Source organism: Rattus norvegicus, chromosome 17 (genome assembly GCF_036323735.1).
Source record: "Rattus norvegicus strain BN/NHsdMcwi chromosome 17, GRCr8, whole genome shotgun sequence".
In the NCBI taxonomy this organism is placed as follows: domain Eukaryota; kingdom Metazoa; phylum Chordata; class Mammalia; order Rodentia; family Muridae; genus Rattus; species Rattus norvegicus.
Window position 1 is genome coordinate 12,469,343 of NC_086035.1, and position 142,777 is coordinate 12,612,119.

At 49.1% G+C, this 142,777-nt stretch overlaps 1 protein-coding gene and 1 long non-coding RNA gene across 7 annotated transcripts; both read left to right on the plus strand.

The window, feature by feature from the left end:
- The first annotated feature begins 12,053 nt into the window (after positions 1 to 12,053).
- On the plus strand, positions 12,054 to 107,406 carry Auh (AU RNA binding methylglutaconyl-CoA hydratase). 6 transcript variants are annotated; one of them, NM_001399250.1, is made up of 10 exons: positions 12,079 to 12,288; positions 24,026 to 24,093; positions 24,201 to 24,288; positions 44,239 to 44,325; positions 53,466 to 53,558; positions 55,252 to 55,308; positions 101,613 to 101,800; positions 103,052 to 103,102; positions 104,431 to 104,478; positions 106,973 to 107,406. In NM_001399250.1, exons 1-10 carry the CDS (start codon positions 12,099 to 12,101, stop codon positions 107,048 to 107,050), a joined length of 948 nt encoding a protein of 315 aa, NP_001386179.1. In that variant the 5' UTR covers positions 12,079 to 12,098; the 3' UTR covers positions 107,051 to 107,406. The 6 variants fall into 6 exon arrangements, 4 of the variants coding, with proteins under 4 accessions (XP_038951784.1, XP_006253737.1, NP_001386179.1 ...); XM_008771499.4 differs by having other exon boundaries at positions 12,081 to 13,472; XM_006253675.3 differs by lacking the exon at positions 53,466 to 53,558 and having other exon boundaries at positions 12,058 to 12,288.
- On the plus strand, positions 55,315 to 80,405 carry LOC134482816 (uncharacterized). Its single transcript, XR_010059387.1, has 2 exons — positions 55,315 to 59,222; positions 59,385 to 80,405. It is a non-coding gene; the product is annotated as an uncharacterized LOC134482816 (long non-coding RNA).
- Positions 107,407 to 142,777: the final 35,371 nt, after the last annotated feature.

A 142,777-nucleotide genomic window follows, 5' to 3' on the forward strand; every position in this document is an offset into this window, starting at 1 on the left:
TTGTAACTTCTGCGTTGACAGCCAGCCGTTGGTTGTCGTCGCACCGGTGACCTGCACAGTTTGCCAGTGAATAACAGGTGTACGTGTAGCCCAGCTACAGAGTTTGCTTAGCGCCTCCTCATCCTCATATGTCCCCAAGTCCTGTGGCTCCAACCCACCGATGTGTCAAGCTGGGTACCAGTGGGTACATCTCTTTTATATCTAGTTTCTGAGTCTCTTTGAGATCCCCCATTAGTCCACTGACTGAGTCCCACCCCACGGATGTGTCTGTAGACACAGATAGAGTGGCCCCCCTTCTCTCGTGGTCACTTGACTTTGGCTACCTGCTACCTGCTTCTCACAACCTACCCATGCAGGGGTCGCTCTGCTCAGGCCTCTCCATACAGGAGTAGCACCGGGCTGCTCCCTCGGTGATCTGGAAGCAGGAGCTGCTCCCTGTTATAAAGGCTCAGCAGTCAAGATAAAAAAACGCTATTATTGTGACCTGGTTTGTGTTCTATTATTCTGCCTACTGATGATAAATGCTGTTATGGACTGGTGCTTTTGCCCAATTATTTGGAGATTAATCCAGAACAGCAGTGTTATGCCTTGTTTAGCCAGAAGAGCTCTGGTCATTTGAAACAGCTTCTCCGTCAGAGTTACTCACTCTTTGTCCAAACAGATACTTTTGGTACCTGGAGCCCAGCGAGGGTTAGGCCGGCCATTTCTGTTCACTGAACAATGTCAAACACACGGCACAAATGTTCTCAGTGTCTGTCCATGCTGGGACATGCACAGAACCAGAAATGCTGCTTGGGAAAATGGCGGTGAGGTGGCTTGTTGTATGTGAGCGGTCAAAGGCGTCAAAGGCAAAAGCATTTTCTGGCCTTGTAAGTTATTGTAGACACACCTGATGGGGGCATCTGAATTATTATTTTATAAAGGAATTCATCTGATGTATGAGTTCTATGTGTAGATGTGGGTTTGCATGTCCCCAGGGCTTGTGCGTGGAAGTCTAGTCCCCATTATGAGAAGTTATCAGGATGAAAACAATCCCACCATGGGTTTACAGGTGGAACCTTTCAAGGTAACATAGGGTCAGATAAGGCATCTGGTGGAGTCTTGTGATTGAATCCAGTGGCCTTATATGAGGCAGGGAGATCAGAGCAAGGGTGCTTCAAGGCACATGCACACACACACACACACACACACACACACACACACACACATTATACAGATGCCCGCTCCCTATCTTTACTCATTTGACAAAATGAATCCACTTTGGGTCTCAGCCAACCAGAAGCTCATGTCAAGCAAAATTTTGATGCCGCTGGTCTCTATTTTAATTTATTAAACTTAATCTTAATTTATTTTTTTTTAAGACAGGCACTCGTGTAGTTCCAGGAACTCAGTTTCTAGAAGAAGGTAACCTTAAATACCCGTTCCGTTCTTTCTGAGTCTACCTCCTGAGTGCTGGGCTGACACGCAAGTGTGCCATCATGCCTGGTTTATACTTCGAAAGAAGTCAGAAGCAGGGAGTGTTGTGCGTGTGCTAGGCAAACGCTCGGCCAGCCGAGCCCCATCGTAGCTCCCCTCCCTTCTGTATGTTAACTACATTCTACTTTCACTAAAGGATACCCAAGAATCAGTTGTCCAGTGGGACAGGCACCCTGCGTCAGCCTCCAAGTAGCAGACAAACATGTGACATAGGACAAAAGTACAGGGAGGACAGGCTTGCCCAGTGCTCACTGCTGCAGCTGGGTAGGAACTAAAGACTAGACGCCCTTCTTCAGCCTAATGTAATCAGCTTCCTCATTTACAGATTGATCATCAAGTGACCTCAGGGGGTTGACACGTGCAGAATGTTTCTTCAGCCGAAAGACAATAATGTTGCTGACTGAAAGAAGGTCTGACTTGTCTCCTGAATTATTGATAAATTCTGCTGCTTAAAATACACTTTGGTTATAGACGAAACCTTGGGCAGGACCTAGTGATCCCAAAACAGGGGTTTGCAGTCATGGCTGTGGCAGAGAGTAAACGGGTCCTATTAGCCTTAGCTCAAGCTAGGGATGTTTGAATGCTGCAATGTGGGCTGCTGAACATTAAATAAGGGATTCATGAGTTGCAGGTATCCCGACTTGCGTGAAAGAGTCTTCGTTTTGATTGGCAACCTCATCCTTTGCCAGAAAGCCAAAGACCAATGGCGTTTACTGGCTCTGATTCCAGACTTGGTTCCTAAATGATTTATGGGCTATCTTTCCAGAGGGCGTTTTGGATGTTAGAGTAGAAGCAAAGACCCATAGGAAAAGCTCACGTCAGGAGAGTAGACTCTCTGACTGGGTAGAGTTCTGACCCTCCCGTCAGGTGTGGTCACTCAGTCTGTCAAGGGGCCACCTGAGGAAGGTGGTCTCACCTTAGGCCTCGCTGAAGACGTAGGCAGAGTAGTTGGTCCTTTCAGGAGATCCTGAACTTGTTCTCAGAATCCCCCTGCCTCAGGCACAGTCGTTCCCTGGACTATAGCAGTATGGCTTTGCCCATCGTCTGCTTTTCTTTTTTTTTTTTTTTTCCGGAGCTGGGGACCCAGGGCCTTGCGCTTCCTAGGCAAGCGCTCTACCACTGAGCTAAATCCCCAACCCCTCGTCTGCTTTTCTAAACGAGTTGGAAGACTGCAACTTCTCCTTTCCATTCTCTTCTAAGCATGCTTTCCTTGTCACTTCGGGCTTAGTTCTTTTCTAAAGCTCCCTTCCCTGCCCCGTGTCTGCCTGTCTGCTGTGTGTCTGATGGCCATGCCCTTTTAAATGGCATAGCTTTTTTTTTTTTCCTTTTTCTTATCCCAACAGCTGCCGAGCTTCACATCTTGCTTGCTCTTGTAGCGTTTCTTTTTAAACTCCAATAAAATTTTCCTCTATCTCTTTAAAATAAATAAATAAAAGACTCCTTCGTGAGGAAGAAAGGCTACAAAATGTTCCCAGTTTTTTTTTTAAACGTAACTTTTTTTTAAAAAGATTTTATTTAATGTATATGAGTACACTGTCACTGTCTTCAGACACACCTGAAGAGGGCGCCAAATCCCATTACAGATGGTTGTGAGCCACCATGTGGGTGCTGGGAATTGAACTCAGGACCTCTGGAAGAGCAGTCAGTGCTCCTAATCGCTGAGCCATCTCTCCAGTCCCAATGTTCCCAGTTTTAAAATTAAATCTCTGAGCCAATACTCTCCAATTGCCTAAAATCACATAAACCGGGGTGGGTGCCCGCCTGTAATCTCACGTTTCGCATGCTGAGGAAGAAGGGTTTTGAATTCTAGGTCAGCCTGGAACACATAGCAAGACCTGGTATCTCAAAACAACAATAAAACAAAACAATTACGAAAAAACAAAACACACATTCCGTCGGCTGAGGAAGACTGTAAACATATTACATACATCATCCTAGTTAGCCCTAATGGTCAACTTTACCCAGACTACAGTCATCTAATTGAAGGGCTTCAGATGAGGAAGTGATCAGACCAGATTGGCCACAGACAAATCCATAGGGAACTCCCCCCACCCCCCCTTGTGACAGGTTTCTTTGTGTAGCCTTGGTTAGCCTTGAACTCACAAAGATCTACCTTCTTTCGACTCCTTCCTGCTCGGTTTAAAGCGAGCATCACTACAGCCTGACCATGGAAGACTATCTTGACTGGGGTAGGAGGTCCCAGCCACTGTGTGCCACACCGTTTGCTGGGCTGTGTAAGGAAGCTAGCTAAGCCTGTGAGCAGTTTAGAGAGCCAACTAGCAGTGTGTCACCGTGGTTTCTGCTTCAGGCTCCTGCGCCGACTTCCCTTAATAATGAACTTTGACCCGGAAGTATTAGATGAAATATACCTTTCTTTTCCTACTTTGCTTTTGGTCAGAGCGTTTTTGATCATAAAAGCAAAATGGAAACCAGGACACCTAGGTGTGGGTTTGCGGGTGCATAGCTCTGTATATACAAGTAAAATCTGTAGATAGAGGAAAAAAATGTAAAAAGAAGCCATGATATGCCTTATTACCCCAGTGGATGTTGCTTTGGAAGCTATTTCTTCATGCTAAAGTTATCAGATCATTAAAATAATAATAATGGCAACTACTCTTAGCATGGTGACACATGCCTCTGATCCCGCCTGCAGCCCTTAAGAGGCAGAGACAGCATGATCAGAAATTCAAGGCCACCCACGGCTACTCAGAGTCTCGTTTCGATACCGACTTTGCATGTGGTGACCTTAGCGTTTGCAACGTATCTTTAATTTTGCTTTCTTCACTTTAATAGATGAATGAAACTACAAATATGTTGGGGACTAGTTCTAATGCTTTGTCTTATTTTGGCTCCCAAAAGCTGTGCTTCCAGATGCTGAGGGTCCCTGCCCGCAGCTGGCTCTGATTGGTAATAAGGAATTGCCATAGAGCTATTGACTGGGCAAGGAGACGGAGCTGGGACTTTTAGATTGTGCGGGCAAGGGACCGGGCGGGGGCGGGGGCAGAGGACCCCCATAACGGGAGCAGAGAGATCAGAATTAAAGCCCTCCCCAACATGTAAGAATCCAGGGAAGTGGCCCCAGGGGCCACTCTCCCGCTTGGATCTGGGAAACCAAAGATAAAAAATAGATTTAGAAAATGTTAACTCAGAAATACCTGAGGAGAGTGTGTGCTAGCCATGGGGAGATTTAGAAGTGCTCAACCACTGAGCTAGGTAGGCATATCAAAAGTCAAGCTGATTTATATGTGTCTTTCATCCATGAATCCAGAGCTCTTGGGCTGGTACAGAGCGCAACCCACCGGGAGCATAGAGCAGTTTTTAACTATTCGCTGCTACACAAATATAGTTTTAAAAATCCACGGGGGTTGGGGGACTGGAGAGATGGCTCAGTGGTTAATAGCGCTGACTGATCTTCCAGAGGTCCTGAGTTCAAATCCCAGCAACCACATGGTTGCTCACAACCATCTGTAATAGGATTTGATGGCCTCTTCTGGTGTGTCTGAAGACAGCAACAGTGTACTTATATGTAATAAATAAACAAATCTTTAAAAAAATCATAGGGGTCTCTCTTAGAGTTTCTATTACTGTGGTGAAATAACATAACCAAAAGCAGGTTGGGGAGGAAAGGGTTTTCACACTTCCACAGCACAGCAATTCATCATCAAAGGAAGTCAGGACAGGAACTCAAACAGAATGGAACCTGGAGGCAGGAGCTGATGCAGAGGCCATGGAGGGGTGCTGCTTACTGATTTGTTCACCCTGGCTTCCTCAGCCTGCTTTCTCGTGGAACCCAGGACCACCTGCCCAGGAATGGCTCCATCCATCAATTACTAATTAAGAAAATGCCCTCAGTCTTGCCTACAGCTCATGTTATGGAGGCATTTTCTCAGTTGAAGCTCCCTCAACTTGTATCAAGTTGGCATAAAAATAGACAGGACAGGATCCGAAATGCCTGGAGGAACGAGGAAAACTCATCTACCTCCCTAACCTGAGTTTCTAGGCAGCTGGTTAACAGATCTTGCAGCCCTCGGCACCCAGCACGGGTTGCGCTCTCTCTCAGCAGTGCCGGCTGTGTTTGCCTCTTGTCTGGGACTTCGGCGGAGTAGTTCTTAGCAAATCAAACCTACAGCATCTGGAAAAGACAGAGACCCAGAGCGCTGGGAGGAACGGAAGCAGAGGAGAGTCGAAGAGGAGCTCACACTTGGAAAAAGTGCATATCATGAACGAGCCCCAAGCCTTTCTCTGAGTTCAGGACAGCGGTGGTTTGCACCCTACACAGAGGTCAACGCTCGGAAAGCCATAGCCACACTAGTCCAGGGATCCCAGGAAAAGGTTTGGGTGACTATCGTATCTGGAAAATACAGGAGTGGGGTGGAATCTCAGAAAGGAGAGGTGTAGAACAGAAGCCTCGGTGGTGTGTAGGAAGTCTGCCCAAATCCCGGGTGGCTTCTGCGTTTCATTCATGCATGGGAGACTCAGGCCAGATTAGCAGGGGTCTAACCTGAAAGAAAGGCCAGCATCTCATGCCTATCAGGAGGAAGACGTAAGCAAGCATAGTGAAGGGGAAAAGAACTCATGAAGAGATTTTAGAAATGCCCACTGTGCACACCATGGAGGTAAGTCTCTGCTAAAGTGAGACAACACTGCCCAAAGGGAACGTGAGTTATCTGTAACATACCATTTAATCCCTAACAGGGTCTTAAATTATTAACTGGGTATGGCGACACACACCTTTCATGGGTTCCCTTGGGGGGCAGAGGCAGCCAGATGCCTGTGAGTTCCAGGCTAGCGCATGAGCTTCTGGATTGTTCTCCCATCTACCTCCTACCACAGTGTAGGCTTGCTGGGACTGTAGGTGTGTGTCAGTGAGTCCCACTTTTTGTGTTTACATGGTCCCAGGGATACAAACGGGGATCAACAGGCTTGAAAAACAAGTGTTTTTCCCTGCTGAGCCAGCTCCCTTGCCCTAGTGTATAGAAGGCTGGTTGCCATGTGGAGTCTGGAATTAAACAATGACCTTCTACGTTTGATGTTCAAGTCTATTAAGACCTATTGTTCTATACTGCATTTGGAGTGGATATTTATGTGTGCCTTTGTCAGATCGGGAGGAACCCGGTTTCCCCAAATTCTAAAAGGCAGAAGGTACACAAAGCTGTGGTGCCTACTGGCATACCAAAGTGCATGCTGGGTATCACAAGAACCTGTTATACATTTCAAGGTTCTTGTTAGCTAGCATAGTACCCTCCCCACATCCCCCATCCCCTAAACTCCCTTTATCTCCTGGAGTTTCCTCTCCCAGCTATTTGTTCTCCCTATAACCTTGCAATTTCAACTATGTTCTCTCTCTCTTGGCCTTCCTCTTCCAGTCCTGTGTCCCCTCCCCCACTTTTGGCACTCTCCCTCTCTCCGTTGCCCTCATACCCCTGCTCCTACTCCTCTCATGACCAGGTCCGCTCTGCTGGTCACGTTTAGTCCTCTACTTTCCCTCTCTGCTCTGGACTCTTCCAGATGCCTCTGGATGTTTGTTCTCTGTCTCTCTGTCTCTCTCCGTCTCTGTCTCTCTCTCATCTACCGTGGAAACCTTCCCTTTCGCCATACCACGGAATGGTCACACCAGTAGTTTATACAGTTGTCTCGTGTGCTTTTGTGACACAGGGTCTCAAGTAGCACAGGCTGGTCCTCAAACCACTGTGTAGCTGTGGATGACTTTGAACTCCTCAGCGTCCTGTCCTGCCTCTACCTCCCAAGTGCTTGGGAAGATGGGTGTGAACCACCAAGCCCGGGGCTTGCTTTTCCAGTGTTCTGTGAACACATTACTAATTGAGCTAAAGCATCCCCAGCCTTTGTGCCCTTGAATAACCTTGAGGTGTAGGTCCTTTAAATCTCCACATCACCGAGTAATGTTTTAAAAGTACATGTAAGCCACATTGAGCTCTTCCTACCAAAACCCATGATTTCTGGGTAGCACATGAAAAACAAAATCTACTACGGGGTTCTTTTCTCAGTACAAAACTCTATTCAACTTGAGCACTGTTTTTTTGTTTTTTTTAAATGACAAAGGGTCTCACCAAATGTCTCAGGCTAACCCATAACTCCCTAAGTGCACCCATCTGGATGCAAACTCACAGAGATCTGCCTACCTCAGATTAACATCATGGGCCACTACTCTGGGCAGCATGAGTGCTTTTAACAACAGGCTTGCACTAGGTGTTACAAACAAAAGTAACAAGAACATTCTCAGTAGTGGACAATCAGCTTGGAAGAGAATGGAGCTGGCCCCTGCCCTGCAGGAGGACGATGGACTCACCACCAGGCTTCATCCTGACTTTGACACAGCTCTGCCAGGCTCACCAGAAGTGCACCATGGTTTTTCTCTCTGCGATAGTCATCTGCAAATGCTTTATTCAGAGAGACAGTTACGGACCCGACATGGGAGTACTGAAAGAAGAGTACTTCAAAGAACTGAAGTACATTCTATCTGCTGCTGTCCCACGCTGATCTCTGATTGTCATAAGCCACAGAGAGAGACTGACCAAACTGTCATCTGCTGCTCTGTTATGGAACTTCTAAAAGCAGTGGCTTAGCTATTGGAGATGGAGTCTCATGTAGCCCAGGCTGGACTTAAACTCACTCTGTAGCTCAGGCTAACCTACTGAGTTTGCTGAGTGCTGGGATCACAGGTGTACCAGGCCTCGTGATCGAGGTCTAATCTGAGAGAAAGGCCAGCATCTCATTCCTGTCATGGTAAACAAGCATAAGCAGACGTCTGGGGAGGAGGGGGGAAAGAGAGGCCATCAGCAGGGAGGTGGGGGATTATGAGGGGACTTTGCCTGGGTTCTCACTGGCTTCTACAGCTTACTAGTGTGGTGACAAAATGCTTCTTATAGTTACTATTGAGACAGGGCCTGGGGTGAGCCCCAACTGTTTTAGGCTACTGGCCCTGTCATTGCCCGAGGCATCCCTATAGATCCAGGTCTAGTCAGGGCACAGGGACAGGTCAGCAGAGCTGGTTGCAGGGAGCAGGAGGAGTCCTTTGTTGTGTATTCTGTGTTGGCATACAGCTTGAGAGGCTGAGACAGATGGAGTTGGATCTCTAGGCCACTCTGGGCTATATCATAAGACTTTATACAAACAAAAGAATTTCTCATATGAACTGAACCCCAAAGCATGCAACTAAATCCTCCACTCTGTTGAATGAATATGAAGTAATTAAGGTTGGGAGGTTCATACGGGTGGAGCCTGACCGGGACAGTGTTTGTTATTAAACTTGGGGGTCCCAAGTCAGGTCTAGTCACCTGTCCTCGACATGCCAATTAAAAGAGCCAAGTAAGAGTGGGAAACAGGAAAGGGAGGTTCATTCAATATGGCCGTGCTGGGAAGAGAAACCGAGAGATCCAGGGAAGCCGCTAAAAGCTAAAAGAATCTAGAGGGACGAGCACATCTAAGCAGTTCCACTGAAGGTGTGATCCTGCCCACGTTATCTGGGCTTCAGACGCATCAGGTAAAGTAGTCTGACAAGTTGTAGGACTGGGTGAACTCTCTTTCTAGGAATCAAGGGTCTTCTCTCTATGGCACCTTTTCCTTCTCCCAGCATGGGATCCCTGGGGAGAAATTCCCACGTCTTTGGGGCCCATTGTTTCAAGAAGCTGGAAGTGAGATGGAGAGACACAAATGTCTGTTTACAACATCCTCACCTCTGCCACCTCAGCTGCACTGCAGCCTTCTAAGCAGAGGAAGAAACACCAGGGACAGGTGCATACAGTGGAGAAGTCATGTGGGGACAGAATGCGAAGGTGACCATCTGCCAGCCCAGAAGAGAAGCCTCAGAAGAAACTGACCCTGCTGGCTCCTTGACCTTGTATCACCACCTCCACTTCTATGAGGAAATAAAATCTGTTGTTTAAGCCTCCTGGTTTGTGGCAGCCAGAGAAGACTGGACACACTGTCCTGCCCGCTTTACACCACAGGAGGACAGAAGAGTTAGAGGACATTGTACAATTCTACCCACTAGACAAGTGCTTAAGGGACAAGAAATGGTGAATTCCAGGGCTACAGTGGGACAGGAGCCAAAGCACAGATTTCTGGTTCTCTAGCAACAGAAAAGGGACTCTTATCTTTTAGGAGAAGTAGGAGGGGACATTATCAGGCTCATCATGGGAGAGAAAGAGCAATAGGGTTGGTTTCTAGACAGAGCTCTGTGGCCAATTTCCAACCATATTTGTTGGAGTAAGAGGGGGGAGATGACTGTATTGTTATCAACAGATCCAGGTGCTCTCTGCCTTTCAGCAAATCCCACCTCAGCAGACACATCAGAAGCTGAAAATATCCTCCATCGAAACATGCTTAATACCTCCCAGGTGCTAAATATGCCAGCTTAGCGATGTGGGATTCTGTTTAGTCTCCCTTGGGCTGCATGATCCTGGGCCGAGCAGAAGATGCTGCTACTAGCCTCTGAAAGGATGCAAACTCACAATCGCCTTTTCATCGGCTCGTGCATGTGTGAATGTCCGAGCGTGCACGCATGCACGTGGAGGTCCGAGGACCTCAGGCGTTAAACGCTGAGGTGGTGTGCAACTTCTCCGGGTTGTTCGTTTGTAGCCTCTAAAATGGTCTTTGTGGAAAGCCTGCCGTGGAAGTAAAAGGCTTACCTCAGTGCCGTGAGCTACTCTGAGAAAAGAATAACTCTGAGGAAAGGGTGGTGGGAGTTAGTGTAGAGCTGGTTGGTCAGAAATATGGGAGGCCTAGGACCTCCAGTGGGAGCTCAACCTGGGCAGTGTTGGGTGACCTCATGGAAAAAGCCAATTGGCCAAATAAGCTTGGGGAAACCCAAAACCTTCCCAGTGCAATGAAATCTTGTAATTTTTTGTTGTCTTTGCATCTGTTTTGGATGTGAATTTAACTCTCTTACTGCTGAGGTGGGGCCCAGTCAGCCTGATGCAATTGGTTCTCAGTTCTGTGCCACCCTGCTTCTTAAGTTGGCCCATTTGGATGTCAGTCTTCCCTTCAAATGGGAAAGTCTAAGGCACTGTCCTCACTGCTCCCCACACCCTATGTTGATTCCAGGTATGCAAGAATGAACCTCTGACCATAGCAAGACCCACTAATTAGAAGCCACCATACTGGCTGGCTTTTATCGTTAAACCCCTCCCCACTCCAGGATCTCTTTCCCCGGGATTCTCACACTGGGAGAAGGAAAAGCCTAAATTTCCCACAGACAGTGCTAGGTCAGGGACGGGAGGGATCACACCTTCACCTGAGCTGCCTGGCCATGCATGATTTTGGCTCTCTACTTAAACTGTAACTGACTTTGAGGGACTCGAAGTGCCACTGGGTCTCTTTGTCCCTCTTCCCAGGGCAGACATATTGGATCAATCTCCTCTTCCTGCTTTCACTATTAATTTCGGTGATTTTAATTGGCTTACTGAGAAGGAGTGGTAGAACCCGGGTTTGCTAGGACTCCAGAGCGGGAGGAGTTTCAATTCAACTCTTAAGCTCCTAGAACAGTTGTACATTTTGAAGACTCTATTCCTAAATAGGCTTTCTCTGGGCCGAGAGCTGATAAACGCCAGGTCATGGAAATCCTCAAGCAGGGCAACCTAACAAATATCTTCACAGAAGTGACCCGAGGTTTCTGGAGAAGCCCTGGGCTCAGAACTACTTCTGTGGTCGAACCTTTCTTAAGGTGAGCTCTGGTTGGGACACTGGCCTCCAGGAGTTCCCCAAAGGTGGTCTGGAGGGCCCATTTTCCTATCTGCTGCTCTCCCTTTGCTTGCTAGGCTGCCTGGGCACATCTAATGACAAGCAGAAGGCCCATGCCGAGCTGCCTCCCTGTTCAATGGAACCCAAGAGAATGCAGCAATTTTGCTCACTGTTGCTGCTCACTTAACGCAATGACCTTGTGATGGGAGTCAGAGCCTGGGGTCCTGGCAGCCATAAACTGGGTTCAACAGGCCAGTTAGAGATTCGTTCACTGTGCCTACATTGGTAAGAGGATCAAAGGGGTTTGATGATGTCCTTGTGCCCCAGTCCATCTTCAAGGTCCTGCTACAAGGATGAGGTTTAAATAGAGGGCTAGGTGGTCTTAGTTAAGGCGAAGTCCCACGGATCACTGACCCATCTTTATCTCTGGTCTCTTCTGCAAAGTGGTAGTTGTCAGAATTATTATGAGACTTCTGTCTAAACATAAGTTCCTCTTCTGTCTGGCCTTAAGGGCCTAAACTTCCCCATTCCCACATGGGATTCGGGGATTCCGGAAGGCTGTCCCCACTGTTAAAGTCCTTGTGGACTTCAACAATCTGATATCCGGGGGAGGGGAACAAGGGTCTGTCCTTAGAGTATCTTCCTTCTTGCAGGGATGGTCAGTCAGAAGCCTACTCTGGGCCAAGTGCAGGGAGGCAAAACCCTGGCCCCCTTAATTTAAGCGTTTGCACAGCTTGAAAGATAACCTCGGCCTCTCTGAGCTGGCAAAAGATTAATGCTACAGCTGGCAGTGTTGGCTAAGAGGGCCTGGGCGGGGCCAGACGGCGAGGGGCGGGGCCAAGGCGACAGACGCCTGTCGTGTGCGTGCGCGTCTCCTAGCGGGGGCGGAGCCTGGCCGCGGGCGCCCGCTGTAAACATACAATATGGCGGCGGCGGCTGCTCCCGGCGCTCTGGGCGCCTTGAGTGCGGGTCGGGTCCGCCTGGTGGCCGCGTGCTGCGCGCGACTAGGCTCTGCGGCATGGGCTAGGGGTACCGCCCCGAGGAGGGGCTACAGCTCTGAGGTGAAAACCGAGGATGAGCTGCGCGTGCGGCACCTGGAGGAGGAGAACCGAGGTGAGCTGCGGGCAGCGCGGGCGAGGCCGCGGAGGTCGGCCCGGCTGCCTCTGAGGCCCGAGGGTACGGTGGCCCTCCGGGTTCAGCCTGCATGGTGATGCTGCTCGGTCCTGGGGTCTCTCCAGCCAAGGTCAATGCGGAGTGTGTAGTACAGGGCCAGGGTTGCATCTTGCTGTGTAATAGCTCCCTGTTACCTCAGGCGTCAGTGCGAGAGTTGTAGGAGCTGCAGCGGGGATGCCTTTTTATTATCCGAGAGAATATTAAATTAGAAGCATCACCCTTTTGCACATTTTATCCCGGAGAGTTAGTTTTGGGGGACTGTTGCACCTCACTTAAAGAATTTTGAACGCTTTAAAAAAATTTTTTTTTGCCTTGCTGAGCTCCGTGGGGGTAAATAATGAGGCTATTCATCTTGCCCTTGGGCTTATTATCGTGGGAGGAGACAGATATATTAGTGCACAACAGCGGGTGGAAGGCTATGAGAAGGTAAGATGCAGAGGAATATCGAGTTTCTTAACTATAGTGATGGAGGAGGTGGAATGAGGTATAGCCCAGGAAGGGAGGACCACTCTGCATTTTGACATACATTTATAGGATGCTGTAATCTGTTAAGAAGACGCGGAAAATAAGTCAGAATGGCTGTCTCCTTAGAAGCTCTCCTGTGTATTGAAGGTCAGATGATGCTTGCTTCAAGGCTTGTTGAGAACCCCGAAATGCCTGCAGGGTTAATCTCTCACTGTATATCCTAGGCTGCCCTGGAAGTTAAGATCCCCAGACTTAAAAAGTGCTGGGATCACAGGGTTGAGCCACAGTGCCTACTCCAAGGCATTCTGCGGATGGTGACCCTGGAGACTGACTGTTCTGATGCAAAGTTCTCTGTGCTCCGCCCATCGAATATATCAAGCAGAATCATGTACTCGATGATGGTGCCCTTGTGGAGACGAGATGAGGTTACTGGGTATTGACAGTTGAGCAGCCTGTGCGGGGTGCTCAGAAGTATGGGGAGTCGTTTTGTTTCTTGTTCATTCAAGCCTTCTGAGACAGTGGAATGGTCAAGATGATGGAGATGTTTATTTGGGAAATTTCGGAAGACAAGTCTGGTGTGACAGAGTTGCAGGAAGCTCAGATGGGACCTTCTTAAGACAGGCCTGGAATCATTAAAGCCCTGAGTGCCAGTCTTTTGGGTAAGCTTAGTTTTGCTGGCGTTTCGGTTATGTTATGTGCTCCAGGCATGTGTTACTTATGAAGGGGTTAGGAGCACAGCTTGCTGGATGTATAAATTCACATAGAGCCTCCCGGAAGTCTTTAAGTTGGGACACGATTGTACTGTAGGGGACTACAGCCTTTGGAAGATATATATCTTCAAAAGATGTATGTGTGTGTGTGTGTGTGTATATATATATACGTATATATATATATATATATATATGTATTTCAATAAACTGAAATGTTTATCTTAAATGTGGATATCAGTGGTTAGGACATCCTGGCCTAAAGTCTGACCAAGCATTTCTTTGAGGATTGGCAGAAATGACTGTGCAGGCTTTGGTTTATTTTTATCATGGAGCCAACTGCAAGTCATGTAGAGAAAGGTGCAAGGGCCAGGGTACTGTAGCCCCTGAGATGTTGATACAGGGGCACCGGGATGGATGGTTAGTGGTTTGGTTACTAGCGGTTTGCCATGGACAGACAGACAGCAAATGGTATGGCAGGGACTCAGGAGTGTTCAGATCCTGGCACCAAAGATAAACAGCGTTAAGGGAGTCCTGACGGGTGGAAATCAGGCCTTATGAAGCAGGAGCTGTGGTCTCTTCCAGATCTTTGAGGAAGGATGGATGTAGTTTCTCAGCAGTGTGTGTGTGTGTGTGTGTCCCCATCAGTATCTCTGATGTAAGCTCACCTCTGGTGAGAAGTCCCAGTGTTCTCCGTAGGGTGCCTGGTGGTATCTGAGTGGGAAGGGGCTGCTGTGGGTATTGTCTGCATGGATTCTAAACATCACATTCTCAATAGCCTCCTGGTGTTTTTGTCAGAGCGGTGAGTCCAAAATGTGATGCCCTCAGCCTTTCGGGACTATGAGAACCCTCTGGGGGCAAAGAAGCCCCAGACTTCATTTGCGACTGGGGTAGGCAAACACAGAACACTTGAGGCTTGTAGCTGTTGTCAGCTGTGTTTGTGATTTGCAGCAGGGATCCTCTCAGAGAATCCTAAGGGAATCCTAGGATTCCCTGGCACTCACTTTTTACGTTCTTGTTCATCCCAGTCAGTTCTAGAGCAGCCTGGGAGTCCCTGGCTCGGCTTGCAGAGACCCATCGTAGTCTTTCCCCCAGGTCTCCTGTCTTCACGTCCTCGGCTTGCAGTTCTTCTGCACCCCTGGGCTGCAGCTCACACACCCTGCAGCTTCACCTAAGCTTGCTCTTCTGCAGTCCTTTCTGCTTAGGTTTCTGCACAGGCTTCCCGGAATGGCTTCTTGCTGCCTGGAGGACCTGGGCTGTAATGTGGCCCATTGTAAAGATGTCTTTGTGAAACTGTTGGGGTCAGTTTCTGGCAGACAGAGCAAGCAAGCAGGGGAACAGAGCAGTCATTCTTTTTTTTTTTTTTTTTTTTTTTTTAATTTATTATATATAAGTACACTGTAGCTGTTCAGACACACCAGAAGAGGGCATCAGATCCCATTACAGATGGTTGTGAGCCACCATGTAGCCGCTGAGATTTGAACTCAGGACTTCTGGAAGAGCAGTCAGTGCTCTTAACCGCTGAGCCATCTCTCCAGCCCCCAGAGCAGTCATTCTTAAAGCACCGGTCTTCGTCCTTCACATCTAGATGCAAAGATCTGGCGAGAGATTTCACCGAAACCTTCCCACGGCCTTTACTCATGCCAGCTTTATTCAAACCAGGCTGGTGGATGTGGCGGACAGCTGCTAGCACATCTTTCTTTATGCTCTAAAAGATGTGTTTCCATGTACTTTATGAATACGTGAGCTATCTAATACTAAAGCGTCAGTGTCTGGAGTCACAGTGGATTCGAGCTGCCTGATGTGGGTGCTGGGAACCGAACTCAGGTCCTAAGAACAGCTCTTGTCCACTGAACCATCTCTCCAGCTTCAATTTGGAACTTTAAAAAAAAAAAATCAAACAAAATAAACCCTCTAGTCTTGGACAGGACACCCTCCCAACACCCCCCGCCCCCAAAAAATAAAAACAAAAACATTTTGTCTCCTTAAGTTTGTGTGCACTGACAGGCATTTCTGCTGCTCCTCTTATCACGAAGGGACTTGGTTTGCTCATTTCACCTTCCAGCTACCCCTTGCCGATGTGCAGGAACCCCCTGGAGTTCTGTGTGCAGACATCGTGTTGTGTGAGGCTTCCATAGTCTCTTTCATTTGTTCTCATGCCTTCTACACTTCCCGGGTAGGGCATGGCGTTTGCACACAGCGGCCTTGCTCCTTTACCAGATGGCTCCGTCCCTTCCTTCTTGCAAAGTTACTCAGCTGCTCTTGATCCGAGGAGGAAAGCTTTGTCCAGGACTCTTCTTGCCCAGTCTGACGCTACTGGTGCCTAGGCTTGTTTTGCCCTTTATCAGTCAAGGGAAGATTTTGTAGAGTGAATTTTTATCTTGTTAAATTTTGTCAAGAGCTTTTCCTGGGATGATCTTGGCTTTTCTTGCCTTTAGAGCTTGTTAATCTAGCGAATTATTCTAAACACTTTTCAGTAGTGACCCACACCTCTACCTCTGGAAGCAAATCCCAGCTGGTTGTGATACACAGTTCTTTTTATGTATTGTTGGATTTGATAATGCTTGTATTTTATTTGCATCTGTATTTATGAAAAATATTTGTCTTAATCTTTGTCCCGTTTAGTGCTAACTTTGTAGACTGAGGTAGGACCCTGTCCTTCTGTTTTTCATAGAGACTTGAAAATTGTTCAAGTTTCTTTGAGAGAAGCTTTTCAAATTACTCATCTTAAAAACAAAAACAAAACAAAACAAAACACCGTTTTGGGGACTGGGAGATGGCTCTGGGTAAAGTACTTACCATGCACAAGTGAAACCTGGGGCCTGGACCTTCAGAACCCATTCAAATGCCCACTGGGTTTAGTGGCTTAAGTAGTTTTGCAATCTCATTGTGCTGGAGGCAGAGAGAGGGAATCCTAGAGGGTCTAGCCAAAGCTGGCTGGCTCTTGGTTTAGATGAGAGAAGTCAGCCTTGGTCCCACAGACAGACAGACAGATGTTGGTGTATTTGCTTTATTATTTTATTGGGTTCTTATACATCTCTCCTCCTTCTAACCTTTATTCCACTGTAATCCCTTCCAACCCCCAATACTAGGTAGGAGAGAAAGCTTAGAGGGGAAAGGGGGTACAGACCTGTTTCAGCCAACAAAATAGGTTACTTCCTGCTGATTAAAGGCGTTGGGTTCTGTGGGGCAAGTCTAACCTTCCTCCACATCGTAGTCAGCATAGTCAGCAATCCAGCAATAGCAAACGCAGGGGCAGCACCCACCTTCTTTGGAGCACTGGTGTCCCTCTCCAGAGTCCTCAGAATTAGACTGTCTGCAGCTGGCAAAAATCATGACCCTCCTAGGGCGCAAGACAATCATAGTTAGCAGCTGTGGACAAACTGAAGCAGCCCATATCCCACACCTGGGATTAAAACAAAAACATATAACTGGGTTTTTAAAGATACCAAAACTTGCAAAACACGCACCCCTTTTTGTTTCGTTGGTTGAACTCTCTGTGCTGAGTTTTGGCTCCTGTCGTTCTGCTGCTTTGCACCTCTCCCTTCCTTTGCATTTAGTTTGCTGTCCTTGTCCCTTTAACAAACCGTTGCTGGAATACAGCAGTGCACTACTTCGTATATTAGGGTGTTTCCACCCCCAGTGTCTGTCCTACTGATGTTTCCTTGAGCTGTCGCTAAGCTCCTCTGTGACTGGGTGGAGCTCCTGCAGTCAGTGAGCTGCTGCTCGGCCGGCCTACAAGTGAGTTTCCACCTGCAGTGCTCTGGGGCCTGGGTTTGTCTCTTCTCCACATAGCTCCGTTGGTTATGCTACAGGTGCAAGTGCATTAAAGATTCTGGTGTCTTAGAGGAGCGGGACCCCTGCACTATGGAAGGCTTTCTTTTGGGAGGCTGTGGCTTGTTCTGAAATCAGCGCTCTCTGAAATAAGTATACCCGCTTCAGCTTAGTGCCAGCATGATTCATCTTAAACAACAAATGTGTGGTTAGAGCTAGGCACCAAGTCTTGCTCACATCCACTCTGATCATCGTATCTATCTATCAGCTCTGTCTGTCATCCATCTACCTACCTGTCCACCTATCAATCCATCCATTTGTCCATTGGTGCTGGGCCAAAGTTCATAAACCCAGCGAGGATAAGTTCACGCAGGGCAGGTGTTCCCCCTGCTGAGCCATTTCTCCAGTCCCGGTGATCTCTTTAGGCCTTTCAAGCCTGCAGTTACTCCTGAGATGACTGGCTACTATGTATCATGTCTGTGCTTTCTGTTGTCTTAGTCACCAGCTTCTTCACCCTCAACCCCTGGTCTTCTGTATTTAGGTGTAACTGTGTGTCATTTTGGCCTCAAATAAAACACAAATCAAACGATACACAAAAGAACTACTTCCCACAACTATGTGGGAGTTACTCTGGAGATGCAGGTGTTGGCCATTATTGAAAGCATTTAAAACAATTCATCACACCAGCTTACTAAGCAAAACAAAACAAAATAACAATAACAAAAAACCAACCCACAGTTATCCCAAGGCACTCAGAAAAAGCATTTGACAAAACTCACCAAGGTAAAAAACTCACTCTAGAAACTAAAGGAAGCGTTGCCATCTGTAAAGGGTAAAAACCTGGACACAGCAGCATCAGACTGAATGAGTGGGGGCACAGAAAGCCACACTCCAGGAGCCAGCAGAGTCTCTGCATATACGGTTGTGTTACTGCGTATCATGTTTGTACATTCTGTTGCCTGGTCCAGGGCTCCTTCAGCTCCACCCCCTCGGTCCGGATTTATGTTGTACCTGTGTGTCCTTTGTTTTCCCATGAGTTATCCTGGCACCTTTGCTTACCTCTGCCCCACCGACTTACTGCTGCTGTGTTCTGGAGGAAATCCCCAGGACTTGTGTTTTGCTGTCCCTTTGAAGGTTGCACTTTGGTTCTGCTGTGATGACCAAAGTGGCTTTTTGTCTGTGCTAGGGCATCCAGCCTAGTGCCTTGCACGCCCAGATCCTAACTGCTGTTTAACTGTAATGGCCCGGCCCCTTTCTCCTCAGCCCTTGTTTGGTTTTTGGTTCTTGCTACGTTTGCTACTTTTCAGGTGAGTTTAGCAGCGCTGTCTGTGTGTGCACAGGGTGCACTGAGCAGAGTGTGCTGAGTGGATGTGAGGGAACTGTGTACAAGCTTTTGGCTTACTGTATAAGGATGTGTTTAATTTGTTCAGGTCAACCTGAACAGAATTCTGGTTTTCAGAATTGTGAGAAGGGTCTGCTAGTGGGAATTGCCCAAATCTTGCTAAGAGCCAGTCATTCGGTTTTTTCTCCAGCCTCTCTGCTTTAGCTGTTTCTGAATATGATGTCTTCCCTGAAACGGCTTTCAGGAGTGTCTCCTTTCTGCTGCCTTCCTACTTGGCTAATTTTAATGGTATGTTTATTCTGTTCCTCTGACAGCGGGGTGATGGCACACACCTTTAATCCCAGCACTTGGGAGGTAGAGGCAGGTGATCTCTGAGAGTTCAAGGCCAGCCTGGTCCACAGAGTGAGTTCCAGGACAGCCAGGGCTACACAGAGAAACCCTGTCTCCAAAACCAAACCACACCAAAGAAAGAACTATTTTTTTTGTAGTGGAACTTTATGTGTTTGTGTTTTGGTTTTAATTGTTTCTCTTTTGAGGAATTGTTAAGTTTTAAGTTGCCCGTTAGAAAGGTTGACACGGGACTGGAGAGATGGTGCAGAGGTTAGGGCCTTTATTGCTCTTGAGGACCTAGGTTCTATCCCCAGCACCCACATGGCCACTCACAGCCTCTAGTTCCAGGAAATCTGACTCCGTTTTTGTGACATCCAAGACAACAGGCACACATGTGCACAAATACACGTGCAGGCAAAGCACCCATACCCCGAAAGTAAATCTAAACAAATTCCAGTTGCTGTGCACACGTCAGCCCTGCTGCTCAGAAGCGTGGAGCTGGTGGTACACAGATTGCGGCCACCTTGGCGCATTTTCCAGGCTGTTGATTTTATTGTGCATGTCAGGTTTTGTCATTACTTTTCAGTGGTTGGCTCACTAATCTCATTTTTTATTAACAGTGATTAAGTCATTGAAGTTGGAAAATTTTTAAGTTAAAAACATACATCTGGACAGAAGAAAAAGCCTGGGAGGATGCCGCCTTCTCAGGCACGCTCATTAGCATTGACTCCAAAGCTGTTCAGAGCTCTCACAGTGATTCACGGCCTTTCTGGTTGTGTTTCCTGCATTAACTTCTTATTTTCAGACAATTCACTAAGCCTCCTTCATTTCCTATCAAATAGAAATGTTAACGTAGAGAGGTGGGGTGCAGCCCCGCTGGTGGGTTCAGTCCTTATGGATGCATTAAGCAGGGAGTGGCGATGTGCCTGTAGTAACCCCAGTTTACCCTCCCTTACATAGGGAGTTGAGGGCCAGTCTGGACTACATGAGAGCAAGTTGTTCAGTGATGGAGAGAGAACTGTGTACTTAGCTGCTTCTGTCACCGTGGGCTTTGAGGTATGCGGTAAACCGGATGCCCGCGCCTACTGATGGCTCCGTTTACTGACAGTGTAGCCTCCTGCTGTCTTCTCCCATGAGTTAATCCTTTCTGGAGTCTCACCCGTGTGGACCTGGCTGATGTCTTAGGCGAGCCTCAGTCCTGCTGACAGTGAAGATTAACCCCCGCCTGGTCTACACCTCGCTCCGGGCCTGTTCCATCTCTTACTTGTGCAAATGAAGCCTCTCAGCGGAGCAGCTGTTATTAGTTCCTATCTCTGCACCACCACCGGTTCTCCTGGAGAGTCCTGCTGTATACCACATTTCTCCGTGTTCTCTTGTCACATCTTAGTTCTCTAATTGACTTGAAGATGGTTTATTTTCCTGTAATAGCAGGGGCTTGTCTATGCCATCCCTTGCTTTCAATAACGACACGAAGACCTTTACACTTAGTAATAAGCTTCCGACACTAAAGCTGGGCAGGGGCTGAGGTCGTCTAACCTGACAGTGGAGGCGAGGCTTACCACCCAGCATCTTCCCTGCCGGCCTGGTACCTGCCGTCTCGGCCCCCTGCCCTGGAACTTCCTTCTCCATTTGCATCCCAATGGCAACTCTCTGGGTCCCAGCTGAGACCCTTCTCTCTCCCTCCCCCTCCCATCCTGCTTTCCCCTCTCCTGCCCAGTCGTAGGCTGTTCAGTTCTTTATTTGACCAATCAGGTGATGCCTCACAGTAATAACGGGACAATGAAGTCAGCATCTGCGCATGCAGTGCGCTAACAAATCCCTCAACCTTTTGCAGTTGTGTTAGTGTTTGCATCTATGACTGGGTGGCGATTTCTAGAGCTGGACCACAAAGCCGAGTCCCTGTTCTGTGGTTTGATGTTGTTACCCGTGGAGTTATTTTATAAAGTTGTTTGAGACGATTCATTGTTAACGTATCAAATGTATACGTTGCTGAATTCGTTGGTTAGCTCTGTAGGTGTTTCGTGGGCTCTGGGATTTCCTTTATAGAGGACCATATCCCCCGTCAGCGGGGATAATCTTACTTCTGTCTTTCCCATCTTGAAGTCACTATGCTCTTTATCTCCCTCCGGCCAAGTTGCCTTCCCGAGGCTCTCGGTACCACGCCGAGTAGCAGTGAGGCCTTATTTTGTTGTTCATCTTTGCCTGAGGACTCTGTCTTCATTGAGTGTGATATCAGATCCGGTTTGCCCCCATGTCCTTTGAAACGTTGAGCTAAAAGTCTTACTGGTTGTGCGTGTTGCGTTCTAATCGAAGGGCCCTGTGTTTGTCAGGTTCCGCTCTTCGAAAGTAGAGATGGCCGTAGGATTTCAAACACTCGTTCTGTCAGTGCGGTCCATTGCCTTTGGTGTGTGTGTAAGGTACATGTAAACCTACGTGGCCTTTGTGCTTTTAGCCTTTGACACTTTTTAAACGATTCTGTCTTAGGATTTCTCTTTCTGTGAGTAGACACCATGACCAAGGCAACTCTTAGAAGGACAACATTTCACTGGGGCTGGTTTACAGCTCAGAGGCTCAGTCTGTTATCATGGCAGGAAGCATGGCAGCATCCAGGCAAGCAGATAAGGTGCTGGGGGAGCCGGAGAGTTTTATATCTTGACTGACTTCCTCACTGGGCAGAGCTTGAACCTAGGACCTCAGAGCCACCAGGACAGTGACACACTTCCTCCAACAAGGCCACACCCACTTGAACAAGGCCACGCCCACTCAGTACCACTTTCCACAAGCCAAGGCTATTCAGACCACCACGCTGTCCTGTCAGAGTATTTGGAAAACAGCAGGAAGGTACATTTTAAGGTCTTTGTCCTACCAGAAGTTGTCTCTTACATTGCTAGTTGCTAAAGCCAGAGCCTGGAAGATATTGCTAGCCCTGCCTTCCAGCGTAACCAGCCCTTAGTCCTCAGTTTGCATTCCCGCATAGGTCTTCAATCTTTTCCGCTTCCCTTGGTTTGTGCTAGTGCCAACCTCCAGATTCAGCAGCCCTGCCCCAGGATTGTATGAGTGTGTGCATTGTGTAGAACCAGCTCCTGTCAGCCGCTACTCCTTGTTCTTAGGCTAAAGATAGAACTTTGATCTTGCCCTGCAGGCATCCCTGACCCATGCAGACTGACTTCTTTATTACTTGGCTGACTGCTCTTCTCTCCCCTCCCATCATGCTCTGTGTGAGGCTGCCCTGTGCTTCCTCCTGTGTGTCCTCTGCCCCGAATTCAGTCTCTGTGTTATTTACTTTTCCTGTATGTCAACATGTCTGTATTGTACAGAGGTAATGTAAACAAGGAAGGAGTTATTTTGGGGCTAGTGCTTTTCAGAAGGTCCATTCCTTGGTGGTTTGAGCCCATCATGCATTTCTGCAGAACACCATGCTGGCAGGAATACGTGGTGGAGGGGTAGAGGGAGCCGTTTCGGGGAGGATGATGGGAAGGGACCAGGGAATTTATAACCCCCACACTTAGTGCCCCTTCTCCAGCCAGGCCCACCTCCTGTCTTTGTTACTTTCCCATATCCGCCATCACACTAAGACTCCACCAAGGGGTGAAGTCATTCCCTTCATTAATTCGTAGACAGGCAGGGATGGTCACAGCCACCCCTAGAGGTGAGCTAGATATGACTCAATCCAGTCACCTCTTTCCCGATGGTTTCCACTTTTCCTACCTGCTCATCCAGCTTCTGACTCTTCTCAGCAGTGCCTGGGGGAGCCTTTCCTTGAGCAACTTCCTTTGCCCCAGGCCACGGCAGCCTGACCAGAGTCACCGTGTTATTGGTGTGTATTTAAAGTGCAGCTGAACTCTGTCATGTGAACTCAGCACATCTGGCCTGAGCTCCTGATTTTTCTTCACACGGAAACTGAAGCTTGGAAGTAATGCAGTCACTTAGGTTGGGGTTAGAGAGCCACCTACTTGCTGAGGTCACCTCCTTAACCTCTGCAGCATAACGGGGTAGTATGCTGGCTACCCCTTGGGTTGCTGTGGGATCGGTGAGCTAGTACACCCACAGCTGTGGGCCCTGCTGGACCTCAGCCCTCAGTCAGTGCAGTAGGCCTTCAAACTATCACAGCCTCAGGCCCCTGCAAGCTTTTCTCCACCCCAAGGGGCATTTGGACGTGTGCATTTTGCGTTGATTTAAGTCAGGAATGGATAAGGCCCATACCAGTACTGGAGAGGGTGTTTCTGATTCCCAGAGAACATTTGTGCTTAGGGGAGAAGGTTGAGTACAGGGTGTACAGAACCTCAGAGCTACAGTTAAGGCCATCAAGTTCAGGTATTTTGCAAATAAAGGACTTTACGTAAGTGGTGAATCCTGTGCGTGGATCTGCTGCAGCTGGGGTGGTGAACCTGGTTTAGGTGAGAGTTCAACAGGACAGGGAGTGAGCAGGGAGAGCCTGGAGCTTAGGGAAGGAGAATGAACTTCGTTTTACTTGGGCCGAGTCCGCATTGCCTGTAGATCTGAATAGAAGTGTTGTTAAGTGCACAGGGCAGAGGTCAGGAGGAAGCCTGGCATCGAAGTAAGACTGGTTTGTCAGCAAGGAGCAGTGAGCTTCAGGAAGCAGGTCAGAGGCCTGTGTGTACCAAGGAGGCACTGCTGAGGTGAGGCAGGAGCTGGAGGAGTAGGTTGGGAAAGTGGCCATCACTGGAAGGACAGTGGGGAGTGAAGAGGAATCGCTCTGCTGTGCCTCCCTAGTCTTCTCAGAGATTAGAACCTGGAAAACATCGCAGAGTCCTATGAATTGAAGGGCCTGTGACACTGACATTCTCCCCTTAAAGTGAACACCAGTGTAATCTGATAAGTTTTTAACTACCATATTAAAGAAATAAACATACTTGCTTTGGAAGGAAGCTATAACTAAAAATAAAGACCCATCTTTATTTTTATCTTAAAAATAAAGGCTTTTCAAGAAGCCTCGGCTAGGAGGGCAGATCAGTCAGGTGTCAGGCTCGTCATCCAGTCTGCCTTCTGAGCCCCTCACTAACCCAAACGTGTGTACTTCTTTCCCCTCCTCAATTAGGCATTGTGGTGCTTGGAATTAACAGAGCTTATGGGAAAAATTCACTCAGTAAAAATCTTCTCAAAATGGTGAGTGTAAGATTAAGCTGTTTGCTTCTAATGTTAAGACATCCTGTTGATATGATTTTGAAAATGATGATTTCCCCCCCTTTTTTACCCTCCCTATTTTGGTTTAGTTATCAAAAGCGGTGGACGCATTAAAATCGGATAAGAAAGTTCGGACCATTATCATCAGAAGCGAAGTCCCTGGGATATTCTGTGCTGGTAGGTAAAATCGTTCGTTGTTGTTTTAAGACTTTCTTCATGTGTATGTGTGGATCTGTACGCCACATGCGTGGGTACCTGTGGAGGCGAGGAGAGGCAGCTATATCGTTTGGGGGTGGAGCCACAGGCATTTGATGGAAGCTGAACTCAGCTTTGGACAAGCCGCAGGAGAGCCTTCTTCCCAGCCCCTGTAAGGGATCTGACTGTCACACTGTGGGTTGGTGGCATGCTCCCTCTACTGTGCTCCATCCCCCCGCCTACCCCCCTGCTCCTTTCTCCCTTCGGACCTTCTGTGGTTTGAATCATTACCAACAATTCCTATCTGTCTCCTTTTCACAGTTTCATAAGAAAATAACATTCTTAGTCTGTTAGCATTGGAAAGACACTCGCACAACCTGTGGATTGTTTGAGAAATTGAGAAAAGAATGCTTGGGGCCATTAAGCTAATTATCTGTGGTAAATGCACAATCCTTGTGAAAGGTCAGATGGAGGAACCAGGTCTCAGGCCACAGTGTTCTCTGCGCACTGATTGCTCAGAGACTTGCACAGCATCATCTGCCTCATGGTGGGCTGTTAGGTGCAGGCCTGTGCTCTAAAGGTTGATATGTCAGTGCCTCCCACACCCTGTGAGTGTGCCATGGGCGTGCCCGTGGTTTGCAGTGTTTTCACACTAGCGGCACATCATTTCCCCAGCATGAAAGATGGTTCTCTTGTAGTTTACCTGTTAGCACTTTCTGAGCCACGGTGGGGGAGGAGTCTGTTTCCCCTGGTAAACAACCTGGGTGATCACTATCAATAACAAGTAATAAAACTAATGTTTTCAGTGCACTATAGATGGGGCAATTCCCCCGGTCATTCAAGGGAACCACCTCTATGTTTCAGTGAGGGCACTAGTGTTTCTTTAAGAAGGATCTGCTGTGCCTGGGCCAGCCCTGAGACCACGGGATGTTGGGATGTTCACAATTCTTTTGGAGGCACAGTGACCTCGGCCCCCGCCCCTCAGGGTGTTCATCTCTACAAGCCTGGCTTCACCCCAAACCACGGTCGGGTTTTATGGGATTTGGGCACATTCAGTGCAGATGACTTACATTTTGGCTTTGGTAAGGTTTTGCTGCTTCCTTAAAATGTAGCATACCTAAAAAGGTAACATTTTACTGGGAGTGTAACTAAGAAGGTGGGTGTTGGTATTCCCAGTACAGGCTTCTGTTCTCTGTCTGCCCAGGCAGGTTGATGGGAAGGTTTCACAAAGTGCAGCCCTGTGTTTGGCCCTTGGTAGACCAGTGGCTGGCTCTAGGATCTTTCCCTGTGATTCCCCCCTTTCCCAGCATTCTAGTCTCTGAGGATGCTGACCGTCTTCGTCTTACACAGCTGCATAGGTCTGCATTCCACTCCCTCATCCTCCCAGGTACTTCAAATGGTCCCTGGGTCACATGCACTGCCCAATGACAGTGCTAACAGCTGTGAAAATAGTGGCCGCATGGCATTTAGGCAATGTGTAGGTGAGTTCAGATGGGGTGTCCCACTGGTATTTCTGTCTTCTTGCTCTCTTGAATCTGAGGTTGTGGAACCCTGGATGCAGGAGGCTGGCAGTTTCTAGGAATTCACACCCAAAATGTTAGGATTCTTTGTGACTTTCAGGACCAGCTACAGGGAAGAGGTATCAGGGGTTGGCTCTGAGGCCTGTGGGGGTGGGGGAAGCTGTAGAACAGCAGTTGGGAGGTGGGGATTGGGGGTGGGGATCAGGTGAGCGTGCCATCCACTGGTGCTGTCTGCCAGTCCTGGCTGGCCTGCTGACTAGCTGTCCTTGGCTTCCCCTTTGTCCTGCATCTCTGTGTGTGATGCTGTTGGGATGCGAATTGAGTGTTTCAGTACAGTGTGCTGTTTCTGTTAGAGGCTATGCAAACATCGTGCCAAGTGCTAGTCGGAGCATTAAGTCAGCCTGGTTATCCCAGATTAACCCAGTATCTGCTCTGTGTACGTTAACACTTCCGCCTAGTCAGGGCATTCATTCACATTTTAACTCACAAGCGGTTTTCGTTTTGTTTTTCCTTCTGCATTCTGTTAAATACTCAGTGTTTGTACTACAGACCTTTTCGCGGCAGTTTGTTTATTGTCCTAATCCACAGCTTTTCTCCAAAGGGCATTCTTTTCATACATGTTTTTGAGGCAGCCCAGAAGCTCTGCTAGTGTCTGTGTGAAATACAGTGTCATAAAAGGAACTCGATTAAGAGAGTATGTAAGCTAATCATAGCCTGTAATGTAAAGTCTTAATTTGGGTCAGACTGTGTTTGTTAGTTATTCAACATGCGCCTCGTACCCGGGAAAGCCCTCGTGTTCTGCACTGGAGGCAGCCAAGCCTTGCAGTCAGTGCCCATCTGCACAGCCTTTGAGAGCGCGCCATGCTCCAGAGGCATTGTCCTCCCTCCCTGTTCCCCAAAGGTGTTCCCTGTACATCTGCATCCTACTGATAGCTTGTACCTTCCTGAAAACTTGAAGCATCTGGAGCGGGCTTGCCTCAGGTTCCTGGAGCATGGGAAGCTGTCTTTGAAAATCCTGTTTCGTGCTCTCAGAACACAAATCGAAATGGGCCCCAGCTAGACAGTGCATTCATGCACAGTGTGCTTGTAGGGACTGTTGGCTTGTGTAACTCTCTGGCCATGCTCCTGTTCACTGACAGTGCTTCTAGCTGGAGACACTTGTTTATTTCCCCTTCTCTTCTCCTAGGGTCCTATGAGCACAGGCGGTTATTCCTTGCAGCAGGAAAAGGATCCCCACGTAGTATTTATTAGAGCTGGGACCCGGTGGCTTGACTTCCCATTTGAATCTCTTCTGTAGAATTGAAACTATATTTTACTTACATTTCAAATAAAAATGTAAACAAGAGAATCTGGATCAAAATATTTGAAAAAGTGTACAAAGAGAAGTCTTGCCTCACCCTACATTCCACTCCTGTAATAAAGACGTCCTATCGATTTTAATTCTTCTATTGTATTACTGTACTAAAGCACACACACGTGCAAGAGATCAGCGTGCCAATTAGGATGTTAAGTAGGTGCTCAGGGTGAAGGCTGTGCCCTGGCGTAGGAACTAGCAGCAGGGAGAGGGTGCGTGTAGATGTCCTTCCTCGAGTCACTCTAGCTGTGTAGACTGTTAACAAGTCAGACCTTGGAATGGGCTTGCAATCTATCCCGAAATTTCCTGAAATGGTAATTTCATTTTATCGTATTGAGCGAATCTCTGAAGTCTGAGGCTGTGAGGCGAAGGGCTGGCACTTGGTGAGGTGTTCTCTTGACACCCAGGCTGTTCTTCGCTCTGTGCTGCTGTGCTGCAGATGTATCTCAGGGCCTTTCCCATGCTCAGCAGATGCCGCAGTACCCATGTACCCCAGTGTTGTTCCTTTGAACCCTCAGGCTTTTTTTTTGACCTTGAGTTTTATTCTAAGATCTCACAGGAGCAATGGCCCTCCATCCCCCCAAGTTCTCTGCGGTCCCGGTGCTTACTGTCTCAGTGGTTCTGCAGACCGGGATGCATAGTAAGTGGTTCCTTGTAGGTTAGAGCCAAGCTTCCTGACTCACGGTTGGCCCCTTTGGAATACCGCAGCGGACATCGTGTGTGTGTGTGTGTGTGTGTGTGTGTGTGTGTGTGTGAGTGTGTGTGTGAGTATGATACCAGCCCTGCATGACCTCGATCCCTATGTTCTATAGGCACTGTGTATTTGATTTTAAAGTCCATCTCGTTACACATGCATTCATCCTCTAAAGCCTGTTATTCCCAGATGTTTAGGGCCTGTTTGGTTTTGGTACCACCTTTAGTGAGATTATGGAAAAGTCCTTAGCTCAGGCCGCACAGCATGTGGAAGCTGTCAGCAGCCGGTCCCTGTGCTCAGCTGTTTATTTTCACGCCTCTGTTCTAACACCAGGCAGTAACCACGTGGTGGTGTTTTTACCGTAACGTTCTAAAACGAAAACTTCTTACCAAGCCTTGCTTTTGCCCCGTTGCATTTTCTGAACAAATGACACCCAGTTCTTAGTAGCCGTTTCTCTGCTGTGCAGGAGTCTAAATTGAGTGTTTTACTGAATTATACCAGTGTGGGTTTTTCCCCCCCAAAAAGTAAAGGTCGTTTCGCTTCTGCTTTTGAATTCTAGTAAATTGTGTTATGACTAAGGCCTCCTCACTAAAACCGTCAGCATGCGTTGTTAAATGGTGTGTGTTCAGATGTCATGACGGGAATAGAGTGTGGGAGCCTCTGACTAATGAAGAAATCTATTTAAGAGATTGCTTCAGTCTTGGGGCTTTGCTCTGATGTGTTGTACAAGTCAGCTCTGTAGGCGTGGAGGGGCAGAGGCCATTTTGCTGTTTTGTGTTGCGTACAGTGCTTTACACAAAACATTGCTAACTACTTCATGGAGGACACGGATTACTTGTGATGACTTTCACCACTCTTAAGTGTGTAATTGATGTGTTAACAGATGTTTAAGCCATGGCATACAGAATGCCCAGTTGCATAAATCTCTTTTTCTTACAGTGAACCCTTAAAAGGCTACTTTGTCTCCTCAGACAAAGGTGTTTGGAACATTGCAGGATAGATTGTACGTCTTTTGTGTCTGGCTTGTTTGATTTGCTGTTTGGCCTGAGTCTCCATGATTTACATTTTCCTGCTGAGCTGCTAGTTTTCTGCTCAGCTCACGATAGTTCACTGAGGTTTTTACTGTTTAGTTCTGTGTGGACCACATTTGCATCAGCACCATCCAGTCACTGTAAGGAAACAACTGGGGCGACGAGCTCTGAATGAGGAAAGGCTAATCTTGGGTCAGAGGTTTGGAGGCTCCAGTTCTGTGCTTGCTGGCTCCTTGGTTGGACCTGTGGCAGCTCAGAGCGACATGGCTGGGATGTCATGGAAGAAGTCGGAGGGAAGGTTCACACTGAAACTACAGTGGTTCCTGGGACATTTGCAGACAAGTCTCTGTCAGAGTATGGTTTTATTCTCTTGGGTGAGAACCCAGGAGTGGAGTTACTAGGTCTTCTGCAACTGGGCCAACCACACACAAGGTCACAAACAAGACAAGACCCCCAAACTAAAGCAATGCGAGAGAGAGAGAGTGTGTGTGTGTGTGTGTGAGTGTGTGACTGAGTGTGAATGTGTGTGTGTGAATGTGTGAGTGTGTGAATGTGTGAGTGTGTGAGTGTGTGTGAGTGTGTGAGTGAGTGTGTGCGCTGTGTGTGTGTGAGTGTGTGTATGAATGTGTGTATGAGTGTGTGTGAGTGTGTGAGTGTGTGTGTGTGCGAGTGTATGAGTGTGTGCATGCTGTTATGCATCTTGCTGCACATGCCATTATGGCTTTAGTCTGCATTTCTCTAATGAGTCTAAACGTCTTGTCCGGTGCCTGTTTGTCACAATGCCTAGTCAGATATATTTCCTCCATTTACTCCGAGTCCTGTCCCATCCCCCCACTCCCCATCACCACTTCCTCCTGGTTCTCATTCACTGTCTCCTTCAGCCCAGCTCTCCACACCTCCTTCTCCTCATTCACCCCTTCAGGCATGGTTTTTCTGTGTAGCCCAGGCCAGCCTTGAGCGCAGGATTCTCCTGCCTCAGCTTCTCAGAGCTCTTAGATTGTAGGCATTCACCCACCATCCTCGGCTTCCATGTTTTCCCTTTCTGAGCTGAGGTTCTGTTTCTCTGTTTGAAGCAGCTATCTGCTCTTAGCTGCATGCTTTGCAAGTGCTTTCCACCCAGCAGCTGGCCTTTTCTTTTTTGCTACAATTACTTTTCTGTTAAAGGCTGACATCCAGCTTTGTCTCTGATTTGCACCTTTTTGGTGGCCACTTCAGAGTCACAGCTCACAGAAGCCCGCAGTGACTCCTGACCCCTGGTGCTTTCCTCAGATCTGGGCCTAGGATGTATTCGCAGTTAGGTTGTCTGTATCTGGGGAAGTGGGATTGAAGTATGATTGAAGTGCTAAGGGACGATAAACACACACGCAGTCTTAGCTTTGGTTTCCAGTACGGCGCTCAAGAGCACGTGGACACGGTGCCTCATGTTTGCTTGAGAGGTAACCGTGGCAGGGTCTCTGACTGGATTAGACGGCCTAACTGGTACCCTTGTCCTCAAGTGGACAGGGGCCAGAGGTTGAGTTTAATTATTGTGAGCACCTATGAAAGGACCCCCAAGAGATTCCTTCCCTTGGGTCTCATCCATGCTACGAGAGTAGTGATGGATTGGTTACACACACACACACACACACACACACACACACACACACACTGTGGTCTCTGCTGACCTGTCTCTGAAGTGCTTTGCCTGGGCTGTCATAGAGTTGGACATTGCCTAAGATCCTTGAGTTGTTTTGGTGAATGACTTGGGTCAGGGCAGAAGTATGAATTGCTCTTAGGATTCGTCTCGGGGTTGGTTTTTGGAGGGAGGACACTCTTGGCTAGACAGCCTGTGTATCTTTGGGGCTCCTCCAGTCAGAGTTCAGTTGAAATTTTGGATACTGACTTGGCCAGAGAACTAGAGAATTGGCATGGAGGCCTTCAAGATGCCCAGTGTTGACCATCCCCATGGTAGGGAGGGTTGGAACCCACTGAGAGGCAGGCCTGTGAGGGGTTGTCTTGATTAGTTAACTTGAGGTGTGAAGGCCCCAAAGGGGCATCCAGGCCAGCCAACCATCATTCTCTGCTGCCAGCTGTCGGGGTGTCTCCCAGGACCTCCCTGCCACTACAGATTGCACTCTCGAATGAGGCTCACGAACCTTTCTCCCTCACATTGCTGTGTATTTTATCACAGCGACAGGAAAGAAAAGTTGCCCCCTGCATCTGGTGTAGGGTTTGGTCTAGTTCACAGAAGCCAGAAGTGTCCCTTACCAAGGAAAAGGGAGGTTGCTTAGGACAGGGCAGGTGGGAGTGGGGGAGAGGAGAGGGTGCAGAGCCTCCCTCAGCATCTTTGGGCCTGTCACTGTCCTGAGAATACTAGGCCTTCTCACCAGAGAGTCCTGGTGCTTAGAGGTTTTGTTAAAGATCTTATTGCATAGTGTGTGGGTGGGGGTTAAGTCCTTGCTCTTTGGTGATTGGACACCCACTCTCATCCCTGCCCATCCAGTGGAGTGGGGTGGGGCTGGAAGTTTACCTTCTATCCTAGCTTTACTCTCTAGTGACCCATCCAGTGCTGAAGCTGTGCCCTGACCCAGGAGAGTCACGTATAACCACCGGTTTGGTTGGGAAGGGCTGCTTTGAAGGTACCGGAACTCAAGAGTTTGGGGCTCTGTACAGAAACCTGGAATCCAAAGCAGACGCAGCTTCCCCTATACTGTGGGCCGTTCCTTACCTTTGGTTGCCTCATATATTACACATTGAATTTTTCCAGTAGCCATTTGTTTAAGTGACCTTTTGTCCCATTGAATTATTGAGGGGCTTTACACGCTATGCATTGAGTCATTCTCTTCGCTCCACTAATGAACGTCAGTTTACACAGCACTGTACTGCCTCAGCTCCTGTGTTAGTCTGGGAACATCAGATTAGTTAGTTGATTCTAGTGCTATAACAAAATACCCGAGATGGGGAGAGTGTACCCTTTGTAAGGAAAAGAAGTTTATTTAGTTTTAAAGCTGAAAGTCCGAGATCTGGCAGCACCCTCAGGTGTGATCTCTGCATTACCTGGTGGATGATGGATGATGGATGAGGTCATAGCGGTCCAAGCACACATGAGTGACAGGAAAGCAGAGAGCTGGTAAGAGCCACCAAGCTTGCTGGTTGGTTCACACCGGCAACCCTCTCTGAAACTCACTGGTTCCATGTTTGGTTTTTTGGAGGGCAGTACTCCTGCACACGCGCGAGCGCGCGCACACACACACACACACACACACACACACAGAAACACACTCCTGTACACACACACACACACACAGACAGAGACAGAAACACACTCCTGTACACACAGACACAAACAGACACACAGACACACACTCTCCTGCGCGCGCGCACACACACACACACACACACACACACAGAAACACACTCCTGTACACACACACACACAGAGACAGAGACAGAAACACACTCCTGTACACACAGACACAAACAGACACACAGACACACACTCTCCTGCGCACACACACACACACACACACACAGAGACAGAAACACACTCCTGTACACACAGACACAAACAGACACACAGACACACACTCTCCTGGGCGCGCGCGCGCACACACACACACACACACAGAAACACACTCCTGTACACACACACACACACACACACAGAGACAGAGACAGAAATACACTCCTGTACACACAGACACAAACAGACACACAGACACACACTCTCCTGCGCGCGCGCACACACACACACACACACACACACACCCTCACATTCTCCTGCACACACACACAGACATACACACACACACTCCTGCACATACAGACACACACACACTCTCCTGCACACACACACACACACACACCCTCACATTCTCCTGCACACACACACAGACATACACACACACACTCCTGCACATACAGACACACACACACTCTCCTGCACACACACACAGACATACACACACACTCCTGCACACACAGACACACACACACTCCTGCACACACAGACACACACACACACAGACAGAAACACACTCCTGTACACACAGACACAGACACACACTCTCCTGCGCGCGCACACACACACACACACCCTCACATTTTCCTGCACACACACACAGACATACACACACACACACACTCCTGCACATACAGACACACACACACTCTCCTGCACACACACAGACACACACACACACTCCTGCACACACACGCGCGCGCGCACACACACACACATGCACACGTACACACAGTGCTCTGTACCTCCTAGGCTCTTCTCACAAAGGGGACCCACCTCCTCAGACGTGAGCCTGGGGGAGCGGTTAAAACTCCAAAGCCTAGTGGTTATTTAGCCAGATTTATTTTCTGGCGTCTCGTGTTTGATGCTGTCGTAGGTGGTGTTTCTTTTTAAATTTACTTCCGATTTGCATTCCTAGCACACGGCAGCCCCTACAGCAGATTTCCTTGATGTCCTCGTATTTTAGGTTTAGGAGCCCTAAGCTCGCTGCGTCCTGTGCTTTAGATGGCCGCAGCGCCTGCGAGTGAGCTGCGTTTTCATCATCGTTGCCTTTCATGCTCACTTCATGCGTTGGACTTTGGAGCAGGGTCGACAGGGTCAACAGTAGTAGGACCTGTCCTGCCTCACCTCCACGGAAGGCACTGGGTCAGCACCAGCCAGCTCACAGCTGATGATGCCAGGAAGACTTTTCTAGACCTTCTCATTTATTAGAGATGAAAATAAAAACAAAACCCCAAGAACCTCATCAGTGTGAGTTGAATTTGGCAAACTTTACAGTAGTTGTGTGTTTATCCTTTCTGCCAGTTAACATCTTAAATTTGCCGATCGTCACGTACTAAAGACCATGCTGTCCCTGGACTGAGCCTCTCAGTCACAGTGCGTTCTTTTTTTGCATCTGAGCTGCCTCTGATTTGCTGAAATGAGGAAGTCTTCAGTTAGCTCCACCAGGACAGTTATTCTCTTGAATGCTGGGGTCACGCTGGGCTCTTAAGAACTCTGACTTCTGGCTTCCTGGAAATACACATATAGAGTTTTTATTAACTCCTAGCGGGTTGGTAAACTCAGCGAGGAAGCTTTTAGCTATGAATGTAATGGCGTCAGCAGATGCGGTGCTAGACCGTTTACCTGTTTCTTTTGGGACAAGTTTGTTAACTTGTGATTTTTTTTTTTATTATTTTAAAATAGGAAATCAAATTTATTAGCATCAAGCCATCCCCCACCCCAGCCCCCTGCTTCTAGCGTCTGTGGAGTCTGCAGTTAGGAGCGTCCACATTCAGTCAGTGTGGTGTTGTATTTGAGGTTTGCCGTGTGCCGTGCAGGCGGGCCTCGGCCTTATGACTGTCCTGTGGCCTCTTCCCTAGCGCCAGGCCTGCAGCATCACAGCCTTTTAGCTCTCTCTGTCGGTTTCCTCCATGCATCTTCACCTGTTGATCTGCTTGGCCTTTCACATTCCTCCCTCCTGCCTCAGCTTCCCAAGTCCTGACATTACAGATGTGCATTAGCAAATGCCCAGCTTTCTAAAGTTCTTTATAACTTCCGTCTTTTTTCCTCTCTTAAAATGCTGACAGAATAACTGTCTCGCCTGTCCTTTTAAAAGCCAGCTCTTGGTGGTGCTGACTTGTTTTCCTTTTCTGCCTCAGTGGCTTGTGTCTCTGTGTGCTTGGGACTCAGTCCTTCGTTTCTCTTAGGCAGAGGCTCAGATCTTTCTTTTGATCTTCTTTCCTAGTGTGTCCTTTTCACGGTTATGTGCCTGCACTCCCTTCCTTTGAACATGCCAGGATTCCATGAACTTGGGACTCCTGTCGGTTCCAAGGAAGTAATCGATTGGCTGTCGTTAGCTTCTAACTGTTTCCACTTCAGCAAACCAACCGAAATACTGTCCTAGATTTTGCACATACCGTTTTCTTAGCGCATAGGAAATAGCCGTTAGCAATGACGTTGCTGGCTCATCTTGCCTTCCTCCTGGCCACTCAGCACTTTCCACACACAACCCAAGCGATTGACCTAAGAGCACTGCGCCTGCCCAGCAAGGCTGTCTGGAGGCTAGCGAGGGCCCCAACCTGCTGTGCCACTGACTGCTGTCTGTACATGGAACAAGAGGCCTGGCAGATGGTGGTTACAGATCTTGTGGTGTGGAGATTTTCCTGTTCCGTTCATTGGGCCTGTGGAAAATAGTGTCCCCTGTTAGGTGGAAGAAGGGGGAGTTTGACAATGAGAAATGATGCTGGAAGCCGGAAATCAGTCATACAGGTAGTGGGCTCAAGCCCACAGAGACTCAGTGTCCAGACACTGGGAGGGACATGAACCTTAGCCTACCCTGGTGCCTCCAGAGTCACAGAGTCTTCCCAGAGAGACTAGGGTGTGTCCCACCTAGAGATAACGGTGACGGATGTGTCTTGTCTGTGGTCACTTTCCTAGCAAGAGTAGGGCAACCGACACCAAGCGTGTTAGGATTCATCTGCTCTGGCCACATCCTCTTCTGCCCTGTGCCCTGCCTTTGTCCTCTGTCCCCACTGCCCCGCAGCCCTTATTCTCCACCAGGCAAAGCTCTTTCTCTTCCCGAACTCAGCACAGCCAGTGATTGGAACATGCTTGCCTCAGATCTCCTGGCCACTGTAACGTTAATTCTTTCAACGCTTCTTTTTAATGATGGTTTTTAAACACTTTAACCTCCCTTGTAGCCTACAACCTACCAGAGGTGGTGGAAAAGAAAGGATGGGGTGGGGGAGTGGGCCTGTTTAGAAAGGTTCTTTGGAGCAACTCCTGTCTGCTGGAAATTAGCAGTTCAGTTCACAGATTAGCAGGCAGCGGCAGATTGATCCACTTGCAAACACCTCATGATACACCAGTTTGGTAGTGAGGTTAGCAACAGTGGTGACTCAACCTAGCAGAGACAGCCAGGCCTCAGCAGGAGGGACCCAGAGAGACACCAGGGGAGGTTCTCAGCTGTGCCTCTCTCAGGGAAGTGAGGATCAGGGAAGAGGTGAGACCCGCAGTGTTACATAGCTAGCTGTACCAGCAAGCCAAGCTCTATCACTCTGTGGAGTCCTATTTATGCCCACCAAACGTGATGTGTCCTCCATGTGCCTCGCCTCAGCACGTGCAGCCAATCAGCCGGAGTCCTCAGAATCGGCAACAGACTACAGCACAGCACCAGAAGTTTTTGGTGCATTTCTCTCTGTGGAGTCCCCACAAATGCAGCTCAACTACGCAATGTAAGGCAGACCAATACATGCCTGTCATTAGCGAAGAATCCTTCATCACGTGACCTTTCACATGCGTGCTTTAGCAGAACATTCTCTCTCCTGTGTCTGCTTCAGTGAAACGTTCCCTCACGAGTCTTCCTTAGCTTTGCACACCTGTGTCCTCTTCAAAACGAAACGTTCCTTCACGTGTTTGCCCCAGCAAAACACCAACCAACCGACTTTCCAAAGACCCCTCAAGTGTCCACTTCAGTCCTCAGTGGCGTTCACACTCACCCAACCCTTCATTTCCCCTCTGTAAAAGCTCACCGATGCTGGAGAGCTGGCTGAGGAGTTAAGAACGCCTACTGCAGGTTGCAGAGGACCAGAGTTTGGTTCCCAGCACTCTCGCCAGCCTGTAAGCTCTGTGGAAGCATGCACGTACCTCACATACACTTACCATAGCTAAAAATAATAAAAATAAAGCTTCAGGGATCCTCCTGGTGCGCCCCATTATGGAAGTGTGCGCCCAACTCAGCCCCTGGTGCTCCCACAGCAGCTGCCTGCCCAGCCGCAAGGCCCTCTCCTTCACAGTTTATTAGTAGCTTGTTAGTACCATGGTGGATGTAGCATGGAGAGGCCATAACATGGAGACATACAGTCCTGCAGGTACTGTTTTGGAGGGCAAGTGGGTTATTTCCCCTCCGGTGTGGATGTGTTTCGTCCTAGATTTAGGTTTCCTCATTGTAGTTTATCTCAACTCTAGAAACATTAACATGGTTTCAGAAGTCAGAAGTGCAGAGGCCGTGACTTAGCTAACCAGAGCCTGCCCGGGGGTGTGGGGTGTGGGGTGTGGGGGTGTTCGTGTTCACATTTGTGGAGAGGAGCTAGTAAAGAACAAAAGTGGGGGCAGGGGGAGGGATGCGCTGGGAGGAAGACAGCTTGGAAGTTCCTACTGGAAACTGCCTGCTTGAGGGCTAACCTGAGGGCTGGGATTGGCAGGTTTGGGCTTCCAGTCGAGTTGGGCATTCCCATGAGCCCAGGGTTTGGGAGGTGGAGATAGGAGGTCGTCACAGCATATCAGAGGCCAGCCTGGGCTACATGAGACGCCGTCTCAAAGGCTCACAAGGAAGCCTGCCTTGGGTATGAAGCTCTTGCAGTGTTGGGAAGGGGCCCGGCGTCTCTAGGGAGTTTCTAAAGCCTTATAAGTTTTGTTTACTTCCTCAGTCTCAAGAGCAGCAACCCCTCCCTCCAGGAGGGGCTGTTTCAGTTCTGTTGCCATGCATTAGGAAGGCATGGCTTCCGTGCGGTCATTCCTAAAACTTCCCAGGTTTCTCCGTAGGTCACAGGGTTGAGCATTCTCCTTCTGAGTCTCCCCTCGTGCACAAAGGACCATGAGTCCCGATCACTTCAGGGAGAGGGAAAGCCTTAGAGTTAGCAGAGGGACTGTGGAAAGATGATGTTGGACATTCCTGCAATTCTCCTTGTGGAGATTTCTAGGTTTTTCCTTCAGCACCACTTGCAGGCTGTTGAGCAGAGTTGCCTGTCAGACATTTCTTGATTGCTTTGTGATTATTCCCCCCAGCAGTCAGTTGAACGACCCTGCTGTAATAAAACCCCTTCCTGCTTACTGTGGAATGTTCTTCTCAGCATGAGTCAAATTGAAAGCAAATCCTGCCCCATTGTAGCGAGAATGGTTTCCATACAAGGATACATGAGCTAGTGAGACCCAGGAAGATGAAATCATGGGAAGATGGGAGATGGTCCTGGACGAGATACATTTGAAATACAATTTTACACTTAGTCCTCAATAGCTATTAGGTTTGTAATTTACATATGATGTAGTCAGCTGTACTAATAATGCTGTTAATGAAATCCAGTCGGGAACAACTCATTTTATTTAAAGCTACAGGGAACTTAATAACATTTTAGAACATGCTTACTGGCAAAAAAGAAAATATGAGGGGTTATGAGTGAAGGTTTCCAAGCACGAAGCCTGGTCATGTAAGCCCAGTTTTAAGCTGCTATGGTGTGACTGTGCTCTGTGGGGAACTCAGGCTGGCTAAGGTGCCACCACGCCAGCGGTGGCTCTGTAGGGGGAATGCCTCTCTTTCAGAGTCTTTGCTCTCTAGTCAGTGAGTGAGGAGCTGCCCCAGGCCCCACATCACAGCAAGCCTCTGTCAGCTCATTGCTTTCGGTCCCTTTCCCTCTTGATGCAGGAAATAGGTATAGCAGCGACTGAGGGAGGGCTGTTAAAAGTCGCCCGTGATGGAGATTTGTCTCGTTCTTCTGACATAGTTCCCTGTGTGAATCAGCAACTTTGAGTTCTGTAAACTTCTGAAAGGGGTGAGTGTGTGTGTGTGTGTGTGTGTGTGTGTGTGTGTGTGTGTGTGTGTGAGAGAGAGAGAGAGAGAAAGAGAGAGGACTGATGTGCACCTGTGTGAGGGATCTAGGATGGAACTTGGGTTGGGCCGCCTGCCCAGCAAACGCTTTTACCCATAGACCAGTAAGTAGGTTGTTGTGTCACAGAATGGCAGCCTCTGGCTTTGTGTGCTTTTTACCTTTTAGCCATTCTTTTATATATATATAATTTTATTTTTTTAAGGTGCCACCTTGAAAGCAATGTAAGCTTAGATTGCATGTTCGTGGAAACCGGAGGTAAGGTTTGTGGTTGGGGCCGTTGCCCACATGGCCGCAGAAGCTTCGGGACTTAGTTATGAAGGTGGTAGCAAGGCTTAGAGAGACACCTTTTTGGGAAGACTTGTGTGGTGAATTCTGTAAAGAGAACCCTGCAGACAGGATTCAGCACGCCTTTTAGAGAGGGAACAGTTAAGGGTATCACCACAAACTGCAGGCCAGCCTGGTCTACACAGTGAGTTCCTGGCCGGCCAGTGCTACACTCTAATTCCCTCTCTCTAAAAAGAACCCTGCCCGTGAGCAGCCGCCATTTTGATGAGTTTGCAGCCACAGGTGCTCAGCAAGGTCAAGGGTGGAGGAGTCTGCCTTGCTGAAGGTTCCGGTGGTTCTGAGCAGTCATCACATTCTGTCAAGTGGGGCCACAGGCAGGGGGCTGGTGAGCGGTACATGTGGGAGCAGTCTCAGGCTGTAAGTATCCAGGGAAAAGCTGCAATGTTAGTCTTTGCTGCACTGGTCAGTTGATGCTGGCCCTCATGAGGCTTGTCCCATAGGTCCAAGGCTTCGGAGTCTTCAACATGACCACAGCATGTCAGCAAAGCTGATTCCGCCAGGACTGCCTCTCTCAGGGCTGCCTCCGCCCTCTTTCCGAGTTGAGACTCGATGCCCTTGCTGGCTTAATGACCCTACAGAGTTGAGCGCAGCTTTTCTATACCCCAGGAAATGAAAACCATCCAAGCAGTTTGCTTTGCGTGGCAGTCACTGCACTAAAGTGGTCTGGCAAAGAACCCACAGTATCTTTGAGGTAGAATGGTGGCTGCTGCCTCAGGCAGCCTCTGTCACTGTAACAAATCCCGAGATAATCAATTTGTGAAGCAAAAGAATTAATTCTGGTCCAGAGCTTTGGAGGTTTTCGATACCTGAGTGGTTGGCCCAGTTGGGTTGGCGACGGGCAGGCAGCAGGAGCACGTGGGCAGAGCAGTCAGCCACTTCTCAGTCAGGAAGGAGAGGAGGTTTCTTCAAGGGTGTCCTTTCAATGACTTGAAGACTTCCTGAGAGGCCTGGTCCCACCCTAGGGATGAAGCCTCATGTATATTCCTGGGAAACCTCACAGGAGCAAGTGAATGTTGATCCTCTCACCCTCAAACCACCGCTGTTAACCTGAGTTAGTCATCCGTTCTGTAGTGGTGCTGCGTTTCATTCAGAACATCACGTCATGCATGATAAACGTGTATAGTCTTATCAGTCTGAGATGAGTGAGTTAACGCTGCAAACAAGAATGCAGTTGAGGATATAAAGCCAGCACAGGGGTTATGTGGGGTCGGCAGGTTCATCTGCGCCCATTTTGTGGGGATGGGTGTGTGCTCCGCTCACTGCCGCCTGGACCACTGCGGTGCTTACGTTGGGCAGCCCGTGCTCAGGGTTAGTCTTGAAACATTTCAGATGCCTGATAAATCTTCATAATTAATTTCTCCATGGAGAATTACGGTGTAACAAGGAAGGAAGATGTTAGTCAGGTATAAAGACGGTCAGATTCGTTCATACGTCTGTTAAAGGAGGGATGGGTGATCCAGGTCAAATGTAAGGTGTCCTTGGCTCATCTGGCTGGTTTATGATTGTTCAGTTGTTAGAGCTTTGCTTGTTCAAGTCTTTGTTTTGCAGCTTCCTCAGTCTTCCCAGAACTGAAGAGTAAGGGGCCAGCTGTGGTTTATGACTTGGCCAAAGGGAATGCTGTGCTTGCTTTGATCTTTGGTCCAGACCACGAGTACTAGAACTTTCTCTCTATGTTCAGTAAAGCATTTTGCTTTTTGGTGTCTCAAATAACTTCTTTGCACTTTTAGCCTGAGCTGACTGACGCAGAAGGCCATCTTTCCGCCCGTCTTGGCATTCTGTGTGGGTTTCCCACTAACGTTAACCATTTCTAGTCTTTTATAAAAACATTTACTTTTATTTTATGAGTGTTTTGTTTTGACCTGCACGTATGTACGTGCACTGCAGGCATACCTGGTGCCCACAGAGGCTGGAAGACGGCGTGGAACGAGAGTTATGAGCCAGTGGTTGTGAGCCAGCATTTAAGTATTGGGACCCAAGTCCAGGTCCTCAGAAGAGTAATACGTGCTGTTAACTGTTGAGCCGTCTCTCCAGCCTGGCTTTTGTTTTAAAATTGGGAGGTTGGTGTCTCATCTCTTTACTAGAACATTTAGACGCTCCGGTAGACATATTAATTGGTCTCCTCTCAAGATTGCATCTAGATAAGTTCTCTGTCTTCTGAACATGATTGATGATGACACACAATGGTTATAATAGAAGCATCAAAGCTCACTGCTTTTTAAGTGTGTGTGTGTGTGTGTGTGTGTGTGTGTGTGTGTGTGTATGGGGGGGCAGGGGAGGAGGAAGGTATGGAGGGGACAGGTTTCGGTGTCATTCCTTAGCCAGTGTCCACCTCACTTTTTGACACAGGGTCTGAATTAGTGGACTCAGCTGGCCAGCGAGCCCGAGGGCTCCAGTGCCTCCCTACATGGCGTGCTTATAGCAACACACACAGCATCTACAAAGACAACAGCACACGGGCTCTGGGGCTCAAACTCAGGCTTTCAAGTTTGCAGCAAGCACCATACAACCAAGCCATCTCCCAGCCATCACTCTTTCCCAGGCTGTGTCTGGGTGCAGGTGACACTGTGACCCAAGCTCTGCGTAGGAGTGGCACTTGTGGGATTGCTGCGTCGTGCGCTCTTCTCATGAAGCCCTCCCTCCCATACGCTTTCCACGTGGGTATATCAGTGTGCATTGCCTGTCTGTTGTGAGGCAGCGTCTTGCCATGTCTCCCAGACTAGCCTGGAACTCCGGATCCCCCTGGTGCACTGGGCTTATACACTGGCATCCATTCATCTTTTCCCAGGTGACCTTGGTGATCTCATGTTGTTGGCTACTTGTCTGTTGTCCTTTATTCCCCCAACAGCCATAACCTGAGATGGCTCGGTGGGTGATCTACGTGCTACACAAGCATTGGGACTTACATTTGGATCCTGGGCACCCATGGAAAAAGCTGAGCGTGGAGGAGATGGCGGTGCAGTTCTAGTACTGGGGACGCGGAGGCAGGAGGATGCCAAAAGCTCACTGCCACCCATTCCACCCAGTCAGTGAGTTCCAGGTTAGGTGAGGGACACTATCGCACAACAGAAGGCAGGATGCATCAGAGAAAGACACCCGTGGTCAGCCTCTGGCCCTCACGCATGCATGCACGATCACACCTCCCACACCTGTACACACTTGCATACTCCCCTGCCTCTGGCCCCCCACACATGAAAGAAAGAGATGTGCCAGCCAGCTGTTCTCTTGATGTTGGGGTGGGCTTTTTGTGTGCTCTAGGCCCTGGGGCAGGTATGGCCGACTGGCTCGTGCTTTTCTCTGGTCTACAGGTTGTCTTTGCCACCCAGAGTTCTTCAGTCGAATATCATCCCATGCGTTTCTTTGTAACTGTGTTTTTCCTTCCAACAGATTCAGCTGCATTTACACTCCTGGTTGTTTTATTTAAGTCCTATTGGAAAAGCATGTCCCAACCCTATTAGCTGTGTGTTAGTGCTGTTTAACTGTCCAGTTTCTCGGTGTCTTTTGCTGCACTGCATACTGTTGTCCGTGTTTTCCACCGTCTGTCTTTCTGTCTGAGATTTCAGTGACTTGTGCCCCCAAGAACCGGTGGATTAGGAGGTCTGTGCTGGGCTGATTCTAATTCTCCTCCCTAGTGAAGGTGTGTGTGTGCGCGTAGCATCCCCTGGGTACTGTGCACAGTCATAGTCTACAGTGATTACGGAGAGAGGCACAGCCACAGCAGTGCCTGTGTGCGTAGTTCGTTTCAATGGGACAGCTTTTGGTGAAGCCATCTTGAACTCAGAGCGAGTGACCCTTTAAGGAACTCAAGTATGTTTTTCTCTGCTCTAAGCCTAGTGTTGCGTGATAAAGTCATAATTACGACCTCATCCTTTGGCTTTAAGCCAGCAGCACTTCTCAGGTTTGTGGTCATCATGGTGACTTCATTGTACTTGACCATTTTCACTGCCTTGGTTGTTGAGCCTCGAGCGGGTAGCTAGCTCTCCAGTGTCCTGTAAGATGCAGGTGCGGGCCCCAGTCTGAAGCCATCTGTGACAGTGTCCTGTTTGTAACTTTTTACCGAATAAAGGAGCCTGCGAAAGGCTTCTCAATGAGTTCTTATAGAGCAGCAGTGGTCAGTGGGTGTGACATGGTCTTCCCCTGAGCATGGAAGGGCACTGGGAAGAGAAAGCTGCAGGATGCTGCTGTGGACCACGTGATCAGCACGGACAAGCAGGCCTCCCCTCCTTTCCGACCAACGGTCACCAGTGGGGAGGAAAAGCGGTGTATAAACTCTAGGGTCTGCACGTGGTCACCAGTGGGGAGGAAAAGTGGTGTATAAACTCCAGGGTCTGCACGTGGTCACCAGTGGGGAGGAAAAGCGGTGTATAAACTCCAGGGTCTGCACATGGTCACCAGTGGGGAGGAAAAGTGGTGTATAAACTCTAGGGTCTGCACGTGGTCACCAGTGGGGAGGAAAAGTGGTGTATAAACTCTAGGGTCTGCACGTGGTCACCAGTGGGGAGGAAAAGTGGTGTATAAACTCCAGGGTCTGCACATGGTCACCAGTGGGGAGGAAAAGCGGTGTATAAACTCCAGGGTCTGCACGTGGTCACCAGTGGGGAGGAAAAGTGGTGTATAAACTCTAGGGTCTGCACGTGGTCACCAGTGGGGAGGAAAAGTGGTGTATAAACTCTAGGGTCTACACATGGTCACCAGTGGGGAGGAAAAGTGGTGTATAAACTCTAGGGTCTACACATGGTCACCAGTGGGGAGGAAAAGTGGTGTATAAACTCTAGGGTCTACACATGGTCACCAGTGGGGAGGAAAAGTGGTGTATAAACTCTAGGGTCTACACATGGTCACCAGTGGGGAGGAAAAGTGGTGTATAAACTCTAGGGTCTGCACGTGGTCACCAGTGGGGAGGAAAAGTGGTGTATAAACTCTAGGGTCTACACATGGTCACCAGTGGGGAGGAAAAGTGGTGTATAAACTCTAGGGTCTACACATGGTCACCAGTGGGGAGGAAAAGTGGTGTATAAACTCTAGGGTCTGCACGTGGTCACCAGTGGGGAGGAAAAGTGGTGTATAAACTCTAGGGTCTGCACGTGGTCACCAGTGGGGAGGAAAAGCGGTGTATAAACTCTAGGGTCTGTATGTGGTCACCAGTGGGGAGGAAAAGTGGTGTATAAACTCTAGGGTCTACACATGGTCACCAGTGGGGAGGAAAAGCGGTGTATAAACTCTAGGGTCTACAAATGGTCACCAGTGGGGAGGAAAAGTGGTGTATAAACTCCAGGGTCTGCACATGGTCACCAGTGGGGAGGAAAAGCGGTGTATAAACTATAGGGTCTACACATGGCACTGGTGAACATCTAATGTTTGCTTTATAGTCGTGCCACGATGTCATTTGAATACAATGTCTTCCAGGCGCTGACCTTAAGGAAAGAGCCAAGATGCATTCCAGTGAAGTCGGTCCCTTTGTCTCCAAGATCCGAGCAGTGATCAATGACATCGGTAAGCACAACCATGCTCACCCCCACGTGCTGAGGATGGGCTTATGTGGCTTAGGCCAGATTCGTAGTTAGAGCATCATGAACTGTGCTTGTGTGAGCACAACATGTGAGATCTGTCAGGTAAGATGGCTTGGTTGGTGATGTGACATGCAAGGAGGAGGACTTGATGCCCCAGAACACATCAGTGCAGTGGTGAGTGGTGCAGTGGTGAGTGGTGCAGTGGTGATGGTGCAGTGGTGAGTGGTGCAGTGGTGAGTGGTGCAGTGGTGAGTGGTGCAGTGGTGAGTGGTGCAGTGGTGAGTGGTGCAGTGGTGAGTGGTGCAGTGGTGAGTGGTGCAGTGGTGAGTGGTGCAGTGGTGAGTGGTGCAGTGGTGATGGTGCAGTGGTGATGGTGCAGTGGTGATGGTGCAGTGGTGAGTGGTGCAGTGGTGAGTGGTGCAGTGGTGAGTGGTGCAGTGGTGATGGTGCAGTGGTGAGTGATGCAGTGGTGATGGTGCAGTGGTGAGTGGTGCAGTGGTGAGTGGTGCAGTGGTGATGGTGCAGTGGTGATGGTGCAGTGGTGAGTGATGCAGTGGTGAGTGGTGCAGTGGTGCAGTAGAGAGTGGTGAGTGGGGCAGTGGTACAGTGGTGGTGTACACCTGTGACCTCAGCTCGGGGGAGCTGGGAGCAGCCAGCCCAGCCTAATTGGCAGCTCCAGGCTCAGTCACAGACTGACTCAGAGAGTTAGGGGGAGAATGATTGAGGAGACACCCTGCCATTGACCTCTAGCCTCCACACACATGTGGACACAGACAGACAGACATGTGGATACACACACATTCACACTCTTCCTCTTTTCTCTCCTCTCCTTTTATATTTTTTGACTAGTAGATTATTAATCAAGAGTTAGGCAAGCTGGTGCAGACCTGTAGTGTCGACACGTAGAGGCTGGCTGAGGCAGGAGGATTGCAGGTGGGGCAGAGTGAAGTTGAGTGCAGCCTACCTAACCTCTACCTCAGAAAAAACGAAAAGGTAAACCTAGTAACAGATGGAAGACGGGCGCATGGCAGTATGGCGTGAGTCGGCATTGTAAGATGAGAAGAATGTCAGTTATTGGTCCTAACACACTCTCTCGATAGAAAATAAAATGATGCGCATGGACAAGTCTGGCAGTGTTAGCACAATTAGCATTGCTGATATTTCCCTTGCTTTGCTGTGAATCCAAAAGGACAAAAAAAACCCAATAAATTTTAACTTTAGGGAAAGCATAGGCATCAAGTTCGATTTAACAGACTCAACCCCAAAGCTGAGAGTATACATTATTTTTAAAAAAATCATTGTAGAAATGTGCTGAGCCAGGGTCTAGAGTCGGTTAAATTTTCACAAAATTGATACACAGAGGCATTGTCCTTGGTTCGCAGTACAGGTAAGTTAGAAACAAGATACACAGAGCCTCAAGAATCACTCATGTACTTACAGACTGGAAAGGAACTGGGTGGGGCGGGGTCGTGAGTCCCAGGAGAAGCTGGGAGAGTTACCCTGAGCCTGTATGTCCAATTTCATGATATTTGTACAACACTTGAGGGGACATTCTCAACCTTAAGTCCATGTCAGCAAGAGAAAAGCCCACTGGTAATAAATGATAGCCAGGCATTCACAGTGGCTAAGAAGCCCGAGACGCTTTAGGAAAGCAGCTATAAAAGGACTGGAAGCAAGGAACATACAAGAAGAGTGACAGGTTAGGCCAAGCCACGCCTCCTCACGAGTATGGTATTTAAGGGTGGTTTCCATTAGGAAAGCTAAATTTAATTGACCACATTAGGCAATTAAAATAAAATCCTATGTTTACCTTAGTCTAGTGAAGAAAGCATCCGAGAGGTGTCAGGGTGCGTTCACGGAAAGGCTGGGTGAATGGGAGTGGAAGGAGGATCCTCCAGCCGCATGTTGAAACTGTCTCCTGAGTTCAGAAACAAGCCAGGAGAGGCCTGTGGCTGCCTCTGTCAGCATCTTTCTGGATTATGCCCTCTGTGAAAGGAGGGAACAGAAACAAAGACAGAAAAAGCAAAACATCAAAAGGTCAGCTGGTTAAAAAGTAGACCATCGTGGTAAGATGGCTGGGCATGAGGCTTGTGTTACAAATGGCAGCGATAGACAGAAGCCCTCACAGAAAGATGCCTTTGGTCCGGGAAGTAATAGTGGATCCAGGAGCACACGAATCATGCAGTGGCGAAAGTGTCTTGTAAAATAGGGGAGCGAGGATTCAGTTTCCAGGGGTGATTCTCATAGATGTTGTAGTCAGATGTACCTGCACCTTAGTCCTTGGCTTTGATCTCTGTGAGGGACGGTCACAGCCAGAGCCAGAGCCGCCAACAGAAAGAGGGCAAGAAGTCGTGCTGCAGCCATGATGCAGGCTTTATTTAGCAAGGCACAACTTGAAACGCTGTGCTGCTTGCTTTGGGCACACCTCTCCGTGGCCAGCCCTGTCCAGCCCACAGGACATGTTGTGGGATGGGAAAGAAAAGATGAGTAAATTCTGTCAACATTGATGAAGACCATCAGAGGATGTGTGTCTGCGAGCACATACAGGATGGATAGACACAGCCGGAAGCCCTGGAGAGGACACTCCAGGAAGTGCACGCAAAGCCCAACCCTAACTGAGAAGCTCTTCACAGCTGATACCTGCTGGGAAAGGAGAATCAGTTTCCTACAGCACAGTGTCCCCCCCCCCCCCCCCCCCGACATAATGGCCACGCTCCAGGCGGGCCCCATGCCCAGGAATGGTTGACCAACACAAATGAACTTAATGGTCTGTCTGTCTGTCATTTTTACGTGAACTTTCTGTTTTGCATTTTTTTGACTTACTGAGTTTTGGAGGGTGGTGCTAAAGGAAGGAAGGAATGATTTAGAGAGAGCAAGCATGAAATTGGGTAGGTAGGGAGGTGGGCAGGATCTCGGAGTTGATGGACAGGAAAACACAATCAAAATATATTGTGTGAAAAAAGAATTTAAATTTAAAAAATTCCCTCACATTCTAGGGTAGTGGTTTTTATCCTTTCTAACACTGTGGCCCTTTAACACAATTCCTCATATTGTGGTGACCCCTAGCTATAAAATCATTTTTTGTTGCAATGTCATAACTGTAATTTTGTTATGGATCCTAACATAAATATCAGTGTTTTGTGATGATCTTTGGTTGACCCCTGTGTAAGGGTTGTTTGAACCCCAAAGGGGTCATGACCCACAGGTAGAGAATTATTGCTTTAGGAGTTTGCTGACTGGATTTAGCCTTAGTCGTCACAGACTTGCAAATTGTCTCGCTCTCAGGAGGAGGATGTATACCTCAGAACACCCAGACATAGAGGCCTGAGGTGCATTATAAAATTATAGCTCTCCCTGGAAAGATGGCTCTGTGGGCAGAGGTTCGGAGTTCAGTATCCCAAATCCATATGGTGGAAGAAGAGAATCGACTCTCGCCGGTTGTCTGACCTCCACACAGACACCCTCCTCACCTGCATGTGCACGCGAATGCACACACTTGCATTTTGTTGATAGTCTCTCAGAGAGATTACTTGGAAAGTTTCCTCTCACAGGTTCCTTTGTAGAGTGTAGCACCGACTCACCATGATTTAGTTATAGTCTCCGTTACTAGGGTCAGGGCCTCTGGTATGACGTCATAAGGCAGGAGTAATGTGACTGAGTTTTAAATGCTGTCATTTATACACTTAACCGTTTATGTTCATTTTAACTCCAGTGTTAAGGAGGCTGCAGCCGACAGGAGCTCTGTCTCCTGCACTGTTGCAGCTGAGTAGCTGCGATTCTTGTTGACATTCAGATCTACTCACCACGTAGGTGTCTGACTTTTGTCCCCCTTTATTCAGCACCTCAGCTGGGTGGTGCCACAGCTATGTTGCTATGCAGGCTGAAGCCGAGTGCTTCCGTGTTTCCATGTGAGTTGCTACTGGATAACTTGGCTTTTGTTTTAACCATGTTGTGCTGAGAGCCTCTCAGTGAAGAATAGTTCTGAATTTGCAGACTTTGTGCTCACTGTGTCTTCTGCCTGTGTCTGAAGGCCAAGGGAGAATCATGGGAAGGAAGGGTGAGCATTTAGGAATTATGTAGCTTCTTTATGAAGCTTTCCTTGCACCGTTGTCTTGTTGAGTCTGCTGGCTGCTGTGCATATCGTGATTCTTGGCCATGAGCCTCTGCCTGCCTGCTTGCTTGCTTCCCTCCCTCCCTCCCTCCCTCCCTCCCAGGGTTTCTCTGTGTAGCCATGGCTGTCCTGGAACTCACTCTGTGTCCAGGCTGGCCTTGAACTCAGAAATCTGCCTGCCTCTGCCTCCCAAGTACAGGGATTAAAGGTGGGTGCTACTGCCACCTGGCCACTGTGCTATTTTAGCCTGGGCCACGAGTTTAACTGCCAACTTCTGCCGTTCCAGAGTACCACTCTGGAATTCGTCAAGACCAAAAAAGGGGGAATTCACTTCAATTCTCTTTTTTTTTTTTTTTTTTGGTTCTTTTTTTTTTTTCGGAGCTGGGGACCGAACCCAGGGCCTTGCGCTTCCTAGGCAAGAGCTCTACCACTGAGCTAAATCCCCAGCCCCTCACTTCAATTCTCATTGGTCTCTCTATCCTTCTGATTCCATAAGGAACACCCGATGCTGTGTTTATTGTAGGCTCTGATAGTTTCTCGGCAGCTGCTGTCTTTTCCTGTGTGGTCATTGCTGTTATGCTGGTCTTTGAGTCTTACACAAGACACCGGCGTACACATGAGGGCTCCTCGCTTTGCTCGCACTGCCTTATAAAGGTTTTCCTCGGGTTTGGCTGCTGTGCTGTGTGTGTGTGTGTGTGTGTGTGTGTGTGTGTGTGTGTGTGTAGATACCCTTTGAGTCCAGAAGAGGGTGCTGGGTCCCCTAGAGCTGGAGTTCCAGGCAGTTGTGAGCTGCCCAGTATGAGTTCTAAGGACTGATCTCAGGTCAGTTTTCTGGCCTGTCCCACACTGTGGCTCCCCCTAACCCCCTCTACCCCGTGCCTGCCTGGTCTTTACATTCCACCCCGCAGGGGCATCAGCCCTTTATGATTGTCCTCTGGCTTACTTTGTTAGGAGATGGTTTTCCCTCCATCTGAGGATGGGCCCTGTGTACAGGTGTGAGGAGGATGGGCCCTGTGTACAGGTGTGAGGAGGATGGGCCCTGTGTACAGGTGTGAGGAGGATGGGCCCTGTAGACAGGTGTGAGGAGGATGGGCCCTGTAGACAGGTGTGAGGAGGATGGGCCCTGTGTGCAGGTGTGAGGAGGATGGGCCCTATAGACAGGTGTGAGGAGGATGGGCCCTGTAGACAGGTGTGAGGAGGATGGGCCCTGTATATCATTGTGAGGAGGATGGGCCCTGTATACCGGTGTGAGGAGGGAGAGCTGGCCCTCAGGAGGTGGCTGTTAACAGAATTCCCCTCTGTGAGGAACACCAGAGCCTTCCAGAGCTGCTTCCCTTTACTTGAATGTAACCTAGTGTTAGCATTTAGGTGAGATAGGGGGCTGCCTGTGTCTGTAGGATTGAGGTGGCTGAGACTTCCAGTCTTGGATCTGGTATCTCTCGATTGAGGGTGCTGGCGTTTCTCTGGGGCACGCCTGCTGGCATCCAGCACCCTGTGTGGCAGTCCTGGGCCAGCCTCCAGCAGAGCCTACCCAGCCTGTCAGCTTTGCTCAGGGACTGCTTTGTTCTGTTCTTGTGGTTTCTCCAGAAGTTAGAGGGAAGGGAGAAGACATCTTAAGTCAAAAATACAGTTTTAACTGGACCTAGAGATAATTAGGAATTTGCTGTGATTCTGTTAATAGGAATTTTATGTCTATTCTTGATTTTGGTATTCAGACTTCATCATAACATCTATAGACCTTTCTGACCTTGCTGGCTTGTATAGCAGTAGTAGATTTTTTAATTGTTTAAAATTACATTTTATTTTTGTCTTATGTGAAGGCCAGGGTATTAATTCTCTGCTTCCACCACATGGGTCCCAGGAATGGAGCTTAGATGGTCAGCGCTGGCTCAAGTGCCTTTACCCACTGAGTCATCTGGCTGACACCAGAATGCTAGTCCCTAAGCAGAACCTAGTTTAAAAGTCACACAACCAGCACTAGCCTTCTCCTCACAATCAGATTGTTTGCCTTTCTTGAGCCTTACAATTAACCTCTGCCTGAGGAGCAGAGAGTAGCCCCAGCACCTCTGGTCCTGCGCCGACTCCATTCTCGCTGGGCCCGGGTGTGCTGTGGGCTCTGAGGTCCACCACCTACCATGCCTTTTCTTCTCAAAATAGCTCCACTCTTTAATTATTGCTCTAATTATATTTTTAGGAGCATTTCAAAGGATTATTATCTTCCTTGTCATACCTGGCTCACTTCCTGGAGTGAAACTCAAAATAGTATCTGATCCCACTGTTTCGTAATACGCTGAGTCACGGTTTCTCGCTGGAGCTATGGCCCTGGCATCTCATTTCCTGCCTCGATTCCTTTGTAGCATTCACAGCTGCCTTCTGGGTATTCTCTCGGGCCTCTGTGCTGACAGTCTGCCTTTCCAAGGGCGTATGGCTTCCGAATCTATAGTATTGAAAAATACTGAGTAGATTAAGCTATTCTAATGAAATCATTTTGTGGTGGGAAGCGCTTTATAGCCAGCCTTCTGCCACTCTGATTTGTCATACTGTTTGGAAGTCCCAGGCGTGGGGCGGACACAGTTCCTCTTTCCTTGCCCTGTGTGCTTACCATGGTGTGTTCTATGTTTCTTAAGAGTTGCAAGTTAAACTTGTATTCTCTTTGGAAACATTAACTCCTCAAAACATAAGCTTCACATTTAAAAATATTTTTGATAATTAAATAATGTTTGATCATAATTGGAAAGGATTACTATTTGTACCACCTGATTTCAGATTCTGTGTCTGAGGCCAATGTTTCTGCTCCTTCCCCCAAGCCAGACTTCAGCCCGTTTTTTTTTTTTTTTACCCCATTTCTTACATTGGTGGTTGGGGGCTGTACTCACTAACTGACCCCACATCACACTTGTCTGTTTTTGTGTGTGACAGTCTGGCTATGAAGACAGTCTGCCTCAGATCAGTGCTGGCACCACATCACCCATAACCCCTGCTCCAGGGAGCTCAGATACCTCTGGCCTCTGCAGGCAGCTACCCTCTTGTGCCCAGCCCCGCCAACACACACACACACACACACACATACACACGCACACACGCACACACACATACACACACGCACGCACACATACACACACACACTAAAATGTTTCAAAAAGTATTCACTAGCAAAAGGTTTACAAATATTAATAGGACAGATTTTATTGTTAGTCTGTCATAAAAATAACCCCTTTCTAGGAATTTTATGAACGAGAATGTTTTCTTTGGCCTGGGGAAGAGAAGCAAGGTTGTCTATTTCGTACATAGCAACACAGGCTCATTTCTTGGCCTCTTGTAAAGTCTATGCAGCTCCTGAAGGTTACCGAGTCCCACTCATCCCTGTGTGTAGGAACTGGCCACTGCTCTGTTGTTTGGAAAGAAGGCTTGGGAGGAAGGACTGTCTGTCACACAGGCCACTCTTCCTCTGTCCAGCTTGAGAACCAAGTGAGGGTAGCCTTGATGTCAAGGACCCAGTGGATTAAAGCGCTGCCCTCCAGCACACTGTAGAATATCAGTTGCTTCTCCAGCAAGGAGAGGTTAATAGTACAGTTTCTCTCTCAACCTCCTGTGTGCTCCCCCACTTCAGTGCACAGCAAGGACCACCTACTGGAACAGGCTTTTAGAGCCTGCATCCTTGAAGAAAAATGACCTCCCTCTGACTCCCAGCAGTTATCAGTTGCTAGAAGTGGGAGTTCCCGGGTCCGTCCCCCACCCATGCTCATGTGTGCAGTGTCCCTGTCATGTCCAGCCAGTGTTTGGCCGCAGACATCCACAGCCTCTGGCTTACAGTTTTTCTTCCACAGTGATGTCTGAGCTTTGGGGCTATGATATGGATGTTTTATTTTGAGTCTTATTCTCCACACATTGACCAGTTGTGGGTCTATTAATCTTCATCTACTGCAAAATGAAGGCCCGTTGACGAAGGCTGAGAGATGCACTAATCTTCGGCTTTAAAGATTAGAGTGGAGGGGCCTTTATTACTATGGCCTTTTGCAGCCACAGTGTCAGCTTCCCCCCTGTGGCCTACGACCTAGCCAGCCATAGGTTTGGGGCCCACTTAGCAGTATCCAGCCTGCATTCTGTCTTGTGGAGTGGGCTTTGTCCAGTCAGAGTGGCCGTTTAGTACAATAGCATTCATGCCAGTGTTCGTGTCACAGTTGCTCCAGTGCAAATGACTTGCCAGGCAGGTTGTTACTGGAGTTCACAGGCTTCAGTCCTGGGGAAGATTGTTGATGTGTGTGTTAAATTAGAATCCCCATACACGTCAGTACACTGGGGAAAGGGCTATGGTGTGGGTTTCAGGGGAAGGGGTTAGAGAACAGGCAGTAGGAGGAGGATAGGGGGATAAGGGCCCTGAAGAGTAAAGTGTCTAGGGGATTGGGGGACCAAGGGTAACACAGTGACCTTTGAAAATGCCACTTGGAAACTGGCTACTGTAGAAACTTCCAGAAACACTCTCGTAGGCTCTGTGAATGCTGTCCCTTCCCACATCTATTTCTGGTCAGGAGCCCAGAGCCAGAGAAGATTGTGGTCGAAGGGTGTTTACAGCACCTTTCCTTGGTGATGGGGACCTGGCCTGTGCTCTCTATGGCCAGTGTCGCCATGCCTTTCTTTGAGCAGATGTCATGTCTTGAGTTGCATTCTAAGCACCAAGTCCTCAAAGGGCCAGGAGTTCCCAAGTGCTGCATAAATTATCCAGGCTTGACTTTGTGTGAGCTAAGCAAGATTATGAGGCTATAAAATTCAATAAAATAACCTTGAAAGTAGTTCCGGAATATGAGAGGTTCAGAGGTGCTCCCCATTGATAGGTGGACTGCGCACAGTCTGCACAGAAGGCGCTTGAGGAATTCTGGGAGTGCTTGTGTTTTATGGATGAGGAAGGGGACACTCAGCCTTCCTAGACACCCTGATCAACAGTATGCCCTGAAGTGAACTGTGCAGAGAGGCATTGCTTTGAGTGACAGAGATAAACTTTGTGTCTGTTTCAGCTAACCTTCCTGTGCCCACCATCGCTGCCATAGATGGCCTGGCCCTAGGAGGGGGCCTGGAGCTGGCTTTAGCGTGTGACATTCGAGTAGCAGGTGAGAATTAATCCCGTTAACATAATTTTAAGAAGGAGCTCGGGCTAAGGAGCTATAAAGTGATGGTGTTTGCATGAAGATCAATGAGTTGGGGAGATCTGTATGTTTTTTGAAATAAGCCTGAAGTGGAAAGACATTTTCTCTTGTGTATAATATAGACAAACCCAAAAAGGACATGGGAAGGTGACTGTGGGAGGAGGGATGACACGTGGGAGATGAAGAGGGTCGAGGGAGGGACTCTGTCAGGGTCCTGAAGCGGGATCCGCCGTGCTGTGTGGTAGATATGCTAATGAAGAAGCCTGGAGTCTAAGACTGGCAGGTTCTGGGTTGACCCCTAGAGCAGCACAAACAGCGGTGGTGAGGCACGCTCCTCGGGTCCGGGTAATTTTGTTCTGCTTTCTCTTGAGTAGAACCCTGTAAAATCTCCCTGGAGCCGGGTGTTGGTGCGTCCAGGTAGGAAAGCCACCTTCCTGAGCTGAGCGTTTGAGACTACTTTTCCATCCCTCGTTCAGCCTCAGGAGAAAGACACATCTGATCTGGGACTCTAGGGCTGCCCGTTCTAGACAGTTTCCTCCCCTTTAAAGTAGAGCGTGTGTCTGTAGTTATACGCATCTCCCCCGTGGAGTCAGCTAGTAAACACGTCTGGTCCAGCGCGTGAGTGACTGTTCCCATAGCGACAACTTCGATCCCTGGAAGTTCTGTGTTTTTGAGTGCTGGTGGGCACCGTGTTGAGGGAGTCGTGAAGCGTTGGGTGCTGACCAGCGGCCAGTGGCCTTTCTCATGGTTCACTCCTGTCCTGCCTGGAAGCCTTTTGAGCGTCTGTGAGGGAGCAGGGCTGGAGCGCTGACCCCCGCCCTGTGTTGCTGTGATCACAGTCTTCCAGGCTCAGCACACAGGGCCCTGGTTCATCACTGAGACGCAGGCAGGTGGGCAGCAGGGGGGCATTTCGGAGCCCTGCTTCATGGGGTCACCACGGCTGTGGCTGCATGGCAGGAGTTGAAGGCATTTAGCTTGCCTTTTAGTGGCTTCATGTGGCCACATCTTGGGGTGCTTTCCCCTCCTCCCCGTGTTTTTCTGGGTTCCCCTGTTGCTGTGATGACCTTCACTTGTTTCTCCTGATCCTGGGGGGGGGGGTGTTTGCAGCTGAGAAACTCATTCAGAAAGGTAGCAGACTGTGGAGGCAAGGCTGTGCGAAATAGCCCAAGGGACACTCAGGCCATGAGGCCTTTTGTCAGAAAGTAACTGGACACTTGGCCTTATCTGATAGCAGACAGAGTTGTTCGGTCTGGGGACTGTCATGCGCTAAGGAACCTGCACTTGTAGGCGAAGTCTCTCCCTGATTCCGAATCATCAGTGGGATTCCGGCCTTCCCAAGCTGGCAACGTCAGATCCAAAGGTGGCACTGCCACTCTGGTCTTTGACCACTGAGACCTAGCTCATTGCCAGGCAATTTGTACAAAAAAAAAAAAAAATGTCCTCTGTTCCCCTGGGGGTGAGGCAGGGGCATGGAGGGTAGGGTGGAGGGTCATTTGAATCATTGTGTTTTAATAAAAAAAATTGAAGTAATTGCTTAAAAGTCATGACGTCAGTTTAATAGGTAACAATGTTTTCAGAGAATCTTACCTTGCTTCTTCAAGTTACAATTGCAAAGTGACAACATGCCTGTCACTTAATTCTCTTTATTTCTTTTTAGCTTCTTCTGCAAAAATGGGCCTGGTGGAAACGAAGTTGGCGATTATCCCTGGTGGAGGTATGAATTGCTGGCTCCCGTCTCTCGGTATCTTTGATTTGGCCCTGAACTGGGGTACAGGGCAGAGCCCCGTCCGCTGGGAAGGCAGCATTTGGGTTAAAGAGGCGGATGCTGCCGAGTTGTGCATCCCGCAGAGTCCAGGCTCAGCATCTGTTTGGCCTGTGGGGGTGGCCTGCACTTGCTGGCTTTCTGCACCATCCCATGGTCTGTGTCGGTCTCACTGCTTGCACGGTCTCCTTAGGGAATCACGGCCAGTTTGAAACTTCACTCTGTGCGTTTGAACACATGTTCACTTGTCCCAGAGCGTCAGGTATGCAGCCAGACCCTGAGTGTAGGAGGAGATGGTGCTTCTGCTGCTGCCCAGCTTTGGCCCCTGTGACAAGACACCAGAGGTAGCAGTTTGTGGGAGGGAAGGTTGGTTTGGGCTCAAGAGTTTGGGAGGGCTCAGTCCACTTCTCTTGTTCTGCTGTTTGGGTCTGTGTTTGAGCTAAGCATCAGCGTTCTTCTAGAAGGCTTGTGGCGCAAGCTCACCTCGAGCTGAGAGAGTGAGAGAAAGGGGGCGGTGGGGAGAGACAGAAAAGGGACCTAGGTCCCTCTCAGTACCCCACCGACCAGTTCTATTTCTAGGTGGCCCCTCCTCCCACTAGCTCCTTGTAGTGCCTTGCTGGGGTGTTTTAGGGACATTCTGGCTTTAAATTATCCTACTGGCTTGGACTCTAGGCTGACTCCTCTCCATCTGCCGCTGTGTGTATGTATGTGTTGCGGGGGCAGGGGGCTTTCCTTTTTAAAAGTCATTTACGAATACACTTTGCCATCATTGACAATGAGATACTTTATCGGCCCCTCCCAAATCTGAATGTTTCGCTGGTATGATTCATAGAATTTGTAGACATTCCCATTTTGTGACATCATTCTTTGAGAAAGGTATCGTTTAAGGATGGGTGCATTATCCTATATAGTACCTGATAAGTTACTTGTTTGCTGGTGAGATGAGCTGATTCAAGCCAAATTAGATTGTATTGAAGGCAGGTTTATTGGAGAGCTGTGCTTGGGCAAGTTCCCTGGGGGCCAGGGATTGAGGAGGAGGGAGAGGGAAGAAAGAGAGAGAAAGGGTGCTAGAAGCAGAGAGAGAAGAGGAAGAAAAGGAGGAGGAAGGGAGAGAGGGAAAGGGAGGGAGGGAGGGAGAGAGAGAGAGAGAGAGAGAGAGAGAGAGAGAACGAGAGAGAGTGGGAGCGCAAGAGAGAGTGCAAGAGAGAGCGAGTGCACAAAATAATCTGGATTCTATAGGGAGGAGCCCCTAGGGGAAGGGCAGCTTAGCCCCTGGGCTGGAAAGTTTAGAATTGGGGGTAGCGGGGCTGGGGATTTAGCTCAGTGGTAGAGCGCTTACCTAGGAAGCGCAAGGCCCTGGGTTCGGTCCCCAGCTCCGAAAAAAAGAACCAAAAAAAAAAAAAAAAAAAAAAAAAGGATTACCAACACACTCCTCACTAATATCAATGTCCTTGGACCAAATTCAACTGAACTCCTGATTACTTAGTATAAGCAAAACATAGTTCAGTGCCTAGACAAACTAGAATTGGGGGTAGGGTATGCCAGGTGGGGACTGGGAGATTCTGGGAGGACCTGGTGACCCCATCTGCTTTGATAGGTAAAACATGTTGTTCCTCAGTCCCTTGTCCCCAGGCCTGAATCCAAACATAGAAGCCTTTTGTAGCTAATAAATGAATGAGGGGCAGCAGAAATGTCTGACTGCTTCCTGCTGACACTGGGGCACTGCTGTTAAGGGGTCAGGACCAAAGCTGGCTGTTTCACTGTTGTCCAGGTTGAGGGTCCTGGGCACTCTGTGTAGGAGTATGCAGGCCCAGTTGAAGCAGTCTGTGAGGCTGGGGCAGAGTACCTTCAGCTAACTGTGTTGGAGCTTCTCTGAATGCAGATTCTGAGAGAACACCCGGATGTTAGGGGCAGAGATAAAGTTTAGGGAGGGAATCTCTCTCTTGGTCTTTTGGGTGTACATTCGAAACTCTGAAGCCCATGGTCTTTCTAGTTGGAGGAGGGGTGGGGTGGGATGTCCCAGGACTGGGGAAGAGGATATAGATCTCACCCTCTGGAATAGGCTGGCGGGGAGGGAAACGGGCTGTTTGTTAATTGACAGTACTTATCTGAGTCCATTTGCCTGTGAGAGGATTCCCTGAAGCTTACAAGAATCTTTTACATGTTTACAAAAAGATAAGTCCTTTCAACAGCATCCTCCCTTGGTAATTTCCACAAGTAAGGACAACTCGTTAGCATAGGAGCGAAGTGACTAGCGTTCGGCCAGCTCCTCTGGCTGTTTAACCCTCCAGGAAGAAGAGTCTCCATCTATAAGGTCTGGGGATAGGGAGGTGAAATCTGCCCAGAGCAGTGTACCCGAGAGGAGAGTGCTCATTTTGCTTCGAAAGCCATATACCTGTGGGCAGTGCGCCTTCCTGTGTACACACGCCTTCTTTACAGTGAGGAAGAAAGATACTAGGAGGAGGAGTCATAAGAGAATGGGTCTATCCGTAGATAATTCATGGAATAAAACTGAATTACGGAAGTGTGATTTGTTGTTTCAGACTTGTCTTTTTTATGGTGTCGGAAACAAACCCAGGACCTCAAGCATGCTTGCTAGAGCCCTGTGGCCTAGCTGTATCCCAGTCCTGAACTTCTTTTAAGGATCCACTCTTTTACTAGGATGCAACTAATCCTAGAAGGCTAGTGTTTGACTGCCACGTCCCGTCCCCCATCTCCAGTCGTCTTCCCGGAACCTGTAGATGTGACCTTATTTGGAAAAAGGGTCACCATGCATGGGAATAAACGATCTTGAGAGGAAGTCACCACAGATTTATCTGAGTGAGCTCTAAATCCAGTGACTCAGACAGAGGGAAGTCACATGAAGACAGGTGAGTTAGTGCAGTGAATGTTGTTACAGGGTCAGGGCAGGGGATGGAAACTGTCCCCCCCGCCCCCACACACACACTGGGCAGCACTGTCTTACTAACTACAGGGTCAGTTTCTCCTGCTCTCTTCCCTTTCCCTCCTTCCCTTTCCCCCTTTCCCTCCTCCCCATTCTCTTCCCTTTTCTTGTCACAGTTCATGTTGTGAGTCTTGACTTATGTCTTGTCTGTCAGTGAGCTGTCATTCTGTATCCCTCACAGGCTGGCCTCAAACCCACCGCAGCTGGCCTGCATCAGCCTCCAAAGTGCTGCTTCCTGGTGCGAGCCACCACACCCAACCGAGCGTGGTGCACATTTGATAGATCAGAACCGTGGAGGACCCCTTTCTGTTGTTTAGCTCTGTTTGTGGTGATTTATCACAGCCATCTTAGGAAACTGACAGTGGGCTCCCAGAAAAGGTGTAAGGGACACATCTGACTGTTAGTAGCTGCAGACCCTGGTGGTGGGCCATGCTGACTTGGGTATTGACTGTGCTTTGAACATGATGCGCTCTGTGAGCCCAGTCGGGGGTGGAGTGGTTGTGTGAGAATAGCTGCTTGGATTAACTGTGGGCAGATTGACTGTTCAGAGCCAGGGAGGTGGGAAGGCTGAGAAATAAGAATTTTCTCTCATACACTAAGTTCTTTTGGGGCCTGTCACAGTGGACACATGGAAGGCTTGAGTGAATTTAAACTGTTTTCTTGTGAGTAGAATTTGTTTCCTAACTTTCAATAAATACATTCATAATGAAAGTTGGAGCATACTGGTGTTCTAGTGTACACGTGAGTGATAAAGGCCTGTTGTGTTAGTTGTAATAGAGTCTGAGGACTGTATTTTCACAGGTTCTTGACCCGGGAAGCCTTCGGTTCCTGGCTCACCCCTCAGTGTGCTGGTAGGGTGCAGTTTCACTTTGAAAGGGGTTGGTTTCTTCTTGACTCACCAAGATCCTGCAGGCAGCCCATGGTACAGTACTATTTCGATTCTGACTTTCTGTTTTAGGTTGCAAAACAATCTATTTTAAATCAGATTTTGTCTTAATTAAAAGGGTGAGGCCCCTTGTAGGAACTTGCCCTCACCCTTTCTACCTGTTGTTGTCTTCCCGATCTCCTTCCCTTTCACGGACAGCATCATCTAAGAAGACGGACTTTAAAACATTCTGCGGCCCGAGGGACCATTTAGCTGGCAAAGGCCCTTGCACACAAGACTGACTCCCGAGTTTGAACCCTGGATCCCTCAGTGGATAGAGAGAATGGCTTCGGGAAGTTGTTCTCTGGCCCCCTGGGATGCATATGCACATGTGCGCTGACAGATAAGATACATTTTTTGTTCTTTTCTTTTTTTAATTCTGCTTTGAAATTGGTGAATTTTTTTTTTTTTTGCTATACTTGAGAGAAGTTCTGAGATACCTGTTTTTTGAGGCCATTCTATTAATATTAAAACTGCCTACCTTTACTTTTTTCTTAGTTCCCAGTGGCTAAAAGGTCCCCTTGGTCTCTACATCTCCCGTCCAGTGGGGACGATATCCCAGAAAAAAAGGCCTGGCTACAATATCAATCTCGTCTGCTTTTCCTGTTTTCCAGACTAGAGCTAACTTAAGAGAACACAGGGACAGTTCGTCTTTGGGGGGGTGGGGGGGAGGTCCGGGAGCATCGCTGTGGGATGTGTTGCATTTCCCTCTTCGATGCTTTGGAGAAAGTGAATGTCTTTGAGCATAGTACGTGAAATGTGTCTGCCCTAGATATGCGTCTCGTGGATGGGGAGACGTGATCCCCTGTTCCTCAGACCCACGCTTCTGTATTGACCAGCACTTAGAGGTTAGTCCAGGTGACAGCCGTGTTTCCCACGTGGATTTCTGTACCTTGGGTGGAGCCAGGAGACTTAGCTTTTGCCCTTGCTGTGGCTTCTTCAGGCTCTCGTCCTTCAACGTGACCTTACTAGCATACAGGACACGGGGGACCACACTAGCATTTGAGTCTCTGCTACTGTCAGGGTGAGTCAGATACAGTCCTGGTTCACCGTCAGGTTCCACTCTAGCCCTGCATGAAGTTGGGAAGGCGGGAAGCTGCTCATCTCAGTCCCCTCAGGAGATCTGGCTCTCTCTTCCTCCTTCCAGCCTTTCAGAGAACATCTGGAAGTTCAGAGAACATGCTGAAGGGAAGTACTGGCAGTCAGCCATGCAGGTATCCTGTCACCTGCTGGGCCTCGGATTGATTCTTGTGCCGCCAGCTTCCTAACAAATGCCCTTCTTGGTCCAGGATCTGATGCAGAATTCTGACTTGCGCAGTTGCATAGGTAGGACTGGTGTCTTTGCTCTGTGTCCTGATGATCTTAGCAGTCCCCGGTGGTCACCTTCTAGGGTCTCTCCGCTTCTCATGCAGTATGTTTGCGCTCTTGAGTAAGTTGAGATTGTGCAGCCTGGGTTAGAGCGTCTCCACAGGGATGCTGGACTCTTCCAACAGCATCTGGATGTCTGATTATTGGCACTGGTACACTATTTTGTCCTTTAACAGGGTCTTAGGGTTTGTACTGCTGTGATAAAGACTGTGTCTAAAAGCAACCTGGGAAGAAGGGGTTTCACCTTGCAGTTTGTAAGTCTGTTGTAGGGGAGTCAGGGCAAGGGCCTGGAGGAGGGAACTGGAACACAGAACTCAGAGGACCGCTGCTTACCTGGCTTGCTCTCCATGGCTTACTCAGCCTGCTTCCCTGTGGCATCCAGGATCCCCTGCCCCACTCACCTGGACTGGGTCCTGTTACCTCAGGGAAGAAAATAGATCAGTCAAGAAACTGCCCACAGGTTAACCTGGTGGGGGCATTTCTCAATCGAAGTTCTCTCTTCTCAGGTGACTTTATCCTGGTATTTGGGTTTTTTTTTTTTTTGTTGTTGTTGTTTTGTTTTTTGTTTGTTTTGGTTTCCAAGATAGGGTTTCCCTGTGTAGCTCTGGCTGTCCTGGCACTGACCCTGTAGACAAGGCTGGCCTTGGACTCAGAGATCCACTTGCCCCTGTTTCCTGAGTGCCACCACCTTCTGGCAACTCTGTCTTATATGAAGCTGACGTAAAACTTGCCGGCACACTTACCAGGCCTGTCCTTGGTGAAATTGCCACTTTGGGCTGTAGTGTGCGTGCTTTGACGTCTGCATGCATGTTGTGTGACTGAGTAAAGCTTGTTAACTTTCCCCTCACCTCAGTCCCTCCCTTCGCCTTGTCTTCTCCCTTCCTCCCTCAACCTCCTCCCCATGACGCCATTGAGGTCTGTTCCCTTGTCAGCTTGTAAGGGCTCCATGTATTATTAATAGCCTTTATCACGGGGCCTATACAAGATCTCTAGTATTTCACTGGCCCAGAACTTACTGTGTAGCCTGTGCTAGCCTCAGACTCCGGTCTTCCAGGTGTTGGGACTGCAGGCAGGGTGAGCTGCCGCTGTGGGCTGTTCACACACTGGCTTCAGTTAGCATTCCTGCATGCTTGGGTTTAGGTTGTAGGGTCCGGCTGCAGGCTCTGAAAGGAGATGTGTCGAATTTGACAGTCTGTCCATCCGTCCTGTGACAGTTTCTGGCTAGTCCGCCTTTGGACAGGGTTGTTACCTGGTTAAAGGAACAACTGACTGAGAATCCTCTTTGCAGACTGATGGGTGAGAAAAAGATCCCCCCCAAACCCCCCCAATTTGTTCTTTCCGCTGTCTAGGATGAGCAGTGGGGCCTCTGGGTAGCTGTGTACTTGGCACATTTTCCGGGAGCTCCATGTTAAGGCGTGTCTGTGAGGTAATGACTGACATTTAAATCCTGTCAGTGTGTTTTGTTGCTAACACAGCCCGGAATTGGAAGCTCTGTCTATAACCTTTGTTGCAACCTCCTAGAATTTACATCAGAATCTGAGCTTATCTCAGAGTGCCCTCTGCCCGAGTCACCACTGTCCCGGGAGGATCATAAATAGCAAGAGGTCTGTCTGTGCCAAAGCCAACAGATAAGGTCATTCAGGAAGGAGAGCCTGCCGCAGCAAAATAAGACCTTGAGAGGCTTAGTAAGGAGGCCTTTCCAGACCCTCCAGAGCTGTGTCCTCAGTTCAGTCTGTACTGGGCTGGGAGTGGTGTGTATGTGTGTTGGGGGGTGGGGTGCTGTAGTCTGACTTCCTTGCTGTGCTAAGGGTTGCTGTAGAGGAAGCTCCTCTGTAGGACTCTCCTCTTGCCTTGGAATGCCCCTTCTGAGATCAGGTAGGAGAGAGTACACATGCGCCCACACGTCTAACTACCAAACTTGTAACCAAACAGAGACAAAGAAACTTAAGACTAGCTGTCCTGAGTTTAGCAAAAACAGTGTAGATAGATAGCACGAGGCTTCCTGAGTCAAGAGTCCGTTCACTCCAGTGGGCAAGGCCTGCAGCTCTCTGGTCCCCCTCCACCTCATCTCACTCCTGCTCTGTTCCCCGAGTGCCAGGCATATTTATTCATTTCACTAACACAGCTCTCGGGCCTGCACCGTTAGAGAAAGTGGTGATTGCTTTGAAGGAACCACAGACCTTCCTTTGCAGCCCAAGAGCAGAGCAGGAGCCTGTCCCGAAGTAGAAAGCACTGAAGAGAAAACAAGGGACAGGGTCTGAGGGGAGTGGGGCTCTGCAACTAGGAGGCCAGGGACCCTCACTGACAAGGTCCCATAGGAGTTAGGCTTAAGGCTTAAAATGTCAGGGAAGAGTGTGTAGACACAGACAGCACCCAAGGGCTAAGGTGGGAGGGTGCTTGTAGCCACAGCAAAATGCAGTAGAGTGTTCACTGTGCGGGGATTGGTCATGGCGGTAATGACTTCAGAGTTTATCCCCAGTGAGTAGGGGACCCAGGGCAGGTGTAATAGGCTTCTTGTCAGTACCGACGGTGGGCATGGTTGGCTGTGGCATGGCCTGGACAGGGCTGTGGGCAGATTCTGGGTGTGTTTTAAAGACAAGTCTAGAGAAGTCTCCAGGCAGGATGGATGTAATAAGAACGCGTGGGGAATGCGTCAAGGCTTTTCGAAGAGCAGCTGCCTTCTCCTGAGATGTGAAGCTGCAGCCAAGAACCCCGTCTTGGATATTACTTGGATATTTGGTTTAAAATGGTTATTAAATATCTAGACGCTCTTTTAAACAATGCCAAGGAGAGGGGCACAGTCTGAGCTGGGGATAAAACTACAGGACTTGTTGTTATCCCCCCTAACAACCTGCTCTAACGAAAGGGTCGTGAGCCCAGAAATCTACACACTCCATCCCCAGGGCGGGCATTAACCTGGCCTCTCAGAGGAGGAGGCCATGTTTGTCTGACCTCGGCATAGGACTTAGAATTGGCCACTGTGGTCCTTCAGCTGCTAAGGCATCTGCCACTTGAGACCTTAAGGCCGGGTCTTTCAGTACATGTTGAACACAGTTAAAAGTCACTGGAATGTAGAAAAGTTTCAGAAAATAAGCGAAAGATGAAATATATCAGTTGACTATCTCTTATCCAAAATGGTGGGGTTGGGAGTGTTTTAGATCCAGTTTTCTGATTGTGGAGTGTTTGTATGGACTCATCCGAAAAGCTGAAATCCAAGATAGCCCCAGATCTCCAAGTCTGATGATTGCTCACTAGAGTAGGGTTTTAGAGCTTTTCAGATCACTAGGGTGGTTCAGTCAGTACCAGCAAACAGAAATGGCAGAGCCGAGAAAACTACAGGAAGCGCACTGTGTAGACGGACTTGCCCAGTGCAGCTGAAGGAGGCAGCCGAGTCTGAGGTATAACTAGGTGGGCAGGTCTGCAGAAAGTTACTCAGAATTAAGAAAGTGAATCACAGTGAGACTGAAAGGGTTAATGTCTAGGCTTCCAAAAGCCCTAGAAGGAGAGAAGAGAAAAGTGAGTCCTCATAAGTGAAAACAGAAATGGAGTGAGAGCAGACAGAGCTAAGAGCAATGATAAAATAGGTCTACCAGGTAGAGAGCTGCAGGCCCCAGCAAGTGAGCCATAGGACTGCGTTCAGACGCATTGGTACAAATAAACTTTCTTGTAAGTAGGAGGCACCTGGAACACACTTATAAAAAAGCAGCGGTTACCATGGCTGCTTCTGCCTCAGAAACTGTAGTCCAGACACCAATGGAGACATTGCGACATGCTAAAGAGGAGCACCACACACAGAGGGTGGCTCGGCCAGACCCAGCGGTCAAGCACCTTATCTAAGCACTCAGGATTCTGAGGCAGGAGAATTACTGTGAGGTCCAGGCTAGGTCTCACCAAACCCCCCAAAAGAAGGTGAAATGAGGTAATGATCAGATCAGGGAAAACAAGCAGAGTTGTATCTCAGACTCAGTATCTTTACTAACTGTCCATGATGGACACGACCACACCAAGACAGTTGATGGAGGTGCTGGGGCGGCCCTCACTGGCATAGATTCCATTCAGTAAAGTTGACAGCTGTGTGCAAAAAGCAATAAAGAACTTTGATTTAATCTTGGAAATCTATGCAAAAATGAGCTTAAAATAGAACATAGATATAGAACCACATGGAGTTTTGAAATCCACAGAAGTCACACACTTGTCCCAGTGTTGTAGACCCCGGGGGCTCATGGGAGTCTTGAGCTTGTGAACTGCACTCTGGAGAAGGGGGTGCTGTCGGTGCCCACCCTCATGGTTGTTGCCTTCGTGCTTTCAACATGTAGCAACTTGCTGTGTTAAAAGCACTTGCTGCAAAAGCCTGCCTACCTGTGTTCAATTCCAGGGCCCTGTACAAAGGTGGACAAAGAGAATCAACCCCGCCACGTTATCCACCGACCCCCACGAACTCACAGCGATGACCTTGTGTGTCTGCATTTACACACTACATACCCAATAACAAACATTCACAAAGTGCACCGCTGGCTCCGGGAGCAGCCCGTTACATTCCTCAGCTCAGCGTTATCGCAGTAACCTGATTTACGTATTCCTACGGCCAGCATCTCTGCATAAGGTTAACAAATGATCGTGTGAATGGTAGAAAGCAGATGTTTGGAAACCAAGTGTGTTCCAACAGTCAGGTAAAATGCATTTATCAGAGACAGTAAAAGGAGCTACACTAGCTCTGCCTGCAGCCGCCCCGTGTTAGGCAAGTGCTCTGTCAGGGAGCTAATGCCCAGCCTTCGGTGCTGGCTTTCTGGTCTTCTTCTGCCTCCAGTGTGAAGTCTGAGCTCAAAACCTTAGCTCCGCAGAATGTGCCTATGAGCATTTCATCTGGGAATTGGTGTCGAGCTGATTTGGAATAGGGTGGTTGGGAATACTCCGTTTTCCTTTATAAAATCAATACCCACGGCAGCTCAGAGGGCACGTGCTTTGCTGTCTGACCACAGCCTGTGCAGCTGACGCTAACCAGCCCGCAGGAGGCTGAGAAGGATGATCCGAGGGCCTGGTGCACTGTTGCCGCCTAATTGTTGCTTGCTACCAGTTTTCTCCCTTACGAAAACCTTTAATAGCTTTAACAAGCTAAAATTAAGGTGCAATAGACAGCACATATTTTAACACACAGTTTGGTAAGTGTCGATATAGACACAGGCATGAAACCGTAACCACTGTGGAGGTAGGGAACATGCCCAGCACCCCCGTGTTCTCCTGCAGCCCTGGACTGCTCACCGGTCTGTAAAGTGATGCTCTTCTTTTCTCTCCGGTGCTAGGGGCTGAGCTCGACTGGCCTTGGGTGCTGGGTGAGCACGCTGTCAGTGAGTCACATCCACAGCCTAGGTGATCGTGTGACATCATACGTGTGCGATGCTCTCTATTTGGTTTCATCCACTCACACGATTGCTTTTGGGCTCACCCATACTGTGAGTTTCAGTATTAATTTCCTTTCTGTTGCTAAATGGTGATGTGTTCTGTTCACGTCCAGCCTTTCTGTGTGGACAGACATCTGCTTGCTTTTACTTTTGGCTGGCGTGAGTGGAGCCGCTGCGAGTGGTGCCTCCACGTGGCTCAATGCTTTATCAGTAAGCTGAGATGTGGATGCTTAGACCAAAATGGTTCATCCCGCCTGCGTGTGCTTGGCTTCAGCGAGTTGCTACTGGTTCCAGCAGTGTGAGTTCTGCTGTGGGTGGCTTCTCTTTTTTTGGGACAGGGTTTCCCTGTGTAGCCATGACTGTCCTGGAATTCACTCTGTAGACCAGGCTGGCCTGAAACTCAGAGATCCACCCGCCTGGTCCTAAAGGTGTACGCCACCACATCCAGCCAGCGTCCACATTCTTAACATCATTCAAAGACCTCAGAGTGTTGGTACTGGGGAAGCCTATCACGTCTGCTCCTCAGGGGTTTGTGCTTGAACTCCTGCCTCCAGCTGGCAGAATCCACACTGGTCTCCTGCTCTGTTTAGGGTGTTGAGTGATCTGGTTTATGTTAGCAGGCAGTCGGTTTTTATCTGTGGTGTGAGGCACATCCCTGCCTGTCCTCACATCACACATTGAGAAGACTTACTCTGCCTTCGGGTCTCCATGGAATTAGTCAGATTGGCATCCTGTCTCACGAATGCCTTTGTCTAGCTTGGTGCCAGTACCACATGGTGAATCTTGAAAACACCTGAGTCAGTTTTTCTGCCCTGTTTTTTGGCCAGTTGTTTTGCAGAATCGTGCTCCTTTTCCTTTCCACACGAGTTTTAAACTCACTGTCAGTTTCTACAGATTCCTCTACCTCATTTTTTTTTTTTTAAAGATAGTTCATTCCTTTTGAGGGGACTAGGCAGTGCTGGGGATTAAACCTAGTACCTGTCACGTGCCAGAGTCACCAGGCTACATTCTCCTGTCAGAGGAGTGAGCACACCCCCAGGCCTGCTATTTACTGTACGCCTTATCTAGCCAAAGCACTGTCAGGATTCCCTGTCCTCAGAGGTGCAGGTGAGCTGGGGCGGTGACTGCAGGGGTACCTGGCTGTGCTCAGGGACTGCCTCTCCTCCGCTGTGGACGAGCTGCTTGCTGTCCACTTCTGTCAGACGTGAGCAGTCTGTCAGAATTGCAGAAGAAATGACAGGGGCCCCCAGTGCCTGTGTGTGCATAAGTGGCCTTTGTCAAGGGAACTTTTGCCACTTGTAAGATCCCTCCATGGAACTAGAATGGCAGTTTACACTCCCCTGCCTCACTTCCCCTTCATCTATTTTGCTCTCTTCACAAGAAAGTGGCCTTGAATATATTTCAGGGTCTATGGGTCACTAGACCTGACAGCTGTGTGCTGTCTGAACAGGTCCTGTGTCAGTCCATCTGTCTGTCTGTTCATTGCCATCATGGCCTACTCCTCTAAGGCCCCACTCTCCTGTCCCCACTGTCCCTGCTCCCTCCGATGTGCCTTCCCAACTGGGTGACCCTGAGCTCAGGTGGAGGCTCCCACCCAGGGCCCCTTAACCTCAGCTAAAAAGGAAGCGATTTTGATAAACCCTGGCTCGAGGAGCATTGAAGAAGGAAAACATGTAGACATGAATGACACGTGATAACACATACAAAACAGTCCAGGGAGATTAGGTTTTCGAATTCTCGTTTATCTTTTTCCTTTCATCATGTGTCGTTGTTCCCGTTCCCTTTCTAAAAAAGGGTTTCTTAAAAACCCCGTGTTGCCTGATGTCACTTGATTTTGGTTCAGATACTAGAGAAATATTAGTTCAATAAGTAATGATTGCTGATAGCCTTTCAGGGTTGTAAGCTGCAGGCGCTGCCGTGCTAACACACAGCAGTTCTCGTCTTATGTGTAACTCGGATACAGAGAAGTGTTTCACCATAGAACCCTTGTGGTTTTCAGCCCGAGACACTCCTCTTAACTATGATAAGGAAATGTCATGACATTAACGCTAAGTAGTTCGATACTTGAAGTGCATTGATAGGTTTTTCTGTGACAGACAGATTGGCTTTCTCGGGGTGAACCATACACGATGACCCCGTGTTACTCTGTAGAGCCGAAACTCTCAGACTCAGGGGTTTCTGTGCCTACGGCGCTTACAGCAGGATCTTTTTTTATGATGAAGTAAATGCATTTTTTGTTTCTCCTGTTATCTTGATGCCATCTTAAGTATTTGGAAGAACACGATTGTCTCGTGTCTAGCGAGTCCTTAGAGTATCCTGGCCCCTTACTCCCTTGCAGTTCTGTTTCACATGAGTTTTGCACTTTGACTCATTGAGATTTCTTCTCGCAGTGGGCGCACTCTGCCCAGGTTTTCCGATGAATTAGCACTGCCGGTGCCCTTGGCCTCCGTGACCCCTACAGAGTTCCTGAGTCCTGTGTTTGCAGTTTGCAGAGCTGCATGGCCTCTGTGCTCTCAGCCTTGGCCTCAGGTTCTTCACACTCACACACACACACACACACACACACACACACACACACACACACACGCACACTCTCTCTCTCTCACACACACACACTCACACACACACTCACACACACATACATACACATTCACACACACACTCTCACACACACACTCACACACACACATTCACACACACACACACACACACACTCTCTCACACACACTCACACACACATACATACACATTCACACACACATACACACAAACACACACATACATACACACATTCACACACATACACACATACACACACATACACTCTCACACACACTCACACACATACACACACTCACACACACATACACATACACACACTCACACACACATACACACACACTCACACATACACACTCACACTCACACACACACATACACACCTGTTCACAGCTCCTTTAAGGCCTTCTGCCCTGGGGATTTTCTTCTGCCCTGGGTATTCTCATTCCTTTCCTTAAGCTTAAAGTTCACATATTTAATTTGCTCATGTCTATTTTTATCTTTAAATCACGTTGTTTTGAGGGCCGCGCGGATAAAAACGCCGTGCAGCTAGGTTAAGGTAGCCACTCACTCAGCCACTTGTGCCGTCCGTGCCCATCACTTGAATCTCGGCAGCCCTCTCCACATTACACGCTGGACTCGGAAGCTGCGGTGCTTCCGGCAGGCTCTTCCGTCTCCATCAAGTACATTTTTATTCGTTTACTACCCCGCCCCCCAACACACACACACACACACACACACACACACACACACACGCCCCTCGAGTTACAAGTTACTTTGGGCAGTTTCTACCCTCCAGAAGCGTCACACTCTATTCTGACAGCGCCTTCCCGACGCTACGCTCAGCTCCGGGCTGTGACTTCAGCTTGGTTTGGTTAATGCTTTAATGCCTTGGCTCCTCTTTTTTTTTTTTTTTTTGGTTCTTTTTTTCGGAGCTGGGGACCGAACCCAGGGCCTTGCGCTTCCTAGGTAAGCGCTCTACCACTGAGCTAAATCCCCAGCCCCGCCTTGGCTCCTCTTGTGACTGCCTTTTAGGGGCCATAGAAAGAGACTAGCAGTCATTGGCGGCCTTGGGCTCAGTTCTCTTCTCTTCCGCTCAGCTTTCGCTTTGTGATCTGATCTGTCCAGTTAGGAGAGGTGTATTGCGGTGCCCACTTGCTGTGGTGTCGGTGTGGATCCCTTGTTTCTTACGGGATTCTCCTGCCATCTCCCTGCAGCACTTTTGGGCTTGCTGAGGTCTGGTCTTGGCATGGTCACCGTCTTGAGCACCCTGGTTCTCCATGCAGGGTGCTGCCCTGTGCCATCCCTATGACAAGTGCTGTGACTGACTCAGGGACAGTCCCATCTCGATGCGTCTCTACTCAGCCTTCTCTTTATTTCCTGGGTGTCTTAGAGCTGGAGTCTTGCCTTGCAGCCCAGGCTGGCTTCCTGTACCAGCCTCCGGAGGCGCTGGTTTACAGGCTCAAGGCCACCACGTGCTTGCCCAGCTACTGTTTCCCACCTCTGTCCCGTGACAGTCTGGGGTTTGTGTGTGCTGTGTAGTGCGTTTCATCGAGGAGGCCACTTTACCCTGTCCTCATGTGCCTTACTTGGGCAGAAAGCCATGGAGTAAAGATGCCTTGTGTCCCCCTCTGTGTCTGGCTTGTTTCTCACCTTGTGTCTTCAGACCATTGTGTTAGAGACCTTATAGACACTTTTATTTGTTTCTCTGTGTGTGTGTGTGTGTGTGTGCACTCACACACAGACACATAGACACATACAGACACACACACACCACATCATAAGCCGGGTGTAGTGCTTCACACAGGTCATCTCAGCACACAGGAGGTTGAGACAGGAGGATTGTAGCAGTCAGGCTTACACAGTGGAACCCTGTTTCAAAGAAAGAAGTTTTTAAAAATTCATATTTAAATCTACCAATCCTCTTTTTTTTTAAGTTTAAAAATAGAAATAACAATCGAGCTAGCATTAATTTATGCATTACAAAAGGGAAGCCATTTTTTGTGTGAGCTTCGGTTGTAGCCTGTACAGCTGTTTCAGGAAGCTGTTTTACTGCTCTCTCAAAGGGTTAATTGTGTCCCTTTCCCAGCCTAATGAGCCTCAGCTGCTGGTCTTCAGGCTTCGCCTTGCTGTGGCCCTCGCTGTAGAATGTGCTGTCTGGAAACATCAGCAGGGCCACTGCCCTTTCCCGGGGCCTTGGAATTAATTGATTAAATTAATTATTCTTAATATGTGTGGTCACTAGCACCCCATGGCAGAGGAAGTCTGGAGACAGACGCGGGGGTTCTTGTTGAGCAGGGAAATATAGGGATGGAATGTGGCCAGGCTTGGGGTGTGGCCTGGTAGAGCGGCTGGCATTTTGTGTAGACTTTTGAGACAAGCCTCTCCTTGGTACAAGACTCACTCCTCCAGCAACTGAACGCGCTGAAGAAACCCGGTGCTCGCTGAGTTACGTTTGCCTCTGCCTGGCGTTCAGTATGTACAGAGCATTTGCCATTACGTTTGGCAGCCCAAAGCAAGTGCCCACAAAGTGGGCCATGACTCTCCTAAGTTCATTGTCTGTTGAACGTGTAGTAAATACTGCTTTGGGACCAGTGACACACCGAGCTTACGGTTTCAGAAAGATGGGGAAACTGAGCTACTCAGAACCATTGAGCTGGCCTGTGGGCGGCAGTTAGGGGGCTGGAGCGGACCGCTTGACTTCATCTGCTTGCCCTGAGGCTTTAGGATGTGACTTGACCCTTGGAGGCTGTCCCACCATTTATGTATGCACGCATGTATGTATGTATGTATGTATGTATGTATGTATGAATGAATGTATGCATGCATGCATGCATGCATGCATGCAGATCTGTTTTACATGGCCCTGTGAGGATACTGTGAGTTTATGTGAGGACAAACTCGAGTGTTAGCAGGTAGAGGCAGCAGTCGTTTAGCGCGTTTTATCTGTCCCCCTCTGGCCTTACTTGTCTGATAAACCATTACTCCCGTGCACGCATCAGGAGGTGTGGTTCTTGTAGGACAGCCCACATGGCCCACTTTATTCTGGTCAATGGGAGCTTTTCCAAACAAGCCTTGGTGGGTGCAGCTTATCAGAGCGCGCTCCCCCCCCCCCCGCCATCTCCTTCTCTCCGAGAGGGGAGAGAGAGAGAGAAAGAGAGAGAGAGAGAGCGAGCCATAGGTAGCTGTCAAGTGTTTCCTCCGTTGCTCGTATCCCTCGTATTTGTGATTTAGGGCAGTCTCTTGAACCTGGAGCTGAGCAGTCGGCCGTGCTGGCTTGCGGTCAGCTGCTCCACAGACCGGCTTGTCTCAGCATCCAATGCTGTTGGTTACAGCTGTGGCCGCCATGGCCACTTTCATGTGGGAGCTGGGGATCTGAACTCAGGTCCTCGTGCTCTCGTGCAGCAAGCACTGCCCCACTGAGCCCTGCCCAGCCCTTCTCTCGAGTTTCCTAAGCTCTTTTCCTTTTTCTTCATCTTACCACCATTTTAAGACAAGGTCAAGATGTATTACTGTGAATTTGTATTAGAATTGTTGAGAATAGGCTGATTGCCACTCTGGGTTTTACTCTATTCTCAGTTTTCATAAACTCCAGCATAAAGGTTTTACTAATTCCTCATGGCCTTGCAGCAGAGTACCTTGGTCTCGTGTCCATTGGCACTGAGATCAGAGTCTCAGACATCCTGCTCCCCTGAGAAGCCATCTTGTCTCTGCTGCTCTGAGGGTCTGAGCCGTGCTCCTGGGGCACTCACATAGAAATGGAGGTTGGGTGGGGGGTGGCGGCGTCCATACCAGTGTGGCGCTTGTTACGTTTGCGTGCTCAGTACTGCTTGAAAGGAATCAAATGATTTCTCTGAAGTTTGTATTTATCAGGACTTTTACCAGGCAGTGCCTGGGAATTCCGATGTGCGGTGGTGGAACGTGTGCTGGGGATGTGGGCCGCGTGTACCTGTGCTGTCTGTTCTCTGTCTCCCTAGTAGTTTGCTTGCTTGTGAGTAGTTATGGCTCCCTGCCCTGCAGGACCCTGCGATTCTCATCCTGGAAACTTGAAGGACCTTTTCCCCGGCTGTGAGAAACTTAGATGCACAGGCTGATTCCTTCCTGCCTCAGTTGGACCTTGCTTGCCCTGGGAGAAAGGAGCAGGCCAAGACCATAAAGCTCAGCTGCACCTGGCTAGCCCTTCAACCCCTCAGAGCGAAGAACGAACGCTAGAGGGGCAGCTCGGCCCTGAAGAGCACCCACTGCTCTCCCAGGAGGACCCAGCGTGTACACGGGGCAGCTCACAGCCCTCCGTGACTCCAGGAGGGGATTCCATTCCGTCTTCGGGTGTTTGAGGGCACCTGGACAATGTGTCGCATCCACAGACACAGAACGACTTTTTTTTTATGATGAATATTCAGGAACTGTTTGTATTTGCGCTTGCCTAAATTTCAAGTGGGTAAAAAGCATCAGTCAGAAGCGTCAAAGACGGTTTTATAAAGGCTGCCCGTGGAATTTTTATAAGTCAGTGACTGCTCTGAGTCAGGCGGCCCCCACCCAGTGCTTGCCATTTGGAGTGCTAATTATTATTATTATTTTGCTGATTTGCCTCATGAATGTGCACACATGCGCACTAATTCTGGTTCCATGCAAACATTCCATGACAGCCCTTTCTGTGTGTGACTTTAAGGTACCATTTCTAGCCCCAGTTAAAACTGTAGAACCTTGCTGTTCACTTGAGCTGTGGTTTGGCTGGCTTTAGCCGTTGTCACTTACTACGCTAATTAACAGCCACACCTCCAGCACCTTAGAGCTAGCGGACAGCATCCTCTTCTCCTGAAGCCCTTGGAGCCCAGGCTACAGGCACGCAGGGAAGGGTCTTGCTGACCAGGCCTCCGTTTTGAATCTCTGGGCCTGCTCTGTAAGTTTGAGTCACTGCCCACAGAGTTTGTGACCTTGTCCCTGTCTGGAAAGAGTGTCTGTGGCAAGGCTCTTCTCACGGGTGTAAGGCTCCTTAGGGTGCAGGCCTGCTTGAGGCTTGCGACAAGATTCTTCATCATTTCTGGTGTTTTCCTGAGGCTGTCCAAAAATCTTCTAAGTAAACACTTCACATCAATCAACCAGAATTATTGTCTTCTTGGTCGCTAGCGGCTGTGTGTGTGTGTGTGTGTAGGGGCTTGGGGGAGGGACTGGTGGTTGAGTGTGCTCGCTGTTCTGCCCTGGAGGGTGCTGAGTCAGTGCGTGGAAAGTAATGTGATCACTTGACCCCGGGACTGTGCTTTCTCTTGTAACAGTGTCCAACCCAGGGTCCAGGACAGCTGTGGATGCAGCCCAGCACAAAATTGTACTGAGGGTTTCTGTGTGATTATTTTCCTCCTTGTAATTTGATTTAATGGCTCTGGAGAATAAAATTTATAGACTTTGCGGATGTCAAAGGGATGGGCACACCTGCTAGAATGTTCCGTGCTGACTAATTCTTAGTGGATTTCCCCTTGGTCTTTTGAGACAAGGTCTGGGAGACAGATGTGTATCTACTAAGTACTTTTCTGAGTACCAAACATGTAACAGACTTTCATATGTAGGCTAGAAACACAGCTCACTCATCAAGGAGGGCAAAACTGCTTTGGCTGTGTTTTAGGAAGCAGACACATGCGCAGAAGAGATTGCATGCTACCTGGTGATCATTGGGGTGATTGAAAGTGAGCATGGAAGACAGGCGTGTTGGACAGATTACTGTTATGGTGGCTGTATGGACAGACACAGTGGGTGTGTGGACAGCAGTGTTTCACTGGGAGTGTGGACAGCAGTGTTTCACTGGGAGTGTGGACAGCAGTGTTACACTGGGAGTGTGGACAGACACTTACAACGGGAGTGCTGGAAGGAACCTGGTAGTCTCAAGTGGATGTTCTAAGATTGTTGGATTCTCTTCCCATTTCTGCTCTTATCAGGAGGCCCAGGAAGATCCTTCTCAGCTTTGAAGTGTCCTTCCCCATGGCCTCCTGGGGCCCTGGAGCAGTGTGGAATGAGTTTGGACTTGCAGTCGGCGTAGGCTGGAGTTTTAAAAGTGCACGAGGGTATAAGTTCGCATCTGCATTTCCCTACAAAAGTCTGAGCCTATGGACCATGAACTTGCTAAACCTGGCTGTGCTTTGTTTGTGCAGACGTCTGTTTTAGCTGTTGCCCTATACACAAGGAATCTGGGGCAGCACCGGCCTTTACAATAACATAGCTGCTTTGGAAGCTGCTTCTGTGTTTCCTCATTTAGCACCAAAAACATTTGACACCCAATACGTGCAAACACTTATGTAATGCACGCAGGAAAGTCTGGGAATCGCAGAAAGTTAATGCATGTCGGGGAGCGCGCATTGCTTTATGGAAAGGCTGATAGAATGCGATTATTCACCAACCATATATGTTTACTAAAGTCATTATCATAAGCAAGGCCTATTAAATGCTCTCCTATGCTCTCCACTAAGTGTCTGATGACTGTTTATTTTTGTCGGTGTGAATATTAAAGAAAAGCTAAGCAGAAGCAATCTTAATATCTTGTTGATTACGTTCCAGAATAAAAACGGCAGAACATTAAGCCTGCACGCCATTTGCTATAATTACTCCGAGTGGGATGTTGCTGGAGCTGTCAGGCTGTGATTGAGGCTCACTGATGGTTGGCACCAGCTGCGTGCATTAATTGTCTGCAGCAAGCGCACCCCACATTCACTCGCCATTTGGAGACACACGCTTTCCTGTTCACCGCGCTGTAAAGCATCTCACGAATGAGTGAGGAGGGACGCCGCCTGCTCCCAGATTTAGCTGTCACCTCCTGTCCACAGAGTCCATTCACTCAGCCCCACACAGCTCTGTGGATGTGAGCTCCCTGTGCGGCCAAGCATCTGGAGGGGCACTGGGGTTTATTTCGGAGACCTTCGGCAGCCTGTTTCTGATAAGGTTTAGGGGCTCTGACCGTTTAACTCTTCCTAGGCACAGGGATTCTAACATCACATTAGACGTTTTAATAAGGCAGTCCGACAGTGAAGCGCCTGTTTTCTTTTCCACTCAGCTTCCAAGTGGGCTTTTCCATAGATATTTAATCCTTGCAAAATGTCGGTATTTCCAGAAGCACCGAGACACATCCATTTTCGTTAAATGATGACTCCCAGTTTGCAAGTTCATTCGGACTGTGCCCAGGTGTTTGTGTGGGTGAGTCACTGTGGCGTTTGATGGGCAGGTACCTCATAGAGCGGCATGCAGGTTGTGCCATTCTGTCGGGTACAGCTCTAACGCTTATTTACCACAGGCGGAACCGAGCAAAGATTCCAAGTGTTCATTTATACTTTCTGCCTAATGGGATGTCTGTTTTAAATCGTAAGGCAACCCAAATAACGTGACTGTGGCTTCCCAGTGCTTATGCTGGGAAGTATCTCAGGGTTATTGTCTGGTGACTCCTGAAGCTCCCTAGCTGCTGTTTGGAGCCCGAACCTGTCATGTCTCCTGAAAGCAGTTTCCCTAGGGCACAGAGCCCAACTGAGTCCTCACACTGGCAAAGAGCCAGGTGTGCACGTGTGAGTGAGTGTGTGCTCCTCTGTCTTGGCCCCTGGACCTTCCAGTGGGAGGCGCAGTGTTGGCAGAGGTCTGCTGGGTGCTGTGAAACTCCCATGAGCTCTGTCACTTCAGAAGCCCCTCCTCGGTTCTGAGGGCCTTCCATAAGTCCTCTTTTCCTTGGGCTAAGCAAAGTCAATCGTAGTTGCTCAAACACCTTTGAAAGAATGTAATTGGTTTAAGAAGTGTGTGCTGGGTTGGGGATTTAGCTCAGTGGTAGAGCGCTTGCCTAGGAAGCGCAAGGCCCTGGGTTCGGTCCCCAGCTCCGAAAAAAAGAACCAAAAAAAAAAAAAAAAAGATTTAAAAAAGAAGTATGTGCTTCCCAAAGCCGGAGTGTGATGTATGTACCTATAATCCTGATACCCAGGCTGCACACACTGTGAGTTCCGGGCCGGCCTGAGCTACCTAGCCAGACTCTGCTTCGTTTTACATTGTACTTATTTTATTGTTGTTTGAGGTATTCAGGAATGCATACGTATAAATGCGTACGTGTCCATCAATTTCCCTCCCTCCCAATTCTTCCCCTGCCACCAACATTTTTCTCTCCCAACATCATATCCTCTTTTAGTGTAAAAAACCTACTAAGCACACTGTTTAGACGTGTGTGGGTGTGGGGATGTCATCTGCCGGAGCCTGGGCAGCTTCTCCTGAAGAGAGTGGACTTCTCCCAGCAGCCAGCAGTTGCCAGTAGCTCCTCAGCTGGGGGAGGGGCATCATGAGCCCCTCCCCTTCCATGTTGGGATTCTGGCTGGCTTGGACTGAAACACAGACCGTGTCCCAAAACACACAAAGCCACGGACCATCCTTTCAGAGTCTAATACCAACCAAGTCTTGATTTTATCGCACATGGTCTCCTGGCAGACGTGATGGCCTGGTGCTGCCCCGGGGCCTGGTCTTCCAGCCAGGTGCTCACCGCCATGCTCTGTAGCTTGGGTTTGGAGGTTGGTTTTGTGAGGTCTGCCTAGTGCTGTCTCCCAGCGCCTCAGTATGAGAAGCTACAGCAGGTCCCCAAATCTGAGCTGCGTTTGGTGAGCAGGCAGGCAAACTCTCAGAGCAGGGCTTACCCTGAATTCTTATGTAGTGAAATATCATTCAAATAAGCCCAGCGTCCTGCCGCTCCTGTTTTATTTAAGGTGGCCCTGTCCAGGCGAGAAGGAGAATAGACTATTACAGCATTACCTTTTGAAATCCATTCAGAGTAGAATCCCTCTGAAGGCTTGAAAGGAAGCGAACCGTGCTTGTTTGAGTGTGAGCTAAAGTGGAGAGTGTTCATTCGCACGGAGGACTCGGCACGCACACAGAGAGAGTGCCTTTCTCTGTCAAGTCTTTCTACCTTGGATGGATCCCGCCGGCAGGCATTTAGCCTATCTAAATTAGCCCATCTTTTGTGAGGAAGTTGATGAGAAAATGTCTTCTTGGGTAGGTAGAAGATGCTAGGCATCTAAAACATCCGATCGTAGCCCCTCACCAGGCTACGTCCTCGTGTGCAGTCACTTAGCCCCACCTTCCAACGTTGCACGAGGTGCCCTGCCCCTGGGTGTATTTACAAGGATCTCAGTGAAAACGTGCATGGGTCTACTTAAATCGGGTATTGAAGCAGCTACAGCTAGCATGCCGCCATTAAAACTGGAAGGCTCTGGGGAGTTTTAAATAGTCTCGCTTCTCCCAGACGGCGTCATCTTTGCACATCCTCGGTGCTTATGGACGCCCCCTTCCCCATTTAGGATTGAGTCCTTTGTCCTTTACTGAAATGTCTCATGGGAAGGGGCACCCACGGGTAGTGCTGAGGATGTAGGCAGCAAACACTTCACATGTGCAGATCAGCCCTTGGGAAATGTCTGGGGTCATGGTCTCATCCCTGGAGACAGTGCCGTAGAATGAGTAGGTGTGAAGAGAAAGAGGAGGTCACTGCAGCCACACCGGGGCTCTGCGACTCTTTAAATGCTTGTCCCGCCCCAGGTAATTAAGACTATAAAACTCCATTTAAGTATTATCTGAGAAAAGCGCATGGCTAATGCCTCTCTCTGATTGGCAGATGATTATTTTAACCGCCCACTGGAGTTGATAAGTACTGGTGTCTCTTGATGCTGTTCCTGAAGGCTGTATTTGGAGAACTCAGCACTGATTGAGCAGTATGAATGGAGTGGGTGGTAAACATGTGTGTCTTCTCCAACTACCACCTCAGCTTAGAGGTTTTTACCGAGTCCCGTAAGCTACTGTTGAGGGATCTAGTCATTTTTCATTCAGTAGAGAGAAAAACACCGCCTCGATTCAGGGCATTCTAGAACTCCGGTCTCGCCTTGTTCTGGAGTTCGTTGTTCCCTGTGTCTAGCCACACTGAAACAGACCAGCTTCGCCTTTATACCTTGAGTACCTAGGAAATCGGGCAGATCTATAAAACAGCTATTACCAGATACTACACCACAGATATTACAGGCTTGTGATCCAATAGGAAGATCTAAAATTTCCATGCCTTTCTGCATACCACCATTATGCAGAAGGGAGGAATACATTAGTTGGGTGACTGGAAGTGTGAAGTAGGGCGGAGTGCATTAGGTGGGTGACTGAAGTGTCCCGTAGGCCTGAGTGCACACCTTTCTGCAGACCACTGTATGTAGCAGACTGGGGTGCTGGGGGTGTGTGTGGGGGGGCACGAACAGAAGTACACAGCAAGCCAGAAAGCTTTAGGTGGGTGACTGGAAGTACACGGCAAGCCAGGGTGCACTAGGTGCGTATCGGGCAGTAGCCACACAGCAAAGCTCCACAAATGTAAACGAGGGCGGCCTTGAATTTGCTACTGCATGTTAGGACGTTTTGCGATATGTTAACGTATACAAGCTCAAGCAAAGAACCGTCGGGAAACTGTAAGAACAACCTGCATTCACCAGAGTCACCGGGTGTTGCCTGGGAAATGGCTGAAGAAGCCTGTGTACAACATACTGGCCAACAAGCGACATTTGTTACTCCGTGGTTTCTACTATAAGCTCCTGCCTTTAATGTCACTCAGTGGTAGACTGTGACCTGGAAATATGAGCCAAATAATTTCTTTCCTAAGTTGCTTTGGGTCAGAGTGTTTTGTCACAGCAACAGAAAGGAAGCCAGAGCGCTGTTTAACCAATAAACACATTGTTAGACTCAGGGCGACAAACTGGAAACATGTGATGACTTCGATAAACAACAGAACGGGGCCTCAAAAACCTAAGGTAAACATGGGGAAAGGAGGGAAGGCAAAAGCCAAAGCCACATGGAACTCCCAGGGCAGAATGAGCAGGACGAAATTAAAAGCGAACTAGACACGGCAGAAGAAGAGCTCAGTGAGTCCGACCATGTCTAAAGCAAACAGCGCAGAGGAGAAAACCTTAAGGAGGCCATGACTGGGCTGTGGACCGGAATCATACCTGACTGAAGGAAGTACTGACCAGAGTTTTCCAGAACAGCTACAACTAATGACTTACTCTTTAAAGACTTACATTGTGTATTGTGGGTGGTGTCACGGGGAGATTTAAAAGTACAGATTTATATCATTTTCTCTCAGCTTTTTTCTCCCCCACAGAACCTACTGAGAAAGATATTGCAGATTGGCACCTAGAAAGGAAAGGAGAGGAAAGGAAAACCGTATAGCTAATAAGCAGGCAGTAAAGACGGAGCAGGATGGAAGCCGTGAAGGACAGATGAAGATTAGAAACGGGAAGGCATAAGCGAGACTGCGTTTCACTAAATACATATTTTTACACAATGCAGTTAAAAGGAAGAAGTCATCAGGCTGACGAAACAGCTCACTTAGGTGCTGTTTATAGGGATGCCTTCCTGACTAAGGCAGAACGGGCTGCAGCCAGGGATGGGGGCGTGCATGCCATGCTGCAGGTACAGAAAAGACACTCCTGGGGACGAAGGGTGACATGTGCTCAGGCAGGAGTAACAAACCCTCAGAAAACGAAAAGTGAAAAAGGAGAAGGTGGTGGGGCGGCTGAGGCAGGAGAGTCGCTGTGAGTTTGAAGCCAGCCCGGTATACATAGTGAGACCATTTCAAAGACTGAGAAGAGGAGAACACACTACTGAAAGTTGCTGTTTATGTAACGCCAGGTCGAGACAGCGTTTGCACACATGGGAAACCTGGGCTGCCCTGTCAGGGGCTGGCCGCTGTCTTCACAGCACCCCACACGGCACCTGAACTCAGACGGGCTTGCGAGACCAAGTGATGAGCCCTGAGTAAAACCCCCAAAGGTTTAGAATTGAAACCACGCAGAATATCTACCCTGACTCCAGCAGAGTCAGTGACGGAAAACAGTATGACACAGACCTAGGTTCCTGGAAATGAAAACACTTGTTAGTCACCTGTGAGCCAGAGGAGACTTTATGAGAGACTGTAAAACATTACTCTGAACTTAATGAAATGAAAACATAGCAAACTGTTGTGGGTACAGCTGAAAAGGTCCTTAAAGGGGAGGGGCTTAAGGGGGAGGGGCCTAAGGGGAGGGGCTTAAAGGGAGGGGGTGCGGCTTTAAATCTTTTGCTAGGAAAGAAGTCAGGTCTAGAGTCAGAAAAGGAGAAGCAACAAGAAAGGCTCGAAATGACCTCTACCTTTGGGAGGGTGAGAAGTGAAACACTGGAAAATTAATAACCAAAGCTGAGTCCGTTAAAGTGGAAAAGATGACGAGACTGGGAGAGGCTGCCAGTGTGAGGCCGGAAAGGAAGCCATTGAAGGTCTGCTGGTCTGAAGGGGACTCCAGGGGCAGGAAAGCCACCTTGCAGGGGCAGGTCCCGCCTCTGCTTTGTGCAGTTCACCAGTTTGCAGGGGCAGCTACCAAACCAAACAGAGGAGCAGAAAGCCGAATGTCTGTACTTTTTAAATGAAACGTCAATTTATAGTTAAGGGCTTTTCACAAAGAAAACCCCAGACTGAGATGGCTCACTGATGAGGAGAAGCATACCCTCCAGGGTCTTCCTTGACTTCCCTCAGAAAAACAGAGAAAGCCATATAGAGACCACCATTCTGCAAAACCGCGGAATTCTGAAATGCTTACAAGTCAAATCCAGCACGTTAACCAGAAAGGACAAACAGTGCAAAGCTCCCAGTATTTGTGGGAAAATAGTAGGCAGAATCCAGTATTCATTCATGGGGGGAAAAGTGTTCTTCTAAGAAGCAGCAGTTTCTTCAGCCCAGATGGGTTAAGGGGTTGGTAGCACTGTGAGACTGAGGTGCCCCCCACCCCTGTGCTGCAGGATCCTTGTCTCTTCCTCCACAATGCTGTCTGCCTCCCCTCTGGGCCCCTGTGGCACGGGCTGTTATTGTCCAGACCCTGACTCCTCCTCCTTACAGCAGCAGCCCTGGGAAGTGCCCCTGGCATAGCCTCGGGTGCCCAGCGCCTTGCAAGCTCCCTCAGCCTCCCTACAGCATTGGAATGGTCCCTTGGTACAGTTGGCCCGCAAAACTGTATGTGCTGTGAACTTGGAGGGAAATTACCTTCAGCTCAGAAATGCATTCATACCCAGCAGGGAGCAGGGCTTCGGGACAGCCAGTCCCGGGTAGGGGTGGGGTAAGGTGGGATGGGCTCACTGGGGCCTGTGTGGGATCTGGAGCACACTGGTGCACTTCACTAGATCAGAGCAGTCGCAGTAACATCTGCTTGTCTTAGAGTCACCGTGGTTATGGTTGTGTCGATGTGGTATTTTAGGACAAGTTCTAGGAAGCATCGTTCTATGCACTAAACGCACTCTACATGTGATTGGTGCTGTCTGGGCAGATGCACATTTGGTTTGCAGTCTGAGCCTCACTGGCTGATTTAATAGAGCCACCGAGAGCAATTTCAAACATTCACACGTACCACACATGATCAGTCTCTGTTGTCTCTAAGACGAAACTGAAATAAGATGTTTATACAATATTATTTAAATGTGATTAAATCCAGTCCTATAAAGTGGAAGATAAAGCGTCAGCACTTAGAGCTGGTCCTCTGACAGCCGCAGCCCTGAGCTCCACGCCCACCCAGCAAGCGGCTGGGATGTGAGAAAGAAAGCGACATTTCTCCAAAGCTAATTTATATTACATTTGGCTCCAAATAATAAAGGTCATTTCTAAATGATAACTTTACTACGCGTGCCAAGCTAGCAATTGACTGAAATAGAAATGTCATTTTAACATCTCCGTTAAGCTCAAAGGAGCATCTGACTATTCTGTGCTTTAAGACTGTGTACAGGACACATAGGCCTGCTTCATCGGAGAGGTGTCGCATCAGGACAGACGCAGGAATGCCCGCCTCAGAGCGGCTTCTCTCATCTGCTTCAGACGTGTGTGTCTGTTTGTCTTTATCCTAATCAGCTCGTTCTGTGAGTGCAAACAGCTCTGTCGCCAGCTCTTTCTCATTTGCCTGTGAGGCAGACATCTCACAGGCAGAACCACCCGAGCTGCTGAGGGTGAACCCCTGGGCATCTGACGTCGCAGCTCCCTGACACACAGCTCCCTCGAAGGCACTGAGGTTTTAAAGTTTAATCAGAGCTGCACTTGGGAACTCGGGTCAGTATCTTGGGTTATTTTGAACACGGAACTTCTTTTCTGGAAACCATCCTTCCTGTTTACTGGCCCAAAGATAAAATGCCCACATGCTGCATTGACTGGAGGGACACTGGACTTTTGCTCTTTAGAGTTCCCTTTCCTTTCTGCTACCGCCCTCTCCATTCAGGCTCAGGATGCCTGCCCCCGAGCTGATCTTGCCTCGTGTAACTTACCCCGTGTTCTTGCCCTTTCCCCAGCACTTGTGTGCCCATGTGACCTCCCCGTCAGATCCATCCTTAACCCTCAGGGAATGACAAGGTTTGTCAAAGAACACGTGAGTCCCCATGGTGCTAGGTCAGTGTGATCCCACCCGGGGCTGTACCCTTTCCAGGTGACACCCCGCCCTGCTGGGAATGCCATCGGTTCATGTGGAGAGCTCCTGTCTCCCTCTCAACTGTATCTCTCTCTCTCTCTCTCTCTCTCTCTCTCTCTCTCTCTCTCTCTCTCTCTCTCTCTCTCTCTCTCGTCATGTGCGTTTCGTGCTGTCTAATCTCTAATCTCTAACCAGTGGTTCTCAGCCTTCTCCTAATGCTGTGACCCTAATGAAGTTCCTCGTGCTGTGGCAAACCTCCAACCATAAGACTATTCCGTTGCTACCTCACAACTGTAATTTTGCTGCTGTTATGAATTATAATGTAAATATCTGTGTTTTCCGGTGGTGTTTCTGTGAAAGAGTCAGTCCACCCTCAAGGAGTCTCAGCCCGTGCACGGGTTGAGCACCACTGCGTGCCCGTCAGCCCTGGCCGCTCACACTGCTGAGCTGATTATCGCACACGTGCAGCCCCCCAGGCAGGCTCTGGAGTCGGCCTTGGTGCTCAGGACAGTACATTTGCAACGTTCTCCCTGCTGATTGTTGATGGATGTGTCTTTATGCCAGAAAGGACACTGGTTTTATTACCATTTTAACTGGGTAGAAATGCAATTATCTTCCCTTTTTCTTAGCTCCTTATGTTAACTTCTAACACATTCCTAGTTTGCTTGAGTCATGCCTAATTCCCTACCATTAAGATGTGATCGGTGTGTTTGCGGCTGAGGGAGGGGCAGTTCTGAGCACTGTTCTGAGGCCAGTGGACCGACTGCTCGCTGCATGGGGACCTACTCAGCCCGTCTTAATGAGCTGCTCTGGAGGTTAGAGAGTTTGCTCACAAGGAGCCACGTGAGAGAGACACCTTTGCCTTGCTCAGGAGGCTCCTGAGGGCCATGCAGTGGCTGGAGCCAGTTTCCTCAACACGAGGGGGAGCAGAGAGGCACGGTTCTGTACTCAGGGCCTGACTGACCAGCACAGAGTGTGGTCTTGGTCCCCTGAAATAAAAACCTAAGCTTGGATCTCTTCCTGAGGGGTTTGTTTGTTTTAGATTTAAAATAGAAATTGTGTGTCTGTCTGTGTGGCCGTGTGGGTTTTTGTGGACACCACATGTGTGGAGGTGCCCACGGAGGCTGGACATTGGGATTCCCTTGAAGCTGGAGTTGCAGGCGGTTGTGAGCTGCATGTGTGTGAGGGGAACTGAACCTGGGTCCTCTGCAAGGGCAATACACATTCTTAACCACTGTGCCATCTCCGACCGCCTGTGAGGTTTCCAGTCGCACCAGTAACATTCCAGCTGGTTTTGTAGGCGCCCTGAGGAACGTCTGTGCACTGAGCAGGAGGAGGGACAGGCGCTTCGCACAGGCTTGGTTTCTGTTGTAGACGCAGTGGACGTAGGAGGAGCTGAGGACCTGAAGTCAGAGCGTCTGATCCCAAAGTTCTAGTTATTCTCCCACCTCACGTACACCATGGAGAATCCCAACTCCGCATCCCTTATATACATGTGCATGTATGCACACATGTGTACAGATGCCCATGGAGCCAGAAGAGGGGGCAGAGCACACATGCGGTATCCATGACAACACACACAGCCACACAGACAGGCATACAAATTAGTTTTTAAAACAAACAAACCCCTCCAGAAGAGATCCAGGCTTAGGGTTTTACTTCAGGGGACCAAGACCACACTTCACGCTCGTCAGCCTGGCCCCGAGTACAGAAAAGTGCCTCTCTGCTCCCACTGGAGCCGCAGCTACAGGTGGCTATGAGCTGCCTGATGTGTTGTGGGAGCCATACCCAGGTCGTCTGCAAGATCAGCACACACTCTCAACCACTGAGCCATCCCTGCAGAGACTGTGAACCGCCAGGTTAGTTTTGTCAATTTCCCTTGAGTAACGGGACTTCTGAGGTAGACCTGTTCATTAGGTACACATTTACTGAAAGAATTACACAGGGGCCAGGATGGTGGCTTAGTTATGTGGGTGCCTGCTGCATAGGCACGTGCTGTAAGGCCAGGAGGGCCCTGAGCATAGGCAGGAGGTCAGCCCAGCCAGCCCTGTGAGCTGCAGGTGCAGTGAGACATTGTTTCAGCATATAGAGGAAGACACCTGGTGTCACCTGTGGGTGTGTGCCCACCTGCACAGACACACCCACAGGAGTAATACATACAAAATGAAAAAGAATCGCATGGTGAACATGATGAATTAATTAATTCTTTCTTTCCTTCCTTCCTTCTTTCTTCCTTCCTTCTTTCTTTCTTTCTTTCTTTCTTTCTCCTTCCTTCCTTCCTTTCTTCCTTTCTTTCTGTTTTTTTTTTCTTTCTTTCTTTTGATGCAAGGTTTCTCTATGTAACTCTAGCTGTCTTCTAGCTGTCCTAGAGCTCACTCTGTAGACCCAGGCTGATCTTGAACTCACAGAGCTCTGCCCGCCTCTGCCTCTGGGATGAAAGGTGTGCGCCACCACTGCCCGGCTAATAATGAATTGTTTTCTAAAAAAGTAACAGGTCCTATTCTACTTTGAAGAAAATTACATTTGATCTGTCTGATTGTCTGTCTGTCTGTCTGTCTGTCTGTCTGTCTGTCTGTCTGCAGTGCCAGGATGGACTCAGGGCTTTGAACATTCTGGGCAAGTGCTCTATCACTGAGCTGCAGCCCCAAACCCCTACACTGATTTAAAAGAAAAGATTAAACAGAACAAAACCCCCACAACCCTAGAAAACAATGCAGTAGAGATTACAATGAAAACAGAAAGTCATCTGTTCTAATCACCTAATACACCTGTGTGAGTGTGTGCATGCGTGTGAGAGACACTTGTGTGACTGCCACGCAGTGGTGACCATGGCAGACTGAGACTGGCGTGTTGCCTCATTCTGAAAAGGCGCCATCTTCGTCTTGGTCTGCAGCTCTGCTGTTTTGGCCTAGTCCGCACATGCGCTGTACCCACAGTGAGCACTCTCGGTGGTGTGCTCTTCAGGGCACTTGTACTTTCTGGATCCAGGGGTGGACAGTTACCCAACTGTCTCCATTGTGCCCCCTGCCCCATGGATTTGGACTCTGTAGGACAGCTTTACGGCCGTGTCGACCTTAGAGAGACCTAAGAGGTAGCGTGGTGGAGACGTGTGAGCCCTCAGCTCTCCTCGCCTGCTGCGTGGCCCTAGGCTTGGTGAGGGTAATGGGTACATGTGGGTGCTGAGCATGGGTGTGTGAGGGCCTGGCACACATGGCCCTGGCATACATCCTTGAAGCCAGACCCTTTTCAAGGCAGTTATTTCTGTGCTGCCGTTCCTCAGTCATATGTGAACCTTGTTAACAACGACTCAAAGAAGAACGGGAAGAGATTGAGGGGTGGGTGAGTAGGGTTTGTCAGTGACTTCGGTAGCTCAACCGGACACAGAGAACCACTTAACCATAGAGGTGACTGAAGGAACTGGAGCAGAGATAGGGCCTGCCCGCTTACCACACATCAGCTGCCTTGCCCCCAGCACATGCTAGAGGTTGTTTCCAAAGCGCCCTTCCTTCCCTTGTGGAGACCACAGTCTGAGGAGCTCATGTCCCTTAGTGAAGAGCACATTTGCATGTGACCTACACACACTCCCTATACTGTAAGTCACCTCTAGTAGCTGATATACTTAGGCATGGTGCAGATGTCTGTTAGGCAGAGAGTAGGGACAGGGCAGACGTCTGTGTGTACGCAGTAGTATTTTCAGTGTCTGGTTGCTTGAGTATGTAGGAGCAGAACCTGTGGACATGGGGAACAGCTATAGACAGTCACAGTACTCAGCGGGCAGTGGGAACCATCCATTGCTTCTGTGTAAGAATGTGTCCCTGTCCTGGCTGTAATGCCCAGAGGCCATAGGATTAGCAGGGAGCCGGTGAGCATGCTCAGGAGACAGGGCAAGTAGAGCCCTTTGTCCAGGCATGCACTCCACACTTGGCCCCTTTCCCTTTTTCTTTTACAGGCTCTTTGAGAAGCCACACCTTCTGGCTTTTGTAATGAATACTTGATCAGCCAGGATTGCCTTGTATTTACCACCCTCCAGTGTGGCCCCTCTCAGAAGCCCAGCTTCTCCGTAAGTAGTGCAGCTCCCGCAGGCCAGTTTCCTTCCTGACTGAAAACTCGGAGCGCAGGGTGTGCTCCCCAGGCAGCGTCTGCAGGAGAAGGGCGGGCGGGAGGAGGCAGAGGTCCCTCTGAGAAGGACAGCTTGTAAGAGCCTAACAACTGACCAGGCCAGCACACTCCAGATGTGAGGTGGGGGGGGGTGCTGTTAGATTACTGCCGCGACACCAGCTACAGGCATCTTGGTGACCTCACAGGCTTGCCTAGTATGAGGAAGTTGCCCACCAGTTCTGGAGTGACTTCTTTCTAGCTTGTCCTTTTGCCCTCACAGCAACCAGAGGTATGCACGATCCCTAGTGCAGAGAGCTAGTGTCGGGGTAAATAACACCTGAGTATTGTGGTCATTCACGTCATGTGTGCAGTCTGATAGGGGCTTGTCTTGGAGCTGACTCACTGTCCGTCTGCTGTCGTAAGATGGTGAATATCACCAACAGGGCATGGCGGCATGTGCTGGGAGCCCTGGTTAATTCAGAAGCCATGCTGTGGGTAAAGCAGTATTTGAGCCCAGGAGTTTGAGAATAGTGTGGGCAACACAGTGTTGTTCCCTCATCACAACAGAAAGATCAGATGTAGTGGAGGACATCCATGATCCACTACTGTCTTGGTCAGGGTTACGATTGCTATGCTGAAACACCATGACCAAAGAAACTTGGGGAGGAAGGGTTTATTCAGCTTACATCTCCACAGCACTGTTCATCATCGAAGGAGGTCAGGACAGGAACTCAAGAGGGCAGGAACCTGAAGGCAGGAGCTGATGCAGAGACCATGGAGGGGTGCTGCTTGCTGGCTTGCTTCTGTAGCTTGCCCCAGCCTGCTTTCTTACAGAACCCAGGACCACCAGTCCATGGAGGGCACCACCCACAGTGGGCTGGGCTCTCTGCTGTGGATCACTAATTAAGAAAAAGCCTTATGGTGGATCTTACAGAGACAGTTTCTCAGTTGAGATTCCCTCCTTTCAGAGACTCTAGCTTGTGTCAAGTTGACATAACTAGCCAGAACAGCTGCATCCTGGAAGCCTGGAAATGTCCATGGGGGCTGTTTTTCGGACAGAAGAAACGTCTTCACAGCTTCCTGCTGTCTGTTTGTTGCTTCAGGCAGGAAATGCACACATAACCAGGTTATTTTCTAGTTGTGGTGGTGGTCAATGCCACAATAGGTGGTACACTACCAAAGAGGGGGTGGGTGGTGGCTGGGGAGATGGCTCAGTCTGTAGAGTGTGTGCGTGCCATGTAAGTCTGAGCACCCAAGTTCAATTCCCAAAACCCATCTTAAAAAGTAGGGTGGGGTGGGGTGTGCTTGTAATCCCAGCCCTGGGGACACCGAGGCAGGGGGATTCCTTGGACCTCTCTGAGCATCTGGGAAACATCTGCATGCAGAAGCCACTAGCAAGTTCTAATCCCTCAGATGAGAAGGTCAGGACCCCGACTGTGCAGTGCACAATGGACTTGCTGAGTGAGGTAGCTGACAGGTCTCTTGGCAGAATGGTTTAATGTGACTTCACTTAAAACAGAAAGTCAGGGAGATCAGAGAAACCTGCATCCTGGCCCATGGGAGGCATTGAGGACTGAGGTGGGCGAGTCAGTGGGGAGGGCTTTGTGAGCTGGGAGCCACAGTCTGGATGGTTCCAGCTGTAGACTCTCCCCGGAGAGAGCAAACCCAGGACAAACTCTGACCTTCTGCATTTGATCTAGAGCAGCAGTCCTCAACTTGTGGGTTGGAACCCTTTTGGGAACTGAACAACCCGTTCACAGGGTCACCTGAGAGACCGTCTGCGAATCATATGTTTATGTTATGATTCATAACTGTAGCAAAATTGCAGTTATGAAGTAGCAATGAAAACGATTTTATGGTTGGGGTCACCACAATAAGAGGAACTGTATTAAAGGGTTGTAGCATTAGGAAGGTTGAGAACCACTGGCTTGGAGACTTCTCCTCCCTCTCTTCAGTTCCCAGAGGGAAGGAGTAATAGACACTATAAATTTTAAAAATCCTTAATTGTTTGAAAGTGAAGGGAGCCGACAGTTGAAGCACACTTTAGGTGCCAGCTTTTATGCTTGTCTCTAGGATCTGTAATTTGAGTTCTGAGGCTGCCCTTTGCATGTACCTCACAACGCTGCTATGTTACTGCTGTGTGCAGGAAGCTGACAGAATCAGCCGAGCTGACAGGATGACTCCCTGGAGTCCTTTAGGACCCCTTCCTGTGCCCTGGCCACACTGTGTCACACTGTGCCTCCTGCAGAGCTCTGTCTGTTAGCGGTCAGAAACAGTGTATCCTTTGCCTCAGTTTCTTCCTTACCATTTACCTGCAGTGACCATTCTGTAAGGCAAGCCAACTTTGTCACTGAGGGCCACAAGCAGAAGGGTCACCTCACTGATAAGGATGTGCTTGTGTACCACATCCAAGCACGAGGCCCCTGCCAGCTGTTTAAATGCCCACGTGCTGACCTGCGCCAAGCTTCTCTTCCCAGCCCTGTCTGCCGTTCACACGGTGTTGCTAGACTCTTGTGCTCATGTTTCTAATAATTATAGGCATTTTAGAAAGAGAAACATTGTTGCGAGGCATTTTGCTCCTCCTAACAGAAAAATAATACAAGTGTAAACCTTTTATAATAAAAGGCTTAGGTCAGAGGCAGCTGGTTGGGAAGAAATCCTTGTCTGCTGATTGTCCTCATGCAAAGAGTAAACGTCAGTCTGATGTCTCCCCACGGTCAGAAATAACAAATGTGGGCCAAAGACCCAAGTATAGAAACCCCAAGTAAAAACTCACAACAAAGGTCAGGGGAAAACAGTTTTTCTGCCCCTGAGTTACAAGTAAGATTTCCGAATTATCTGGCACCAAAAGCATCATCCGCTTGAGACGAACATAGAGATGTGTGACTTTCTGCCTCCCAGAGTCTGTCATCACGACCGTGTCCAACTTTAGGCCACAGACATCCGGGGACCTTGTCTGAGCGCCGGAGACTGTCTTGTTTTTCCACGAGCATTACAGCACAGCACCTCTCGCATGGTGTTTCCTTTGCCTGATTATCTGGGGACTGCTTTTGCCTGGGCAGGAAAATTAACATAGATCGGATATACCGTGATGCTTACATCAGAGACTTGAGAATTCCCCGGCAGCCAAGCCCCGGGTCCTGGAACTGTTGCTGTGACCTGCAGGGCAGCAGCCAGATCCATCTCAATGAAAAAGTCTGCTATCAGAAGATACTGTCGTGATGGAGTCGGGGAAAATGCGTACACTACGGGGGGGGGGGGGGGGCGGGGCGTGGGGGAGGGCTGACTGATGGGGGACTTTGTGCCTGCAATATGTAAAGAGTCCTTGAAACTCAATAGGAGGAAATTACACTGACTGAAGAAAGAACCAGGAGATTTGAGCACATTTCCCTAAGTGGAGGGCAGCAGACAAGAGCATGAAGAGATACTGAGTATCTGCAGTCATGGAGTATAGACTCACATGCAGACGCCATGGTCAGAGCGGTGGGCGGGCACATTCACATGCATGGTCATCCTGCATGGGCACATCAGCTCTGGGCAGTGGTGTGGGGCATCTGGAACTTAGGTGCACTGCCTGTGAAATGCTAGACACAATTTAGGGAACACTTTGGGATTTTGTTAAACAGTCGAGCATCTCCCTCCACCTGAGCAGTGTGGCAGCATCTGCTCTGTGACAGTGGTCCGTGTGAGCGTCTCCTGCACAATTATTTTTACAGTTTTAGGAACATCACCCTTGCCTTCTCCTCCATTGCGGCATCCGTGTACCCACCCTGTGTAGGTACACAAGGACTTTGTTTTCCGTTCTTTGTCACAGGAGAAAGCTTCGCATACAGTGTCACAGTGTGTCACAGTAGGTCCCCAACTCTGGGCTAGTCTGAACTCTGAAGGGTAGGTGTTCCAAGGGGTTGTGGGCGATCCTACTAGCCACCTCCCCCAACCTTAGGTAGATGCTGGTCTGACACATGGTCAGGGCGGTCAGAGTCTGTGTACCTTGCACGCCTCTTTCCAAGCCAAATTGGCATTTTGATGTCTATTTGAGGCTTTGCTCTCTGTCCATTTTTAGCCCTCTAGTTTCGGTTTCAGGATTTCTGGCTATTAGGAATCAGTTCCTTGTCTGAATGTTTCCATTGGTGATGCTTTTCTTTTGTTTGCTAGGGTACCCCTTTGTCTTCTTTAACTTTACAAGGTTTTGTTTTTTTTGTTTTTTAAATGCACAAACATGTGTTACTGGTTCTAGTTATTAAGAGCAAGTGCTGTTGTCTGGGCCCATTCATATGTCTGGCCAGCCATATTGGGCAGGGGCAGCTGGGTGATGAGAGCCGGTTCCTGTGCCCTCCTCCTCCTGCAGGCTTGCGCTGAGACAGGGCCAAAAAGAACGCCTGTGGGTAGAGCCCAACCCTTGCTGGGCCTGGGGAAAGGTAGCGGCCCTCGTCCTTCTGCACACGTAGTCTGCACACGTGTGCTTTCATGATTGGCTGGAGCATCATGCTGTATATGCGAGCAGGAGCAAGAGCAGCCTGGACAGGGAGGGCAGGGACAGTCTCTACAGCCTGAGGTGGGTGGCAGCGCCGAGAGAGAAGCTGCCAGGATCCAGGGTTTGCCTCTCGGAGCTCCTGCACACCTCTCATGCAGCCACTGACCTCAGCTTCCTGGGCCCAAGATGTATATCTGTCCACAGGGCATTAGTGACTGAGGAGCTGACTCCAATTTATATGGGCCTGTATTCACTGTAGGTGATTAGGGGTCTTGTTGACCCTGTGTGTGCATGTGTGTGTGGTGTGTGATGTGTGCTACATGTATATGTGTGTGTGTGTGGTATATGTGTATTGCGTGTGGTACATGTGTATGTGTATGTGTGGTGTGTGTGGTATATGTATGTGGGTGGTGTGATATATGTGTATGTTTGGGGTGTGTGTGTAGTATATGTGTTTGATGTGAATGTGTATGGTGTATTTGTGCTGTGTGTGGTATGTTTGGTATATGTATGTGTGGTGTATGTGTATATGTGTGTGTGGTATATGTGTGGTGTGTGTGTATGGTGTATGTGGGGTGTGTGTGTGTATGTGGTGTATGTGTGTGTTGTGTGGTATATGTGGGTTGTGCATGTGTATGTGGCATGCATGTGGCGTATGTTGTATTATGTGCGGTGTGTGCATGTGTGTGTATGTGTATGTGTGTGTAGTGTGTGATGTGTGCTACATGTGTATGTGTGTGGTACATGTGTGTGTAGTATATGTGTAAGTGTGGCCTGGTATATATGTGTATGTGGTGTGATATATGTGTATGTTTGGGGTATGTGTGTAGGGAATGTGCGTGGTGTGAATTTGCGTGTGCGGTGTATGTGTGCTGTGTGTGTTTGGTATATGTATGTATAATGTATGTGTGTATATGTGTGGTGTATGTGGAGTGTGTGTGTGTGTGGTGTGTGTTTGGTATATGTATGTGTGATGTATGTGTGTATGTGTGTGGTGTATGTGGGGTGTGTATGTATTATGTGGTGCGTGTGTGTGGTGTGTGTATTATGTGGTGTGTATGGGGGTGCTTTGGTCGTTTCCCCCTTTGGTCCCCACTCCTTCCACTAGTCCCCTTCCTTTGCTCAGCTAGCTCCCTCTCTGCATGTCCGCCCTCCACCTGAGAGTGAAGGAGCAAGCAGGCCAGTGTGCAGTGTTTGTCCCCTAACACCGCCAGCTCCATCTACCTTGTGGCGGACACCATGATTCCCTTCCCTTTATTACTGAACAGCACCCCAGGCCTTCTCTATCCGTTCATCTGCTGACGGTGCCATTGCTGAGCCCGCAGCACGGCTGTGGTGACTGGTGCTGCAGTGTGGTGACATCTGTGGCGCGTCTCTCTTGTCTGCGCCTGCATTCCCGAGGGCGTACCGGGGAGTAGCATGGCTGGGTCAGAGGGGAGAAATGGTTCTAGTTCTCTGCAGACGCTCCATCATGATTTCCATGCTGACTGAGCTGGTCTAATTCCCACGGCAGCGTGCTCTCTCCAGCGGCTGTTTTTGTTTTCATGGTGTGTGTGTGTGTGTGTGTGTGTGTGTGTGTGTATGTGTGTGTGTAGTCTTCTCACAGGTGCTAAGGACACTGAATATTTCTTGATGTATTTTTTTGCTAGTTATTCTCGGCTCTCTTGGGATGTGCCTGTCCATTTTGTTTGGACTTGTTGATGGATTATTTGAGGTGTTTGTGTTTCAATTCATGTTCTTTGTACATTCTGTGTGTACACCCACCAGATGTCTGCTGCTGTCTCCTGCTCTGTCGTTCTCTTTCTCTGCTGTGCAGAAACTTTTTAAACGCGACATAACCCCACTTGTCGGTTCTTCTCTTGCTTCCGAGCTATGGAGTCTTGTTCCGAAAGTCCCTGCCTGCCTGTATCCTGAAGTTCCTTCTCATAGATTTGCAGTGTCAGGGCTCACAGCCATTGGGAGGTGACTGACTGTGTGAGAGGCAGATCCACTGTGACTTTGTATGTTTTCGTGTCCCGCTCTCCTGGTGCTTTGTTAAAGAGGCCCCCCTTTCTCCAGTTATATTTTGGCCCCTTTTGTGGAAAATCAGACGCCTGTGGTGTATGGGCTTGTTCCTGGGTCCTCTGTGGCAACCTTGGTGTGCATTCTGTCACCGTGCAGTCTTTGCCACTGAGGCTGTCTAGCAGTTGCTGTGACGCCCCTGCCTCTGCTTTCTCTACTCAGGGTGCTCGGGCCATTCTGGCTCTCTTGTGCTTCCGTATGAGTTGTGCAGTTGGTTTTCTTTGGGGGTCTCGGTGGTAATTATGCTGACGCTGCAGTATCTCCAGGCCTGGGGCGTCTTCCCACCCAAACGGGGATGCTGTAATTCTTCCTGTCCAAATCATGTCCCTTCTGTTCCTTTCTCCTGCTCATTGCTCTGGCTCCCTAAGCATTCAGTGAGTAATCAGAGGTGGTGGTCACTTTTGTCTTGTCCTGGGTCCTTCTTTTGGTCTAGCACTGGCTCTCCATGTGTTATGTGTCCCTTTTATTATGGAGGGGAATGTTCCTTCTGTCCCTGTTTTCTTCCAGGCTTTTATCATGAAGGGAAAGTGAACTTTGTGGAAGGTCCTCTGCATCTTTTGAGATAATCCTGTGATTATCTCATTTTTATTTTTATTGTAATATTTTCTGCTTGCTCTCGACTTTTCCTACGTTAGGTAAAAAGCAAAGTTTCCATCTCCACATTCTGGGAGGCACCTGAAGAGGGTGGTGGGGGTTGGGGAGGTGTCTATATCTTAGCATCTCAGTTTGCTCTGTCCTGGCTTGACTGTCCTTTGGTCTGTGCGTCTTCCTCTTGAGGGCTGTCTACCCACGCAGGCTTCCCCTTCCTGCAAGCCTTTTTCAACTAGTTTTTTCATGGACTGTGAAGAGAATTGGCTATGACTTAAGTTCCCTATGCGTTCCTGCAGTTTACATTGTAAGCTTACAACCAGTGTGAAGGTTTCATTTAAAATATTGAGTGTGGGTTAACTACGCGCGCGCGCGCACACACACACACACACACACACACACAACTCTACTGTTGCCCTCTCTTGGCTGTCGTGTCATAGTGATGGCCGGTCCTCATGTCCTCACATGGAGGCCGTGACCGTGTCAGCTGTGTCCCACGGTCCCCTTCATGTGCCCCTGGGTAAGCACGGCCCCCGGCCCTGCAGTGGTGTAGAACTTTGCGGGTAGGCTGGCACTGTGGCAGGGATGGTACCGCCCTGTCTCCAGGCCTGCCGCCCATACACTCAGAAGCGTGGCTGAGGGACTGGTCGTGAGGTGTGGGCAGAACATACATATACCAAACACACACCACACAAGCCAGCCTTAGGCTAACCTCCAGTTGTGCTCCAAAGTGCAAAAGCTGTGTAAAAATGTGCTCAGCTTCCAGGTCTGTTTATTTACAAGCAGTTTCTGAGGAGGAAGTCTGGGTAGCCAGTGCCATGGCGTTCCCTAACATTTCATTATGGCAGCTTTGACCAACGTTACTGTGATGGTAACTGTTAATGTACCTGTTGCCCCTTTGGGAGGGGCCGCGTTCTGACATTCCCCCAGTGTATGCCTAAAACACCAGCCGAGTCCTGTTGAGTTCTGCTCCCTCTGGGTCCCTACCTCCCGACGGGACTGAATGTAGAGACCAGTTCAGGCGAGCACTGCTAGTCCTGTACAGTGTCTCGGCCTCATGGAGCAGAGTGTACGTGTTGCGAGCACACTGAAGGAGAGGCCTTCTCACCCTGAGACAAGGCAGCACAGAGCAGGACATACCCAAGCTGCAGCTTGTCCATGAACTACCTCCGAGTTTCCCACGGTGCCACGCTCATCTGGGGGAACTGAGCTTAAGAAAGGAAACTGACGGGGGAGGACGGGGGCTTCCCTTTTAGCCATGCGGCCAGGGGTAGGCCCAGGGCTGACCATCCGTGCTAGGCATGGGTTTCCCTGGTGATTTAGATGAGGATTAAGGTGTTCTGTGGTATACTTGGTTTTTATGTTTGCTCGAATGACGGAATGTTGTTTGTCTTGCTTTTCTGTTTTCCTTGAGATAGGACTCAGAGTTTTGAAAAACTGACCAGTAGTTGGATATGGTTTACAAAAATAATGTTTCCAGTAAGTTAGAGTTGCCTCATCTTGCCAGACTATGCCCCAGAGAATGCTCATCTTGCCTTCTTAATGCGAAGCAGTCATGGACGCCTCTGTAGGAAGGCTGTCCTGAGCTGGCATTTACAGAGGGCCCAGTGGTTTCCCTGGTGACGTCAACCCTCACTGCTCCATCTCAGTGAACTCTCCAGCTTGGTGCTTGCCTACATTTGCTCACTTTGCTCTTCGTTTTCCAGTGGGCAGCTCCACATGGACTGGTCCCGAGCACATGACCTCAGAGTTCACAGGGACAGTGTAACAGTGGCCAGGCCTTAAAACAATGAGTGCTTAGTGGGGTATGTCTCCATGGCAGAGTGCGTGGGGAGTAGGCTGCCCCCAAGAGGCACAGATGAGCCCCCTCTCACCTTCAGCAGCACTTGCTGGCTGATCTGAGCTCAGCTCTTCACTCAGAGCCTTCTGCCACTGTCCCTGCTGTCCCCGGGGTGGCCACAGTCAGTTTCCTACTTTCCTTTCATTATGCTCTCAGACCGAGCCTAGGAGAGTGTGAGGCTCTGGCCCCTGATGGTAAGGTAAAACAGGAGAACTGATGTACCACCATCCACTCATGCACACGCATGTGCATGTGTGCATGCATGGTATGGTCACTGCAGTTCCGTGAGCCTAGGTTTCCGGTGTGACACATGAATATGACGCCAGCGTGGCCTTTTGGGATTCTCGCAGACATAGCTGTGTAATGTGTAGACAGCCCCCGTTAATCTGCTCGTTGTGTGTTCGTGATAATTCTGCTATTCCAGAGTCTTGCGGTTTTCACTGTGTGACCTACTTTTGTTAGGAAAAATTAAACTTTTCATGTCTCCATCTCTGAGTCATTGTTTGGTTGTATTTTGGAAACATTATTTTTTTTCATGTTCCCTTTTTCAATAATATTTTGCTGGCTGGATGGTAACGCCTGGCATTTGTGAGAAGGAAGTATGTAGTGGTTAGGTTTGAGGCAGAGTGTGTGTCTGCTCCTAAGGATGCTCGGCTGTGTCTTAAGCCCTTAGGCCCCTCACTGAGGGAAGCCCCCCTTATCGCTCTTCATGTATGTGCACTGCATCATGTGTGTGTGTGTGTGTGCTGTGTTCTGTGCACGGCATGTTATGTGTGCATGCCAGTGTCGTGTATGCACACTGCATCATGTGTGCGTGCCGCATCATCTACCCCTCATTGTCACGGCTAGTTAGAGAGCAGCGCCTTCACAGTTCTCTCTTCCCACTTCTCTGTGGTGTTTTGAAGAGGACTCATTAGCATGTTGTTCCCTCTCCTCCTCAGCCTGGAAATGATAAGGATGATTGTTGGCTTTTGAAAGCTCTGAAGGCTTTCTAGAAAGAGACAGAGAAAGGGATGCATGTTACGTGTTGCATGGTCTGCCCTGTTTGCAGGGATGACCAGCCCCGGAGGCCTACCTACTGGGCTGACATCCCTTGGGGAGGTTGCTAAGACGGTGACCTCTCCCCTGTGTCTTATCTCTCTTCAATCACTCCACCGAGTCACGCCATGCCAGGGGCAGCCCTCTCACCGGGCTCATCAGTGCGGGACACAGAATGTAGGTTAGAGGCAGAGGGAGCCTGCAGCAAAGGCCTTCTCTCGTCCCTGAGAGGCTTAGAGCCAGACAACAGGCACAGGCTTCCTGGGTTCCTGACCCACAGAACCCGTGAGTTGAGAGACGGCTGCTCTCATTGTAGAGTCCTCTGCAATGTGCCATAGCTGACTACCACAGCCATGGGGATGATGAAACGTCTTCTTGGTAAAGAGCTTGTCAAAGACACAGTAACCACTGAGCTGAGTTTGGAAATACTATTGCATAATTGGTTTTCAACATTTAAGAAGTGAGGAGGTGGGGGAGCTGGAGAGGTGGCTCAGCAGTTAAGAGTGTGCTAGCTGGAGACACCCAAGATCAGCTTTCAGCACCCAGATGATGGCTCACAGCTGTGACTCCAGCTACAAGGGGATCCTCTGGTGTCTGTCCACTTACACATGCACACACGCATGTGCACACACACAGGTGCGCGCGTGCACACACACACACACCTATTTTAAATGTAAGGAAAACACAGAAGGAGCTCACAGAGTGGCCTGGCTGGGTGACAGCTCATGCCAGCCCTCAACTATGGTCGGTGTGAAAGCTGTGTTTCCAGCAAAGCCACTGTGTCCGAGAACCTCACTGGGGCCCTTTAAGGCCAGGTTCCTCTGTGTCACGTTATGTAGACAAAACACCTGTTCCGTGTGGTAGACTAGGTAGTCATCACAGAAAGAGACCCAGCCTCTTGGTGTCTGTGATCATCTCTAACATGTTCGTGTGCATAGGAATTGAAATGGGAGAGTAGACATGGTCACAGGCGTGTGGTGGCATGGTGCCTCACGATGGCAGCTTGAGGGAGCTAGCTGGTGCCATACAGGGCTCAGCGGCTCCCTCTTCCTGGCAGCAGCTTCTCTGGGGTGCTGCCCCTGAGAACTTCAAGCCACGTGGGATGACGTGTTGATGGTGGAGGCCTGCCGCTTGCAAGGTCTCCGCTTACGTGAGACCTGCAGACTCCACTTGGCCCAGAGGTAGCCATTTGTTCACTGGATGCCCTGAAGACCCTCCTGGAGCTCAGCCTGCAGACTGCACGCGGTGCAGAGGGGTACTGGTAGCGGCTGGAAGTGGTCAGAGCGCTCTTTGGCTGTCTTCCCATAGCTTTCCAAAGGAGGACTGTTCATCTGGCCTGCAGCAATGCGCTTTTAAAACATTAAGAGACACGGGCTGATTACGGCTCCGGGTGTAGCTCTGAGGCCAAGCTCTCACCACAGTTAAGATGGTCCTGGGTGAGAGCCCCAGAACCACAGAAGGAGAAGCTAAGACGCTTAGAGCGATGTCTCAACTAATACTTTTTGTTAAAGAAAAAAAAGTCCAGAGAAACGTTTTAAAGCGTCATTTTGTTTGTAGCTAGTGAAACTCTGGCGTGCCCTCATCTAACAGGGTGAGGTGCCAGTAGGAAAGGCCTGTAGTGAAGCGGTCTGAGACACTAAAGCCGCATCAGGTCGGCTCACTTGCTGCCAGTGGCCCAGTTGACCTCGTGGAAATAGCTGATGTGTAAGCCGCTTCTTCCCGCCCAGTCCTTAAACGTTCAGTGAGGCGTCAGCAGGAACCAGCAGCCAGTTGGTTTTTCTTCTCATATGTTCTAGTGTTGGGTTCCCCACACCCACTGCTCTCAACATGCCCGAAGCATGGAGAGAGCAGAGAGCATTCGGACGCTCAACAGTGGTCACAGATCGAAGGCTGCGTACGACAGTGGCTTTTGTGTGACTGCGACACAGAGAAAGTCGGTCGTGTGGTCACAGGGCCCTGGTCTCTGGGAAGGCTTTGCCTGAAGCCTCTGACACAGCTCTGTGTGTCTGCTGCACGAAAGGGCATTTACTGCAGTGTGGGCTCTCTGCTAAGAGAGAGGATTTATAAGCAGTTCCGGAGTCAAGGGTTACTGCTGATTCTGTTGGTAAGATTCCTTGCTGTGACCTGTCTAGCTTTCAGCCTGAGGTCCACGTGCCGAGTGTCCCCATTTATGAGCATAGATTCTTTTTTCTGTGAAGTCAAGAGGAGGGAAGGATGGAGGACAACCCGCCCAGGCCAAGCTTGACGCCTTTACAGTTTACATTTCACACCAGATGGCTCCAGATTCTGTTCAGTTGTTTGTGTATTACGCTAGAACTGAGGGTGAACTGTCGAGATTTCTTAAGGGAAGTTGTCTATCTGCTGTCCGCACTTAGCCTCGAGGAGTGGGAGAAGGGCTGTCAGCTCACCACTGGCCTGAGCTCTTGGCCTGCCTAAGGCAGCCAAGTTTACAGAGGGTAACAACTTACTGGGCTTAAAAATGGTATCCTTCCCCTGCCAGAGCTTGCTCCACCCGAGCCTCTGCCTGCCTTACGTAGTGGGCCCTGGGAAGGCTGCTATCTCAGGGTTTGCTGCCTTCCGTTAAACAATGGAAATCATCAACCAGGTCTGACATTTCCACCGTTCTTCCGTCCCACTCAAATAACGTGTAAACGTGAAGTGTCAGTGACGTATAACCAAATCGGTTTTGTCCATCAAGCTTATGACTGCTGATTGTCTACCCACTTCCACCCCACCGGAAACAGAGGCCCAGTTTAATTCCTCATGCCCACCCCCCTACAGCTGAGTGCAAGCCAGCTTCGCCAGTGAGTAGCCACAAGCAGATATCACTGGCCATTGTTTCATTAAGATCTCCCACACGTGGAGGGCTTTTCCTTTTTCCCTCCTCCCTTTCTTTCTGCAGACTTTATGGCTAGGTTTCGGCAGCCATGTTGGGTCCCTGAGCTGCCCTAGGGACGGGAAGATGCAAAGTGTGGCTGACAGCAATGGAGGAACACAGCGGGAACCTGCTTTCTGAGCTTGTGGGAGCATTTATCATCTTTATGCGTCCTTGAGAAAATTAGTCCCCCCAAGTGCTTGATTTTGGCTTAGTGGGCTTCAGGTAGCAGTGAAACCAGGATGGTAAACTGTATGTTTGCCTTGCTGAAGAGGCTGCATTTAGTGACGTGGGCAGTGGGAAGGTTGAAGGTTGCTAGGATCACATGGAATACCAAATTAGGGGAGCTCCCTCCCCTGGCTCACCCTGGGGACATAGCCTCAGCTCAGTGCAAAATATTTAAGAACATATTCAGAACATGATTGTGGAACCATGGCTGCCCCACATCTACTCAGGCACCACAGAGCGGAAGTGCTGTGTGAGCGTGGATCAGGACCTCACCAGGGCCCCCTGGCTCTCCCCATCCCTGGCTCCAGCTTCAGTAGGGAATTCATAGTGTTTTCAAGTGCCCAGTAGGTTAAAATCTGCAAATTAGTAATGATTTTTAAGGAATAAATGCTCTTGATTGGGGCCGGAGAGATGGCTCAGTGGTTAAGAGCCTGTACTGCTCTAGAAAGGACCTAGGTCGAGTTCCCAGCATGCATTTGGGCAGCTCACAACTACCCGTAACTCCAGCTCCCACAGACCTGGCCCTTCTTCCCAGCCTTCTCCCCAGAAGATGCTGCAGTGAGTTGGTATATGGGTTAGTGTGTGAGCCTCTGACCTGTGCTGACCTGTGTTCACCCTAAACTGGGCCGTGGGTCCTACTCTCTTTCCTTGGCTCACTCTTGGGAGACCTCCAGGACAGAGCTAAGACCAGGTATGGAGTCCTGACTGCAGAGCCGGCTTCCTCAGGAGAGAGGAGGGCACATCTGAATGAGGAGGAGAGTGAGTGAGTGAGTAAGAGAGTGAGTGAGTGAATGAGTGTGAGAGTAAGGGGAGTGCAAGTGAGAGTGTGAGTGAGAGTAGAGTAAGTAAGCGTAAGAGTATGTAAGTGAGTGTGAGAGTGAGAGTGTGAGTATGAGAGTGAGTCAGTGTGAGAGTGAGTGTTTGAGTATGACAGTGAGTGAGTGTTAGAGTGTGAATAAGAGTGGTTGAGTATGAGTGTGAGAGTGAGTGTGAGGGTAGGGTGGGTGACATTCCTACTAAATTAGAATGCTCTTTCAATCCACACATTGTCAAGGACTCTCCAAAGTTTGTGAATGGAACTTGTCAGAATTTGGTAATGTCTTCCCAGGCTGGAATAGAGGCTTGAGGGGACTGTTTCTGGTAGGTGGATCCCTGGTAACCCTGCTTGCCTGTCGCTGGTTTCTAGCATGGCACTGGCTATTGCAATGCTGGGAGGAAGCCTGCCTTTGCCAGACCTGCCTTGCCCAAAGAATATTCCAGGTGTCCAGGTGCCCACACCACTCTGTGATATGATATTCTTATGTGCTTTCCGTGTTACCAGTGGGGTAACTCCAGGCAGTGCAGCCTTTCTTCAGGCCCTGTTTGAATTTTGGGACTTCTTTGGAAACATCATGTGCTGTTCTTCTCTCCCCACCCAGGAGGGACACAGAGATTACCACGTGCCATCGGGATGGCCCTGGCAAAGGAGCTCATCTTCTCTGCACGCGTTCTTGACGGTCAGGAGGCCAAAGCCGTGGGCTTGATCAGCCACGTGTTAGAACAGAACCAGGAAGGGGATGCTGCCTACAGGAAGGCGCTGGACCTGGCAAGAGAGTTTCTACCTCAGGTACCATGAGAGCACCTGTGTCCATTTAAGATCAAGTGTAGCACCCATCTCACACACCAAGGTGGCCCTGTCCTGCCTCAAGTAAAGCAGTTAAAATTAAGATTTGAAAGTAATCTGAGGGTTGCATTGGATACGGACACACACACACACACACACACACACACACACACACACACACACACACACACACGGAGAGGATAACTTCCTAGTAAGTTGCCTTTGCTTGTATACCAACTCAGTACTCTAAGTCATCTCTCTGGAGAGAGAGCAATGGGCAAACCGCTGTCTCACATCCAAGCATGTGGAACGACACTGTGTCCCACAAGTCAGGAGACCACGTGTGCACATGCCCACAGAGGCCAGGGTTTGCCGTTGGTGTCTTCTCCCATTGTCCTCCACCTCACACACTGGAGAGGGATCTCTTTCTTGGGCCCTGAGCTTCATAGTTCAACTTATCTGCCCAGTCAGCAGTCTGCTTGTTTCTGCCTCCCACATGCTGGGATCGAATGCAGTCTGCCACACTGGCTTGCCATCCGTGTGGGTTGGAGATCTGAGCTCCCAGGAAGCGTGTTACCCACTAAGCCCTCTCCTCAGCCTCAGTGTTGTATTTTAATATAAAAGGCCATTGGATTCGAAATCTAGCAAGTTGATGCTCACCTCCTGTAGACAGATGTAAATCAGGTCAAAGAACTCCACTGTGGCTGTCGAGGATGGCTGCCTCTGGGGGGATGACAGCAGCTGAACTTCCACAGTGCAAATGTGGCTGCTGTTCTCAGGGTGTCTGGTTCTTCCCTCATAACCTAGACATACCCGAGGGCACGTCTGTGTGTCCCACTGTCCCTGCAGTCAACTGTCCATGCGACAGAAGAGAGGTGCCAAATACGGAAACGAGGCTCGGAGCCCCCTTGACAGCTCTGCTCATCTCCAGCCTGACCTTCTGGCATTGCCACCAGTTAGCGTGGTGGTGAGCCAGCCGACTTCCTGTACTCCCCTTGCTTCACTTGTGGGGACAGTAATTGAGATGTGCTGGGCACTCAGAGGACGCACACCTCCTGCTGCCCTCAAAACCCAGTTTGATCAGTGACAGCCACTCCGGAGTTGAAGCTCAGAAAACGAGTTTCCGTTTAGCATCTCAGTTGCTGTCAGCCGATCTGTGGGTCCAGCACTGGGAATCTGTGAATTATACTGAGGAATCCCTCATAATTTGCATTAAGTGATAATTAAAGCTTGCTCCTTTCCTTTGGATTTCAGGGGCCTGTTGCCATGAGAGTGGCCAAACTAGCAATTAACCAAGGCATGGAGGTGAGTGCCGGAGGGGAGCTGACTGCTCCACACAGCCAGTCCTCTGTGTTATTCCCTGCTCTCCAGAGTGCGCTGTTGTCATAGTGATGGGCGTTGCTGGGGTTCCTCCTAGGGCCGTAGCTGCAAAATTCAGGGTCCCCCTATAGCCTATGGGGCCTTGTTCCCTTTGACATTGCTTTAGTGGAGTCATCAGCCAGACCACACCTCTCTCAGTAGTTCATGGAGGGCTGCTTGGCTCCATGCTGTGTATTGCATTTTACCTGGAATTGTGTGGAGTTTGTGTGCAGGGAGAACCAGTGAACCCAGCTGGTCTGAGGGGGTTTGGGTGTCACACTGGGAACACGAATTCGAAGGAGAAGGATCCTAGACTAGGAGAATGGCAGACAGGGCAGATTCTCATAAACTGGGGGGTGGTGGGGACAGGGGCAGGGACAGTCTCTGTGCGTGTGTGTGTGTGTGTGTGTGTGTGTGTGCGTGCGTGTGTGCTTGTGCATGCATGTGCTTGCACGCTGAGACCAAAAGAGACTGTCAAGTGTTCTCTTCGGGCTCCATATTACTGCTTTAAGGCAGGGTCTGTCCTTGAACCTGGAGCTTTTTTGGGTTTTGGTTTTTGGGTGTTTTGGGGGGGTGGGTATTTTGTTTTGTTTCTTGTCTAAGTTGGCAGCCATCAAGCTCCAGTGATCTCCTGTCTGCACCCCCCACCCTCCAGTGCTAGAGTGATAGGCGTGTAGGCCCATGCCCAGTTTCTTACGTGAGTGCTGGGATCCGAACTCAGGTCCTCATGCTTGCATAGCAGGCACTGTCAGCTGGCCGAGTCTTCTCTCCACATTCAGTTACTGTGGGCATCTGAGAAAGTCCTTTCTTCCCCGCATGTAGGGCCCTCCAGAGCCTCCTTGGCGGTGAGCCAGTGTAGGGAGACTGGGTTTGCTTGCACTGAGTGCTGTTTCATAATCACAAGTATTCGACTTATTTCAGTGGTTTAATAATCTTAACAATGTTTGCAGAGACACCTCACAGCCCTTATCCTATGCCAGGCAAACCTTCAGATAGCACTCACTCACCCCTCACTTGATGAACACTGAAACCAGCCTCTTGTCAGACATGCCTCTGAAGCACAGAGCGGTCACACGACCTTCCCAGGTTACACAGCTCCCAGACGGTGTGTCAGGATGTGAGTTCAGGAGCTCGGATACAAGACTCAGGCTTGCACTACTTCTGAGTAGACGGGCTATGCAGGAGGACGGTTATTCAGGTCGGGGCTATTTGGTTTGAATCTGTATTGACTCTACCTTATTCCACTAAGGTGAATTATGTTTTACTACCCCCAGGTTGACTTAGTGACAGGGTTAGCCATAGAAGAAGCCTGCTATGCTCAGGTATGTAATGTGGTCACACATCCAGTGAGTGTGTGCGTTGTCATCCTCAGGGGCGGGTCCATCTGGGTTGGCAGGAGTGTTGCTGAGATTTTACAGGGGTCCCCTGCCGTGTGGTGGTGATATTAATGGCTCGGTGGCTGTTCCTGGGGTTCCAAACCCTGTTTCTTCACAGAAAAAGAAAAGTATATGGTTATAGTGATACATACACACACACACACACACACACACACACACACACACACACACACACACACACAAGCAAAAGCCTTTGTCAAGATGCATAGTCTCCATCAAAGCTCTCCCCAGACCTGCGCTGACAGTGTGCTTGCCTGTCAGGGTCAGGGCAGGGGTGTCGCCTCAGTGACCCGTCAGCATCAGGTCAGGAGCTGAGCGCAGGCAACAAGACAAGACCACGAAATGGAAAGCACACATGCTGGAAAGGTAGCAACGAGGCTACTGACACAACCATCTGAGGCAATTCAAGGGAATCAACAATGGGAAGCTCTCGTCGGATGTCACCGCAAAATCACACCAGTCCCGCATGCCTGTAGCAATACATGGCTCTCTTCTTAGTAGTCAAAACATTTAACCAAGTCCACACAAGCTCTAGAGCAGAAAACTAGTAAACACTGGTGGCAGAAATCATGCCTGTAGCATTAGAAGTCTGTGTTTGTGGGAGGGGGACTCAGCACCCTTTGGAAGTCAGTCCTGTGGGACACCTTTAATCTCAACGCTCCAGGGACAGGGGCAAAGCAGAGGCAGGCATGAATTACAGGACAACTAGGGAGACACAGTGAAGTGCGACCTTGTCTCAACTCGAAGACAAAACCGTACGTTTAATTCTGTAAGAGCAAGCGTTTCGGCTCATTACTTTAGGAGTAAAAGGTTGATTCAGCGTCCAAAGACACGATGCAGAATAGATAGCTCGGTGTGGCGAGATGAAGTGGGAAACCAAGAGCGCCCAGGCCCAAGACTTTGTGGCGCTGGAGAGAGAGCTCGTAAGTGCATCCAAGTCTGAGTTAGACTCACACAGCCCAGCCACGGACACTGTAACTAAAGGACGCCAGCCACTCAGGGCAACGTGGAGAAACATCTGGGCATCCACGTACGTGATGCACAGCCTTGCCCGCTGCACAAAATGTGGTTCCGTCCGAGTGGCCAGGAAAGTGGAGTGTGGAGGGAGCAGCTGTACAGATGGTGTGGGCGGAAGCTCGCCCTGGTTATGACTGGCAGAAAGGGGTACTGGGAGCCATCAGAATATGGTCTTACAAAGGCCTCCCATTTAAGACAACACATGGAGGACTTTTAAGGCTGCATAGTAAGGGAGTGAAAACCCCCCTCAAAAAACGGACAAGAGCTCTGAGTAGCGGCCTTGCCACAGAAGGTGAGCAGGTGGCAAACCGCCCCCTGAAGCTGGGCTGCAAATGCCCGTCATTTGGAAACCAAAGACTATGGAGTGTGTGTTCAATAATAGATTTCAGAACAGTGGGCACTGACACTGTGACTGCTAGGGTTAGTGGTTCAGTGACCACAAGACAGATGTCAGTTTGAGGTAAGGCCGAGTGTCCTCTGACCATGTCGCCCAGCAGCTGTGCCCCTTGATGTTTCCTGAGACAAGGTGAAGACATATGTGCCCCAAAACCTGCCACTAAACTTTGTTCACCATTGCTAATCTAGAAGCAATCGACGTATCCTTCACAGTCAGGTCTAGAGGCACAAGACTAAAATTCAAGAAAGATCAAGGTTAGCCTGTGGTAACTGGAGACTTCGAAGGTGGCCTCAACTATATAGTGAGACCTCGTCTCAAGAATAAATAAATAAAATGATGTCCTTCTATAGGTGAATAACCACCCAGTACATCTGTGCGGTAGAATATGATGTCCTTCTATAGGTGAATGACCACCCAGTACATCTGTGTGGTAGAACATTGCACAGCAAGAACAAGGTGGGATCTGTCAAGTAACAAAATGGCGTAAAGGAACCTTGGATTCGCAGTGCTCTGTGAAAGGATTCAGTCTGAAAATACTGTCTACGGAGTGACTCCCGACACCCAGTGACATTCTGGAGGAGGTATTTGGCAGGTTAGGGATGCGTACATAGAGAACAAACGATGCTTGGGGCAGCTGAGCCTTCTGTACACTGTGGGGACAGATGACCCACCGATCGGACAAGTGCATGAGAGTGCCTACTCTCCACGAGGAAGAGCTGTGCCCTTTGATCCAGGCTGTTGAAACTGGTGGCCCAGAGGGAACACAGGGGTCTCTGCCTCTCGAGCTTTTCATTGGTTTAGCCTCTGAAAATAAAATGTATCACTTTTAGAGCGTAGTAGAAATGGAAAAAAGGTCTAGCATTAAAAATAGTTTGGCTACATAGTCCGGAGACTTGTTCAAAGGACAGGAGGACTTCCCAGCAGCCGCCGGTGGCTCTCAGAGTTAATGCTCGACACGCTATTGTGCTTTATATTTTAGTATGTGCCATGTTTTGTCTCTCTCAGACCATCTCAACGAAGGACAGACTGGAAGGTCTTCTTGCTTTCAAGGAGAAAAGACCCCCTCGCTACAAGGGAGAGTAGGGGGAGCGCCCGAGACGCCCTCCCTGGAGTGCCAGAAGTGTTTCAGAGCCGCCCCACGCTGCCACGGGGAATCTCGATGACCAAAGTGGAGAGTGGGTTCTCACTACACCTGGAGCAGGCCCGTCTATACTCAAGCCACTGTGCGCCATGTCCTATTTATTCAGATTTATAAAGCTAGCCATGTCCGCAGTCAGAACACATAAAAATTAGGTGTATGTTTTTAATATTTCCCGCATATCAGGCTTTGTCGTTAATTTTTTAATGTGAATAATTTATATTGCACACTCTAGGGAATAATCGATTGTATGTCTACTGTGCTGCATTAAGAAAATAAAACTATTTCTGTATCCCAAAAATGTGCAGTTATACCAAATGAATCGCTGAGTACTTATGTGCATGCGAGCACGCCAGTGCCTGTCACCTCCCGAGGACCTGGGTGGGTGCTCCGAGGGAAACCTCCTAGTCAGGAAAGCCAGTGGAGGGAGATTTGGGAATCTGCATCTTGCCCCTGGCCCAGCCTTTCAGAACCGATTTCAGAGTGACGTCTCTCTGCTGACCCTGCTGAGGAACCATGTGGCACGGCCCCAGAGCGGGGGGTGGAGGGTTGGCCCATCTGTAGCTCTACCTAGCTTCAAGCCAAGTCTTCGGTAGAGGTACCTGATAATTATTTACGTCTGATTGTGATGTGTGCACATGGGTAGGTGAGGGTTGTGTGCAAGTGTCAGTGCCTGTAGAGGCTTTGGGTCTCCCCTGAAGCTTAGTTTACAGGCAGCCAGTGTGGGTGCTGGGAACTGAACTCCGCAAGATCAGCAAATGTTCTTCGACCCCAAGCCAAATCTCCAGCCCAAAATAAGCACCTTTTTTAAAAAAGCTAGAAGCTCTGATCTTTTGTGGTTATCTCTTTGACTTCTAGGATTATCTCAGATAGTCTTTTGTTTTCTACACTGAAAGATCTGTTTTTCCCCACCAAACAAGACTTATCCCCTTCACCAAATCCGCCCTGCCAGGCGGGGTCATTTCCCAGCAGCGTTAGGAAGGACGCTGTCCAGCGGTGGGGTGTCGGTTCTTGGGTACAGGGCAGCTTATTTGTGCTGGCTGTGGCCCTGTCCCTGCTCCTCCTTCATGTCCACTTGGATGGCATGACCTCCACTGGCTCTCGTTTGGAGTCCAAAGATCCTGACAGGCTGACATTTTAAAATAATAAGCCCATTATTTGTGTACTGATCTGGTTAAATATTAACTGGCAAGTATGTCTGTGGTCATTGGGCTTTATCAAGGAACCAATTGAGATCATTTTTTTTCACAGCATGTTAAAAATAACTGTGGTACACGTGTCACCAGAGAAAACACTTGGACGTTATTAGTTGATCATCTGAAAAATAAGAGCTATTCTACATTAATGGAGTAGGGCACAGATTGCGATTAGGGGACAAGAACGAGAGTCATTTAAATCCTTTACTCAAAATATCCCTGTTCCGGGCCCTAAAATTCCTACGATACCCATCTTCTTCTTGTCCCAGCCCTCCTTTCTGAGAAGTTCAAAACTCGCCTACCCTGCCCTGCTGGAGGACAGCACTTGAACCTCAGTTCCTCAGTTAGCGGTTGGTGACTATCTTGTGAATGTTCGGGGCAACAGGAAAAACAGGACCTGACAGGAAAGATGGAGTCATCCAGAGACGGTGCACACAGACATCATGGAGGGACCAACCTGTCTCTCTCTTGTTCACACCTTGAGGAGGTGGGTAGGAAGGCAGCCCTTCCTTGGTAGCTAACAGAGCTCTGAGGACAACCGCTGACAGGAACCAGCACGGCTGTTCTTGGTAAAATCCTAACCTAAAAATGTCATTGGGCTGACAGTGTGGGCAGGTGGTGGAGGGCACACTTGAGCATTCGTGCAGCCCTGGTTTGAACTCCCAGCACCATGATTACAAGTGTTATATACCACAAGGGTATGTCGAGTATATTTACATGTTTAAGGGTGTGTTGATAGGCTAGGGTAGCATATTGTCATGCGGATGACTAAATTAGGAACCTACCAGGTGATTTTCACACCATGTGACTCTCCATGACATTTGGTCAAGGGCTCCCACTAGCCTCCTGTGGTTCCCAGAGGAGATGAGCACAATGGACCAACAAGTCAGGGTTGACAACAGCCCAGAACTGGCGACTCAGCACTTTTGCGCTTACAGCCCAGCCAGATGACATAACCACACTAAGGCTTCGACGGGTGTGCTGTCTATACAGGGATGTGTCTCCTTCCCAGATCGATCATCTCATGACTTGGGGAGATAAAGGAGGTGTGCTTATCAGATAGTGACAGGCAGGCAGGCAGCAGAACTGACACTCCTTGGCATTCCCCTGCCCTATATGCTGTACATGTTCTCACACCAGTGTTCACAAATCCCTCGGTAAAGTATGTTATCCGGTTCTGGTTAAAGGAACTGAGTCGGGAGTAGAAGCTGTGCTAAGTGTCTGTGTGCAGGGTCCTGGTGCTCAAAGACAACAGAATACTTGGAGAGACGTGTGGATGCTAAGGGTGAATTGACCTCTTCTGGGAAGCCCAGGGTGGCCTGTCCTTACATCTCACACTGATCCACCACAGGGACAAGGTCGCGCCTGAGAAAGAACCACACTGCTCAAGAAGGGACCCCATCAGGGTTCGACACCCTGGGTTCTTTTCCTGATGGATGGCATGCCCCATCTCTCCGCCCCTGGTCATGCTGGACGCTGTGCCCAGCCCCCGACTCGAGATAGGATTTTATTGTGTAGCTCTGGTTGGCTTTGAACTTACAGAGATCAAGTCACTTCTGCTTCCCAAATGCTGGGATTAAAAGTGTGCATCACCATGACCAATCTTGTGTCCAGTTCTTAATGCCCTAGTTTGGGGGATGATCATGGCCGGAGTCACTGGTTTTCTGAGGGCACCCAGGAACTCCAGGGCCAGCTTTGGCTCCACAGATACCAAGAGCAAAGCCAAAGGCCAAGCATCTTCTTTTGTCAGGGGGGTCAGTAGTTGCTGTTGATAGGGTTCCAGTCACATCGCACCTGTCGTCATCATTGTTCTGTGTCACACAGTGGTGTTGATGGCACTGTTTGTAGTTCACGTTTCAGAGGAGACCAGCTGGGCAAGGAGAGAGACCCCACAACTGTAGCCAGCCTGGGGACATGTCTAAGAAAAGAGGCCCTGGCCTAGTGGTCTAGTGGTGGTGACACACACCTTTAATTCCAGCACTTGGGAGGCAGAGGCAGGCAGATACCCGAGTTGGAGCCCAGCTTGTTCTACAGAACAAGTTTCAGGACAGCCACGGCTACATGGAGAACCCTGTCTCAAAAAAACAAACAAAAAAACGAAAGAACAAACAGAGGCTCTGGCAGCAGCCAGCTCACTGCCTGTCAGTTTCCCAGGCCTTGCAGGATGGATTGGAACCTTTAGAGGCTGTCGTTGGGGTGGGAGGAAGTCTCTGCACGGCAGCTGCCCAGTCAAGGAGGTGAGAATTGAAGGCAGCAGGAGAAGCAGCTTGAGACACCCATACACACGGCCCTTTAAACAGGAAGTGGATAGTCTCAGGCAGGGCTACTGGGCAAGGACTGTATTAGGTGGAAATGGGGGCCAGCTTTTGTGGAGGGCACAGCTTGCTGCCTCAGCGTGGACGAGGACTGAGGTGGGAACCTCTACCTTTGTGGAAGATGCTGGCCTCAGGTAGTAGGCAGGGGTGGGGGTGAAGTAGGAGAGTTGGGAGTGGGAGGTAGCAGACAGTCAGGCCTTACAAGTGAGGAAAACAAATATGGCCTAGGTTGGGTCTGTTGGCTACTGTGATCCTTAGGGTAACCCATAGGGTGAGGAGTTTTAGCATGAAAATTGACATTATTGTGGGCAAATAGCCCAGTGGACAAAGAGGATCTGAGTTCAGGTCCTAGAGCCCACATTAAAAACAAACCAAAACAAAACCAGAAGAACCCTGCATGTAGTGTCACGCTTCGATCCCAGTGTTGAGAAGTCAGGAATGGGGGATCCTTAGGACTCACTGGTCAGCTATCTGGCCTTTTAGCTGACTTTTGGCCAGTGAGCAGCCCTGTCTTACAAAACAATACAGATAGTGCCTGGGGAACATTATGGTCAAAGTTGTCCTCCAGTTTCACATACATAGACACACCTGAACACAAACCTACTCACGCATGTTCCTGTATACACACAAACCCGAATGGCGTGTTTACAGTACCAGTTTAGAGGGCCTGGGCATATGGCTTGCCTGATAAGAAAACTGTATTTTCTCATCAGGCCCTGGTTTTCAGTTGCCCCTCTATGGCTTCCTGTGACTGGTGGGCCACCTGATCAGGAGCGGGACTGGACTGAGGGCAGACAGCTGTCCCGCCTAGGGTTCTGCCCACTCCTGAGTCCTGCTGTCAAGATGCTTTCAAAGGCTTTGGGGTTGGGGATTTAGCTCAGTGGTAGAGCACTTGCCTAGGAAGCACAAGGCCCTGGGTTCGGTCCCCAGCTCCGAAAAAAAGAACCAAAAAAAAAAAAAAAAAAAAAAAAAAGGCTTTGGCCTCTAAACGTCAAGGTCTAGGGCGGGTAGAACATGTCGGGGCTCTGCACACAGCAGTGGGGGCCGGTTTGGAGCAGGCACCTGCACCTTCCTCGGAAACACAGGAGCCCTGTGTCATCGGGCAGCAGCTGAGGACTGAAGGCCTCTGGAGCTGGCGTTCACCAAGAAGGTTCTAGAGACATTTGAAAAGTTGGCAGCCTTGCCCTGTTGACCTTTTCAAAAGGAATGAGTCACTCCACTTTTGGCTCCAGAGCGGGTTGAGTGAATCAGTTGTGCAGTCCTCAGAAAGCAAAGTGTTTGGGCAAGCAAGAGAAGTCCGATGCCTGGCAGCCTCTCCCTCGTGGAGTAATATTTCTTCTTAAGTTGTCTACTAAAAAGGCTTTTTATGAAGCCTAGAGCTCACTTATTAAGAGGGCCATCGTTTGAATGCATTAAAACGTAACTACAAGATGTATGCGACATATTTCAAAAGACGGGCAAGGATGGCGGCATTTAGCTGGACGGGAAGAAATTCTGGTGGCAAACAGCTACGATATAGTTTGGGGGACAGGATCACATGTAGCCTGTGGCTTTGAACTTACTAGGTATCCAAGGATAACCTGAACTTTTGACCCTTCTGCCTTCATCTGCCCAGGGCTGGGATTACAACCTTTCACTACCATATTTGGTTTCCGTGGTGCTGGGGCTCAAATCCAGGGCTGCGAATATGTATCTAAAAGGAGACTGAGCCTCATCTCCAGCCCCAGCTAATTTATTCTTAGCATCATACGGCGACCGACTGACATGCTCAATACATGAAATTAATTTGCTTTTTATCTAGTCTTTGTGGAAATGTCTAGTGTTGGAAATGACCTGTTAATCTGCTCTTGAGAAATGACGGGTACACGGTGTTTATCGGGCCCACCGGTGACACCAGTGCTCCAAAGAACAGCTGTGTTGTTGTGACGACACACATCACGCCCCCTGTGACCTGTGGTTTCAGTATGCCCATGTGAACATCCTGTATACAGACACATGTGTCTCTTGGGTTCCCTGAAAAACAAAAACAAAAACAGAACAGGTTTAGAAATTGTATTAAATTGTGTTTGAAGTTCTCCAGGCATAAGAGTTGAGGCACTAAGAAAAAGAGGCAAATCTTGGCCCTACCTCAGCCCAAGAGGGCATCGGATCTCCTAGAACTGGAGTTAGCGAGGGCTGTATGTATGCACACATCTATGTATATACACATGCATGTGCACATGCACATGCACACAAACACATATGCACACACATGCACATGTATACACATATACACAAACATACGTACTCACATGTGCAAACATGCATGCACTGCACACACACATGTGCATGCACACACATGCACACATGCTCACACACTCACATATACATACAAATACATACAAACAGACTCACACACATACAGACAGACAAACACACACAAACACACATACTCACACATGCACACACATGAACACATGCATGTGCATGCACACACATGCATACACACCCTCACACACTCATACACACACAAACACATATAAACACACACATCAAATGAATGGATAGATGAATTTTTTAGGAAGTAAAAACAACAGGGCCTGGGGAAAGGGGAGATAAGGAAATAAGGAACGAGAAAGCAAGAATATAGGTTAAAGGTTAAGAGCGATAAAAAAGTAATAGTCATAAAACCTAATCAAGCAATTAAAAATATAGATACGAAGATGTAAATGAAGTAAAAATGAAAATGAAACAAAAATAATAAACATTACTAATTCCTCGAGCTGGGAGAAATGTAGGTCCTCATGCTCCGAGGTGTCTTTACAGCCGTCCCCTCTGGTGGGAGAACAGCCTGGGACTCCAGGTTCGGTTGCAGTAGGTCCAATGGGCCGTGTGCGGGCTGCCATCTCTCTGTCTCATCCCTGCAGATTTCTGCCCAGGATTCGGCCCTCAGGAGGTTCCCAGCTTCCTCGTGGAATGCCCCCTCCCACAGTGTATGTCCATCCTGGATGCTTTTGTCCTCTGTGTTGCGTGGGCACCCTGATCGCCAGTGGATTTCAGTGTTCTGGACTGTCAGGGGGCCGATCCTGCACTGGTTTGCTGATCTCCTCTGGCTGCTTTTCTGCCAGACTCCCACTGTGTGCCGGGGCTACTGCACTCGCGTGTTTATATTGGGGTGAACTTTCTTCTGGTGTCTGTGTGGTGTGCCTCTCAGAATTGTCATTGTGCTTGATGGATGATTTGTCTGTCTCTCTTTATCTCCCCTTACTCTATGTCTGTCTATGTGTCTGTCTGTCTGTCTCTGTGTGTGTGTGTGTGCGTGCGTGCGTGTGTTTCTGTTTCTCTTATGTGTGCCTGAATCTGTCTTTGTTTCTCTGTCTGTCTCTCTGTCTCTGTCTCTCTCCTTCACACACACACACAGACACACACACACACACACACACACACTCCACAGGATGTAACCCAAACCCTCACACATACGGACAATCCCTTACCACTGAATTATGTTTTCGGTCCTCTTTTACTAGGTAATAAAATCTCACTAACTTGCCCACGATGGCCTCAGACTCCCTCTGTAGTTCAGGCAGGATTCCCCTGCCTTAGTCACCCCTCAAGTAGCTAGGCATACAGGCCTGTGCACATCATCTAGCCTTGTCTGGCTTTTCCCGTCTGAGCTAGGAGTGTGTTGGCTGGATAACACACTCAGTGCTACTCCGACTGGAGCCTGGTTTTCAAGTTTCTTGGGTCTGTGGGCTTCAATCTGGTGTTGGACTTGGGGTCCGCTTGCCCACTGTCCTCTCAGGTGTCTTCCTAACCCACTCCCTAGTATTCTGGTCCTCCATGTTGGTATACTCAGGAAACCTCATGGGCTCTTGAGGTCTTTGCTTCTCTTTGGTCTTTCTTCTGTCTTTGGAGTTGACTGATTCTCCTGCTTCAGGCTTAACCTTTCCTGGGCCGCCATGGTGTTGCTTTGGAGAGCTCTGGGTGAGCACTGCACATCTGGCTGTCGCTTTGACTTTAGGAACCTTGTTTGGTTCTTCCTCTTCCCCGGTGTCTTTGTGAATCCTTGTTTGGTCAGCCATCATTCTCACACTTTTCTCTGACTTTTTGCACATACTTAAAAGCATTTTAAGAGTGTGTGTGTGTGTGTGTGTGTGTGTGTGTGTGTGTGTGTGTTACTCTTTGCCTTTCTGGAAACAGTTCCTTTGTGCTATTGAGTTGACATCCCATGCTTTATCTCTTAGATCGTGACAAGGCCAGTCCTGAATGTGAACTGATCAGACTTTGGCCAGGGTTCTCCATGCAAGTGCAATAGCATCCAATGGTCCTTTCTGAAAAAGAAAAGGGGATGGGAAATAAAGGGAGAGGAGGGGAGGGAGGAGAGGAAAGAAACGGAGGGAGGGAGAAGAAGGGGGAGAGGAGGAAAGAGGAAGAGACATGAGAAGGAGGGAGGGAAATGTGAGTGAGGAGGGAGATTTGAGGGAGGCGGGAGGGGAGTGAGGGAGGAGAAAGGGATGTGAGGGAGGAGGGAGGGGAGTGAGGGAGGAGAAAGGGATATGAGGGAGAAGATAGAGGGGGATATGGGGGAGGAGGGAGAGGGATTTGAGGGAGGAGGGAGGGATATGAGGGAGAAGATGGAGGAGGATGTGAGGGAGGAGGGAGGGGAATGTGAGGGAGGAGGAAAGGGGATGTGAGAAAGAAGGAAGGGGGTGTAAGGAGGGAGGGGTGTGAGGGAGGAGGGAGGGGGTGTGAGGGAGGAGGGAGGGGTGGGGGGAGGAGGGAGGGGTGTGGGGGAGGAGGGAAGGAGATGTGAGGGAGGGGGATGTGAGGGAGGAGGGAGGGGGTGTGAGGGAGGAGGGAGGGGTGTGGGGGAGGAGGGAGGGGGTGTGAGGGAGGAGGGAGGGGGTGTGAGGGAGGAGGGAGGGGGTGTGAGGGAGGAGGGAGGGGATGTGGGGGAGGAAGGAAGAGGGACAGAAGGGGCAGGAAAAAGGAAGGATACAAAGAGAAGAATGTAGAAAGGAGAAAATAGGAAGGACGGTGAAAGGAAGGAGAGGTTTGGTTAACTTTTGTGGTCCCTTCTTTCTGAAGTGTCAGAGAACCGGGTGTCTCCCCATTTTCTTCTGCAATGCCAATGGTGCTTGGCTCTGAAGTATTTTCAGACAGAAGCGTCTTGAAGAGCAAGGCCTGTGTGCCAGGCCTGTGGAGGCCCTGAACACTGCTCTCTCTTGTCCTCCCATCTCCCCGCCCCCCACCGCTCACACACACTGTCCATTGTCGGTGCTAATTACTGGCCCACTCCAATGGAGCAGGAGGCTGTGTTGATGTTACACTAACAGTTTATGCTTGACAAGCTCTCTGTGCATGTAATAATTACAGCATATTTGTCTTCGGTATTTCGCAAGCATTCTTTCTGGATAATACTGGCAGGATTAAGTAATGGTTTCTCGCCAGCGTGGTTGCTCAACGGCATTAAACACCGATGGAGGGCTATGACGTGCACAGCCTGGCTCCCCCACCCCTACCCCTCCGCCTCTGACCTTCTGCTTTTCTTACGTATAAAATAATCTATTGTAAGCCTCTGCCTATTGTTCTCATCCCAGATGCCAGGAAGTACTTCAGGAAAACATTTTGCTTTGGTGTTAAAGGACGGCCTTTACAGTGGTTAGGAGTAAGATGGGCAGGCAAGACACCAGGCTGCCAGCAACCAGGGACTTCAAAGTCTTCCTTTGGGAACTGGGGGGGGGGGGGGGGACGACTGACATTTATTTCTGCTTCTCGGTATCCAACTTCGGTATTGGCAACGTGTGCGTGGTGGGGGGCATGGTTGTGATTCTGTCTTAGAAAAGGTCAGCGGGAGACACGACACTGGCTACACTGTGCAGCCCCGCACTATGATCCCAGACTCGTGCCCGTGCTCCCGAGCCTGTTACACAACACAGCCCACAGCCTCAAGGCCATTTTGCACAAGTTTCTCCTTCCCCAAGTTTACAGCCTCCTGAGATCATTAACTCATGACATAATTCTCGCCCACAAACACGGGCCACTCAAACAGAGCAGAAAATTCCAAAATAAAGCACTTCAGAAATAGCGAGGCATTTTTGGACTTTTTTTTTTTTTTTACCCTTCCTGCACGACTCACGACTTTTTTTTTTTTTTTAAGCCACTGAGTGAAATAGAGAAGCCTACTCGGGGTTTCTTTTTTAAGCGTGGGAGTTTGGTGCGAGAGGGTTCCTGTGGGAACCCTCTCTTCTGCAGTGTTTTGATTTTACCTGTGTTCTAGCTCGCCATTGAAAAGCCAGGTCCACCGCTCTGTCTGACAAAGCTAAGGACTAAAGCACAGTGGCCTTGGCAGACGTATTCGGAACCACGAGGTGAGGCCTGACGTGTCTCCACACACAGTGGAAAGTTACTGCGGTGGCTGTTACCGAGTCCACAGGACCAGGAAAGTAAAGTAAATGCCATGCCGTGGCCGGCTTTTAATGTTATCAAGGGAGTTTGGCCCTGATGCGTCAGGAATCTTTGTTGTGAGTGGCACAAGTTCAAACGAAAGTGGCCTGGATCAAAGAAAATGTCACTTGGCCTGCAACCCTCAGCAGGAAAGGGCAGGACCATGGGGACAGTAGAACCGGGCTCTCAGGGCTGGAGGGACACCCTGTGTTTCCTGTCATGCCTAGTGGCCAGGGTATGGCTTCACTCTGGTCTGGTTTTACACGATGGCAACTTCCAGCCCACTGGAGATTGGAACTCAGGTTCCCAGGCACGCAGGCACTTTATCAACTGAGCAGTCTACCCCAGTTTTTTCCGTGCAGTTCTAAGGGTGACCTTGGCTCACAGCAGAACTCGGAAGCTTCCGTAGCCTCTGTCACGAGGGGAATGGGAAGGAGGAGGTGCTGGGAGTGTAAAAGCCCTTGGTCCAATGAGAACTTAGACCAGCTAGAAGTTTGAGCCACTGGTGGAGAAGCAGGTCAACCATGGGGACAGGACCCAGTGGAGGTGTCAACCTCTGAGTCAGAATGTTGGTGGATGGGGGCACGCAGAGACATGGTTCAGATAGACTGGCTGGGGAGAGGGAGTATTTAGACCCAGCACCTGTGGCCCAGCTTTCCCCACCCCTGCTCAGCCCAGAAAGAGTGGTATTATGACCTCTCTGGATAACTGACATGATGTCATGGGTAGCCCTAGTTACGCCTCTGCTCTAGGTTAGGAGGACAGTGTGGCGGACATTTGCCACCCTTAGCTGTGGTTCTGTCAGCAGCCCAATGGAACCTGGCTGGGTCTATCTAGGTTCCTGGATCTTGCATTTCTCTGTTGACCTCTGCGATCAGATCCTCCAGTGGGCAGCTTTTGAACCCCAGGAAAGCCCTTGAGTTGTCTGGTATCATCCCTGTTGCTACCAACGGAATAACTCCTCAACGTGCACTCTCGCTGTCTCCCAGTGTTTCAAGAGCGGTTCAAGAGCTTTGCAAAGCTCTGGCTTACCCTTATAGGCTGTTTTATGTGTTTTCTCCGCTGTCAGTGTTACGTATTATGAACTCAGTGAGGGGGAAGGGGAGCTTGGAGAGAAGTTGTGGGACTTTCAGAGCAAGGCAATCTGACCCAGCAAATGAACTTCTGCTAATAGCCTGGACTGTTTCCTAAATAAACTTCTGAGGAAGATAATTCAAGGCACCCTTTCTTTCTTCTGAACAGTTTGCATACCCCAAAGCTATGTGAAGTAGGAAGTGCCCATGTCCCCTTTCCTGAGCTCCTGTCTTCAGTGCTTTCCTACAAAGAAGAGGCTTTCGGGTAATCTGATTGGCCAAGGTTGGGTGGGGTTTGCAGGTGGAACAGTGGCCCTGCAATTCAGAAGGCCCTGGCTGCTCCCTGTGTCCTCTGGAGCGCTGCACACCCATCTCAGCCTCACAGCAAGTGAACACTGAGGGTTCCTACCTGCCTGGGCCCAACTTTTACATTCTGGCCAGTAACGTGCTTACACACTGACTTTTGAGCCACCCTCTAGAGAACTGCATTCCAGCTCCTCATAGCCCAAATATTTGGCTGGAGAGTAAGGACAGCAAATCCCCTTAGCTGAGGCTACCTATGTGCACCCCTGGTGGCTGAGGCTACCTATGAACTGGCTGCACTGTAAGACCGGTGACAAATGTCAAGCTGCTTCCAGGAACACATGCCCACGAGAAGTCATGGGCCACGGGGCTGTGCTCTTGGCAAAGACAAGCTCCACAGAACAAAGCCCTCAGACTCTCACTTGAGAATGACTCGTGTCCCGGCTCCCCCAAGAAGAGACTCTGTGTGTGTGTGTGTGTGTGTGTGTGTGTGTGTGTGTGTGTGTTATGATGGGTGCATGCACACTTATGTATGTGTGCATGTGAGTGCTGTGTGTATGTGATGTATAGATGTGATATCATGTATGGGTGCATGGGAATGGTGTGTGTATGTGATGTATACATGTGATGTGATGGGTGCATGCATGCTCATGTATGTGTGCATGTGAGTGGTGTGTGTATGTGATATGCACATGTGATATCATGGGTGTGTGCATGCTCATGTATGTGTGCATGTGAGTGGTGCGTGTATGTGATGTGTACATATTTGCATATGTGTTGGAACATGTGGAATGTATGGCAGGTGTGTACCCATACACGTGTGAATTGTGAACTGAGAATGTGCATGATTTCCTTCCACAGTCGTTTTGGAAAACAGGGCAAACACAACGCCTAGAGGCTCCAGCGTGCTGGTTCCTCACTCATGGGATATTGCAATCTCATGACATACAGGAGGGGTTCTGCTGGGATGGCACAGGGGCCACTGACTGCGTAGTGATGGCAAACTCCAGGGTTCCGAGACACCGGTGGTGTGTCCTTGCTACCCTGAGGAGCCACCCGCAGGGCTGGGTTTATTATCTGGGCTGTAAAATCTTAAATGCCCGTCACTAGCAATTTAATAAACAGTCATGTGAGGATCAGCCTTCTAACCTGGAGGAGAGCCGTGCCACCACAGATGCGGGTTACTCAAAGGGTGGACATCAGCAAGTTTAGCAGGGCTCAAATCGATCTGGACCTGTGGCCAGGTGGGCACACCTGCCTGGCACCACGATCTCCCACCCCGTGCCCTGCCCCCTTACCCTGATGCTACTTGCCCCCAGTCTGAAGAGCCCCACCTCTTAGGGGGGACTGTCTGACTCTTCTAATGTTACTCATATGTCAGACTGCTGCCCTCCTGCTGCGTTTCAGGCCCTGCTGCCTTTCCAGAGAAGAACATGAGTCACCACAGAGGCCAGAGAGGGAGGGAGGAGGGGCCCCCGGTCACCGGAAAAACAGAGCAGAGCAAGGGCCTTTTTATAGCTTTCTGAGTAGGCTTTCCTTTCCATAGGTTAATTTTTATCTGAACAACCCAGATAAGGTTGGATGGCCTTTTTACAAGAAAACTATTTAAATACAAGGGATTGTTTGGACAGCTTTTTAAAAGGCCAAGGGCATTTGCTTGCTTGCTTGCCTGTGTGTGTGTGTGTGTGTGTGTGTGTGTGTGTGTGTGTGTGTGCGTGCGTGCGTGTCTGTCTGTCTGTCTGTCTGTCTGTTTCGGTTTATAAACAGCATACATTGACAGTTAATGGCGATTTTTTTTTTAACGCTGTGTTTTAACATATCCCTTCAGTACTAATTTTGGAGCCCCCCAAACACAAAATTGTTCTTGTCCCAAGGGACTGAAGCCTTGGGAAGGTCAAGTATGCTCACCCAGACCCTTTGAGACCCTGCCCTGTGCTCCAAACAGATGGTGATTTTTCAAATCAAATGCTATTCTGGTGTACTGACTTAGGAAAATTATCTTAAAATAGACTTGAATGAGCAGAGCCTGCAGAAATAAAGTTGTCAGCTTCTTTCTTACTCCTGGAGGGGGTGGGGGACAAAGCTGTCAGCGATTTCCACACGTTGAGGAATCTGTGTACTTTCTTATTTTAGAGAAAGCTTTTTTTAGTGGGACTGTAATTGAGTCCCCTTACATCTTTTGAGTGTCAACAAATTACCATCTGTTCTAGAGCTACTCAGTTGTGAAGATCGGCCTTGCCAAATACCAAGGAGCAACTGCTTGCCACCGTGAGTGATCAGGCTGAGCATCTGGACCAGGGGAGTGTGGGCAAGGATCCAGTCTCCTGGACTCAGGTGTGCTGTGAGATCTGGGGCCTGACTCTGCTAGCCCGGGACAGCCCAACCTTAGAGGCTTTTGGCAAGGCGAGGTTGGCAGAGCTTGGAGCATCTTCACAGAGCATCTCGTCAAGAAAGAAGATGGATTTGGAGATGTTGGGGGCACTGAAGAGGCGACCTCAGCCGAGTGGGTGGGGCCGTAGGCTAGCGAGTTCGGTACAGTTGAGTAGCCATGGTGCAGCATGCTGGATTTGGAGGGGATGTTTAAAGTGCTCAGCTTTCTCCTTAAGGTAGTACCCGCCCTTCGGATTCCAGGAACCAATCAGTCTAGGGTTAAAAACAGTTCTACCTGTAGTCACACTGTAGACTTGTCCCAGCATGTCTTAACGTAGGCAGAGTAGAGCATCTGTTTGCTCAGCACTCAGACCCTCCGAGTATACATACAGGCCATCAGAAGATCAGGAGGCTCTGCACAGGCTGGACTTGCAAGGTCACACGTAAGGATGCAAATACCTACAGACATGGTAAAGCCAGTTCCTCAGCCACACCAAGAGAGCCCTGAACCTGCTGCAGGCAGTACGATGTGTGACAGGAACGGAGGGCCGTGGTCATCTGCCTAGTGCGTGAACGGTGTTCTCTGTGACATACGTCAGCGTGCCGAAGGGGCTGTAACAAGGAGAACTGAGCTCAGACCTCTTCTGGGAGACGAGCCTCTTGAGTATGGGACTCAGGAATAGACCTCCCTGCTTGGGGACTGGGCACACACAGTGCCCAGATTTGGTCCCCTTTGAAGGCTAAACTGTGACCATCCATGCTGCTCAGCCATTCCAAGCTCCTGATTCCCAGGTGGCTCTGCACCCTCAAGTGAAAGAAGGTGGCCCAGGCTTTCTTAAACTGGAAGCGAGTTGAGTGGCCGTAGGTGCCTAAGCTGAGCCCTGTAGCATGCACCAGAGCCCAGAGAATGCACTGGACTCTCTGTGTGCATGGAGCAAGCTGCAGAAGCTCCCGCTAGTGGGAGCTTCCCCAAAGCAGATTGCTGTCCTATGGTACCCCAGATTCTGTTCCCTGGTGACTTTGATTTTTTCCCCTGTTCTAACCCCTGCCCTGCCCTGCCCCCGTGTTTTATCAAAGTAAAGGAAATGGCCACCTGTGCTGCATGCATAGGTACACACTCCTGGCCTGGGCAGAATGACATCTCTGAGGACACCAAGGAAGCAGAGAGGCCAGTGACTGGATGGGTCTCCAAAGGGCCAGTGTCTCCAAGAGTCCCTCAACCTGAACGTCTACCAGTGACCAGTCGTACTCGCAGAGTCACCTAGGACACCCACAGTCATGACGGCTGCATCTGGCAGATGCCTTCGGTGACTGTCTCGCCTTGGTGGAACACGTGGTGGCCCTTGCTCTTCACCTCCATGGGTAACTGTCCAGCTCTCTGGAGGTCTCATGTTGGCTGCTGCTGGATCGCTTGACCCGAAGCTGTTTGTGAACTGCGCCGAGGCAGGAGGTGGGTAGTCTTTACCACCAGCACTTCCAAGGCCGAGAGGGGACCCAACCCGTAGTCCGCTTCCAGACTCATACCTCTTCCGGGACAGAGCTGGGGAACAATCAGGAAAAGCCCCCAGGTTCCTGAAAAGTTACTGTGTGCTCTGGGTTCTTCAGGACCCTAAGGACGTCGGCAGCTACCCCTGTACATATTTGTGACGTCAGACCTAAGAGGACATGTCAGCAGGACTAGACCCCATGTGTGCTTTCTTTAGAGGAAAAAAAATATTAAGGAATAAGGATACGATAACGGAAGAATGCAGTGCACGGACCAAGGATGCCGTACTGACCTTTGACCCTGAAAAGGCCCATGGCTGAAGGCTTACCCGTGGTCCACTCAGTCCCCTTGGGGCCAGGAAGCTCGCCAACCTGTGCCTGGGACAGGAGATGGTTGCCTACCTCAGGAATGTGTCTCTTAAGAAGCAGTGTGGTAGTGAAGAGAGGCTCTGAGGGGGGGAAAAAGGTAGCACACACAATGTGACAGGACACTGTCGTACGCAGTGCCTTCGTGGGCTGCATTCACAGCTATTCTGGGATGCCTGGGGATGGCTATGGGTTAGATCTGCTGCTTTAGATGAGTTGAATGTCTCTTAAGAGTTCATGCACAGAAGTCTTGGTCCCCAGGGTGTGGGCATTAAGAGCTGGAGCTCTCTTTAAGAGGTGAGGTCAGGTGGGAGGTTGTGGGTCCCTGGGAACACTGTATTTGAGAGGGACTAAGGATCCTAGGTTCGTTCTCTCAAGAAGTTATTATAAAGGACCGCACCTGGTTTCTTTATGTTTTGTCTTCCTATGTGTTTCCTCCTATGTATGTTCCTTCTGTGAGGCCATCTAACAGAGGTGACTGTAAGCAGGGGACTTCCTAGAGCTGCCACCATACTGTCTAGGCTTCCCATCTCCAAAGCCGTACCTTAAACAAGCCTCTTTAAAAGTAAACCCAAACCTCCCAGCCTGGGGTATTTTGTTCCAGTAGCAGAAACATCTGTATTTGATGGCAGGAGTGTACCATCACTGTTGGTGTATGTGCAGGCTCTATTGGGTCTCTACAGTGTGGGCCTGGTTCCTCAGGGTTCTTAGGCAACAGGGCATCAGTGGAGATCAAACCTCACACCCACTCTTGGCCATAGGGGCCTCCCTGACCTATGCTTTCTCCACACTCCTGCCTCACACTTCCCAGAAGAGTGGGCAGTTTATCCTTATTTTTTTTTCTTGCTTTAAGATTCAGAATCTTCCTCCTACCTCTCTGCCCTGGGGGGTTTTCTTGGGCAGCCCATTTCTTAGAGTTTGTGTTGGCGGCCCCTAAATAAGGCAACTCCTCCATGAAGGTCTGTGGCTGCTGGTGACCTCAGACATTTCAACTCCTTGAGCCAAGTGCTGAAGTGGGGACATCCCCAGGGATACTCACCCAGTCAGCGTCTCTCTGAGAGAAGTGGAGATGCTGTAGCGTGAGGACTCTAGAAACCAGCTTTATTATCATCATGACAAAATACTGGACACAGTGCCATTTAAGAGAGGAAAATGTGTCAGGCTGGAGAGATGGCTCAGTGGTTAAGAGCACTGACTGCTCTTCCAGAGGTCCTGAGTTCAATTCCCAGAATCCACATGGTGGCTCACAACCATCTGTAAGGGGATCTGCTGCCCTATTCTGGTGTGTCTGAAGACAGCTACAGTGCACTTATATACATTAAATAAATAATATTTTTAAAAAGATAAGAAAATGTGTTTGGGCTCATGGCTTCAGAGTCACTGTTTCGCCATGGAGGGCTGGATGTTTTAGAGCAGAGCCGCTGACACCATGACGGCCAGGAAACAGTGGACCAGCAACAGGAAGGGACCAGAACAGTCAAGAGCCTCAAAGACAGGTCCCTAGGGACCCAGGTCTCTGACCAGGTTTCAACTTTCTACTGTTGGAAAGGGATCAGGACTGCTTCCTGACCATCCGTTCCAATGTTGTCTCTGTCCATCTTGGGAACACCATCAGAGACAACTTGGGAGTAGGCTTTATCAGTCTCCTAAGTGTCTTTCAGTCCAAGTTAACTGCCACGTGGAGGATGGGCCCCCAGGCCTTCACCAAGCCAGGCTCCCTAGGAAGAGAAATGTATACAGTTAGAATTCTGGCGTGCCTCCATCTAAACTCAGGGGATTGAACTTGGAGGAATGCCTTTTGCTCTGACATTTGAGATGAGAGAAACCTGGACAACACAGTGAGACCTCCTCTGCCCCCCCCCCCAAATTAATTAGTTAAGTTAAATTTAAAAATAAAGGAATGCAGGCTAGAGAACAAGCTTACTCAGCAAAATGCTTAGTGTGGAAAAAATAGCCCACAGAAGAAGCCAGGCATGGGGGAGCGCATGCCTGTGGTACCAGGGCTGAGAGCACAGAGAAGAGACTCCTGAGCTTTTGGCTGGCCAGTCTAGCCTATAAGGCCAGTTCCTGGCTACTAGACGTCTCTGTCTCCAAAACCAAGGTAAATGGCACCTGAAGAACAACACCTGAGGTTGTCCTCCGACCCCCACACATATGCAGATACTTGTCCGCTATACACACGAACACGTGCACAGGCATATGGGTGCAAACACACACACACACACACACATACACACACACACACATTAAAAGGAATGTGTATCAATTCAGCACTGGAAGTAACGTGTCTAATCAAGTATGCAAGGGTTGGGTGTGTGTGGGGGGAAGGCTCAGTGGGTAAAAGCACATGCCCTCAAGCAGAAGGAGTTAAGTTCCCAGCATCCACAGGGACGTCTGCCATGGCTGTGGGGTAGGGTAGCATTGCGGGGGTGCTAGGGTGCAGACAGAAGATTCTGTGGCTCACTGACCTGCCAGCCTAGCCAACGTCTCAAGCTTCCAAGTCAGGAAGAGACCCACTCTTCAAGACATTAAGCAGAGAGCAATAGAAGAAGCCACTGGATATCCTCCTCTAGGCTCTAAATGCATCCGCACAGACACACGCATCCCCAGACCCACAGTCATGCACACCCCTCCCCAGCACACTAAATAAGACACCTGGAGCCAAAAGGCTGGCCTGGACTAGCAGGTGTTCTGGTCTAACCTCTGACATTATGGGCTGACTTAGGAGCCCGAGAGCCAAGAAGCTGTCTGTAGCACCTCGTGATCCCATCAGTCCTGGTAAGGAGCTCTGTGTAGTTCTTAGGGCTCATTCACTAGGTGGAAAAGCTGAGATCATAAGACCAGACAGCTCTCTCTTTCTTTCCTCCAATTAATGATGGCTTACAGCATCGGGGTGTGGCTGGGTGCACTCCTTTTCTGAAGCCCTGTTTGATGGCTCCGGGATCCAGGCATTGCATCAGTAGCTCAGGTGTGCTGCAGTTCCCGGGAAATGTGTTGCTTGTGTAATTCTGCATGATCACATGGACCACGCTTCTCCAGGGAGCCCACATGCATCATCTTGCCTGGATAGGAGAAAGCCCAAGGCTTGCCTCATCCTCAAGGACAATAGATGAATGGCTTTGACCATCACACTAAAAAGAGCTCAATGTAAAACTGCTTAAAAAGAAAGCTCACGAATGCCCAGAGTCCCTTCACTTAAAATGTTTGCTTCCGTCCTGCTGTGTGTGTGTCTGTGAGTATACACACACACACACACACACCACACACACACACACTCACACACACACACACACACACACACGTGAACATACCTATATAGCCATTCCTATCAGCACATACCTGTGAATAAACACAACAGTATGTTCTCCACAAGGTCTGCTGCTTGTTCTTTACCACCTCTTAGCAAGTCACGAGCACTCACCCAGTTAGGAGCCATTCACCTTCCCAGGGGCTTCACAGATCTTGGTGGCCTGATGGCCATCCTGGTTGTTTTGAGGCTTCCTTGTCACTTCTTGGCTGGGACTGTCTTGGATAGGCAATTTCAACTTTCTGTAGCACTGCTAGATTGCTGTCTGGATCTCAAGCCCCCTCACATCCCTGCTGGGAGGACCTCTCTCTCCAAACCGGGAGCACATGCCACACTAGAACCCATCAGCCGATCCCTGAGAATGCACTCTTCCTTTAACATGGACTTTCATAAGTATTATCTATGCAAAGATGACTAATTTCTCCCTGCAACATATAGGCAAACAGACAAATGGTGACAATGTATCTGTTGGCTTTTATATTTTCTCTTGTAGCCAACCCCTTTTGTTCTGACCCAAAACCAGCCAAAGAAACAAACCCAACCAAACCAAAGAAACAACCATAGTCCCACAATTCCTAGCTACTAAGTTATCTCAAAGGCATAGCTTACCAAATCTGTATGCTTAGGCAAAAGAAAGAGTTTTCAACTTGGGTCCCTAGTATTGTTCCACTAGGATTCAAACCCAGTGCCTTACGATACTATGGAATCTTGTTACCACTGGGCTGAACCCCAAACTCTTAAACTGAAATATTTTTACACCTGCTTGTATATGTGTGGTGTGTGTATACAGATGTGTGCCTGTTAGCGTGTGTGTGGTTATGAGTTAAGGTTGATGTTTAGATTCTCCCTTCCTCATTCTCCACGTTGTTCATGGAAGTAGAGCCAGTCTTTAGACAGACTCTGTGACTTGCTGGTCTGGCTAGTCCAGCCAGCCCACTGGCTTGTAAGGATGCCCCGGTCTCTACTTTCTGAACATTGCAACTTAAAGGCAATCACCACAGCAACTTGGCATTTACATGGGTTCTGAGGACCCATGTCCCCATGAATGAGTGCTGGTCCTTATGTCTGAACAGCAAGCACGTTGTCTACTAAGCCATCTCTCCAGCCCAAGGCTTTCAAGTCCTCTATAATCCAGATAATTAAGCATTAAGTGTTTCATTTCATAACTGTCTATTGAGCACCCAACCATGCTGGGCTCGCCATGTCTTTAACATCACATCAGGGGAAAAAAAAAACAAAAAACAAATAAACAAAAACAAAAAAACAAACAACAAAACAAATCTAAAAAAGATCTCTTCTTTTTATTTATTTATTTTTTTATTAACTTGAGTATTTCTTATTTACATTTCGAATGTTATTCCCTTTCCCGGTTTCCGGGCCAACATCCCCCTAACCCCTCCCCCTCACCTTCTATATGGGTGTTCCCCTCCCCATCCTCCCCCCATTACTGCCCTCCCCCCAACAATCACGTTCACTGGGGGTTCAGTCTTAGCAGGACCCAGGGCTTCCCCTTCCACTGGTGCTCTTACTAGGATATTCATTGCTACCTATGAGGTTGGAGCCCAGGGTCAGTCCATGTATAGTCTTTGGGTAGTGGCTTAGTCCCTGGAAGCTCTGGTTGCTTGGCATTGTTGTTCATATGGGGTCTCGAGCCCCTTCAAGCTCTTCCAGTCCTTTCTCTGATTCCTTCAACGGGGGTCCCGTTCTCAGTTCAGTGGTTTGCTGCTGGCATTCGCCTATGTATTTGCTGTATTCTGGCTGTGTCTCAAAGGAGAAATCTACATCCGGTTCCTGTTGGCCTGCACTTCTTCGCTTCATCCAAAAAAGATCTCTTCTTATGTGGCGGATGGTTCCTACCAGTCCTTGTCTGTCTGTTAGGGTGGGGGTGGGAGTGGAGGTTAGTGATGGCTGCCTTACAAAAGTCCACTATAGCCTGGGGTAGGGCTGAAAACCTGAGATCCCAGGGTCCCCACCCAGGGCTCTGACGGAGGTCCACAGAATTAATGGCAGGCAGATGAGACTATGGAATGGCCCTCACTCCTGATGACCATGTAGTCACAGGCCAGGACCAACCAACAGTGCCTCCGAAGAACCAGAGCTTTTTATCTGGACAGGAAGATGGACCCTGAGGCATCCACTCTCACATCAGTACACAGAGCCATCACCACCTCAACAGTCAAACCCCACAGCTGCGTGCTTCCTCCAGGTAGGTCTCCAAGGTCTCCTTGGATCCCAGGATCCCCAGGCCATCACCAGTATGACTGTGCTCTAACTGGGAAGGCATAACCAAGGGGAAGCTAGTCTTCAATGTCTCAGGACCTTACTCCAAATGGCGATTCAATGGAGCCAAGTCATGTGTGTCCATATCCCCCCAGCCTGTCAGTGGTCATGTGCAGAGGCCGGAGTCATGCTTGAGCCACCAAGGACATGGCACACTGACACAGTGACACAGTGACACACTGACACACCGACACACTGATACACTGACACACTGACATAGGGCAAGGTGTCCCATAGGGAGCGCTGTGCTGGAGACTGAGGGATGTCGTTGAGGTGGTGATGGGCAGGCATAAGGTCTCACTCAGTGCTTCGAGGGACAGGCACAAGGTTCCAGTGGCGTCACCAGTGGTTGGCAGCCCTACGATGTTCCCTGTGTGTGTGCTCTCAGCATTAATCCCTCACTGGATGAATAGCTAGAAGGTACTTCCTTTCTGTTTGCAGTCTGGCTTTGTATCCCACCATCTTTCTCTTTGTGGTACAAGAACGTCTTGGCTTGATGTTACCCTGTCTGTCTGCTCTTTACGTTTTCTTTTAAGTTTACTTATTTATTTAAGGGGCGGGTGAGATGGTTCACCATGATTAAAAGCACCGGCTGCAGATGCTGACGAATAGGATGTGGAAGTTCAAAACCACCGATTAGAGGATCACAGGGACCCCGGTGGAGGAGTTAGGGGCAGGGCTGAAGGAGCTAAAGGGGCCTTATCAGGCACCCATGGGAGGGGAGGCCATTGGTCCTGTGAAGGCTTGATGCCCCAATGTAGAAGAATGTTAGGGAAGTGAGGCGGGAGTGGGTGGAGGAGGACCCTCATAGACACAGGGTAAGGGGGGACAGGGTGGGGGGTTTGCAGAGGGGAAGCTGGGAAATAAAATAACATTTTAAATGTAAATAAATAAAATATTCAATAAAAAAAAAAAGCGGGGTTGGGGATTTAGCTCAGTGGTAGCTCAAGGTCCTGGGTTCGGTCCCCAGCTCCGAAAAAAAGAAAAAAGAAAAAAAAAAAGCACCGAGTGCTTTCCAGAGGTCCCGGGTTTGATTCCCAGCACCCACATGGCAATTTACAACTGTATGTGGCTCCTGTTCCAGGAGACTCTGATGTCCTCTTCTGGCATCCATGGGCACCGCGAGTTCATGGTGCACAGGCACAAATGCAAGCCAAACAGCCGGGCACAAAAGATAAAAGCAAATCTTTAAAAACATTAAACATCCTTTCTCTCTCTCTCTCTCTCTCTCTCTCTCTCTCTCTCTCTCTCTCTCTGTGTGTGTGTGTGTGTGTGTGCGTGTGTGTGTGTGTGTGTGTGTGTGTGTGTGTGTGAGAGAGAGAGAGAGAGAGAGAGAGAGAGAGAGAGAGAGAGAGAGAGAGGTAAAGCCCAGATAACAGTGGGGAGTCTGAGGTACCCCAGGGAGCTGTCTAGCGCTGTTTGTTTCCACTTAGCAGCTTAACTTACACCTGCACATGCTTGACTGATTTGAGTCACTTTATAGAAGTAATGTCGACTTCAGGGTGACTCTGGCACAGCTCCAACTTAACTCTCAGATAACTGTCAGCCTTGCAGAGAGCCCGGAACTACAGGATACATACAAGGGTTATCCTGTTGCTCTCAGGCAAGGTTCCCTGTGGCCTGGCTTTCCTTCCTATGTCCCTTATGGTTGAGCACCAAGTGGAGGAAAATGGAAGGCTTAGGGGGAAAAGGAAAGTAGTGGGGGTGGGGCACTGGTTGTACTTCTGGCTGCCTGTGAATGCATTCCTGCTACATGGCCAGCTTGCTGGGGAGAGGGAAGTGGCAATGTGACTGGCTGTACCTCTGGGTGTTTATGAATACATGCCCACATGGCTGGCCCTTGTCACTCCCTGAAAAGCTTGCCCTCCTCTACCAACAGGCACAGATGTCCCAGGCTGATGAACACAAGGCACTATGGACAGAATGTAATGGAGTCAGATGTGGGTTTCTAGAGCTGTCCAGACAGAACCAGCCGATGCCAACATCCCTGCTAACAGACTGCTCTGTCCTGGTCTATGGTGCCTGACCTTGATGAAGTCCAGGGTCCTTTGAGACCTAGTCAGAGGGACCTTTTCATGATCTGAGCTAAGTTTGCCCCAAATCCACCCAACTCAGAATTTCCCCTGAATAAGCCACTTAAGTAACTGATAGGAACGGGGAGATTTTTCTAAACGAGACAGACTCTTGTTTCTCCCTTAGCTATCAGATTACTAAAACACTGTTCCCAAGGAAATGGAGTACCCCCAGGAATCTCCTGAAGAGAGGAAGAGACTGAAGCCTGGAGTCAGCTAGAGGAACTTGGCTCCTGGAACGATTCCCCACAGTTCTAATCACTTTGCGGGCAGGCTGGAGTCAATGACAGAGTGCAGGGCCACCCTTTGACCCAGACTGTGTAGCTATGTGTATCCCCTGCCTTCTATTGAGCCTAGTCCTCCTGCCAGGACCCTAAAGATTGACTAGGGGCAGAGGGGTTGTCATGGAAATATTGTTGTTCCTTTTCCCAATGTGGCTTTATTGACAAACATCTGCTTCTCCCTTTCACTGTGACCTGCCCCTTGAGTTGGCAAATTAAAATGGCAGAGAGTCTGCCATTCGGGTTGCCAGGGCCCAGGCTCTGACCTGAACAATTCTGGTGACAACCATACTGACTTATTTCTGACTCAACACAGCCTCAGAGATGGGCTCGGCCAGCCACAGGAAGGACTTACCGTGAAATCGCACCCAATGTGGAAGGAAGGTCTTGGGTTTTTGATCTGCTTTGACAAGGGAGGGAGAGAGGTTGGTGTGGGTCACAGCCATGGCACTACTGGTTCAGAGTAGTCGGTTAACTGTAGAGTAAAGCCTTCCGGGAAACAGAGTGAACCCATCACTGTGAATACGTGACCACTGGATGCTGGGGCTCCCAGTCGCTCTGAAGAAAGATTATCGAGTAACCACATAGAGGCCTACCTCCAGGCTGACTCAGAGAAGCAAAACTGTTCCAAGCAGTCTGGTGAGATCTGAGCAGAGATAAATCCTTGACGCTTCTATGCCTGCCTCTACCCTGCTGCTGAGATTACAGATGTGCACCACCACCCTAGGTTTAGTCCAAGCTGAGGATCCAACCCAGGGCTTCCTGCAGCCTGGGTCCTATTCCCCGTTAAGCTGTGAAGTCTATAGTATTGTTAGCTGTCAGGTACGAAGGTACACAGCTGTAATCTCAACGGCTGGTGGCGGGGGTCGGGGCTGAGGCAGGAGGATTGCTTAAGTGCAGGAGTCTGGACGAAGTAATGAGACTGTCTCAAAAAAAAAAAAAACAAATAAAAGGAAAAACGACACAAAATGAAAGCACACTGAAAGCTGCCAAACCTCAAAGCACACTATGGGGTTGCTATGCTGGAACACCGTGTTTCAGGACTACTTTTTTTTCAGTTTCTCCTCCTCCCTCTCCCTTTCCTCCTCCTTCTCCTTTTCCTCCTCTTCCTCCTCCTCCTTCTTCACAGTCTGTCTGGAACCAATGCTTTTGTACAGCACAGTAGGCGTGGATTTTTTACAAAGATCCTGTCCCCACTTGAACGGAGCAGGACTATCCCGTCACACCTATGCTCTGAGTGTGTCTCTCAGTTGATTCCAGTGACACCGTCAGGGCTGCTTGCAGGTGTCAGGTCCACAGGCCACGACGGCGCAGGCTGACTGCAGGTACAACACAGCCTCCGGGCCAATCCCTATTTCAGACCTTAATAGTCATTCTCTTAGTCCTTTAAGCAACATGGCTGTCAAACTATGAGCCAGGAAGTCTTCCCTCAGACCCTGTTTCCTGAGCCACCAAGGCCTGCACATGCTGTTCTTACAGGTGACATGTGCTGAGAGTTATGGGCCTTTACTGAAGTTCCTCAGAGAGCTTGGGCACCAGGGATGTTCCTGTGGTTACTGATCCTTCTTTCCTTCCTTCCTTCCTTCCTTCCTTCCTTCCTTCCTTCCTTCCTTCCTTCCTTCCTTTCCTTGTCCTCTTCATCCTTTTCTTCTGCCTCTCCCTCCTCCTCCTCCCCCTCCTCCTCTCTCTCCTCCTCTTTCTCTCCCTCCTCCTCTCCCTCCTCCTCTCTCCTCCTCTTTCTCTCCCTCCTCCTCTCCTTCCTCCTTCGATATTTTCTCCCTGCCACATCTTTGGTGCTATGAGTGAAACCCGGTGCCTCATGCTTCCTGGCAAGCTGGACCACTGAGCTCCATGCCCAGCCCAGCCCAGTCCCCTGAGTTTTAATCACTAAAGACCTTCGATATTATTTATAATCTGAACAGGAAGGTCCCTGGGCTCTGTATCCACAGTAGAAACCATGAGAGCCTCTGGTGTAATAGACTGGGCAGGGCCTTTCTCAGAGTCCCTGTGCCTAACCATGCAAGGCTCTTCCCCGACACCAGGGCGAATACTGGGGGCCCATTCTCTCTTGGACTTTTTTTCTGTCTTCCTTCCACAGATTCCTCCCCTACGCAGCTTCTCTCAGAGTGTAGTTACTATCTTTGGCTTTCTGCCAAACACATAGGTTTTTTTTCCCCCTCTGAAAAAATGAATGCACAAGCAAATGTTTCAAAAACCAGTGAAGCACATCATCGTGGAGTGAAGTTTGACACGATGATGTCTGTAGTCTCAGCAGCCCATACCCACCAGCCTGGAGGAGTCTGTCCAGTGTGGTGGCAGCTAGACAGAGTGCTCCAGCCTCTCGGGAGGGTGTTAAGTCATTAGCTGATGCCCTGACAAGGTCTGTTTGTCTAGCCATGTGCTGTCCTGTTGTGGTGTGAGGTTAAGATGATCCTGTAAAACACAGTGGGCCTCGTTCGTGTCTTGTTTTCTGGAATGGTTTGGGTAACTGGTGGCTTTACGACTTCTCTTAACATTTGGCAGAGTTCTTGTGACATCATCCCTTGGGCCGGAGTTCCCTTGGCTGGAAGGCCTGTGGCAACAGACTTCAGTTCTGCAAGGAACAAAGTGATCTTCAGATTTTCCTCCCTGTCTCGTGTCGTCTTCGGGAATTACACTCTGCAGCCAATTTGTTACTTTTATTAAGTTGCCAAATTGATTAGCATAGTAAAAAAAATCTTAATATCTTAAATATCTGTGACATCCAAGCAATAGCTGGTCCCCTACTTTTTAAAAATGTTTATTTATTTATTTGTATATGAGTACACTGCAGCTGTATATGAGACACCACCAGAAAGGGGCATCAGATCCCATTATAGATGGTTGTGAGCCACCATGTAGATACTGGGAATTGAACTCAGGACCTCTGGAAGAGCAGTCAGTGCTCTTAACCACTGAGCCATCCCTCCTGGCCTGGTCCCCTACTTCTAAGGTTTCTGTTTGGGTGCTGTTACTATTTCTCTTGATCAGCTACAACTTTCTTCATTTTTCCTCATCTGTAAATTAAGATTTAGCTTTGTACTTTTTCAAATGTTTGTTTTCTAGCTGTCAATTTATTTCATGCCATTTGTGTGTGTGTGTGGTTTGTGTGTGTGTGTGTGTGTGTGTGTGTGTGTGTGTGTGTGTATGTGTGTGTGTACATGTGTTTCTTTCTGTGCACCTAGGGTATTGTTCCTTAGGCACATTATTTTCTGAGGCAAGTCTCTCACTGGTCTGGAGCTCACTGAGTAGGATCTGCTGGCTGGCCGTCCATCAGAGCCACTGAGATTCTCCTGGCCCCACCTTCCCGCTAGCCACCATACCTGGATCTTTGAAAACATGGGCTCTGAGAACTGAATTCAGCGAATTAGGTTATCAAGTGAGAAGTCTTCGACCAATGAACTTCCTCTGCATCCTGTTTATTAAGTCCTAATTGGAAGCAGAGCCCCCTTTGTGTGACTTTGGATATTTGAAATTATTTAAGATTTATGTTGTAGCACACAGTCCATCTCAGTGGGTCTCTCAGGAGAAGCCCAATAGTGCTGTCCCCACAGCAGCCGGGCTCTCGGCCGACGCACAGTCCACTCTTGGTTGCTGGTGGTTTTCCTAATTAACTGTCAGATTGCTGAGAGAGGAGAGTTAAGTCTCTCCATGACGGTGGCATTGATCTTTACAACCAACTAACCAAGAGCCCCTTTGGTCTGACAAGTGGTGTCTGTGGAAATCCTAGCTCATGGACACTTACTGTTGAAATACAGTGCTCTCTGTGCTCCAGAACAAGATACCCCTGCCCCAAGTCAGCATTATATTGAGAATCTAGCTGTTACAATGAACCAAAAGAAGACAAGGCTGTAAAAAAAAAAAAAGCAAACACGCTGACAAAGAATTAAGGCTCTCTCATTATAACATTATTTATTTTATTATTTACTTATATAGAAAACCTTCTCAAAGATTCTTCAAATCTCTACTTGCTTATTTTTCAGAATATAAAAATTAATGGCATATTTACGCACACATAGCAAATCATTAGAAAACAAAAATAAAAAATAAAATCTCAACCACAGTAAGCCCCAGTAAAATGTTTTAACACATACGTAAGGGGAAGTTTGAGATAACTACAGAACAATGCTACCTGTGAAAGGCATCGAATACTTTGGAGAAATGTGTTCTGAGTCTCACTTGGTTGGGAGGCAAAACAGGACAAAAGCCATAGGCTGTTCTCAAAGTAAACTAGATCCTGTGCAAACTTGGAGAATAGTTCAGCACAGTTCTGGGTAGAAATTGAGAAGTTAATTCTCAGAGTGACTTGGAACGACAAAAGGAGGCTGATGTCAAAGCAATTTAAAAATGTTGTGGGACTGATGCTGGCACCACCTGGTCCCAGATTTCTTTCAGCATCACACTAATGGCAAGATGACGTTTGAATGGGAGGATGGGCATGCGAGCCCACTGGGCATCACAGTCAGAGAGTCGAAGCCAGCTGGTGTCCCCAGATCAGAGTGGGATGGGGTGGGGGTGGGGGTTGGGGTGGAGGTGCGTACCCGGTCAACCTTTCTTTACTTCATCCAAATTCAAATTCACTCAAAATGATCACAGACGTAAAACTCTTAGAAGAAAAAAAGGCCTTTGTGATCTTGAATAAGCAGACTCTGTCTGTGGGTATGTGTGTGCATATCTGTGCATATGTGTGCATGTGTGTGCATGAGTGTGCATGTGTGTGTATGTGTGTGCATATGTTTGCATGTGTGTGTGCATAGGTACATACCCGTGTGAGTGCATTTGAAGGCCAGAGGAGAAGGCACGGAAGCCGGGCTTAGAAACCTGTGTAGACATGCCAAAGCATGTCAGTGCTAGGGATCTGAACTCAAGTTCTCCAGCTTGCTCAACAAGCGCTCTCTTACCCCAATCTTTTTCTCTAGCCCACACTTTCTATTTACACAGTACACAAAATTGATAAAATTATTTTTCCCAAAATGTAAATTCTTTTTTTAAAAATTAATCATTCCATTCGTTTACATCTCAAATGATATCCCAGTTCCCGGTTACCTCCACCCCACCCCCATCCCACATCTGCCCTCCTCCCTCCCCTTTGCCTACGAGGGTGCTCCCCCACCCACCCCCACTCTCCTGCCCCACCGCTCCAGCATCCCCCTACTCTGGGGCATCAAATCTCCCCGGGGACCAAGGTCCTCCCCTCCCATTGCTGTCAAGCAAGGCCATCCTCCGCTACATACATATTTGGAGCCATGAATCCCTCCAGGTACACTCCTTGGTTGGAGGTCTAGACTCTGGGAGAACTGGGTGGTCAGGCCAGCCTATGTTGTTCTTCCAATGGGGTTGCGATCCCCCTCTGTTCCTCCAGTCCTTTCACCAGCTCCCCCTTCAGGGCCACTCACCCATCTCAAAGTTCCAAAGGAAGAACAGGGACAAAAATAGAACAGAGATGGAAGGAAGGACCAACTGGGGACAGCCCTACCTGAGGATGCATCATGCCTGCAGACACCAAACCCATCTCTGTTGCCGTGGTTAAGAGGCCCTGGCTGACAGGAACTTAGTGCGGTGGTCCCTTGGGAGGTCAGGCCAGCAACTGACCTATGTGGATGCGGATGCTTGGAGCCAACCATCAGACTGAACTCAGGGAACAAAATGTAAATTCTTAAATCTTCAGATGACACTCTTAATGCCGGGCGTATGGAAGCTGGATCAAGGCTCAGGAGTTGAGAACACTCGACATTCTTTTGAAGGCTCTGGGCTCAGTTCCCAGTACTGACACCGTGCCTCACAACCACCTGTAGCTTCAGTTCCAGGAGATCTGAAGCCCTCCACTGACCTCCAAGGGCACCAGGCATACACACACACACACACACACACACACACACACACACACACACACACACACGGTTAACAGACATACATTAGTCAAAACACTCACACACAAAGACTAGAGATAAATATTTTTAAAAAGTTGGGTGCATGCTTCTGGGCAAGCCTGCAGGTTCAGCCAGCGCTTTCAAGATGGTGGGAGCAGATCTGAAGTAGCAGACCAGCCTGGGCTTTGTAGGGAGGGAGTTGATGTTTAAAAAGGGGAAAGTTAAGAAAATGGGAATGGCCGATAGGATGTTTAAAAAATGTATTCGTGGCCCTGGTGTCTGAGGAGTCACTTGTAACCACTGTGTGCAACTGACACTTAAAATTTAAAAGGCAAAAAATGCTATCAGCAAGTGGACAAATTATTTGAACAGTCAGTTTATCAAAGACGATCTACACATGGCCAACAGAGACCTGAGGGTATCTCTTGCTGCTTGATGCTGTTACCCGGAACAAGCAGACAGGGCTACAGTGAGCTGCCCCTGCACTTTGCTGGGTTGGGAATACACGCCACCAGCAGCAGCCCGTTCTCCTGTTGGACTGTATGTGCTACAGGCACAAGAAAAGTATTTGTGGCCGTTTCCTAGAGCTGAGCATGCATATCTACTAGATGACCCAGTTTCCCTGCTCCCTGGTCTTTGCCGAAAATAAACAGAATGCACGCTTACACAAAGACCTGTGGACAAATGCTCAAAAGTAGCTTCCTTTGCAATAGCCCCACATTGGAAACACCCGGAACATCTACCAGCAGGCGAGTGGATAATTACTTCCTGGTACGTTTACATCGAGGACTACTACTCAGGAATAAACAGAAACGAAGGACATAGGTTTGGGGGCACAGGCCTAGGATGCCAGCACTGGGAGGCAGAGGCAGAAATAGAAGTTCAGGGGTTCAAGGCCAGCCTCAGCAACACAGCGAATTTGAGGCCATCTCGGGCTATGCCAGAACCAGGTTTTGAGAATAAATAAGTATTGAATTATGAATACATATATACATCAGGAAGCAGTCACAAACTATGCTATGATGAAACTAGATAAAAGAGAGTATATAGCCCTTTTTTTTTTTTTTTAATTAGCTCTGGTTCGCAACCCATGGCGGGCAGCGTTTTCCCAAGCCTCCTGGAGTTACTCCCAGGCCTGAGATTTTGAAGATTAAAAAGCTGTTTATCAGTTGTCCTGCTTGATTCCTATTGTCTACTGACACAGCCCAGAGTCAAACAGGAGGAGGGAAACACAGTTGTGAAGAGTTGCCCCCATCAGATTAGCCTGTGGCTATGTCTATCAGGCATTTTCTTGATTGTTAATCAATGTCAGAGGGCTCAGCGTGCTGTGGACAGCAGGTGCCCTAGACACGAGGCTGTGTGAGCAAAACTAGCTGAGCTTGAGCCACAGAGGAAACCAGGAAGCCGTGCTCCTCCGTAGTGTCTCCTCCAGGTTCCTGCCTTGAGATCCTACTCTGAGTTCTTTCAAGTGACCTGGAAATGTAGGCTGACATAAACCTTTTCCTCCCCAGGTTGCTTTGGACTGTGGTGTTTAAACCAGTGGGACCTAAAGTCAGGGAGATCCTCTGATGGACCTAAGATCACCAGTAAAGAATGATCCAGGACCTGGGCAGAAGAGGAAAGAGAATTGTTAGCAGCAAAGGGGGTTGTGCAGCTGAGAGAGATGGGAGGAGCTTACAGGGTTGTAAAGGAAGGGAGCAGCTTGCTCTTGTCTCTGGGCTGTTTGCGCTGGGTCCGTATCTGCACAGATAGGGGTGTTTTGCTACCTCAAGGAGCAGTAAAACTTGCAAGTTGTCTTTCTTGAGACTGGCCATCTGGGATAAGGCACCATGAGGTCTTTGGGTGTTAGTCTCTGAGTGTTTATACAAGCTATCACACGTGGTTGGGTGTGTTTGTGTGTGCGAATGTGTGTGAGATCGGAGGACCATCTTAGCTTGGGTTTCCTCTTCTTCTATGCTAAATAGGACCTGTCTTTCTGTTGTTCACTGTTGTAAATACACCAGCCTAGCTGGCCAATGACCTTCTGAGTATTCTCCTGCCGCTGACTCCCTTCTCTCCATAGGAACACGGGGATTGCAGATGTGTGCTACTGCACTCAGCTTTACATGGTTTCTGGGGGCTTGAACTTGGGTCCTCATCTTTGCACAGCAAGCGCTTTGCACACTGAGTCATCTCTCTAGCCCCTACTATTCATCTCCCAAAAGACAAGTTTCTTCTGGCTGGTTACAGAAAGGGACATAAGAGAGATTTGAGAGAGGACACCTGTGGCTGGCTTTGAGGTGAAGATGGGACAAAGACCTGAGCCAAAAGGACCTCAGGAGCTGAAAACAGTCTCTGGCCCACAGGCAGTAAGAAAAGAGGAATCTAAGGGTCTGAATCTGGCCATCGGTACCAATGGGCTGGAAGTGGTGTCTCCCCTGAGTCGCCAAATACAAGCACTTGACTTTGTCCTTGTGATACTCTGGGCAGAGAAGCTAATTGACCCACTTGGACTTCTGACCCACAGAACTCTGGGATAATACATGGGTGTTGCTGAAGAACTACAGGTTGTTATGTGGGGGAAAAAGGTTTATTATTTGTTATGGAGTGATAAGGGCTGAATAAATAGCTTTGAAAATACAATCTCAGCCATAAACTGTCCCTTCCCATTTTTTATTACTGTTTCCTAGAAAAATGAGTCGTATTTAATTTTCAAAAAAAAAATCATTATGTGTGTCTGTGCTAATACACTCTCAAGTTTGTGTGCCGTGGTATGGGTGTTGAGGGCAGAGGACCATGTGGGTCCCAGGGATAAACTCAGGTCATTAAGTATGGCAGTAAGCTCCTGTATCCATGAGCCACTTCCCTGGGTCCTCAATCTTTCTTTAAGTTCTGGTTGTGAGTAAGCTTGTGCGTGCATGTGCATGCGTGCACGCCTGCATGGACCTATAACTTGTGTGCACGTGAGTGGCTACACATGGGCGCAGGTGCACATAGAGGCCAGAGAATGTTATTTCTCAGGGCAGCCGTTCACGTGTTTGTTTATTTTGAGATAGGGTTTCACTAGGTAGACCACTCTGGCCTTCAACTCACAGACATGCTACCTGCCTCTCTGCCTTGCCCACGCTGAGATTAAAAGGAGGCACCGCTATCCTGGTGTCTTAGTTAGGGTTTTGCTACTGTGAGTGGATATCTGACCAAGGCAAGTCTTATAAAGGACAACATTTCATTGGGGCTGGCTTACAGGATCAGTGGTTCAGCCCAGTATCATCAAGGCAGCATCCATATGGTGGACCATATGAGCTGAGAGTTCTCCATTTTCATCTGAAGGCAGCTGGTGGAAGACTGATTTCTGGGAAGCTAGAATGAGGGTCTTAAGCCCAGGCCCACAGTGACACACCCACTCCAACAAGGCCACACCCACTCTAACAAGGCCACACCTCCTAATAGTGCTACTCTGGGCCAAGCATCACACCTGGCTCCACTTTTTTTTTTTTTTTTTTTTTTTTTTTTTGAGATAGACTCTTAGTGGCCTGGGACTCATTGATGCTCCCAGGCTGACTTCCTAGTCAGGAAGGGGGACCAACTGTGTGTGGGCCTGGCTCAGTTTCCTTTTTTTGACATGGGTTCTGGAGATCAAACTCAGGTCCTCGTGTTTGCATGGTTACTTTTGCCAAGCTGATGGGATTTTCAATTGCCTGTCACTTTGATTAGGTTATCGGGTCTGGGGAGACTCACTCTACATGTGGGTGATGCTGTTCAGAGGGCCGGTTTCCCGGATGAAAGAGAGAGGAAGAAGCAAGCTGAGTGCCAGCTTGTGTCAGTCTGTCTGTCCTGACTGTGAACATACTTTGACAAGCTACCTCAGGCTCCTGACTTCAAACGCCTGCCTCAAGGGACCATGCTGTGATACTGAGAGCCAGAGCAGCCCTTTCTTTCCAAAGTTGCTTTTGTTGGACAGGAGCCAATCCGATGCAAATCGCAACAGGGCCTTTATTCGAGCTAGTTCGGGTCTCTCAGCCCACCACCGACATGCATGACAGTTTTGGTGGAGAGGTGTGCCGAATATCTCTGGGGTGAGGCTTTATAGAAAGCAACAGGTGAGTGTCTTGAGCCTGGCAAGCATCTCATTGGAGAGCTCCTGTGGCCGTTAACATAATTGGATGCTGCTGGGACTTCCGCTTCCCTCTGCATTGGTGGTCCTTAGGCAGGGGGTGGGCTTGTTGGGGATTAACCTGGAAACACTGGATTACTGGGGGAAATTAACCTGGAGATGCTGGTCTGTTGGGGTTAGCCTAGAAACTGGAGCTAGGCTCCCGTTTTGTTGGAGGGTAGCTTGGAAACTAATGTTAGGTATGAGGCTGTTAGTTTACCTGAGTTTAAGTTCTCTAAATGTAGCCTGAACATAAAAGGTTTAGCTCTGGGCTGGAGAGATGGCTCAGTGGTTAAGAGCACTGACTGCTCTTCCAGAGGTCCTGAGTTCAATTCCCAGCAACCACATGGTGGCTCACAACCATCTGTAATGGGATCTGATGCCCTCTTCTGGTATGTACAGTTACAGTATACTCAAATACATAAAATAAATAAATCTTTAAAAAAAAAGTTTGGTTTCCTTATTGTCACCTTTGACAGTTACTTTCTGCTCAGGTACACTTTTCTCTGGATGAGGAGGGTGTAGAGACTGCATACACACATTTTTTTCGGGGGTGTAGTATATGGTGTGTACTTGCTGGTGAGGCTATGTGCATGCGGATGCACAAGCACATGAGTTCATGTGTGGAGGCCCAAGGCTAGTGTTTTCCACCTTTATGTATTTAGTGAGGTCCTTGCTCTCACTGGACCAGAGGTTCACTGATCCAGCTGATAGCCAATAAGGTCTGGGGATCCCCCAGTGCTGAGATTATAGATATGTGCAGCCCTGTCCTGATTTTCACACAGGTTCTGGGATTTGAACTTAGGTCCTTGTGCTTGCAGGACAGGCACTTTTTTTTTTCTACTGAATCATCTCAGATATGTGTACTATTAGGGATTCCTAGGGGGTGTCACAGTATAGTAGGGGCAAGAACCTTCGTCTACATGAGGGATCCTTACTTGAGTTTGCCGGCTGTGAGCCCTGTGTTGTCCTGGTTGAGCCAAAGTCAGCCAGGAACTCACTTTCTGGGTTGGTCCATAGCTCCAATTCTGTTGTTGTATCTAGGAGCAAGGGACACCTTCCTCTACATTCTCTGAAAGTCCGAGAAGTTTCTGGAAGGTATGACAAGGATTCTGACTCAGGCTTGCTCTGTGGCTTATGAAGAGTTGAGCCTTGCACTAAGGAAGGTGAGGCTCTGGTGTTAACAGGAAGGCGGCTTGTTGGAAAGGAATTGTCGAACCCACGAGAAGCATGCTTTATTTAACAAGTTCCTGTGTAAGGTGTTCTCTGTGAAGGCCTTTGCTTGGACAACTTATAGCCATGTGCTCCTAAATTTCCTATCACCTTCCTTCTCGATTTCCTTCGTAGAGGCTCTGTTTCTGCCCATGGTAAAGAGTCAGTGTTAGGCCTCTTGGTTTGAGGCTTGTCTAGTATACATAGACTACCCTTCCCAAGGGTACATACGCAAGGCCGTGGTTCTCAACCTTCCTAATGTTAGTATCCTTTAATGTAATTCTTCATGATGTGGTGACCCCCACCCATGAAGTTATTTTTTGCTGCTACTTTGTAGCTGTAATTTTTCTACCTTTATGAACCATGATATAAATATTTGTGTTTCCCCATGGTCTTAGACAGCTCCAGTGAAGGGTCCTTCAAGCACCAAAGGGGTCACGACTCACAGGTTAAGGACCCCTGGTGTAAGGGATCAGTTCTCTTTATTGTCTGTGATGCTATGCTATGCCCATGTTTTTGAGGCAAGAGAAGGTTGGGGAAGGAGACACAGTGTGGAGAGAAGCCTGCTGGAGGGTAAGAGAGACATGTGGCCAGGAGAGGGTGGAAGAGCAAAGTCGGGGCTTGAGGAGGGTAGAAGAAATGTGGCCTCACGAGGTTGACACGAGCAGAGCTGAGTACTTCTGACATAGTCTTTGGTGATCTGATGAACATCCTCAGGACACAGGGGTCCGCACCCAGTCCATAAAAGGGGCCGATTCTTCCAACCATACCCCAACACTCATGGGATGTTTATACTCAGTGTAGCATGGAAACTTCTAGAACGGCGTGAACGACTTAGTAAGCAGTTCGATGTGGATGGGCATACTTCGGGGGCATGACCCTGTCCCGCCTGGCATATCCTGTCTAGAACTATATGTTGTCATCTTCTAGTTCACTCTTTGGAGACAACCTCATGAACACAAGAAC

What these genes read in the sequence shown, in the direction of transcription:
- Auh (NM_001399250.1), top strand. Translation starts at nt 12,099, where the DNA reads ATGGCGGCGGCGGCTGCTCCCGGCGCTCTGGGCGCCTTGAGTGCGGGT. An exon ending in GGCGATTATCCCTGGTGGAG is followed by an intron (nt 55,309 to 101,612) that starts GTATGAATTGCT and finishes CTCCCCACCCAG; the next exon opens with GAGGGACACAGAGATTACCA. An exon ending in AAGAAGCCTGCTATGCTCAG is followed by an intron (nt 104,479 to 106,972) that starts GTATGTAATGTG and finishes TGTCTCTCTCAG; the next exon opens with ACCATCTCAACGAAGGACAG.